Source organism: Rhipicephalus microplus, chromosome 7 (genome assembly GCF_043290135.1).
Source record: "Rhipicephalus microplus isolate Deutch F79 chromosome 7, USDA_Rmic, whole genome shotgun sequence".
NCBI classification, from domain to species: Eukaryota; Metazoa; Arthropoda; class Arachnida; order Ixodida; family Ixodidae; genus Rhipicephalus; species Rhipicephalus microplus.
The window spans coordinates 54,927,967-55,030,573 of NC_134706.1; the positions used below are offsets into that span (position 1 = coordinate 54,927,967).

At 43.5% G+C, this 102,607-nt stretch overlaps 1 protein-coding gene across 2 annotated transcripts; it reads left to right on the forward strand.

Moving 5' to 3' along the window:
• Positions 1-20,395: 20,395 nt before the first annotated feature.
• LOC119179209 (uncharacterized) lies at positions 20,396-74,335 on the forward strand. 2 transcript variants are annotated; one of them, XM_075868135.1, is made up of 10 exons: positions 20,396-20,497; positions 29,889-29,971; positions 38,575-38,760; positions 40,789-40,940; positions 44,601-44,752; positions 47,788-47,814; positions 48,848-48,874; positions 55,795-55,868; positions 66,432-66,539; positions 74,130-74,335. In XM_075868135.1, the coding sequence occupies exons 2-10, from the start codon at positions 29,914-29,916 to the stop codon at positions 74,279-74,281; spliced, it is 936 nt and encodes a 311-aa protein (XP_075724250.1). In that variant the 5' UTR covers positions 20,396-20,497; positions 29,889-29,913; the 3' UTR covers positions 74,282-74,335. The 2 variants fall into 2 exon arrangements, with proteins under 2 accessions (XP_075724250.1, XP_075724249.1); XM_075868134.1 differs by lacking the exon at positions 20,396-20,497 and adding an exon at positions 20,980-21,049.
• The last annotated feature ends 28,272 nt before the right edge of the window (positions 74,336-102,607 follow it).

The following is a 102,607-nucleotide window of genomic DNA, read 5'->3' on the forward strand; positions in this document are numbered from 1 at the left end:
GCTAAATGTGTCAGTTGCGCAGTTTCAGCGCGCAATCTGACCCCGCCGAGGTAGATTCGATGCAGCGTGTCGGAGCTCTTTTTTTAAAGACGATAGCTTTTCTTGGGGCCTTTCGACGCGAAAATTTTGGTCTGTCTGTCTGTATATACATTTGTATGTTTGTCCACTTTTAAAAGCACCGGGTACTTGAAACGGCCAACCCCCTCCGCAACGCCCACCAATGTTACTCAAGGTTCAGCGTTCATACTTGTGCAATCATCAATTTAAAAGCAAATATTGCGCATGTCTAGGGCACCATAACGACAAGTATAAATTGTGCATGTGCGTCTTTTACTAGAAAAGGAAAACATAAGTAATTGTAAAGACCCTAGCGCTTATCACGCTGCGGTGGCCATGTAACGCTCGAATGAAGAGGCGAGTGTTTCCAACGCTTTGCTAAGACGATACGGTGGTGGTACCTACCCGTCACCTTGCGTTCTACACCTTATCACCTCTGCGACGGGCGCGCACACCCATCTCTGAGCCACGCGCTTTGTTTTCCAAGAAAACTGCCAGATGGCACTCATGTCTCACGTGTGACGTGCTTGACGCGCTCGTTCGCCTTTGCTGCACGTTCAAGGCACTCAAACGCATCGCCTCCGGAATACCGATCACCGATTTTCTTGCGCAGAATATCAAATAAATTTTTTGTTCACTCTCTCCACACGCAAGACAATCGTCTTTCGATGACATTTGCAGATTAACATGTAGATACAGGGCCAAAGTTTTTAATCAGCTGGTGAATTATATCCACGGCATCCTACTAGGTGTCACCACCGAAAGGAAACAAATGTCTCTTTTCAGGTCTTGGTTTCTTGCTGCAAGTTATCGCAGTACGTTTTTTTCTGAATTTTTATTCCTATTAGAGTATAATTGAACGCTTTATGCGTGTCCGTGTCTTAATATACACCTTTGTATATCTTGTTTTCGTGTTTTAAATGTCTTAAGAAAAGAATGCTCCATGAAGTTAGGTGGACCATGACCTATCGCTTCTTCGAGCACGTATTCTGGTGAAAAGTTCTCCGTTTTTATGATGCCGTTATGATCTTCTCAAGTACCTGCAATTCAATGATTCAAATAATACAAACTGAGCTAAGAGAAGCGAGGCATCGTAATGTGATGAACAACTTATACCATTTTCGCGGTTGCTTTTTAAATGCGAAGCAATCATTTGCGTACTATCTATCTATCCATCCATCTATCTATCTATCTATCTATCTATCTATCTATCTATCTATCTATCTATCTATCTATCTATCTATCTATGTGTATATTTTGCCGTATATCGCGTACTATTTTCGGTATATTGCCAGGTAAGAAGCTGGTACACGTACTATAAATCGCCGTATATCATATACGGCAAGATATACAACATATATTGCCTTGAACTAGAGGAAGACCAAAATTAGTACAAAGGAATCAGGAAGCTTCACGAGCAAGTTTGTCAGGCCATGACATAATTAACTTGAAAATACAGTCGCATAAGTGGTCAAATTTTCTCCTGCAGACATCCGTGGCACATACCCATAGATATACCCAGTATGGCGGTACGCGGGTAAACGACAAAGGAAATTGACAGTTAGTCTACCTAGGAACAGCGGGAAAAGACATTTGCCATTTAAGTGCGTGAGCGTCAAGACAAACTAAACTCAGCAGCTTGTACCCGACGAATGCGAATGTTCAAAAGCCTCAACCACATTATAACAGAATGTAAACGTCATTACGCATTATCCCACATCAGACAGTGTTAAAACCGAACATACAATAATACACAAAATCTAATAACAGAAAATAACAAGGCAACAAGAATTCCTCGGTGTCCATTTTACTGTACGATTTCAGGCATCACAGTAACGAAGCTGCAGACATTTTTGTATTTTCGGTACATTGTACTGTACATTTTTGTATACTCCGTGTCAATAATAAAATTGGTATGTATGTACCTACCCCTGCTCAAATCTGAAGAGGGCCTGTCGTTTTCCGAAATAAATGAATACATCAAGAAAACTGAGCAAATAAAATCTGTTCGCAGTATCGAATTCGCGTAAAATCTTTACTGAAACATATTTCTAATATTTTTAAAACAATGCGCACTTCGTCCGTAGACCACCTCATTATGGCACCCAGGAGTTCTAAAGATTTCTATCGAGGGGGAACACACGCTACTTTGCCAAAGTACCGTGGAATCCCAAACCTATTTTCTCAGGCGGCGACAACTCCTCTCAACGCGATATAAATATGAAATAAACAACAATATTCCAATGCTTACAAATTTGGCAGAATTAGCTGAATATTCTTCTTCATATCCCTTAAGGCTCATGACAAAGTACGAAACAAAACATCGCGCACAAAGTACGGGGTTCAGATGCTAAGAACAGTTTTGCCCTCTGTGTTAAACCTATTATCATAAAATGATTGTGACATTGATTGCTGCAAGTCTGCACTTCAAGCTTTTTTGGTGAGGTGAACTCTAAAACGTCAGCTTTGAACTTATTTTTGATGTTTTTCATTGCGTGTAGAAGAATGTATGCTTCCTGTGTGTTTATACTTATGTACACCACTTTCTGTATACCATCACTGCATGCTGAACTGTAATCGGCTAGGAAGCCTAGTCAAGCTCACAACAGCTTTTTCTTCCCATGCCCTTTAATTCCTGAAGTGGAAAATAAATGATCGATTGATTGAATGATAATGCTGCCCTCATATATTCGTTCATTTTTTATATCAAAGGCAAGCCAATGACATGTTGCGAGATTATTTAGGAGGTTTTCGTGTCACTGTCTAATTTAATAAAGTGCTATGATAGCTGAGCAGCTTCTAATCTATCACTAAAAACTTATCGAAACATTTTTTTATTCTCTGCCCTTCGAAGGACGGCTAGTTCTGCTTGTTTTATTGTGTTTATAATTAAGAACCACCAAAACGAACAAGCACTTTCGAAGGGCATAGAGGCAGCCACTACTACCAATTTAGTTTTATGTAAAAGTAACGGTCTCTTATATATAAACTTTATGTCCTCATCAAAATACTATTAGGAAGATTAATACAAAAAAGACAAAAGCGAAATAATTATTCTAAAGGCTCATTTACTTTGCTAGACACAATATCAATGATAATTAGGAGACAATAAAGCCAAGGAAAGTATAGCGGCTGTGACTAGAAACAACTGCAATGTAAATTTGAATAGGTTAAAGTACACAAAAGGACGACTTAGCACCATTAGGAATGAATTCTGTCACTTTCGAATAATGTAATTCATCCAATCCCTACCACTCAGCAATGGCAACAACTTGCTGCATCCCCCTCCGCCATCAAATTTATAGGGTATATGTATACGCATCTACACCAGGAAGCGTCAGCTATAGCGCAGACAGAGCGAACTACATTGAGTGCAGAACACTGTTCTTTTGACTGTTAGCGTCAGGTAGCATGTGGTCCTAATACAAGCTAGTAGCTGACCAATAATAACTCTCGTACTACCTGAAGGCATGAAATCTGCCAGGACGAAACCCTCGCTATGAATTAAAAAAAGAAGTGCACTTCTAGGAACCTATTTTCTTTGTTAAACAAAATGGTAATGAAAACTAACAGATAATGATTCTAAAAAAACTGTGGAAGATGTCATTAAAAGTAATTGTCTTGTAAATGTCAAGAAAGAGATGCCTGTTAGTTAATAAATGAGATATATGGTATACACTTTCAACTTCACTCAATAATTAGGCGACTGCAACTAGATCTTGTGAATTCCCATAAGCAGAATGACATGCACTACGTGAATTCTTAGAACTTACATTCACCTAATGTCACAAAAGTTACGTTATATGATGCGCATTTCAAATATATTGACGTTTCTCAATGCACCACTTCATTTGTATAGCCATGAGTATAATAAGATGTAGATCTTTTTCACAAGTCTCACTGAGCATCTTCAGAAGCTTGAGTTTATTCGAAATGCCTTGGCACTCTTTAAATAAGTCATGACGTGCTCATTCTACTTATCTGACTAATTATTATCATTTACAGTTGAAGACATAACATCAAAGCCACTGCAGAAAACTTGGGCTCGTTACCCATACCCCTACCACTCCTACCACATGAGTGTGAAAATGATGAAACGGAGGTCAATTATTTCACCCAGCTTGCTGAAGACGCCCGACAAATAACGCGTATACGTATTCGTCGTCAGCAGGACTACGATTCAAGGCGTGACAACCAGTCTCATACGAGCCGGGAGAAAAAGTCTGGGTCTGGACTCCAACTAGGCCTCGCGAAAACTTTTAAGACAGTACTTCGGGCCGTATAAAATTCTGCGACGCCTCAGTGACGTTAACTATGAGATCGTTCTCGATAGTGCGCACTGCTTAAAGTGTGAAAGGCATGCACCAGAAGTTGTGCACCTTGTTCGAATAAAACCATATTTGTCCGAAAGAACTGATGCACTGCCAGGGAATACCAACACATTTGATTACGTAGCATCGGAACGAGGCTCTCTTGGAAGGGAGGCTGATGTCACGACAAAAATCTGTCAGGATAGTCGAGGACAACAAAGTAACGAGCACGAGGAACAACCCCTACTGAGGTCTGAGGAAGACGACGTTGGGGCTTCCGTTCTTGCTTCATTGGGTACGACACCGCCTCTGCGCAAAGCCATGGATTAGAGGATACACACAAACAAACAAACAAACAAACAAACAAACAAACGTTCTGGCTTGTGATCTGCAAATACAGACCTTCGTTATTACTTGTCGCACTGGACTCCTGTCTTCGGTTATTTTCCTCGTTTTGACAATATATACAAATGAATCATGCACTCAAGAAGCGTCAGCCTGTGCGGTATTTATACCCGAAATTCAGAAAAATAGGATGTACAAATTATCTCACAAATCTTCATAGACGACAACAAAATTGGTAGCTATTTTTGAAGCAGTTAAGCTTATCTGCGAGTATTCTGAACCACGAACGTGGGTGATATGCACGGATAGCAAGCCTGCCATTCAGCTAATCAAAAATGCGACATCACCTTACAAAAATGCTGAAATGAAAAAACTTACTCACTCTCCGTGCACTCATACTGACTCATGCCTTTTGAATTAGTGTAACTGAACATACTTACCAGTTAGTATACCTAGCTACGCTCCAAAAAATGAGTTGTAAATTAGAAAACAGCTCCAGCGGTCTAAGTGCCTATATGTTGGATTGTCATTTTTTTGTTATAAGAGCCATTTTCAATATTCATTGCAATTGAAAGAGGTCAATTAATTCATGCTTTGAAGCTTGTTTCGACTTACTACAATTTTTAACTAAATAAAAAGGGGATAGCTTTCGTTGTTGTTTACCACATTAAAGTCAACATACCCAGCTGACCATAGCTTAGCCAAATTTGTTGTGCTTTCATGCTCTAAATCAATAGAAAAACTGCTGATTGAATTTGTGCAAGCTACATGTCACTCATATTTTGTTTACCGTGAACTATCTGGAAATATTGCCATGGCAGAATATTTATGTATTTTGTGAGCATTCATTACCATGACCAACAATGTATCTGAGTGTATCTTGTGTTTGTTACCATTTGTTTGCTATATGTTTCTTTTCAAATGGTCAGGTAACGTTCAGACCATTTATTATGCTCCGCAAGCAATGTGTTTGGATTCATAAGGCTGAGATTATAAGCACTGTTGCACTACGCGCAGTACATATGCTATTTATGTTGGAATCCTCTCTCTGCAATACCCTCGGGTGAAATGCAGGCAACGAATCACGGAATAACTTAGTAAATACTAGTGCATGAGTAGTGTGGCTTTATAACATGGACTGTATTGCACTTACACTAATTCAGTGAAGCACTCGCAGATAGTTGTGCTAGTTTGGCAAACTTAGCAGGATTGAGCACACCAAAGGTGGGGGGGGGGGTATGCAAGTGAGGTATATCCAGTGGGAACCGATCTGCGAAATTGACTGAGTTAAACACCCCAGGGGCCCTTTGCCTTAATGTGACTATGTTGCAATTCAATGCCTTAGGTATGTGAAAATAGAACCACACACAAGCCACCTGATCTAGCTAGGATCAAGAATTCATGTGGATCTCATCCCATGTCACATGAACACGTTCGTTTACTCAAAATAGCAACAAGTCTGAACAGTTGCCCTGTGCAGAAGCCCGTATGATGCAAACACCTTTTTAACTTATATGGTTAGTGAGACAATAACTCCAGCTACCAGTGCATGCAGCGTCCGGCAAGAATCGTCTTGCGATCACATAACAAGAGACCCAACATATGGCCACGGGAGATGTGGCTTTGCAATCTGTAATTGGAAACCAATTGGCAACCGTTAAGCTGCAATAACCTAAAGGGCCCTGCAAAGAGGGCTCGATCCATGACTAAACCCAGTAATTTTTTTTGGCAGTATCTATGTGGTGAACGGCTAACTTTAGCTACAGGTGGTTGATGTGAAGGCGTGTAAATACTTTAGTGCATTCTAAAAAGTTCAAGCATGAAGAAGCTGTGGAGAGTGTCAGAACCCGCTGAACTCTTCCCTTGCCCTGGCTCCTTTCATAGTAACTGACAGGTCTTTAATTCAATAATGTTGTGTTTCTGTCTCTTACGTGAAGTCTCGAACTGCAGAGGTTAAGTTATTTTAACTCAAAATTCATAAATGTTATGTGAAGCGAAACTGTGTTTACAATATTTACATAGCCAAACCCCATATCATTTCAAAATTTCATGATCAGCTTGGCAAAATATGGAGTGCCAAATTTGTTTACTGCTCCTAGTAAGTCCATTGTTGTTTACTTTTCACTGCACAGGTTCGAAACCGTCATCTGAAAAGTCTTCACTGCTGAGATAGTAAGCATGAGTATCTTCACTGTTGCTGTCACTCACTTGTCCCATCCGCTTCCTGGAGGCGGCCGCCGCTGACGCCGCTGGTGCCGGCAGGCGTGCGGGGTGGTCTACATTCATCCCCTCCAAGGGAGCCGCAAAGCGAAGAGGAGGAACATGAGGACATCCTCATCCTCAACTATCCAAACTGTAAGTGAAGCGCCAAAATCGAACACTTACACCATCCTGTCTCTGTCTGCACTTCCTACCGTCATCCTGAAACGCCTTAACAGACAGTCTGTGTCGAGATCTCTGGAAACGCTCGTGACAAATCAGATCACGGACATAAGAGTGAACGCCAGAAAGAATATACTGGCTGTTGACGTTTTGCACGCAAGTGCGTTGGGCGTTCGGTGCAGTGTAACTGACTTGGACGGCAACCAGGTGCGCTCTCATGTTCCCTTGGGATGTGATGTAGTAACCAGCGTGATCTACTACATAGATGTGGCTATTTCCAATAATCACTTACAATTTCTTGTCAAGTCAACAACTGATAATCCAATTGTTGATGCCACCCGGCTAGGCAAGTCTCGCTGTGTGAAGATTGCGTTTAAGAGCACATCACTCCCCTCTCATGTGAAGGTGGGGTACTTCTGATATGCTGTGCGGCCTTTCATTCCAAAGCCTCTCCAGCGCCGTAAATGCATAAAACTTGGACATCTGAGCAGCGTCTGCGAGAGTTCGGTGGTATGCCACCGCTGCGCGGAGCCCCATGAAGCGGATAAGTGCGTCGCAGCTGTCAAGAAATGCTCTAATTGCAATGGATCCCATGAAGCCACATCGAAGGACTGCCCGCGGATTCAGAAGGAAATTGCCATCTTGAAGGAGATGGTGCGCGATCACTCATCTCATCGAGAAGCGCAGCTAAAGTCAGAAGGCGTCGTTCACGTCGACGTCGGTCTTCAAGGACGCCCGTTACCTCCTCGACACGTATGCCAGATCCCTCATCAGTACCACCTCCTTTGCCTCCCAGACCACATGCCGTGGAAAAGGCTGTAAAGGACAAAGCGAGTAAGCATAACCTAACTGCGACAGAGTGGCCTGCACTTCAAAGGGAAGCAGCATCAAGCGAACCGAAGGAGTTTCATGACGGCCAGTCCGCGATCTCAGTTCACGATCTTTCCAACCAAGGCAGGCAAGTCACTGCAAACGTGCAATCAATAATTTCCACGATTCGCACGCTACTGAGCAGCATACAATCTCCGTCTCCTAAGAGCGCACTGCAAATACTGGATGCACTGAATCCAGTTTTTGCTAACGTCGTATAAGCACAATGGCTCAACAAAATCTCATCTTCCGCACTGAAGTTAATAGTGCATCGGTTTTTCAGTGGAATGCCAGAGGCATGAAGTCCCGTATTTCGGACTTTCGCCAATTTGTTCGGGCCAATCGATTCCTTATACTTGTCATATGTGAACCAAACGTACCGACGCCTTATAGATTGTACGGTTATGAAGCTTTTTGTTCAGGCGCTTGCGAAGGACGAAGCAAAGTAATTGTTTACATTCGCAAAGACTTGACTTATCTTTCGCACCCAATAAGTTCAAATGACGACAATCAGTACATGTGTCTTCATGTAAAGAAGAATGCAGTTTCGTTCACGCTTATTGGTGGATATATGTCTCCGTTATCGCGATTTGACTGCGACAGATTAAAAGACATCCTAATGAGGACCGATGGTCCTTGGATCATCACCGGTGACTTCAACGCCCATCACATGCTTTGGCGGAGCACTAGGTTGAATGCCAGAGGCCGGAACATTGTTACATTCGCTTCCGATTACGACCTTTCCATCATGAACAATGGTACCCCAACCTATCTGCGGGGTCTCACGTATGGCAGTTGCCTTGACCTGGCATTGGTGTCATGGTGCTTCTCTCACAAAGTTAAATGGTTTTGCGATATTGAGACTCATGAGAGTGATCACATACCCAGCTACGTGACGATCGATGGTATCATAAAAAATTTCTCTTCCGGTGTTGCAATTGGCACTGACTGGTCAATGTTTACATCGCGTGTTGAGGACGCTTGCCAAGAAGGCCTCGCCTGCAGCCTGGAAATACCATAGCGGAGGCTATGCAAGCGTCCAAATGTAAATTACCATTTTCGTCTTAAATAACAAAGTTTGACATCAAAATGGAAAGATTACGAGCTATACAAAGGCGTGCTGAACGACGATACAGACGCACATGATCAATTTACGACCTGAGGGAAGCAAGACGGCTGCAGAAAAAGATTCAACGACGCATTCACAAGCTGGAGAGCGAGCGCTGGAAAGCATGCTGCAAATCTCTAGACCCTCATAAACCGCTGTCATATATCTGGAGAACAGTTCGTGGTCTTCGCTCCTCTCCGCAACAACGGCACCCTTTTAAAGCTTTGGCACTCCATCAAGGAAAAACAGAACTCGAGGTAGCTGAAGAATTTTGCACGAGAGTTGCAGGGAATATTATGAACGAGAGCATCGACCCCTTGATCGTTCCTGAAACGCGATTACCAGAAATGGACATTCCATTCACCATGGAAAAACTAGAAGGTGCGTTAGTCGCTTCTAAGCGCATGTCATCACTAGGTCCTGATGGTATTACTTATAGTGCGTTGAGACTCCTTAGACAAAAAGCCAGAAAAGAACTTTTAACATGCTTCAACAACTCCTGGCTCAGCGGAAGTGTTCCCCGAGAATGCAAAATAAGTCGATTAATACCACTTTTGAAATCGGGAAAATCACCATTGGACTTGACAGCGTATCGCCTGGTTGCCCTCGCAACATTCCTCTGAAAGGTGACGGAAAGAATGGTTCTATTTCGTTTCCAGTGGTACTTGGAACGATACACCAAAAACCCTTCTTGCATGGCAGGCTTTCGTTGGGGCCGTTCCTCCATCGACTGTGTCCTTGACTTATCGATATTTGTTCAGCAAGAAAAAAGTGCGAGTGGGTGCATTTACGTTCAATCCTTGCGCTCCGCAAGCGCTGCGAAGCTTTAGGAAGGCTTAGCCGAGCGAGGCCAACTATTATTTTCATGCATTTTCGGAGTGCTATTTAGATATTGTTTTATAAAAGCTACTAGACTGCTTTCACAGTACTGGTGCTCTGCAATACCAAATGAGGATTATTTCGTGACATACATATCGCCATCCGCTGCCGCCCGCGAAAAAAAACAACAAAAAAACAGGCAGATCCCAAGTAACTTCAGAATGAACGCTATGCAAGTAGACTCTGTTGTAATTTTTAATAAGTGAAACATTATAAAGTGACGCTTAATATATGCGAGAAATTGGATAGTTAACATTGGAAGCAGCATTCGCGTTGCACGAACGTTTGGCTCTTCTTGCAAATATTTCGAAGACCTGGCGTGGCTCTGTAGTAGAATACTTGGCTTCCACGCAGATTGCTTGGCTTCGATTTCTCTGCTAGGACACAAACGTTTAGTATTTGCATTCGTAGGGTCAACGTTGCCAATGCCAGCCTAATGCTCACGCATTGAAAAAATGTGGCGAGAAGGGTTTGATGGCGTACGTGACGGGATTGTGAAATTACTCATGTCAAGACCTGTGAGTCATATTCATCAAACCATCTCTTACGCGCCCACGCTAATAGTGGATTATCGTAAGTTAAGACGTGATCATGAGGGCACACAGACGTAGGCGATTTGATAGATAGACAGACAGACAGACGGACAGACAGACAGACGGACGGTTGGTCGGACGGACAGACAGACGGACAGATAGACAGATAGACAGACAGACAGACGGACGGACAGTTAGACAGACAGACAGATGGACAGACGGATGGACAGAGGGATGGTGAGATAGACAGAAAGACGGACAGACAAACGGATGGACAGATGGACGGACAGATAGACATACAGACAGATGGACAGATAGATAGATCGACAGACAGACAGACAGACAGACAGACAGACAGACAGACAGACAGACAGACAGACGGACGGATAGACAGATAGATCCACAGACTGACAGACGGACCGATGGACAGACGGATGGACGGACAGATAGATGGACGGACGGACGGATGGATGGACAGATAGACAGATAGATGAACGGACAGATAGACAGAAAGACGGACAGGCGGACGGACTGACGGAAGGACGGATAGAGAGACGGACGGATAGACAGACGGACAAATAGATAGGTCGATAGACGGACAGACGGACAGATAGACAGATAGGTAGATAGATAGATAAATAGATAGATAGATAGATAGATAGATAGATAGACAGACAGACAGACAGACAGACAGACAGACAGACAGACAGACAGACAGATAGATAGATAGATAGATAGATAGATAGATAGATAGATAGATAGATAGATAGATAGATAGATAGATAGATAGATAGATAGATAGATAGACAGATAGATAGATAGATAGATAGATAGATAGATTGATTGATAGACGCTTAATGTTGTTGCAGTACGCAAAGAAATTAATTTTAAAAACCATTGACAGTATAACCACCAGAGTTATTTTTCCCAATGTACTTTGTTGTTGAGAGCAAGAATTATCACAGAAGACCCAATAACCTTTACTTTTTAGCCTGCATTCCATTTGGATTCGTGTGAAAACAAAGCATGATAACATGCCAATGAACAATCTGACACTCGTCGCATATGTATCCTAAAACGTTGTTGGAAAGGGACTCCGACGATGAAATGGGAGAGAAACTGTGTATATAAACTTTTAAAGGATATTTACAATTTTTTCAGATAAATAATAATATTTGAAATTATGCCTAAACGGTGATTTCGTTCCCGACATCGTTGACCCTAATCCGAAAAGATAGTTCGATGGAGTCATTCTCAGAATGCCTTTCTCAGCCTTCAGCCTTCTGACTGCCCTCTTGATCTTACTTTTTCATTCAGAAAACCGCTCTAGATTCGTTAGTGCGGGGAACGAGACACCTCTTCCTTGTTCAACCTATAATTTCTTTGACAAAGCGACACAGTACACGTCCTTTCTTTGCATTGACGCTTATACTTACCACCTCAGGGCGTTGCAGTGCACATACGACACCGTTAAACTTCACAGGAAAGCAGACGGTAGCTGTAACAGACTGATTTTAAACGCGGCGACGTTCTGGCAGCAACAGGACGAGATGAATTTCACGCGTTCGTGCACCTTCTCGGCACGCAGCGCCGCTTGTGGCATCTGAGTGCACTCATCACATGCGGGGCCACCTTCTCTCCTACGGAATGCGCGCGCTCGACACACTAGGCAGTATATTTCTAAACACTGTAGTATTAGCACATTCTTAATGCCCAGCCATCTTGAACTAGGGACTGCGTTCATATTTGTGAATATTGTCGATCAAAAAATAAATTTATGCACATCTCAGGCGCAAAATTATTACTTGAGTATTAGGTGGTGTATTTCTTCAGTAAAAAATTCTTTGATGTGTTATTTGAAAGAAAACGGTGTCTCTTACGCTGCACTAAAAATGTCACTCTCTGCACGAGGAATTGCTTGTGCCGACCATACGGTGCGGAAAACTTTGGCAGGCGGCATCTACTTTGGTGCCCCAGTAGTAAAAACTTCATTATTAAGCTAAAACTTCAACGCAGCATGGCCGGGCCACAGCTGGTTTCAAGGTTGCAAGTGTTGTACTCCAAAAAAACTTCTGGTCACCTCAATTACCAGCGCTTCACTTCGAAACTGAAAGTACGTTTTCAAGTTGTTTTCAAGGGTAAGGAAAGTCTATTTTTTTGATTTCACAAAGTATAAACGTGCGTAAAGTACAAGAAAATATTTTATAACTTTAACGCAGCTCAAAAGAACAATATTGTGAATATATTTTGCGCAATAAGGGATCGGAAATGTAGAAAATCGACGGGCTAAGTTCTTGTTGACCACCGATGCACTTACACACGTGCCTGCCGCTCTTCTAGCCTGGCCATGAATACAGAAACTTCAACGCAATAAAATACATTCAAGTCTCGCAAATGGTTCTTCTTCGCAAGCTATCATGCTACACAGTAGTACACGCTACCAAAACATTGTTGACATGTTGTGAAGGTACATACGCATAGCATGCCAGCGGCAATAATGCAGTAAAATTAAATCTGTTGAAACAAATCTTCACTGCAATTATTATGGAAGGACGGAAATTGTTCGAAAACAGAATTCTGAGTTTACGAAATTCTGAGTTTACAAACACATTTACAAATTGCTAGGGACATGAGACAGCGGTTCACGTCGCTAATAACCAGGGCAGTAGGAAAGGCAGCTGGGGCCTGACTCATTATTGCCGGAGCCGTCAACACCCGACTTCAAAATAGGGATATCGCAAAACTAACGCTAAGGGTAGAGATCTCTGGCAGGCTGCTTCAGACCACAACCTAATGATGGATCCTTCATTCCCTACCAGAATAGAAAGTTCATGCAATTCATGCTCCACAACACTACCCCGAAACTAACCTTCGTGGCAAACGTGGGGTCAGTAACCTTCCACAATCTCAACGAAAGTCTCAGCAGTGATCTTTACAATCCTCCAAAAAAATTTCAGTTCACGGATTGGGATTGTTTCCGTGAAATCAGGGTGCACAAAAGTGAAAACCGGCAGTCACCAGATTCTTTCGATCACTGAGTGGCACAGCTCAAGGAGGATGTAGCTGCAGCTATCAAGTTCATAGCTACTGATCGTAGGGTTGGCAGAATGGACAGCCGTCTAGCGCATTTGATAGAAGCTAAAAACACCTACCTCCGTTGATAGGAGGGACAGAAACTAAACCATAGGCTGCGGAAAAAAATCACTGGGCTGAATCAACATGTTGAGGAACACAGTCAGACGCTCTATAGAGAACAACGGCAAGAAGTTTGCAACTTGGTCGATGGCCAGATGCGCAAAGTAGGCAGGAGGAACTTGCCGAAGCACCTGCTAAAGGAATCGGACTCCAAATCCAATCCGGGGGTGCTATAGACGAAATCCTTCATATGGCCAAACAAGAAGACTCAGAACGAGAAGTTCTCAAACGCCTCGCGAAAAGTTATGTGCCAGTTGATCTCTTGTGCGATGCCGACAACCCCCCCCCCCGCCCTTGCGAGTGTCCGCACGTGGAGTCCCTAAGTGAACCTTCCGCACGGTATGTGAGGGAGGGCCTCATGAAACTGAATAGTCGATCAGCCCGAAGACCGGACGTTATCTCAAATTGAATTCTGCGTGATCTGGATGATGCTTATATACAAATACTTACCGACGAGTTTACCAAGTTATGGGAAGAGGTCACTGTCCTGGAATCGTGGAAGCTGGCGTCAGTCATATTTATCGCGAAACTGGTCTGTCCACTGAACATGTGTAATCTGCTAACCATATCAATTATAACCTGCATAAGAAAGGTGGCCGAACACGTCATTATTAGCCGCACTATTCAACACATTGAGGATCATGGCTTATTTCCGTACAACATAATAGGCTTCCGACCTGCATTATCGACCCAAGATGCCATGAGGTTGATTAAACACCAGATTATTGACGTTGAATTAAGAGATGTCAGGGCAACCTTGGAACTAAATTTACAGAAAGCTTTTGACTATCTCTTCTATACTCTTATTCTCAACTCCATCTCACGTTTTGGCTTGCGGCAGAGATTCCACGCATTCAGCAGCTCTTTTCTCAAAAGTAGAAAGGACATGATTAGGATAAGAGATCTGAAATCAGAACCCTTCGTTCTTTGCTCCACAAGGTTCCGTGCTCTCACCGATTATGTTGATTATTGCTGTGTGTGAGCTTTCCAAGATGCTCTCGCAAATACAAAACATATCTCATATTCTTTATGCCGATGACATCACTGTCTGGTGCACGGGTAGCAGTGAGGGCAGAGTAGAAGAGGCACTCCAACAGGCTGTAGAATACACCGAAGCTTTTCTCAGTGGCACTGGGCTACGTCTCTCTCCAACCATTTCGGTACTTTTGCATTACAGACCTAATAGGAGGGGTGTAAAGCCTCAAGGCTGGGTCCCCTTCCGGATATCAATATAGTGCTTCGCACCAGCTCTGTTCATATCATTTCTAGGGTAGAGGCAATCAGAGTACTTGGAATTCTCATATAGGCGAAAGGCACAAATGAACTGACCATAAACAAGCTCCCGGCTAAAACGGCAAGCATGATTTGGCTTATTCTTAGGGTCTCCAACTCTAGATGTGAATTGAGAGAGGACAATTTACTAAGTCTATTCCACGCTTTCTTAATAAGCCACATACTGACGTTGCTGCCACGCAATGTTGGTGAAGTCATGAAAAGGTTAAGATTAATATTCTCATCTGCAAGCGTATCAAAAGAGTGCTAGGGGTCCCTTCAGGTACCAGTACGGAACGCCTCATGCAGTTAGCTAAACACAACACGTTAGAAGAGATTACGAGGCACAGCACATGACTTAGATTGTCAGGCTCTTCTCTTCGTCTACAGGAAAGAGCATCCTGACAATCCTAGAGTGCGGTAGAAGAGAAACGTAGTCAGTCTCTCACTAAAAAGCAAAGGGCTAAAATTATGGTTGCTCCGTTCCCCGGCAACGTACCTCAGCAGAACAACGCGAACAGGCGGAAGGCCAGAGGAGGACTGCTCAAGAGTGTTCGTGCAAACCCGGAGTCTGCTTGCTGCATGGACGCAGGTTGTGTTTTTTCCTCCGCGTATATCAGGAACACTACTCCCGCTAAAGCTGAACAAGCAGCCGTAGCTCTCGCTCTCCTTGACGACTCCCGGAAATACATCTATACAGACTCACGAGTGGCAGTGCGAGCCTTTTCATCCGGATCGGTATCGCGTGAAGTAGCCCGGCTCTCAGGTAATAGGCATATTTCTGAACACGCCATAATTTGGGTTTCCGGCTCACCTCGGATCAAATTGGGCCTCAATGGCAAACCTAAAGGTGATGGCCTGCACCCAAGCACACGAACTTACTCACCGTGGTGGGTGGCCTGCGGGACCTTCAGACGTCAACCTAATGGTTGAATCACTAAATAAAAACTGAGTCCACGATACCAAATCATCTCTGTGGCTGGTTATGAAATAAAACGACGACCAAAATAACGATGCAGCACATAAGACATATTTGAGCTATGGGCCAACAACCAACTTGCTCGGTGCACATATAATGCACCATTCAGGACCGACAGGCAGTACAGTAAATCTGGCGCATTCCATATTAATATATCGAAAGCCTTTTTCTATTATTTAGTGTTTTTCAATGTAGTTTCGCGTGTCAATTGAGGGAAGAACGTATGCACCATGGCAAGCCGTGCGAAATTTAGTTGTGTTGCAACTGCGCAAGACTGCAAGAGTCTACAGGGAACGCGTTCGTCAGCTCGTCTGTCTACCTCTCCAAATTACCTTCTTCAGTGAGCTAGGTGAAACTGAAGGAACGCGAACATCTGCCAGCAAAAGAAGAGGGAAACTTGAGCGTCTTTCCTGGCATCTCCCGCGACGAATGCGGCGACGGCTTCGGAAGCTGATGAAACGCAGGTTGTGAATGCAAGCTCTATAAGGAGCAGTACTTTCATGAGCAAAAAAATGATAATGACACCAAACAAACCTAAAGCCGTTTTTTAAATGCTAATCATTTCTTAGTGAACTTCGGCGACATTGATGGTATCTATCTATCTATCTAGCTATCTATCTATCTATCTATCTATCTATCTATCTATCTATCTATCTATCTATCTATCTATCTATCTATCTATCTATCTATCTATCTGTCTGTCTGTCTGTCTGTCTGTCTGTTTGTCTGTCTGTCTGTCTGTCTGTCTATCTGTATGTCTGTGTTTCCATCTAAGATTGTGTATATCGCTGTGTATCTCGTACTAATTTAAACTCTTCCCAGTTAAGGAGCCAATATAGGTACTCTAAATGCCGTATATCATATAAGGCGATATATACAACATATATTGCCTCTAACTAAATGTACACGAAATTTAGTGTGAAAAGGTCAGGAAGCTTTTTGAATAAGTTTGGCGGGTCAGGAAATGATTAACTTGAAAATACCACCACATACATCATCATTCCTTCTCCTTAGGCGTGTGGCACATACTCATGGATATACCCCATGTTGTGGTACGTGGGTATACGACAATGGTTTTTGACATTTTGTGCACCCAGGATCAGCAGGAACAGACATTTGCCCCTGAAGGGCGAGAGCTTAAAAAAAAACGGAAACCAGTGGCGCTGATGCGACGAATGCTAAGTAAAAAAAAACTCAACCACATTATTACAGAGTGTAAATGTCGTTGGAAATTACCACACACCTTACGATATTGAAACTGCATAATACAATATTACCCACAATTAAGAAACAGTAGTTGGGGTCCCTAAAACAATAGTAACAAAAGATAGCAACAAGGTCACAGGAATTGCTTGGTGTGTGTGCTATAGTATTTGTCAGAATTCACAACATTGCAGCTGCAGATTTTTTCGTAGTTTGTGTATATTTGTTTCCGTAAAGTTTTCGTATAATCCGTGTTTATGTTAACACTGACATTTATGTACCTACGCCTGTTCTAATGCGAAGAGGGCCTAGCGTGTTTGTAAATCATCGAGTACAATCAGTAGAAAGAATAAGGTCTGTTTGTAATAACCGATTTGCCTAAAATATTCAGCAAAATAAACTTCAATAACAACATAATACTACACAATTTGACTGGGAACCCACCTTATGATGTAACCCAGAAGTTCCAAATATTTCGTGCCTAGAAGAACACAAGCGTCTTTGCCAGAGTACCGTGGAACCCTAAGCTTATTTCTTCAAGAGGTGACAACTCCTCTCGACATGCGCAAACAGTCTAATATTGCTGCTCTCAAAGGTCTGTTCAATTTCATATATCAAAGGCAAGCCAAGGGCATTTTGCGATATTCACAGCCGCGCCGTGAAGCGTTGCCACCATCGATACGACAGCAGCGCACCGCCGGCGTGGGTAAACAAATCTCGACAAAGCCTCTTTTAGGCGATCTTTTTGTAAAACAAATACACTTGAGACAGCAAAATAAACATCCTTTTGTCAATTTTCATGCAAATACATTACAAACAGCTAAAATTTAAAGAAATATTTGCAAAACAGGGGTCGTTAACCGCGGGAGCAGACGACAGTAGCACACGACTTGTGTGCGAGAGCATCAACAGCATCAGCGGGTGCAGCTGCAGCAGTCTACATTCGTTCGTGATGCATTAAATTACCGTGCATACTGCTGCGCAAAATAGTGGAGCAGCCCCGGAAAAAAAAAGAGTACTAGCTACTTCTTAAGAGTTCCTACAGACAACAGGTACGTTCAACCAGGTTAGTTCGTACGAGTGGTGCTGACCAGTCGGGGGCGATCAACAGGGTGCACCCCCAACAGAGCCGTTACTCAAATCGGTTAAAGATAAGTTGTATCGTTATCAATAACATGAATATTGAAGTTTTCTTTGACCTCTGTCCGTACAGTTGATGAGAAATAAAATTACAGTAAACATTTGATTGATGGCGAGAAGAATCTGCTGCGCAATACTTTGGTCGGTCATCATATTCACTAACGCACTCTTCACAGTGAGTCTCGTGATAGAATAAGTGAAGTTAACGCCAGAAGTGGGACGCATAGGTAACCAGAGCATAGTTACATTAATAACAAGAGCTTGAGTGTATCTCAAGGCATGTCTATCATTAGGTCGCGGTTCTCGCCATCTCTTTACAGAACGAAGTACCAAGTTTGCAACAGTTCGCGGATTTATGCGACGCGAGAAAAGGGTTGTACGAATTAGGAACTGTTGATTTTAGAAATGGTGAGGTCGTAGTATCGCGAATCAGCAGAAACACAGAAAACCTGATCGCTGAGGCGGGGGACGGTCTACTTCGACATGCGCTCCAAATTTTCGTGTCGTCTTCAACTTCCCGATGCTTGAGGAGTGCTTGCCAATCAGACAACCGTCCTCGATTCCCTCTAAACGCTTTCCGGTCATTTTCTTTTATATCAAACTTTGCCTCTCTCTGCTCTATCACGTTTGATTACTCCTTATTCCTTGTATTCCTTCCCTCTGAGCTGAGTTGCAGTAATCACTTTGCATTTTTTTCTATTTAAAGATCACTAACTCCCCTTCCTCGCCCACATTGTTGGCCCGAAATCAAATCCTTCGTGTGCACCTCCCGGACAAAAGCATTCAAACTTCTCCATGTTTTTTACCTTTCCATGTGCCATAGACTGTAGTGTCTCTCTCTCACAAACAGCAGCAGCGTAGTCAAAAATACATTTTACAGGGGGAAGGAGTGGTTCAACCATGTTTGAAGTATGTTTGTGAATACTTTTGTATGAGTAAGTGTATGTATACGTGTGCAAGCAAAATTATAACTTTTCGGCAGGGTTGGAAGCTTCAATCCCTATCTGAATACGCCCATGACACACACAAGCAATCACAAGAGCACACACATTTATAGATATATATGTAGATATATATGAGAGGTTCAACTTGTGTACCTACTCAAACGAGCATATTTGAAGCATTGCTGCGTTACGTAAACCAGCCGCATCTACAAGAAAAGCCGAGAAGACATATACATACCACGTGCACGCTGTCCTCGAAGCACATCGCAAGGGGCTACTCCACTAGTAATGCTTGCAAAGGCTCACCCTTGGAGCAGTCTCGTCTGTGAAATTGCAAGAGGCAAAGCTGAGGCCCTTAGTGCCCAGGTGAATAGAGTTAGCATTGATCAAGCATTACTGTTGCTCTTCACTACTATCCACATAAATGTCTCCAAATCTTTTGGGACTGTAGTTGCACCTAACCAATAATGTTTTATATTACAATTTTTTCAAGAGCTCGGCCTGCATGGTAAGCCACACAAAAAGCGATTTTGTTTCTACTCAGAAGGTATTGCTCGTTAAGTACATATGATTGGGAGAAAAATCTGCAATGCACATTGTATACAATATAAATGCACTCGCTTATAGACTTCTCAAGCGATCCGCAATTATTGATAGTAATTTGACATCGCAGGCTACTGCCGTTCATCAACAGAGGCAGAAGCAGAAGACGGCAGTGTAGGAGGTAAGAAAGCTGCTTTTTTAAAATGCATGGTAAGAAGCTGTGGCTTCTTGCCATAAAATTGCGGGCTCAAAAGCACAGCCACCTACGCAGAAAGATTACTTCGACATGGGCAAAGGCTATCGGAGAGACATTAATTATTGCGACAAGAAACTATACAGAGGTGATTATTTCGACATGAAAAACAATGTCAGCCATGTCAAGTATTCACAAGTGTTCTGACAAAATAAGAATAAAATAATTTGTGTAAGACCTTAGCAGACAGAACGAAAAACACAAGTAATGAATGTCAGTTTTGCTATTACGAAGAACCAGATTTCATTCTCTAGTGCTGAACAGTAATTATAGGTACAAGTAATTACCTGCACGTAGCGCCTAAATGAAGCAAGGTTTGCGCAATTCAAGGTGATCCTATTATAAATTCATCGCGCCAGCTTTACTGTAAAATGCTGCATCATTCTCGTAAATCGCCAAACTCGCTCAAGAATTGATTCACTCAAACTATTTAAGTCTGAAATCAAGCCTTAAGTCTGAGTGAGTCCTGGAGAGGTTAATTTTGGTGAGTCTGAGTCAGAGTGAGTCCAGTAAAGAAACTTTTTGTGTAGGCCTGTGTAGTTGAGGAAAATTTTATTGAGTACGAGTTAGAGCAAGCCATAAGCACCAAATATATTTTATAGGTTAGTCTCAGTGAGCTCCATCTTTTTTGTCGACCTATAATTCAGACTAGGCTACCACTGCATGAAAGACAAACTCATCAGTAGTGCAGCTCCGCGTGGTCTTTCGCCACAGTCTCATTAAACCATGCCACATGTAAATAATCTGTGCATTTTGGGGGAAATAAACGTTTTTTTTTCGAAACCGGGTAGTGGTGCAGGTTCGGCGTCAACCTTAGGTGGGAGTTCTCAATCCAGGAACCCTCTGGCCTTCGCTGCCTCCTTTGCCCTCGCGACGAGACGTCGTTGTTGGTTCAGGTCCTCCGACTGAGCGTGGCCTCCGAGGTTTTCAAAAAGGTCTTTGTTTTCTTTACCAGCGTCGCAGGTGTTCGGCGTAGGCGATAGACCGGTATTTGTATTGCATGGACACTTGAGGATCAGGTGGACCAGCGTGTCAGGTACGGTGCAAATCGGGGAAACATATTCTAGTAATGTTGCGTACAATCAGTGAATTAGTATGCCGTGTGTGTATGTGTTGCTCTGCAGTCTTCTCAGTATGGTGCTGTCCTCTTTGTGGAGCTTTAAGTGTGGTGGTGGATACTCTCTGCGCGCCAGCCTATGGTGTTGCAGTATTGCAAAATAAGATTTAGGTACAGACTCAGCCTCCGCGGACACAGTCCTGGCGTCTAGAAAGTGGGAAGGGGTATCCCGGTAAGCGTGATCGCGGGCTGCGCCACGAGCCTCCAGCCCTTCGTGCTCAAGAAACCGTGTCACACAGGTGAATGGCGTCGTAGGGCTTCGGCGCTTCAATATCTGAATTGCTTGGGTAGACACATGATCTTTGTAGTTTCGCATGGCTGCTTGAGAGTCTGTGAATACCACAGCTGCATCCAAGCACGTGTTGGTAGCCAGGGCGATTGCCGTTTCGTCTGCACTTTCTGGGCTTCGGGTGCGTACTGTGGCAGATGCGAGCTCTACACCCTAAGTATAAACGACGATTAAAGCGTAGGCGTCTCTACCAGAATACTTGGCTGCGTCTCTTTATGTGGCGTTCTTTCTGCATGGCATCTCCGTGTCCTGGCTGCTAATTCGTCGTAGAGCGTTCACTCGTGCCTGCTTTCTATTCTTGTGATGTGTGGGCTATATATTGCGGCGAATTTGTGCAATACAGAAATATTCGTGGATGTTTGGCGGAATACGTCCGTTTCGGTTTGTACATGTGTCGCCTATAAAGGTTTCGCTATAGTTCAACCGTTGTAGCATTGTTCTTCCAGTGGGCTAGAGCTTTAGTCGCTGTAGCTGGCTAGCCCTGTGTGCTTCGGCTAGTTCCTGCTAGATATTGGCCGAACCACACAGGGCTAGCCAGCTAGAATGACTAAAGCTCTCACCCATTGGAAGATCAGTGCTAGAACGGCTGAAGAATGATTTTTTTTCTCGTAGTGAAGCCATATTTTAACCTTGGGATTATCTAAAGCAAAACTAATTTTAACCCGATAGGTTACTAGCAGCCCTCAAGCTGTGGAGAATCACAACTTGTGCTCATCTGGCAAGATCGTATTTGCTCTTTTATATGGCTACACGCTCGTTCTTTATGCATGACATCCTAGTTGCATTGATTGACTTCATATTCTTGTTTCGCTGGTGGCTTGATTACCGTGCTCGAGCGTACAACAGTATGACGACATGTTGTCATTTACTGGTGAACACCAGCAGAAAGAAAGAGTGAGAGAAAATTAAGGGAAGGCAAATGGATCAGCCTGAGCTAGTGTGCACAAAGGAGAGTGTAAAATGAGTCAATGCAAAAGAGATACGCGTATATGCAATAGCTGTTTACCATAGCTGTTTTACTAGAAAAGCAATGGTCCACCACAACCAAATATAAAGCTAATTTAAAAATTTATTTCATATGTACACATTGTTGTGACGTATACCTCTCACCTTTGTTTGTCTCTTTGAATAATGGTTTGTAGTTCTCAGCTCATCACACCCACCCAGATGCTACAACACCCGGCACAGAAGCTGCTGCAGCTTCCTCACCAGTCACACCAACAACGGCCACACAATTTGGCCAACCACCCCTAAAATTCAAACAACACGTAATCCGGATGAGTGTAGGTCTATTCACTGAATTACATGTTGTTTCACAACACTATTGCACCCTTAACAACTGTAATTCCTCGGTATAAGTTCGCAGGCATAGCATGTCAGATATAAGGGTATGAAGAGTCAAGTTTTACGCCTATTGATAGAATGGTTTGGCACTTGAATGTAACTTACTCATGAGGCAATATGTCAGCCACACGATAGATTTCGAAGCGCTAATAGTTCAGCGATAAATGCAGGTGATGCAGTAAACATGAACAGTCACGCAGAGTGTACTGCAACAGTTAGAGAAAAGTGATGCGGATCGAACTCCTAAAGAAGTTCAGTGACGGCCCCTTGTTTTCAAAAGGTGCAAAGCAGCACAGGCAAGAGTGGTAAGAGTTGCAAAAAACTTTTTTCTCAAATATCTAAAAGATACCCGTGTATATAAAATAGACGTGAAAAATTTACGCACACAGAGTGTTACAGGAGCCGATGTTCCAACAAGCAGCCTCCAAAAAATATCCCATTGTGGAAACATTGTCTACAGCGACACCCAATGTTCATGATTTTTTTCAACCTCTTCTGGCTTGTATCTTAGAACTTCTGCCTGTCTTGTACATAATAGAGTCTTTTTAAAAAGCATACCAGATTTGATTGTTGACCTATAGGTAATACATTGTGTAATTTATTCTATTTACCACAGCAAGATGCAATAAATAAAAAGAATAACCTGATTAACGTTCCTTTCTTGGTTCTGGTAATTTCAGTAGCCTGCCTGGGCTTGCGCTTACCCCACCCACTGCAGCAATGCACACAGGTCTTCAAACCACACCCAAACCAGCTCGTAGAACTCATAGTTCTGTGCACACCATAGAACCAAGAAACGTATGGATAACCTTGTGAATTGAAGCAACAAGTACCGCCAGGCATTTAGAAGAATTTGATGGAAACAGCAAGTTAAAAAGAGAACACGACTTGAGGCACTGAGCAGGAATGAACCACTTGTACGCAGAGTCCTTTTAGAATGAATATAATCTCAAATTTGGTTCTATTGTTATTCATATTCTTAAAAAAATTATAGATGAAAAGAAATGAAACAATTCGGACTAAATTTATCCTTACAATCACCAAAAGCAAATCGCTGTTTGGGGGTGATGTTTTACTTGCCCCCGTGAGAACATCAAGGCGGTGGTTGGCAGATATCCCTATGACCTAGCATCATACCCAGTGCCATGGACACAATTTGATCTTTAACGAAGGATTGGCCATTTCAAGACAAAGACTGCTGTATGCTATTTGATGAAATGCCTTTGAGACAAAATTCAGTGTATGATGAACCAAACAATATTGTAGTTCGCTTTCAGCTAACGTACATATGAGAAATTTTTGTGGGGCCAACACAGCACTTGTTCTGGCTGTGTCTGACGTATCGACAGGTTTGATGCAGCCAGTCGTTTTTGTGGTCTCTCTCAACGCAACTCCAGCTCTTGTGATGCGACGGCGTTCGCTAGACGTAATTCAACAGCTTGAAACGAAAGGTCTCTTGGTAAATGACTTATTATGATATTAGGGCTCCAACAATGTGAGTTTGTCAGAAATGCTTGTTCATTGTTTAAATGAGCGTTTTTGTAGGTTAAGAACAGAAAATTGCATTTGACAGTTCACACTCCACACTCAATCAAAAGCACAAGAAAAAGTTTTAGGATACTAAAACTCACAATTAGCTCACAGGATGTGGATTAAAAACACAGTGAAACCCAGTACAAAAATCGCAGACACCATGTGCAGTGGAAATTGATGAAATGCAATTCACGAATGAGGAAGGTAGATATGTCATTTTAAAATTGCTTAAAATTATGAGACGAACATAAATTATGCCGTACATGACTTCCACATTAGAATTAATTTGCTTGAACGTGTCATTTGCCTTCGTCGTCTATTTACGTCACGTGGTAACAAATTTGACATATGAGGAGCTAGCGATACAGCCGCGAGCGCGCTGTGAGCCTAGCATCTAGTCATAATTTACATGACACGCGTGTCTCAATTATCATAGTTCGACGTGGCAATCACCTTCGTCGTCCATTCACATCACGTAACAGCAAATTTGGCATATGTGAAGCTAGCGAGAGGGCCACCAGCGCACCGTGAGTGTGACATATAGCAATGTTCTTACTAGACATACATGTCATGTTTATCATGTTCGGACGTGTCATTTACCCTCATCGTCAAGTCACGTCACGTAATTCCGAATTTGGTATACATGAAACTAGCAAAATGACCGTGAGCGCAGCTTGAGCGTGGCGTGTTGTCACGACCTACGTGATATGCATATCATGAATTCCGTGTTAGAATCTATCACATGTGTTTGTCATGCAGTCATATCATACCATACGGGTTTTGTAACATGTCATGTGAATGAATCCACCACAAGAGCACCAAGACCATGAAATGTAAATTATGACAGTCATGATATACATGTCATAATTTTGAAATTATGACAAGTCAATATTGCTCGCCAAAGGATCATGTTGTGCCCTACCAATTTTGGTATCGATACCATTATTCAATACCAGATTCGGCATCCAACAAACCTACCAAACATTTGAATATTAAATTGGCAAAAAAAAAACTCAGGGATCAACACATCTACAGAATGCCTTTCGCTAAATTGAGAGTGCAGTTTCCTACTCAGGTTTTAGGCGAATCTGTTTCTGTTGCATTACCCCCTGTCACGGCCATTATAGAGCTTCCCATAGATGCAAAAGCTGCAGGAGAACCCATAGAGAGAATGGAAAAGCTACTCAACAGCCTCAAAAGTTCGGCAGTGAGAAAACAGGACGACAAATTGAGGTATGTAATGCCACGTGAATCTGAACACCACACATTCCTAGAGAAGGGCATAAATTGGATTGCTGATTGGCACCTTGGTCGTCCTTAAGAAAAGCTGCCACACATCATCAAAAGATGACTAATAACAATAAAAGCCCTGTTCTCCCTTTGGCAAAGCTTCAAGACAGAATTTGGCTTCTGGAATATTCTAAGTCGCCGTTTACAAAGAAGTCCTATTGGGGACCTTCTTTGCCACTACTGCCAAAAGCATGGTTGAGTCCTAAAGCCCTCAAATATTTCAATTGCAAGGCTCTCCCGGCTACCTGCACAAAAAAACTGTGAAGTGACAAGAAATGCATTGCTCAGCAACATCAAGGATGCTTTTGAATTTGTGTCACTAAGATGCACACCTCCAGCTAGCCAGAGCACACGACGTGACTCTGATTGTGATTATGCGACGATGCCTTTACTAGTGTACAGTGATGTTATATATGAAAATGTCATATATCATGTCACTGGAACTCTTGTAAAGGATTTCATTGGCCTGAGGCTCATCGATTGCATATGCAACAGCACGTTTTTGAAGGAAGGGGTTGGGGTTTTTTCAGGAAAGAACCAGTTTTTTGCATTGCTACAGAAAGATGGTGTTCTAGAGCACCTGTTGATTACTATATCAGTGGTCACGGAATAGTACATAAATTGCATCAAACAAGTGGACAGTCACTTCACGCGCGAAATAATCAACAATGTACATTTATAAATGCATGCAAGCAGCTAATCCAGGACATGCCAAAAGAGCCAGATCATCTTTGTTCCCCTGTCTGCAACAGCAAATTTCTACGCATGCTTTGTAAAAACACACTCTATAGGTACCACATTCGTTAACAAAACAGAAAAAGTAAGTCCATTAAAAGTGCTGCTGCAAGGATAACGCGCAAACTTACAAATTAGGTTCTATTCCAAATTACAAGTATTTCAATACGCGACTTTGCATTGAGGAGTTTCAGGTTATTTCGATCATCCGGTGTTGTTGATACGGCCACTCACCAGGCTTGGCAATTGTGAGCTGAGGATCACATCTGCCGAAATTCGCAACGCTATGCGCCATGGAAATGGGTCACATTACAAGATAGACGCTGCTCTCTCTTTCTTTTGTGGCCGCGTGCCCATAGTATGAGAGTATGGCGTACACGTAGGTATTTCTCTACGTACACGACACTGTTGTGTCGTTGGTCGTCTACATAGACGACTGTGTTTTGACGTTGCCAACAGTAGCACGTGACATGGCGGAAATTATTTAACACATCTGTAGTTTATGTTTTTGTCTCTTAATAGTTGAATAAATCTTGACATAAGTAATAAGACGTAATAAGGGAATGTATGCATATTTTTCATTTTCCCTCAGTGAATTGAAACGCGATGTGGGGCTAATGTGCCTGCGTTTCACATGCGTTCGCTTCACATTTCACATGCGGCAACAGATGCCGCATGCGAATGGAATGTCGCGATAGCGTTATCCTGTTTGCAGCGCGTACTTCAAAGACTTAGTGCATGAAACCTTTTCAAATTTGCTATGCACCCACTACATGGCTTTAAGCAAATAGAGGAAATAGGTTGTGTGCCTTTTGTGGTGGGCTACCAGCTTTCAAGTACGGAGCCACAATATTAATAACATATTCTGACACCCGTTGGAAACGGACGCTTGACCACGCCGCATAACTGCAATATTTCATGTTGCATTTTGAAGCATGTATACACGAAGCTTGTCTGTGTGAAACATGAAAGCTACATTCACTGCATTTTCAAGCAGATGAAGTGTTTTTCACAGCTTTATAAACAGAGTTTGTGGCACTGCGGTGTTACATCTGTTTGCCCTGCAAACGACCAGGGTTCAATTGCCAGTCTGCTGCAAGGTTTTTATAATAATAACTATGTTCTTTGCATCGTTTTCAACTTTTCGCTCACCTATAAGGTGATGATTTTGGTTCACAATGACGCCGAAGCTGACACCAACGCTTACACCAACGCGGACACCGAAATTTCTGCGAAACAAGCTCTTTAACGCTATCGAGTTAGACGAAAGATTCATAACTCTATGTACTCTCCAAAACTAGAAGGACAATCTGCACCCACATAAAACGCTAAGAAAAGGAAGTGATCACTACCAACCTCCTGGACATTGGGTATACGATTAGCTTTATTCACGAAGTATGCCGCTGTCATGATGGCTGGTAAAACTTCGCCCAGTTGCCCTTTTTGGCAAACGGTAGCACTCACAATGGAGCCTCCCCTAGATATTCCTGCCGCGTCACGGCTTCATACGCTCTGGGAATCATGGACCAACTTACCAGATTGTTGAGAAAGGAGCATATTCAGGTGGCCCACAAAGCCGCATCGGCAGTTGGATGGCTCTAGCAGTGACCAACACACAGGCTGCCAAATGAGAGGATATTTCGGCTAGTCAACTAGGTTTATGCACTGAACGCTACACCATTTACATCAGTGAGCAAAAACACGTCCCCGGAAACAATACGGCAGCACCAAAATTACGTGTGTAGCCTTAAGACTGCACGAAATGCTGTCGCAAAGCACAGCAACAAAATGAAACATCGAAATATTATGGGTGCCATCTGCGTCATCGACACGAAAGGTAACAGTTAGAAAAGGCAGTTTTTAGAGTATTGACATAATCAAAGAACACCTTAAATAATTAACACTAACACTGGGACCTTGCTGAGTGTGCATGTGCACGGTGTGCGGAACAAGGGAAGACAACATCGCAGAAACAAGAAAGTTGGAAAGAAGGACGACAGAGAGAGTGGCACCGCTAAAAAAAGTGACCAGCTCTGGAGCTGGCAGAGCAGTCACCCCTGAAGAAGAGGCCAAATCAGTCGAGAAACGTGGGGCCAATTTGTAGTTTATTATTATTATTTTATTACTAGACACTTTTGACTGAAAATTTAGAGTAAAATTCATTTTTGTTGTATCAATTTCGGCCCATCCAGACAGTATTATGCCGAATATATTCACCTTCAAGTCATCTACATACATTTATGTCCGTCTTTCGCAAGCCCAGAGATAATTATTCGTATAACTTGTGGGCTTGTGCCTCATCAATGAGCTGCCCCTTTCATCTGCAAAGTAATCTATGTAACTTAACTTGATCATACTGTAAGGAAAAGCGGATGCCACTCGTTAAGAGAAGAGGCCTCCTGTGATTCCTACTTGATGTTTCCTATCGACTGCAGTGGCTATCTCCAATCGCGTATGCAAGTTGTAGTTTAAAAGGGGTCATGTCATAGCACTGCTTCTTCAGCCTTGAAAACCTACTCATTTAATGTGCGCTTCTCCAAAACTTTGCGGGATGACAGGTGTGCTTACTTTTCTAAATATGTGCATGTGAAAGTGTGGTTCAGAATTTTACTATTTGATTTTTACCTCTCTGCAGATAATCAGTTAGGCCAGTAGCCTCTCTTGATCAACTCCGCAATACCAGAATGTCTGTGTGTCATTACGGCAACATTTTAAGTTCGATTACGTGGAAATGCTTCGTTGAACTTTTACGACGTACTAGTGAAATGACTGCCACAACTTAACCCATCGCCGCTCACCCTCAATGACTATTACGATTAGAGGCAATGTGAGCAGATCTAGGCTGTTCCGTAGTGGCCTGCCATGTCTTACCCACCCGCGGCTAAGGCCTGGTCATTTGACATTTCACTTTTTTATTGCTATGCTAAGCGAATGCCTCAAAAGCCTAAAAGGGATCGTAAACTTCTCACGCGAATTCTTTACGTCATTATGTCCCCTCGAAAGTATACGAGGCTTAAGCGTTAAACTGGCGAACACTTCTTGATTCGTACCATTGAAAGTAATAGTTGGTTCAAAAGTATGTCCAGCTGCCTCAGCTTCTTTTCTTTAATAACTCTAAAAAGAGTAACCATAATTCTTATGAGCTAGATCACAATAATAAATGAGCTGTAACGGCTCAATCAACAGCGTGATTTCAAGTATCATTTGTTTTCTCAACATCAAAATTACTGAAAACCCAGCAAAGCTTCACCTAAGCAGTCTGAGAGCTTTATAAAAATTGCCAAGTATTTTCCGCTATTCTAATCAATGTTGTGCCACCCAAGTCGTGTGGGTGTTTACTGCGAAGCATTTGTGTACTGAAAAGGCGATGATGAAGTCAACCACAAGCACATATTTAGCGTAGTGGAGACGACATACGAGTGTTCATTAATTAATGCGGGAAGTAAGTGTTAATATTGGTGCTTATGGGAGAAAATTTTCTCTAATATTAAGGGTTGTTTTGTGCTGCATTTTTTTAAATACGATTTTAACGCAAGCTTCCGCGTCATTCATATTTTCTTTTCCTAGAACTGCGGTAAAGCAGAAAGAAACAATGCCACTCCTTTTGGTCATCGTGATTCTTGCTTGCATGGTATCTCACGTTGCTGATGGTGAGTTGCTTGAATTTTTTTGAAATAAATAGCTGGTAGTATCCAATAATTGAATACTTATGTAGGTATCTCAGAACCCGGTGGCATTTATAATCAGCATAGTGCTTTTATACAGTAGTGATATGTAGAGCGATGCCAGCTTCCTACATCACACATTATTTTTTTACAAACAAAAAAATTGTCATTTATTTTAAAACGAAAGGGCCAGTTAACGGCTTATTTGATTTTACGAAATTGTTCATCATAGTTCAGAAGGCAACGTTGCTGTTATTCCCTTGTTGAGCTGCCGTCTTCGTGCGATGATTTTCTGCAGTTTAATATCCAAGCCACAAGTCCCTTGCTTTCGATGACCTCGACTCCAATCTCTGGGAGGCCATACGAACTAGAAAAATAGGGGCTGGAAATATTATGTTCTTACTCGAATGTTCCTGCAAGGTTTCGGGGGACCTGTGGCGCTCCATTCATGCTGATTTGTTTGGGCATGCGGTAACCAGCAGAAGTACAACACTTTTGGCTACTGCTCTATCAGTGTATTCTTGAAGCTCCTAAAGTTCAGAAAATTTGACTACAAGTTCACACAACGAAATAAGGATTTCCAGCATGTTCAATGAAGTCTGCTCTCACTTTCTCCTATGGACTATTAGGTGTATCTCTCAAAATCAACTGCTTCTTGCCACAGCTCTTGCAGTAGGTTCTTTGACGGTTCTGAAAGTCCGGAAAATTTGAGTGCCAGTGACACACAACAATGCAGTGCCTGCCGAAACATTCAATAAAGTCTGCTCCCACAATTTTCTAAGGGCTATTAGGTGTATTCCGCAAAATCCATTACTTCTAGCCACAGATCTTGTAGTGGGTTCCCTGAAGGTTGTGAAAGTCCGCAAAATTTGAGCGCCAGAGACACACAACGATTCAGTGCCTTCCGACATATTCAATGAAGTCTGCTTCCACTCTTTACTACGGGTTGTTAGGTGTATCCCGCAAAAGCTACTATTTCTAGCCACAGCTCTTGCAGTAATTTCTTGAAGCTTCTCGAATTCCGGAGACATTGCGTACCAGTGACAGACAACAATGCAGTGCCTTCTGACATATTCGAAAACGTCTCCTCCCACTCGTCCTTATTGTATGACCAGGTATATCCCCAAAATTCAAGTTTGTCGGCTTGTCTGTAGGCATGCAACTTACAAGAAGGGCCATGCTCTATCATAGCAGTTATGTCGCTGTTCATTCTAGGCTGATACAAAACCTGTCGCACGCGGGCTTCGCACTTTCAAAAGACAACGCGGCAGTGGTGCTGGCGATTTAACGTTTGTTGACGCATCGAAGTCGGAATCACAACTTGTGTTCCCGTCGCAGTAAGCTCCCGACAGGCGATAGCTCATTGAGCCTATTTTAGACTGAATTTTGAGAGGCTGTGAAGCTTTATGTCGTTTTATCACAATGATCAGTTTAAACTCTGCTGCGAGTAATCAGCTTGTTCAGGCATTGTTTTAGACTTACTCGACGAGACAAAACGCTTAAAGCATGACGTTCCACATCTTCCGAATAATCACCTGGCAATTCTTGCCCTTGATTGTGAGACAGCATGACTGCTATTGTCAGCTTCTTCCCAGGAACGTGCTGGAAATCATAGTGTTAATATTATTTGCCAAAATTGTCTTATCGTTTTGGTGGTATATCATCGAGCCCCATTTAACAAATATCTTACAAAGGGATGTAGTCAGTTTTTGCTACTACTTGCCTACCCATGACAAATTCGCTAAAATTTTCGCACCCCAAATTGATGCTCATGGCCCCAATTCCTATCTCTGCATAGAAGTTCTCCACACCTATTAACGATTTGGGGCGCCACCGTAGTGGTCAAGTGCCTGATGTACTCGGCTGCAGAAGCAGAGATCGCGGGATCGAATCTCGGCTGCAGCAGCTGCCTTTTTTTATGGATGTATAAATGCTGTCGGTTCGTGTGCTCAGATCTGGGTGCACGTTAAAGACCACCAAGTGGTTCAAACTTCTGGAGCCCTCCACTATGGCGGCTCTTATTATCACCTGGTGGTTTCGGGGCGTCAAACCCGACAAATAGATCAATCAAATCATTATACACCATCTGTTCTTGAGCCTGCTAAGCCAAATTATGGGCTACCTCATAATGCCGAATTACTTGTCAAGTTCGTCCACGGTAAAACTCCTAACATTAAAGAGTCGTTCAATGATGTCGTGTGGGAGCGAGATCCAAAAAAACGTGTTTTTCAGACATATAACATTAAAAATGTGCCGGCTTGACGCAGTACTCACCTTTAATGATGGCAATATAGCTCGTGTAAATGTGCTGAACTACTTTGAAATTTAGATAAGTGACTACACAGTGCAGGGCCTACGCGCACTTGACCTGCGTTGACAGTACTTCACTGACAGGACTGCGAAACATGCGCCAAGCGAGTCCCGCCAGGCCCGATGCCTCAACTAAAAAAGGACAGGTGATATTGGTGATGAGTGTATGGCTAATGCATATTACAAGTGTCTTTCGATTGGCAGTTATTTTGTGGTACTTTTTAAATATGGCATAGTTTCTAATTAAACGCGATAATCTTAAACATGCTTTTCTGTACTTATGTACTTTTTTTCTAAGCAACCCTTCTGTATACACTCTAAGGCAAAAGGGTGTTCAAAGAGTGTGTGGTTCGTCTTTTTGGGGACTAAGGGGGCTGCCACAATCATTAATCTCTTTAGGGACTAACGGCACCGGGTCTAACAGGTAATCCCCACATGCGAGCCCAAGCAACTAACATTTAGTCCTCACAGTTACACCTTGGTGAGTAACCGTTAGTCCCACAATCCACCTCAAAGGACTAACATTTATTTCTCACATTTGCAACTTATAGCACCACTGTTAGTCCCCACGTTTACACCTACCGGGCAATCATTAGTCCTTACAGTTGTGCCTCACCGGACGAACGGTTGATCCACTCAACTACTGTAATCGGATGAACTTTTTAGCCCCACTTTAAAAATTGTTTTTTATTTATTTTCCGTCAGGCCTAATGCTTTTTTCGCCTGTTTTTCTGCGCAGTGAGCAACAAATAGCGCAAAAAAAACACACGAATAAGTAGTTAGCCTTCTATGTGTAACTGGTTTCGCAGTCACGGCAACTACGAAAGACAAAAGTGAGACATCGAAATCTTTTGTTTTTCTACATACACACGAAGTTCCTTCATTCTTTGTAGTGAATTCATGGCGAAGTGTGCAAGTCCAGTCTTTTTGTCACATTTTGTTCACTCCATCTGGAGCTCCTCCAACGGAAGCGATAGATGACAGGCATTGCAGACGCCAGCGCACGCAGCCTTCTGCATGTTGTGTTCCCATGGCTGTACGTACAATAGGATTGTAAAAATAGTTAGACACACGTGACAGAAGATGAAGACGCACGCTTAGGACAAGTACGTGCAAGTTAATACTAAAACATGCGTGTTAAATATGACACACAAATAACTTTACCTTCACATCTCGTGCGGTTCTTCTGAAGATGCTCTGATGAAAGAGATGGATGACAAGCATCGCAGACGCCAGCCCACACTGCCTTCAGCACGGTGTGTTCCCACGGCTGTACAATAAGTGTGTAAAATAGTGAGCCACACGTGACAGGATGAAAACAAATGCATATGAGAAATACGTGCAAGGTGAAATAAAAACATACGAGAGGTATGACATGCTAATAATTTCCCCGTGATGCCACACATCGTCAAAGGCTCATTTCGTTCTCCGTAGCGCAACAGCTTAGGAACGGCGGCCGCAAGCACAACTCCGCGAACCACCGTGCCGCTAACAATTCGGCGAGTCCTAAGCGAGCGACGTCGCTTATCTCGAGCAAGCGAACGCGAGACCAAACACAGCGTTGTGCGCGGAGCGTCTACCACCAGCGAACTTCGAACAGGAGAGCGAGCGTACGCTTGGCCATCGCCACGAACAGCGCCGAGCTGGTTTGGAGTTAGCGCCGGAGAAATTGATGTTAATGCGGCCCTTTTCCACAAACTCGAGCGAATTCAGCGGGCAAACGCGATTCCGCCGCCGCGGCCAACGGACGGCGCCGAGATGCTTGCGACCGACCGACAGGGAAGGCAACTCTAATGGCGACCAATTTTCACCGAGTTTTGGTGCTAGCAAAAACCCCACCAGCCCGTGCTGGTGCATTTACAGCGCACGACATACTCCAATCAAGCTCGTAACGAAAACCTGCAACGTGTTTTCGAGGACTTTTAACACAGCGACGAGGTCTCAGCCCAATATCGTGAGCCCTAAGCTGATTTCGGTGGCGAAGACAGGGGAGCACTCGGTGAGCAAGCGTACGGGAGGCCGACGGCAATGGCGGCCGATTTCCAGGCGGTTGCATAGCACAGGCGAACTGGGCGAACTGCAGACGCCCAAGCTGACCCTCACGGTGCATTTCGTGCGTGCAATATACAACACGACCGAGCCCGTTGCCGGCAAGCGCGATCCGTATCGCACACGCGACAAGTAGAGTAGAATAAAGAATGATCACCTTACTTGCGATAGAATCCAGCGCTGATTTCTGCATGAGTCGGACTGAAGTAATTTATCCGATAGGCCTGCTGTCTTCTCGGCCGCCATGTTGGCCTTCCCAACTGTTGCTGTCATGTGTTGTTCGTGACTATCTTGATGTCAAAGATATACAGTGCAGCGTGGTGACGTGTCGAGACCTATTCCAGACTTCATGGGTGCGGCGAAACATAAAAGCTGCAGCGCAGGCTCACCCAAGCGTACACATAGGCACCACGTCGTAATTCCTAGATCGTCGAATTCAGGCAGCCGTGGCCCAGCCCTCCGATCCCGACGCAACGCAAACCGTCGCCAGCAAAATACGGGAAAAGATTGAGCCAGGAGAGAAGGAGGACGGATAGTGACCTTGGCAACGCTTTTCGCGCTGCCTGCATTTCCCGGGCGAATAATCCCTTTGGAGCGTGTTTGGAGACTTACCCCCGTATTCACAGACACTCCTTCACTCAAGGGCTCTCCTCGACCTGAAAAAGTTGGTGGGAGCACCGCCTCTTGGCAGACCAAGTCACTGCATATCGGCAATATTCTGCAGCGATTCTTGAGAAACGCAGCGTCAATTTCAGTCGAGCAGCGGCGCAGTGCTCAACTCAGTCATGTGAAAGATGGAATTCGAGTCGAGGACCGTTTCTGAATACGGGGGAAAGTGGTTGGCACGCGGCACGCTTCCCTCTGTGGTTGCTCCTTAACGGTCTATCCGTTCATCGCGCGCGCCTATTGGGCTCCTTTTTCGGGTAATTTTGCCTTAGAGTGTAGAAAGATAGATTTCAGCCGTTATTTGAACAGCGTGCTGTGTAATATACTGAAGCAGAATTATTCTTTTGTGAGAAAGGACATTTATTACCAATTAACGGGTGGTAATTAGGTGCGTAAGGTAAACAAATTACCAAAAATAAACATTGCCAGTTTCAGGAATAATTTTTCTTCAATAATAAGAAGAACCATTTACGATCATAACCACTGTAAAATGTTTACTGTAACTTTTATGGTTATGGAGAAGATGGTACCTAATGTTTGTCTAAAGTACATGGCGCGTATAGAGCTTACCCTCTTCGCCTAAATGGAACCCAACTGATCTTACTAGTGGCGTAGAGCGCTTACGTGAGAATCCTCATTCTAAGTGGAATGATAATGCTTCTTCATTTCAAGCATTCAAAAGTAAATTACAAGCTAGAATGCAAAACGCTATGAACTGCTACTTTAGCAATGCCATCGCTATATTTGTGAAAAAATTCAACCAAATTCTAGGGGCTGAATTGTGGATATGGCGAGTTGGTAGATAATCAACGTGGATCATTTTACAGCACAACGAGTTAGATACAGACAATGATGGGACACAGTGCTGAACTCTCAACTGAAATTTCTTTGAAAAAAGAAAGGGCATATATATATTCTTTCTTTAAAGTAAGTTTTAGTTGAAAGGTCCGCGCTGTGTCCCTTCTCTGCCCGTATTTAACCCGTTGCGCAGTAAAATATTTCACGACAAATTATAGGGGTCGATTAGTCCCGCATCATTTTTGCTCTTAGCCTTTATTTTTGATGGGCGATCATCCTCAAATCCCGAATGTATACAAATGTCTTTAAAATTACTTGCAATCATTTTTTCTGCGAACAACGGCATCACTCATTCATTTCACCCACGCAGCAAACTTTCTGCCGTTTATAATCTTGAATGAAGCTTCTCTTGAATACGTCACCTTAAACTAAATCTAGAGGTGTCGAAATGATCTGGCAATGCGGTATACCAATTAGGTTTCTAAATAGCTATTCAGAATAAATCGCGGATTATCTCACTGTAACAATTTGAAAATTGATATTTCTAGCAAGCCTTAGCAGCAAAAGTTCGCAAACGTCGTGCCAGTATTCAAGTCTGGAAAAAAGTAAATAATGGTAAATACAGGTCTATAATTTAGCTTTTTACAAGCTATAAGCTTCTGGAGCATACGATTACCAAAATAATGGTATCATACCCAAATGCACACAATATACTTTTACGTACGCAGCACATCTAACGTGCTGATCATTCTACTGTTACACAGTTGCTTCAACTTGCGCACGGCATTGTTTCCCGTAACGATTGAAAACTGGTTGATGTCATATTTACTTATCATTTGAAGGTCTTTGGCATGGTTTGCCATCCGAAACATTTAGCTTCTTCAGAATGTTTTTTTCGGACTGCAAGCCGGCTGTTTAAATAGCATATAACTTAACCTCGCACTCAAAATTTGCCCCGTCTACACATACTAAGTTATCTGACTCATATACCACGTCAGAAACGGACCGCAAGGCTCGGTGTTTAGTCCTCTTTTGTTCATTATTTGTAAACTAGGTGGAGAAAAATTATTGGCGCTACTCAAATTGAACTTGGAATAGATGCAGACGACATGCGTTATGTGCAAAACCATCTCTGATACACAAGATTGGGATTCACTGAACAGTGTTTTTTGTTAATTGTTTTTTACCAGAAGAGAAACATGACAAACAAACAAAAAGACACCAGTCACGACTTTTTCAAATAAGAAAGAGCTTCTTCAATTTATATTTGATACTGACACTGTAAGTCTAATAGGTGATATATAGCTCTCAAAACAATTTAAAGATGACACAAGCACGTCGAAACAATCTGCAACAAGCTGTTCAAAAACATCAGTGTCAAAAACATCAATGCACGTTAAACTGCTCGAGAAAAGACTGCTGACTGACAGCGCATAAGACTTCAGTCAAACTCCAATATGCGTATGTTGTTTGTTGGACTCACCACAACATGAAATAAGTATTATACAATCTATTTGAAAAAGCAATACTGCTTAAATTACTTCGCGGTGAGCAGCGTTTCCTGCCTACTTCGCATGAGCATGTTTTATCGCTGCAGCCCCCTCGAACAAGGGCGCACTTGCAATCGAGTCATCTTCCTGCATAAATAAGATAGTTCACACTGGTTTGAATCTTCTAGCGCCAATATCATTTGTTGTCTCTTCTGCACACTATATCCGGTTTTTCGACCCCCAAATACCTTGTCCATTAGAGCAATTATTATTTGTTCTCGTTTTGCTTTGTTCGTTTTTTGTTTTTGTTTTTTTTTGCGTTTCCACAGAACGTTCATTTTGGAGTGAGCTTGATGTGCAACTGCGATAGAATTTCTTGTTGAGGAATTGAGAAAAAGACTAGCATAAACATGTATTTTGACAAATTGCATTTTTTAAAAGTGCTGAACAGTTGCATTTACACCTGTTATGTCTCGAAAACTAATATGCAAGTGTCTGTAAATAAATGACATTTAAACACGCTACTATCGCGCTATCTGCTTCGCCCTTTCGGGAAAACAGATGTTTTTTTTCTTGCTTTCAAAATTCAAGAGATACGTTGCTTTCCCTTTCCATTCTCTAAACCTAATCCTACAAAAAAATCTTGCCGAGCAAGGTCCTCAAATGTGACTTTTGAAATGCTTTTATAAATATTTTACAGCATGTGTAAAAGATTATATGTTTCAATTAAATATCATATTTTTCCAGAAAAAAATATCGCTCTCTAGAAATAACAAAAAATTGTCGAGAAGCAAAGTCTACTAACACTCGTTTCCGCATGCCTAATCTTTTAGGGGAATCTCCCAGTTTCATACTCAACCAGAAAATCTTCTGTATAATGGTTACATTCAAGTCCATGAGCTTTCACAGAAAATTTCTGACTGTTGCATTGAAACATCCTTTAGAGAAATATTGTCGCAATGAGAGGAACTTTTTTAAATGTTCATCTTGTTTACGCAGTTATCGTATTTTTTTCTGGTTTATGTTACTCTACGTATTACGAGAAAGTGCTGCTGGTACTTGAAAAAAAATAAACTTCTTAAGACTTGTTTTTATGCGAAGCAGTATTTACAAATGCATGTCAAGAAAAGAAAGATGTGTCAAATGGAAAAATTTTCACTCTTATTCATTGCACAGTGGTATATCTATGAACTTGTGGAAGCAAAATTTACTTACTGTGACGAACTGCTCAGATGTGCAGTTTACCTACTAAAGCCTCGTTTTCTCTTCATATAGCATGTGCAGACTGGATAAATGAAGTACCTAGATTCTGCTGGCGTGGCCAGCGTTTATATCAACGATATTGCCCGGGCTTTGAAAACAATTCACAGTACATATGTTTTCGAGGAAGTACCCTTGGATGCGCGTGCAGCACACTTTTTCGAGCAATGGATGGAAAATGCGTGCGCTATGAAGACTGTGGTAAGCAGAGCGATGCTCATTATAATTTACATTATTGCCCTATTTGCCAAAATTCAGTTTAAGTCTCACGAGCTGTGTATATAGCGTTAGGTTACTAGATTTCCAGCTAAGATTGACGCGGGTCTGAAAAAGACTCGACGTCATGTAGGTAGTTCGGAAGCGTTAACATACTTGCCCTCAACAGAGACCACATACTGTATTCTTCAAAATAGAAAATTTTCTACGCTAGTTTTTTACAGCGTAGAGTACTTCCTATTTGAAGAATACAGCCTTTCTTAGGATGAGGGCAGAAATTGTGGTGTGTCTGTATGTCGAATTGTCCCAACACTCAGCCACGTAGCCAAAGTCTTGACACTTTCTCAATGCCCTGCCACACTAAACTGGTGGCTGTGGTCATACTTTGAACATTGTCGATCAAAAAAGCAAGTTTGCGCACATCTGAGCCGCAACACCAATACGTGAATATTGCGTGGCGTGTTGCTTCAGTAGAAAATTCAAGCATATGTAATTCTAAAGACCCTTGTGTTTCTTCCGCTGCGCTCAAAATGTGACGCTTCACACGAGGAAGCACTCTTCTGACCATATGGTGCTGCCAAGTTTGGCTGGGGGCATATACTTCGGTGCCTCAGTGGTATAAACTTCACACATGAACCTGAATTTCAACGCACAAACTTTAACACAATAAAATAACATGAACTGTCACAATTGGTTTTTCTTTGCAAGCTATCATCATACCAGAGTACCACACGCGACTAAAATATTGTTGACATGTTGTGGAGGTACATACGAATGATATGTCAACTGTAACAATGTAGTAAAATTAAACCTGTTCAAACAAACCATCGCAGTTATCATGAGAGGACAGAACTGGTTCAAGAACAGAATTTACAGTGGTCGCGGATCATACCAGGACCCATGTACTACGGCCGGCAGAGTATTATCGTCTTCGGACGACGTTTCCACGAAAACCGCAGATGCTCCGACAATAGTATATTTTTTGAAAGGATAATGCGCGCACTTATTGGCGTGCCTGCCTTAAAAGCTTTTGGCACAAAAGCTTTTACATTTTGAAAAAGTACATGTAGAACGTACGCTGAACGTCACTTGCATGGTGAACGATTCCGGATGTAAGACGGACATCGACATAGAGGTAATTTCTATGGTTCTATCCTAATTTACGCTGAATACGTGCGATCATCGAAGCCAATCGAAAGGAATCACTTCATTGCAGGTAGACAGTAAGCTTGGGCCAATGCACTTATTGCAAAATATTTGTATGGTTCAATAAGTCTTCAACAAATACTTGTAAATATTATCCAAGAATTTTCATGATCAGTGAAGTTCAGGTTGCGCTTTAAGGTGAAACAGCTTGTCGTGTTACAATTTCAATAGAGCAAATATTACACTTTTATATGTGATATGCATTTTCAATATCTGCGTAAACCACAGGCCGCAATGAAACGGAATGTTGCTTGCCGAGCGACGTGGCACATTTTATCACTTCGACTACATACTGAATAAAATGCTCTCTAGTGACAATAACGTGCTCCAAGGTGAATTATTAATGAAGATGTTTGGTTGCTTACCCATAACTCACTGGTTCAAACTCGGCCGCGGTGGTTCAATTTCAGTGACGGTGAAGTGGCAGAATCCGGTACCGTGTGATGTCAAAGCACGGCGAACAAAAACACGAAAGAGTGAGAAGCGGTGGAGCTCTCCACAACACAGTATCCGATAATCATATCGTTGTTTTGTGTTCTAAAAATTGGTGAAAGCTGAGAAGACGAGGTTGTGAAGGTTGGGTAAAAAACATAGTGATTGTAGCCTTAACTAACTTCAATATTACTTGACAATACTTTTGACAATACGGCCAAAGTAAAAAAGAAATATACCAATTTGTCATGTTGTCCGTCCAAGAATGCCGCATACATATAAACTTAGATTGGAATACACTGCTAACTCCAAAACTATATATAAATTTTTGTCATGTTGTTTCTACAACTTCTCTCTATTTTGTGGGTATGGTAGCGGCACACGAGCACATAGGTGCAGATATAAGAAGTGGAACACTCATGAAGAGAGTCGGAAATGCACCCTCTAAAGCATCTGCGAAGGCAACTGTTGCAGCAACCAGCAATGGGGCTGCACCTACGGGTAATATTTACCAACGCACAACAAAGGTAGGTGAATTTCTGTCGTCTAACTTGTAAAACTTTGACCTCGTGACCCTCTTCTGTATATCCTTCACGCTGTAACCCCGCTATTCAAGAATAAAATTTGGTTTGATTTGACCGGTTCATACCCGAAAAGATTTCCTGTGATACGCAGTGGTGTTTGATAGGCCAGCTTTACATAAGGGAGACTAGCAGCACAGTGCACTAGTGAAAACCGCAAGTGCGTCGTGAGCACCGTGAAAGAAAGCTAAGTTTCGACCACTGCGCTGTCAATCGTGGTCTTTTCTTCTACTACACAGAGATAGCTAATACGCGTCAAAATTTGGCCTAGGAAATGGACACTGCACAATCTAACGGAAATCAGTGGGTGTGACTCAGTTTGGTCGGTTGGTCGGTCGGTCGGTCGGTCGGTCGGCTTGTCGGTTGTTCGGTCGGTCGGTCGGTCGGTCGGTCGGTCTGCCTGCCTGCCTGCCTGCCTGCCTGCCTGCCTGCCTGCCTGCCTGCCTGCCTGTCTGTCTGTCTGTCTGTCTGTCTGTCTTAAACAAAATCACAGCCACCGTATTAAGCTGGTAGAAAATAAATTATCACTGGAAGACATCATCGTATGACCGACCCGAATGACAAATCATGAAATGAACCATTCGGCAGATCCCACGTACCATGCGAAGGTTATGCGAAGGCTTTTTAACAAAGATGACCAGCGTTAGTTTTAATGAACGAAATGCTATGAAATGACGCTAATCATAATAACAGATGTTGGCACAACGACTTCTAAAGACGTCGCATGTCATTAAGTAATTTGGAAATGTGGAATTGGCTCCAGCAGGGCGAAAGTCTGGGCGCCACCGCCTCTCTGAGCGAACGGATACCCGTCCCCTACTTGCACCACCTCTGAAACAGCCCTGCACCGACATTGCGCTGCATCACCATGCAACTACTCCGCATGGTGGAAACAATCATACGTAACTTCCTGCAGAGGACGCCTGTCATAGCTGCTGAAAAACTAGAAGACAATACAGGGCAGCGCCATAGAGTGCACATGGCGTTTACCGTCTTCAAAATATGTCTAAAAAGAGTACTTGTGCTGTGGAAATTACGCATGTTCAACCTGAAATGTGTAGCCCCGCCGCGGTGGTCTAGTGGCTAAGGTACTCGGCTGCTGACCCGCAGGTCGCGGGTTCATATCCCGGCTGCGGCGGCTGCATTTCCGATGGAGGCGGAAATGTCAAGGCCCGTGTGCTCAGATTTGGGTGCACGTTAAAGAACCCCAGGTGGTCAAAATTTCCGGAGCCCTCCACTACGGCGTCTCTCATAATCATAAGGTGGTTTTGGGACGTTAAACCCCACAAATCAATCAACCTGAAATGTGTACGTGATTGACGCATTTGTATACGAAGCAGTGGCAACTCTAAGAACAGTAATTGCTAGGTGGCCGCGCAGTATACTTCCTCATGCTTCACTGCAAATCAGCTGCCAATTGTTTTTTTTCCTCTAATGGTTTCATCCTAGTTTTTGTGTGTAGCTCTGTGTTTGAAATACTTTGCATTCGCTATACTTGATTATTAGCGGTCATCATCAGAAATATCAGCAAGTCTAAAATTTGTTGAAAGATTGACAGTAAAAAGGAAGGCGCGGTGTGAAAAACAAAAACGGCGCGAAAGACAAACATGGATATGTATGCGTGTAAACGGGCTCTACGAATTGGACAAACAAGTCAAGAGGATGTAGATTTTTGATTCGTCTGTGAATGTACGTTTAGTGACGTCGATCAACTTCATTATGGGGTTTCTTGACCTGGCCATTTTTAAATCCTACCTTGCACTAACGACATTGTGGCCTTGAGCATATCACACTCAAGAAAACAATCAATATGTAATTACGGAGCAGAAACCTGGAGATATACAAAAAGGGTTCAGCTTGAATTGAGGACGATGCAAATGGTAGATGTAACCTTAAAATACAAGAAGAGAGCAGAGTTGATTAGGAAACAAGCGGGGGTGAAAGATATGATAGTGGAAATCAAGAAGAGGAAATGGACATGGGCCAGGCATGTAGCGCGTAGACAGGATAACCGCTTGTCATTAAGGGTAACTAACTGGATTCCCAGAGAAGTCAAGTGGGTTAGGAGGAGACAGAAGGTTAGGTGGGAAGATGGGATTAAAAAGTTTGCGGGTATAAATTGGCAGCAGCAAGCACAGGACCGAGTTGACTAGCGGAACATGGGAGAGGTATTTGTCCTGAAGTGGACGTAGTCAGACTGATGATTATGATGATGATGATGATGATGATGATGTACTTACAGGGCACTTGTGCATTGATAAAAATCTTTCAGGGCTAAGCAACAATGAACCTTCGTTTGCAGTGTCCACAGTGTGCATTTTTTTTTATTTAGAGTTTCAAATTGAACATTTTTATAATAGCTAATATTACATTTTGATGCCCAAATTACGCTGATGCCTGTGTATTACGGGAGGGACATTCTTGCATCGAGACAGCGTATAGCGACCAGGTATACGGTGACGTTACGCAGTCATTTTGACTAAATACGCAGTCATTTTGAGTAAGTGCTCGCGCGTTTACATCTGCGAATATTGTGAATGAACGCAGCACGCAACCACACACGCTGCCACGTTTACACAAACAGTCAAGTTTTCAGACTGGGGTGATAACTGCTGCTGCGTACTTGTTATTTCTTCACTCCACAAACAGTTGTTTTCAATGACACGTTCTGCGTTAGTGATTACGTTCCTTTGCGTTTATGTTACCCTACTACATAAAGTACAACGATCAGAAGAAAATTTAGATTTAGCGAAGCTGAAGGCCCTCACAACGAACATTTGCAAAACAATAAGAGACTAGAGCACATCGCGTAACAATAGAATAACAATTTAGATTCTCCCGTGGCATTACTGTATCTTTAACAAGTTTGATTCTAGGTAATTAACCTTGATATTTTGATACCTTCAATTTTTTTGTGGCTGTAGCAACTCGCAGTGTCCACAATGCTGCCACAGAATTTAGACCGTTGCCATGTTTTTTCTGTCCGCGTTCTTGATAGGTGAATGTGATATTTTATCGGTGTATTTGGCTTCTCAATGTATCGCTGCCCGGAAGTGAACGCATGGCCGTCGTTGATGGCAGTGTCAGCTAAGCTATTCCGTTATAAGCACGTGGATGAAGGTCCTATTCACAGTATTAAGAAAGGGAAATGTTTGGAGAAAGCATTTCCCAATTAGACAGCAAAAAATAGGACAAGTACCAAGTCAGGCCTGCATGTGCTAATCGTTCCTTCCACTCAGTGTTGAGCAGCCAGCTACGGGAAATGAGGTCCCAGTCCCGGCATGTGCAAAGGAAAACTTTCGGAAGCAGCAGTGTGCAGTACTATAATAAGGTGCAAACGGAAAACAACGCAAGAAAAGTAGGTGAATTCAACTAGATGAGAAGGCAAGGGAATGCCACACTTCACTTGCCTCTATTTGACCGTAGGTGAGACGGGTTTTTAATTTATTCTGTACTCTCCTACACATGTTTTTTTTTCGTTCTTTCACTTTTTTCGACCAAAGAGGTTGCGCTGGTAACGTAGTCTCGTTCTATAGGGGAAAATTCTGAATTATTCACTGACCATTTAGTTAATCTAAAGCTAACGTTGCCTGTCTGTTATTACAGCTCATGAAAAGTCAAGGTGTCCTCGAATTGCTGATGATGTCAGTAGACTCATGGGTCCATAATGAATGTCTTTGCCTGAAGTCAACACGTCTTAAAGATGCTGCGGAAGGAGCTAAGCGAACCGTTGAGTGTTATGCTTACAGGAAATGGATGTCAGTATTTTTTTATCTTTTACACTATTGTGACATATTGTTGTCAGTATGTACTGTGTTCATTTTTTCATATATGACAGTTTGTTTTTTTATCAAAAATTCTGTGGTGAGTGTGTAGAGATCTGCGCTAGCCACCTTGTGCCTGGGTTTTTGGAAACGAACCATACCGTCTACTAACATTGTGTACAAGATGGTCGTTTACCAAGTCAATCTTTGTTCGTCCATCTCTGAAAACGATATATCGTCCCCTAATTGGCATGTGCCACTGTGTGAATCAAGTGGCTAGCTGCGAATCACTACAGACATAAAAAAGTAATGGAAAAACATACACAGAAAAAAATTGGCAGATCCCATGTACAGTGGGAAGCGATGGTATGCGAAGCATGAATGAATAATGTTTATATGTTACTTCAAAATCAGGACAACATTAAGAGATCGAGGTACAGATGCCGTATATGACTTCCGCGTCATGAGTATGAAGTTTAGATGTGTCGTTCACCTTTGTCATCTACTCACGTCACGTGATACCAAATTAAGTATATGTGGAGCTAGCGAAACGGCCGCGAGCACGCTATGAGCGTGGTATGTTGTCATGTTTTTACACGACACCCATGTCCGGATTATCATGTTTGCACCGGTGATATATTTCGTCAACCAAGGTAAACTGGTTAAGTCCGCCTCCATACGTACCTCATCCTCCGCGTCAGCCGAGGCAACTGCCATCACTCTCGCGATTCGTAAGGCAGACATAGCTGTGCGATTGCATAATAAATATGAATGCTAAACCTTGAGCAATATTGGTGTGTGCTGCGGATGGGGATCACCATTTCGTTCAGTTTGAGGTATCGTTAGGGCGGACAAACAGACAAATGTACAGACAGAAAGACAGACGAAAATTTTTCTGTTGAAGGTCCGCAAGAAAGACTATCATCATTAAAAGCGATTATTGCGCATATCTCAGGCGCCACAACAACGCTTCGATGTTTTGTGTGTCTGCCTTTATACTAGCAGAGGCACACACAAGTATCTCTAAGGTATGTAGCGTTTATCGCGCTGCGCTGACAGTGCAACGGGAAGCTGAAAAAGGTGTTTTCTACGCTTTGCTAAGACGTCACGGTGATGGCAACTGCCCATTGCTTTCCGTTCTACACCTTGTCACCTCTGAGACTGGCGCGCATTTTTCTCCGTGGGTTGCACGCCTTCGTTTCCGAAAGATAACTGCCAGATTGTACTTCTGTCTAACGTGCCTCGATGCGCTCGTTCACCCCCGCTGCACGCTCGAGGCACTCTAACGCAGCGCTTCCAGCATACCATTTACCGCTTTTCTTGCGCAGAACATTAAATAAACGTTTTGTTCACTCTCTTCAGACGCAAGATTATCTTCTTTCGACGGCATTTGTGGTGTAACGTGGAGATTAGGAACCAATTTTTTTCATGTTAGGGTCTATCGCTTGTGTTCACCATGCAATCATGCCATACCATACCAGTTTTGCATCATGCCATGTGAACTAAACCACCAAAAGAGCTGCAGGCTATGAAATTAAAATCATGACATTCATGACATATATGTCATGAATTTTATGCTATGACTTGTCAAATATGTTCCTCATACAGTCATGGTATTTTTGGTAGTTTGCTATCGAAACCATTATCGAAATGGTCAGGAGAATTAGAAGAAAGTCGTAGTCGGCTAGATAGATAGATAGATAGATAGATAGATAGATAGATAGATAGATAGATAGATAGATAGATAGATAGATAGATAGATAGATAGATAGATAGATAGATAGATAGATAGATAGATAGATAGATAGATAGATAGATAGATAGATAGATAGATAGATAGATAGATAGATAGATAGGTAGATAGATAGATAGATAGATACGCTCAAAGTCGCCGAAGTTCACTGAAAATGCTTTACATATAATTTATACAGAAACATAACCTTATGTGCCGAAGAAAGTTCCTCGCTGAGTGTGATTCAAATTCCCGTAACTTTGACCCAAAACAGAGCATCTTGATCACTCGGGAATGCAGGCAAGCTAGCACAGCATAGCATAAACTTGTGTGGTATTGTGCCGTGACGGTGTGGAAATGGAAAGTGAGGTTTGGGAGTACAGACATGATGGTCACGAAGTGGGGATAGAGCAAAGAGTACCACTGAAAAAATGAAAAAGATAAAAAGAGAAAAGCTATCGAAACAGAAGAACGAGAGGTACAAAATCAACTGAAAGGCGAAAGATATATGTAAAGAAAGAAGAAACGATAGAAAGAGAATACAAGTCCCGTGTCGTTCAGCGAGGAGACAGTGTCCCATTGAATAGAGCTGTGCGTGTGAAGTAGTACAGCCACATCCATCACGCGCAGTACATGGTGGCGTTTCACCAGCTTGTCATGATTTGCTCCGTAAAGAAGCGTGGATTCTCCTCCTGCTGCGGCAACTGTTGTGTCCTCGACCTACATTAAGACTTTTTGTTGCTTAATTCAGCGCTACGACGACCGATTTGATTGAAAAGCATTTATATACGTTTGTAAATTGTCGTCCGAGACTCACGTCAGTCCCAAGACCGGCAAATGACTTAGACGTCGCATGTTTCCTGTAATAGTCACATTTGCATTGTTTGCAGCCTGCTACTGTGCAAGGTCATAATATGCGGAAACAGATTGTGATTACCCATTTAACTTACCGTTGTAGCATGAGTGTCAAAGATTCATGTTTATACTGACCCGCAGGTCGCGGGAACGAATCGCGGCTGCGGCGACTGCATGTTCGATGAAGGCGGTAATGCTATTGGTTCATGAGCTCATATTGGGGAGCTTGTTAAAGAACCCCAGATGGTCAAAATTTTCGCAGCCCTCCACTACGGTGTTTATCGTAATTGTATTGTGGCTTTGAGATGTTAAACCCTATATATCTATGAATGATGTATGTTTCTGTACTTTGTGTTTTTTATATACGTATCAGTGATGTCTGACAACAAAATACACTTCCAGTATGCTGAGGTAGGAGCTAACATTTTATTTCTATTTACAGTTCTCCTCCTGTCAGAATAGCTCGTATGTAAGTATATTTCATTGCGTTTTATTTTAACATACTTGGTCTGATTTGAAAAACAAAACTATTGTGTTGCCTCCCCTATAAAAGTTCCACTATGGCATGCAGTAAAATTATTATTTTTGGCTATAAACGAGTGTAAGAATCACTCAGAAAATGGTGTCCTAAAATTTTAAATCTCTTCTGCGTAAGGAAACACAAAATTTACACTAAAACTGCCAGCCTGTACTTTCCTGTACGTATGATATGAAGATATAAAATTGTCATATTAACTAGCGTACAGCGGTTATTCCCTTGAAGTATTTTGTGCTCTTAGAGGGTCGGTTGCTCAGCTCCAGAAGCTAGACAAGGGGGGCATCATTTGCAATCGAATGAGGCGTGGTTGTCGAAGGCCAACGTTTACCTTACAGTTAACTCATAATCTTTCTTTTCTTTACGTTCTTGCGACCTCATCAGCATTTGCCGCCTTCAGGTGTCAGAATAAATGGTCATTGTCTGCGAAGAAGACATTTTAAAAAAACGTTCCTTTGTTTTAGAAAATGTATTTATCAATTGTTGGGCGCCTTTGTCAGTTCTGTGGCACACAAACGTGCTATTCCTTTCAAAGATAACATTTCTACACACTGTGTTTTAGCTGAGATGCATCGAATACACCTTATTACCTGCTTCTGTGGAGTGGACGCCTTCATGACTCATCTCCGGCGCATATGGCTACCTACATGTGCGACACCCGTGTAGCTTAGAAGGACAAAGTAACTTTGCCGTGGCATTGTTTGCGTCGGGAGGCATGTCACTCATTGATTGCCGGCGAACGATGTAGCGGGTGCTATAAGAACCGTCTGATTGCTGGAAGAGCGGGTCAGACAGCGCGAAAGTGGCATGCCGACTCGATATGGTAAAAAGATATTTTAGGGTCACGACACCATAATTTGGGAAGAGATTTTCTCTTTCTGTGCACAGAACGATTCCATATGCAGGAAGTTATAAAATGATTTGGTATTTTATTAGCAGTAATGTTTCCATTCACAATTCTTTACAGACGTCGTCTTCAAAAATTGACGAAAATGTGAGTATAGATACACATAATATTCATGTTTTTTTCTGTGTTATTGTCCTAAAATGGAACTGCAAACGATGCGTCTTTGTCATTCTAGGTTACCTGTTCTTTATCACTCACGCGCATCGAATAGCATGCCAAATAAGTGTTTAGTATATAAATGTCACAGCTTTGCCGCAAAGGCGAAGCAATGAATGCGATAGCAACAATTTTAGGGTCACGCTCAGAATGAAAAAAAAAAGATCGAAATGCGCCCCGCGTTTTTCGCGAACAAATTAAGCCCGAAACATACTCACAGGTACGGATGCACGTGAAGAAGCGACTGGTTTGTTACTTTGCTGAGTCTGAAAAGCGTGCACTTTTCGCGAACTGTGACTTCAATGATTGCAGTGACCTTTGTGTGCCCGGTGACTACAGCAGAATTGTTCGAGGTAAAGTCAGAGGCCAGCCAAGGCGTACGGTCCTTCCTTTCTCGCTACCGCGAGATAAGGGCGCGCGAGAGCAGCGTCGCTCACCTTCTCTAAGCCAGGCAAATTACGCGTAGGAGATTAGAGCAGGCGCCGCTGCGTGATGGGGCGATCTCTGCTCATTGCGCCATCTTTCTGATATTGCCAAAACACAGCAGAGGTAAGTGCTAGATATAAATAGCTTCCCGTTTGAATGGTGAAGAACGTTCTCCAGGGTGGCTCAGTGGCTAACGCCTCGCTTCCACGACGTAGAGGTCCCGCGTACAATTCCACGCGCCAGAGTGCTTTTTACCGAATTTTTTCTTTTTTGCGTTTTCATACGTATAGAGACGTATACGGTGCATGACATCGACACCGACGCCAACGTCAGCTGCAAAATCCAACTGAGAGTGTCTATATAATAGATATCGCAGTAAATCATATTCTATATTGAATTGGTTCGCGCGAAAAAAATTGGCTCGCGTGTATTTGCCTTGTGTTGTACCTGTGTATTCTTAAAAAAAATCCATATGATTATTGCCTGAATGCAGCTCTTAACCAAACCACTGTAAAGACTTTACCACTGCGTTCCATAGCTACGCCAGCACTTATGCGCAGTTAAAAATCCTATCGCCATTGGCCTTAAAATTCTCGAATAAATATTGTAGTGTTCTTAATTAAAAGAACGGAACAGCATTATAGCCTCAGTATGGAATTGGTGTACACCTTAATCTGCTATATTCTTAACTTCATTCTTCTCTTCTTTCAAGATTCGGCTCCCATGCTTCTTTTTTTGTCCCAAGGCTCATACCGCTTCAGCCTTCCCGGTTTCTTTTATTTACCCCTCTTGGGGTATTACTTTAAGACCTTTCCAATCGAAACACATTCAACTGATTCACGTTCACCAGTGTACTAGACAGTCTTCGAAATTCCATTGTGGGTGGCTGTCTTGGTCACAGAGTAAGGACCGTAAAATTTGCCACTGTCATCTCTTATTCCTTGCCTCACTGGTACGAGGTCATTGACTGGAATGTCTCGCATGTCTGCTCCATGCCTCTTGTCAAAATTCTTTTTTTATATTTTCGGTATCTCTCCTACTGTATTTTTTTGCCTCTCCTCGACAATCTTCATGTTTTTCAAGAGCTCTCAAACTCACGGTCTGCCTGCATATTTGGGGTTTCTCCTGAAGAAGAATACTGTGGACTGCACCCCGAACCACTTGCATACGATCAATAATGATGTTTCACGGCGGCTTCTAAAAAATATTTCCATCCACCAGAAAAAGTACAGTTCATCTGGATGTACTGTTTCACGTTACGTATGACACATACTGCTAGCCCATTCGCTGCGGGATGATATAGAGCACAAAAATTTATCGATATATTGTGATCCCGAGCCCATCTTGCTAGCCTTTCGCTCTTCAACGTAGGGACGTTATCGCATGCGATTAACCGCGTATTCTTAAATATGTCTCTTTCTAGGGGAGTTATGACGCTATTTGCATCTCCTTTCCTGCTCGTGCCACGACCATCCTCGTGCATTCATCTATGGCCAGACCAATTCATCCATGGCCAGATAAAAAGCTTGCATTTTCTTGACTCCGTCCCAGTTCTTATTTATATTGGCAAAATCTAGGTAAACTACTTCGAAAGGCACGTTAGAGGGGCAAGGTATTATCATAGCATCCATAGGCTGTTTAAACTTGACTTTGTGCACTTGACACACCTGGCAGGAACGAACGTACTGACTGACGTCTTTGTTTATGTGAGGCCATGTAAATCTCTTGATCAATTTGTTGTAGTTGCGCTGAAATCTCTCGTTTCCTCTAGATTCTGGGCTATCGTTGTACAAATAAAGGACTCTGGAAACAAGTGTTGGAGGGATTTGATACCTCCCTTCAGTGAAAACCAGTTGTTCGGAGCCTTCCCAAAGCTTAACTTGATAGAGAATCTGCATCTGTTGAAAGTGGTTCTGGTCGGTGCGATATGGTAAAGTTGAATCGCTGCTGGTAATTCACCCATCTAGCTATACGTCCTTTAGTTTGGGCCAAAGTAAAGAGATGAGTGAGGGCCTGGTAATCGGTGAACAAAGTAAACTTCGTACCTTCCAGGTACGTAAGGAAGTACTCAATGGCCTTCAGAACCGCCAGGGCTTCCTTTTCCGTAGCAGCGTAATTATTTTCAGATAGCTCCAACGTGTAACTGTAGTAATCTACTACCTGTCGCTTTTCTCGGCTGGATGCTTCAATACATTTTTGATACAAGAGTGCACCAGTCCTATAATGTGAGGCGTCAGTGTTCAATTGAAAAGGTAAAGTGAAGTCCGGTAGGCGTAGGTCAGGGTTAGAAGAAATTTTTTGCACCAAGTCACGGTAGACTCTCTCACATTCAACACTTCTTGCAAATGGAACGTCTTTCTGTGTTAAACCTGTGAGACATCTAGTTTTGACAGCAAAGTCCTTTATGAAAGATCGGAAGTATCATGCCTATCCCCAAAACACACGCAGTGAATGGACGTCATATGGTTTCTTCAAGTGGGAGATCTTCTCGACGGACTCCTTTTTCCTGTTTTTGGTGTTCCCATCAAAGAATCGTCCAATAAACACAACCTGTTGTTGAAAGCATGCACTCTTAAAGTTAACCTTGAGATTTGCCAAGCTCAAGGTGTTTAACACCTGAGACAGATGGTCCTGATGCTCAGCCTCTGTTTGAAAGAATACTATTATGTCGTCTATCTACAGATTGCAGAAAACGTCAAGACATGGCTTTAGCTCGTCGTTCATGATCTTCTGGAACTACGCTGGCGAGCTTTTCCAACCGAAAAGAAGCCGCTTATACTCGTAGAGATGGAACGGCGTTATAAAAGCTGTGCACATTTTTGTTTTTTCGGTTAGCGGGATCTGCCACAAGCCTTTGCATAAATAGATGAGAGAAAAATGTCGGCAACCACCAATCTCATTTACAATTGTGTCAATCTTCGGCATGAGAAATGGTATGAGTTCTGTATGACGATTCAGAACCTTGAAGTCGGTGCACACTATGAAGGTTTCGTCTTCTTTCGGTGCGATCGTTATGGGAGAAGTGAAAAGGGATGACAATGGTCGTATGATATCAGCATCTAGAATCACCTGCAACTCTTTCTTAAGCCAAATCTCGCACTTTCTTGACATATTGCAAGGTGATTTCCGGATAACAGTCTTGTCAGCGAGTTCAAAAGAAACCTTGTATGTCTTCATCGACTGAGGATAGCTTTCTCTGCATACAGGCTCAGGGTAGGTCGTTGAGATATCTTCTGCACACTTGACAACTCATAGGCTATCTTGTCTATCTTATTATGTCTCGTTCCTTGCTATGGCTTTGACTAGAACCATATCGTCCCAGTATACATTGATCTTTAATTTATTTATATCTGGTCTTGATAGCAAAACATCGTGCGTCACCCTCTCTACCACCAACACTTCGTTCTCTATTTTCTGACTCTGAACTCATTGTTTACAGAGACCCATTGATCATGCAACGTTATTTATTCATCATAGCCTTGTACCCGTAGGACTCTTCCTCTATGCACGCTTGCATCCACCATCTTGGCATATATAATCGACACAAATGCACCGCTGCCCACGAAAGCCACCATCGGCTTCTTTCCTACTTTGACGGGAATGTAAAGTAGGCTTGTGCAACCTAAAGAAACAGTCCCACTTGGAGTCATCGGGCCGGACTGATCACCCTAATTTATTAGTTTTTTTCTGTCTAATCGTCCTGAGCTTCAGTGTCGATATTATTCCCTCGACCTCTTGCAGCGCGCCAGGTCCAGTTATCCATGCTACTTGGGAGGTGGCTCAGTTTTCGGTGATCGCGGCTTGACCAGTTCGCTTTACTCCGGCTGAAACAGCTGCTTGAACGAGCGGTTATGCTTGTTTCCGAAGTTTATCGTATGTTCTGAAGACACTCCAGGAGATCGTGTAGAGTTCTTGGTGACCGTATTTGCATCTGCTTTAAGACTTCAGTGCGTATATCATGCATTATTGAGGCTACTACGGCCGTAGATGGAAGCAAAGGCTCAGCTAGCTTTAAAATACGGCATTACACGAAGAAATACTCGACAAGGGAGCTTTGCTTGGACTTGAAATAAGTGCTATACTCCATCTATGTACTGGATTGCTTCCGAATGCAGTCAAAAGTTTCTTCTTCCGCTCACTTCAAGGGTTGTCACTGTCTTCCTCAGTGCATATTTCATAACACTTGAGCCCAACACCTCTCAAGTAAACACGCATGTTAGTGATTTTATCCTCATCAGAGAGCCACCTGTTTTTTTCAGTGGCATATTCGTAGATCTCAAGCAAACTTTCTGAACTTTAATACATACCGTTGAAGGCATCAGGCTGTACTAACTCAGGCAGCGGTTTCTCAGCATTCAGAAAGTTTTTAAGGAATGTCACTATTTGGTTCTGTCATTATTTGTAATTATTTGTCGCTATCTCTAAGGGATGTGATTATTTGTTGCACAATCTGCTCCTGTTGCAGCTGAAGAGCTTTCATAACGAGGCTCACCTCTTCCGTCGAACACCGTGATACTGCGTCTCTTTGACGCGCTGGTATAAGAACTAGGTTGCAGAAAGTCGCCACATGCAAGTTCAGTTCTACAGCACGTTTCCGTCGTAGTTCAGTAGTGTCCACGGCTGCCTTTCTAGCAACAAGGTTCACTAGTTATTCCGAGCAGAGCTCACGAAGAACGTCCACCGCTTCTGCATCTTGAACTTGGTATTTCGAGAATATGGTCTTGTGCACGGAGGTCTCATCAACGAAGAAAGTCACCCACATATTGGCTTTGATGGCCGGCTGTGCCAAAAATAATGTAGTGTTCCTACTTAAAAGAACGTAACAGCACTATAACCTCAGTATGAAACTGGCATTCATCTTAATCTGCTTTATTCCTAACATTAGCCTTCTCTTCTTTCCGGCCATGCCTTCGTGCTTCTTTTTCTCCCGTCCTAAAGCTCATACCGCTTCAAATAATATGCACTACAATAGTGAGATTGTGATAAAAGACAAGCAATGTAATTAGGTGAAACCTTAGCAAAAATATGCGATTGGGTCAAAAAAATGGAACCACCGATATCGTAAGATATATATACTTCATAATGGCTCGTTCAGCATGGTGTTTTTTCTGGCGAGGAGAGTTGTGTGAATGCTTTTTGTGACATGCAAGCTAGTATAGCCTGAGTCAGCACATCCGCATCCCGCCACAATGGTTGTCATAGTGACCGGCTCCCCGGCAGGCAACCCTTACATGCAGAGTGTTTGGCCATGCTGGGAGCACTCAGCACTATTCTGGTTATATAAGGAACACTGACTGCAAGCGAGAATGTTTGAAATGATTATAGTACATATACCGATTTTGTATTAGGTACGAAATAATACGTAATACAAAAGTGGCCTGCTTCGGATGGCCTAGAAGAGATCGACTACCTCGGGTGTTAGCGACTCTCAGAACGTCTTCTGAAACGGATTAATGCCAACTGGTGTTATCTTGATATGCTCACACTATGCACCTAATAATTCTTTCCTCCCATATTCCCAAACAGCCACCCAGAGCCGTGCTTTATTTTAATAATGTTTACATAGATTTATTCATTTGTATGGAGTGGCTATAACTTTTTTTTATGAATTTTGTTTTTGGGGATTTTAATGCGAAGCCTTTTTTCGAAAACTTCGGCAACTTTCAGCGTATCTATCTATCTATCTATCTATCTATCTATCTATCTATCTATTTATCTATCTATCTATCTATCTATCTATCTATCTATCTATCTATCTTATCTAGCCGCCTTGCTCCGCCGCGGTGGTGTAGTGTCTAAGGTACTCGGCCACTGCCCCGCAGGTCGCGGTTTCGAATCCCGGCAGCGGCGGCTGCATTTCCGATGGAGGCGGAAATGTGCTAGGCCCGTGTGCTCAGATTTTGGTGCACGTTAAAGAACCCCAGGTGGTTGAAATTTCCGGAGCCCTCCACTACAGCGTCTCTCATAATCATATGGTGGTTTTGGGACGTTAAACCCCACATATCGATCAATATATTATCTAGTGCCTATGACTTCTGCTCTTGTGGTCGTTTTAAATGTAGTATCGACACCAAAATATTTATGGCATAATATGACTGTCTGACGCGCATAAATAACTAGTCAAACATAAAAGCATGAAATGCATGTCATGAATGGCATGATTTACTTTTCATTGTCTTGCCGCTCTTGTGGTGTTTTGTTCACATGAAACATTGCAAAACTGGTATTGCATGACGTGACTGCATGTCGAACATAAATGACAGATCCTAACGTGGAAATCAAGACGTGCATGTCATGTAAGAACATGACTACAAGCCACGCTCATGATGTGCTCGTCAAACCTTCCTCAAACGTGCGTCGGATATCATCGATTTGCTCTGTACGTGGGATCTGCCATATATTCTTTCTGCATTTCGATATTTCAGATCAAGGAACATTGAAGTTACAGTGAAGAACAAGGCAGGTAACACAACCGTTTACTTCAGGCATGCTAACGGAGGTACGTATTCACACTTGCAAACAGGTCGTGTAGTGAAATCACCAGTTTGAAGATTTCTTCAACAAAGCGCTTTCTGCGGTGTTCTATTGTGCAGGTAGTATGGGCCAGAACAAACAGAACAACAAACAGAAACGAATGACAGAACAAACCTTTCGGTTTGTTCTGTCATTTGTTTATTTGATACCATATATAGCACCCGTTTCACTTATTATTTATCAAGCAAGGCGCGTGTTTTCAACTCTTTTCTTAGGCATAAAGAGGTATTTGATTTTTAAACGAGAACTATCAGCCATTTTGGCACTATAGCGGTGTTAACCACGTTGTGAAAAAGCTATGAATCGGTGAATAAACCAGACCAAACGTCGTTCATGATTTCAACTACATTTCTGGCAGCGCTCGCCTGCACGCGTTTATTACTACATACTTGTCTACATCTCCATTCTCCCCCCCCCCCCCCCAGTAGATCTGCACAAGTCGAGCTTGAAGCATTTCTGCCCTGCTATTCTTAAAAAGTTTTACTTTTTGAAGTTTCAGTCTACAAGCTCGGATGATTTCACCTTAATCGAGTCAGTGTTTGTGATTTGAGTTGGGGGCCATTAACTTTCACGAAAGCCGGATTCCTCGCTGATCGCCACTGCATACGTTTTGGGAACCGCTGCTAGGATGTGCTGAGCAACGATGAAGCGTGTGTAGTCCCTGTAGACATTCCTAAAGTTAACGGGGTGAAATATATACGCATTGTTATGGTGCCCCAGACATGCGGAATAATTGCTTTTTAATAGGCAATTGCAAAGATATGAACGCTAAATATTGTGCAACATTTATTTATTTATTTATTAGAATACCCTCAGGGCCCGTAGGGCATTACAGAGGGGGTGGGTACAACATATATAACACACAAGAAAAAAAGACAAAATAAAGAAACAAGTGTCAGATGCGCAAATCAGGAAGGCAATAGAAGTCAACTAAAAATGTATGAGAATTCAAGCACATACAAGACAAAGATAGATAATGGAAACTGCGTATAGTTACAAGCATTGCTGAGAAAGTGCAGTCTTGAATAACAAAGGGTCTGTTATTGATACAAAGGAAGAGGGAAGATACATTGGTGGGCGCTGCAAATAGGGTCGTCTGTTTCAAGTGCCCGGTGCCGTTAAGAGTGAACAGACAGACAGACAGACAGACAGACAGGCAGACAGACAGACAGACAGACAGACAGACAGACAGACAGACAGACAGACAGACAGACAGACAGACAGACAGACAGACAGACAGACAGACAGACAGACAGACAGACAGACAGACAGACGGACAGACCAGACCGACCGACCGACCGACCAACGAAATTTTTGCGTCGAAGGTTCCCGAGAAAGACTGTCGTCTTAAATAAACTTCGACTCTCTTCGATGAGATGCAGACTTCAAACAAAGTGCTCTGCGCTAGCTTTGGGTTCACTGCTTAATCAAAGCAGTCGAAGAGGGCTGGTATGCCTTGAGTGGGTGATAAAATGTGAAACACGACTCTGAAGTCAAAAAGTTTTCTCTTACAACTTCTCGATGTGGCGCATAATAGTTGGTCCAATACACCGTCGCATTCTCAGGTAACACATCATAGTGACTTTGTTCCATGAATTGTCGGACATATCGCTTCAACAACTATTCTGATCATTGACCCATTACTAGCTTTTTTGGGAGAGAAGGAGAGATAAATAGAGAGAATAGACAAGGAGGCTAACAAAGATTGGCTCGGTTGGCTACTCTACACTTGGGGTAGGGGAAATGGGAATATTAGAAAGGATAGAAATAGAAGAGGATTAAGAAATAGAAGAATAAATTGTGAGCTCGAGACTACACAGCACGGTCTCACACAGTTCTTTCGCAAGTGCTTGTGAAGTCTGGTGGCCCTTAAAAAGTACAAGAGGGCTTTCGTGACTTTGCACGTATGCGAAATCGTTGGCCAAGGTCCCAGGATCTTCTTTCCTCTAAGCGGCCGTGAGTCCATCTGACAGAGCTTGGCATCCATAGTACCTCGTTCAGCCTGGTATGCCGGGCAGTGGCATGGAATAGCTCAAGCGTCTCCTCGCAGGCGCCGATGTTGCATGTCAGACTGCTCGCCATTCCAAAGAGACAAGAACACGCATACGTAAATGCCATGCCCAAACTCATGCGACAGGGCAAAGTTTCAGCGCATTGTGGGAGCTCGGATGGCAAATGAAGTTGAAAGTTGGGGTCGATCGAATACAGGCGTGCGTTGTAAAAACCCGGCGTGTTCCATTGTAGAAGAGTTATACGGCGAGAAAGAGATTGTAGTCGCCTTGCAGCGTTGTTCTCAGGAGTGGTGTGGGCGTACGCAGATGTTGGTCACGGGCCAATTGAGCAGCTTCATCCGCCTGGTCATTGCCGAATATTCCGCGATGACTCGACAACCAGTGAAATACAGTATTGTGACCTTTAACGAGCGCTTCGTTGTAGTGGTGCCTTATCTGATATACTGATTGTTCGTGTAACCCGTGCTGCATACTGAACAATAGTGTCTGTAAGGCTGACCTCGAGCCGCAAAAGATGGCCCATTGATTAGGTTGCTGCCGAAGAATGTACTTGGCTGCACCTTGAAGTGCTGCGAGTTCTGCTGCTGTCGACGTTGTGTTGTGAGAGAGTTCGTATTGAAGCAACGCATTACCAGATGCAGCAACCACTGCTCCTGTAAAGATGTTGGAGTTAGTGGAGCCATTGGTGTAAACAGGCATGTGGTCAAAGTACTTTTCGTTCAACAGACACAAAGTCGATTTCTTCAGGGATAGCGGTGGCATGTGTGCCTTTTTAACAATTCAAGGAACCAATAAACGCTTGTTATGTTGACGGAGACTCAATAACGCAGCTGTTGGATGCATCGCAAGTTTGAAGCCAGGTGGTTATATGCCCTGATGCTTCGTCACGATACCGCAGAATGAAGAATGGGGCCTCTGCGCTGTCAAACACGCTAAATGATCTGACCACCGGAAGCCGTGATAAATGCCGAGTGTGCGCTCTCAGCGTCGCAACAATGATATGCGTTGTGACCGGCTGTTCTTTTGCGATAAAAATGGGTGCCACTGTCGATGAGCATCTTGGAAAGCCACGACATGTCCAAAGTGCTCGGGCTTGTACGCTCTGTAGCGCACGCATGTTAGTCTCATACGTGTTAAACAGGGCAAAAAACTGTACCTGAGAAGTCCGAAAAATAGTTTTTGTGAGCATGTCATCTCGGTATTACGGTTGCTTCCGACTAGCTTTTTCGGATATTCCTTCCAAATGAAATGGTGTTCCCCCTTTCTCCTGTCAGTCATTTCTCGGAAGCTCCCAATCGACTCAAGTAAGTGTGGTTCACCGGGATTTGTGGCGGCTGCTCCTTCAAACTGTCGGAATGGTTGGTAATATGCGAGGCTGTGTTGTTGACGCCGCTCACCTCTACTCGCAGAACAGGAAGTGTGATGTTCGTGTCGTCGTCACTTGAGTAACTTTGATGACTGGGTCCTGCAGTGTCCATACAAACACTGCCTTGATTGCGACCACTTCTGGAATTTTCGTACTCGTTATGACTCTTCCTGTAAGAACCTTCCACAGATGGTCAGCTCCAATGAACAAGCTGAGGCGATTTCCCGTCTCTGCATCACCCTTTTTTTAATCTGCAATGACTTTCCCTTCGCTACGCAACGTTTGTATTAGACAGTCATCACCTGCCGGTGAAACAATGTCGTCACAGATAACAGGTATGACAGTGACTCGGATGGTGTGTGAACTGAAGAACGGTCTTGGCTCCGCAGAAGAACTTCAACAACTTTTAGGTTTTCTGCACAACTTGGGGGAACAATACCAAACGTGTTAAATGAAATTTGAGACTCTCCCAGCAGCTTAAGTTGCATTTTTTCTGCTAGATTTTTTATATTATGTGATCGCTGGTTTCCTTCAATAAGAATCTATTTTATGTGCTGATCTGTTACCGTTCACGACAAATACGCGAATTGTCTTCAGGTCCACTCCTGTGTCCGTCTTTGCGCAACCACGTGAGGAGTTCTTGACACATAATTGCTGAGTGCGACGTCCTTGCTATGATAGCAGAAGCCTCAGCTGGTGAGGACGTTTCAGCTGTAGTCAATTTTCTTACGTAGCTAGCGTCACGCATACTCGATGCGTGCTTTCCGTGAAAAGCTGAGCACTTAAGCTTCACGTTGCAAGAGCTTGCCAGCTGACCTCGTGACGTACTTCAGTAGCAGCGCCTGTCTTCAGCTAGTTCTTCTTTATTTAAAATGAGCAAAAGTTTGGCGTCACAGGTGCGTGTGCAAGGTTCCTCAAGTTTACTGAAAACACACTCACGTCAGTTCTTATATGCGCTGTGTAAGTACAGAAGTGGTGCTGGTGCTGTCGTCTTGGTCTCTTTGATGGCTGAGAGTGAGGCTAATAACAGGTCGTTCTGAGAATAGCCGACACTACTCTCGACTTTCCAATTTAATACGGATGCACATGAGCAGCTCTAATAACTCAGAATCCGAGGTTGCAATGGCGAGTTCTGGGTCTGAGGCATTCGCAGAAGGCTTGTGTTTTCCTAAAGGCTCACTGCTCTTTGCTCTGATGTATGCTAGAACGATCTCGTATGGCAAAGTCTCTGGTATAGTGTCAATCAACATAGCCGAGAACGTTATCGTTGGCACGTTTAGTGCAGCGAAACATTGTACGTTGAGCTGCAAAGAGTCGTTAAACGGCCTAAGGCTTCATACGTTGCTTTCTGACTTGGCATGTGGATGATTGCGAAGCGCTAACCGGTGGTTTTCCACGATTCTATTCCAATCACCGAACCAATCTTTCTGTAGCTCTATGGCGTCAGTGCAACACGATTCGTAAGTGGAGAACCTAGAAACCGCAGCTGCCGCTTCAGTCTCAAGTTAATGCCACAGGCAGAAAAACTTCGCCGTCATCGATATTGTATTGTTAAGATCAATAGTCTGCTGGAACTGCTCCCAGAAAGCTGTCCACTCGTGACTATCGCCTCTAAATGTTGGCAAGTCAAGGTGCGCCAGTCTTGGGCCCATAATGGTTGGAGCGTCAGAAGGCGGTGTGGTTGCGTTCTCAGGAGCAGTCGCTGCTGTGCTGTCCGCGCGTCCTAAACAACCTATTTTGCAGCGAATCTCGGTGAACATGCTGATGGCTTGGTCATTATACTCGGCTGCCACGACATATTCCGCTTCAAGTTTCTCGTCAGCTCGGTGCGCCTCGAGTGCATCATTGATTTTCGAGAGCTCGATGGTGCTAGCTGACAAACGGTCACAAATACCTGCGAGCTTAGTCTTGTCCTAGGTAGGGTCTGTCAGCAGTGACCTTGAATCCTGCAGGCGCTTTGTGTACTGGCCCCGTCGAGTGCAGCGCTTCGTCTTGAAGCGATTCGTCGGATCCTTTGTTGAAGTTGTTGTTGTTGTTGTTGTTGTTGTTGTTCACCTGTTGATAGTGGCGCATACCCACTATGGTGGACTGGCCAAGAATCGAGTGGTTTTAAAAATTACTGCTTAGCTTTGGAATAATGGAGTTATAACAGAAGGATTACCAATAGCGTAGGAAAGTGTGGTGCTTAATGTAATGCGTACAAATATTTAATGAGGTCTAGGTTCATGCTGATCAAGAATAGTCCATTGCAGTGCCTCGCCGCCCTGAGCACAATGCAGTCGAAGAAAAGGCCCCCTTGAGTTCTGTGAAAAAGGAGACGTGTTCTAACGAGTGGTTTTGGCACCACAGTGTGAAAAAAGGCTATGATTTGGCGAAGAAACCACACTGAACGCCATTCATAATGTCAACTACTTGGTTTTTTCTGGCAGTGCTCACCTGCACGCGTTTATTACTACATGTTTTTCTACAGGCGAAATTTTGCGGATCTGGAAAGAAATGCGACGAAACATGAATACCCGCAGGAGAAACGCCACGGCACTTTGAAGACGATAAACTGTCTTCGGGTACTTCCACGCGAAAATGTCTGTCTGTCTGTCTGTCTGTCTGTCTGTCTGTCTGTCTGTCTGTCTGTCTGTCTGTCTGTCTGTCGGTCGGTCGGTCGGTCGGTCGGTCTGTCGGTCGGTCGGTCTGTCTGTCTGTCTGTTCACCAGTACAATATCCAAAATGGCCAAAATTCAACGCCAACCACAGCGCCCAACAATATTGCTCAAACTTCAGCATTCATACGTCTGTGATTTCAGTTAAAATCACTTATTGTGCATATCTGAGGCACCATAAGAACACCACGATGTTTTGTAAGTATGCCTTCATAATTTAGAGCGCATACACAAGTAGTTCTAAAGATCTTAGCGTTTTTCACCCTGCGCTGACAAGAAGCGCTATGCACAAAAAGAAAAGTGTTTCCAACGCTTTGCACGGTGGAGGCACCTGCCCGTCTTTTTGCGTTCTACACCTTATCACCTCCGAGACAAAGGCGCATGCCATCCTCCGTTTTCCAGGATAACTGCTTAATAGTGCACATATCTCAAGCGGCCCGATGAGCTCGTTGGCCTCCGCTGCACGCATCGAGGCATTTTAACGTAGCGCCTCCAGAATACAACTCACCACTTTTCTCGCGTGGAACATACAATAAAGGTTTTCTTCACTGTGTCCAGACGGAGGACTGTCGTCTTCTAACGACATTTGCATTGAAAATACATATACGGGGCCAATTTTTTTCTGCTGCAGATGCTTGCTTATGCACATCATTCCGTCGTCTACTTGGCGTTTTATACTACTACTACTACTACAACTAATAAAGATAATAATATTATTAATAATTTTAGTAATATTATTGTTAACAATAATAACATTATTTTTTCTATACTACTATTACAGTAAAATAAATTCCGGCCATCCGGTGTTCTTTACCGTCCACTGACATCGCACAGTACGCGTATATAAACACGGGCTTCAACGATTTCGTGTCCATCGAAATGCGACCGCCATGACCGGGATCGAACCAGCGACCTGCGAGCCAGCATCGGAGCGTCCTAGTTACGATTCGACCACGGCGGCCGCTCAGTGTACGCCGATAGCGTTGTAAAGGGATCACAGAAATTCTGGTGACCGTGTTTGTGTCGGCGTCGTTAGTTGTTGGCGAAAATCATCATTTCCTTTAAGACTAAACATGGACAAAGATGCGAAAAATAACAATAATAAAAATTCACCGTCCGAGCGAGCGTCGAACTCAGACCCTAGATTGTCGCAAGCAGATGTTCGATCACAGAGCTACGCTATCACCGGACACTGCTTGGAGGAAAAAAAACAGTATTTGCAATGCCCACGAATTATAAGTGATGCTCTCTACGCCTAAAGAATGCGCCTATAGGGGGGTCAACCCGTTTGCTAGCATAAAAACAGATAGCACGGCGGACATACGGAACATGCATTTTCCCCTGACAAAGTCAAGGGCTGCACAGAAATGTATATGCCCCCAAAATACTTTTTTAAGCCATATAAGTTCGAGACCCGTTTGTTTGCTGTTGTTTGGAAGGTTATATTTCCGCTCTGTTACAGTTCATGAACGACGCTTTGAGAAATATTGTGAGCCTACAGAGAACTGAACAATACAATGTATGAAAAGATCGAGTAATAAGGTCGTCTTTTTATCCCACAACAATATTCTTCATCTATCTTGCGTTATTTTACTCGCACTATTGCCGCGCGCCGCCTGACATTCTCAGGGCAAGAACGACAGGCGCGTTTTCAGAGAGAGAGAGAGACAGAGATAAATGGAGAGGAAAGGCAGGGAGGTTAACCAAGCTTGGCTCGGTTGGTTACCCTACACTTGGGGTGTGGGAAAAGGAAAACAATAGAACAGAAAAAGACAGAAAAGAAGAGGAGTAAGAAAGCGAAGCATAAATAGTCAGCTCGAGACTACACAGCACGGCCTCAGACAGTTCTTTCACAAGCGGTCAGAGTGGCATAACTAGTCATGGGAAAGCAGCTAGCGCTAAAATCTCAAGAAAGGAAGCGAGTGCAAGCACATGACAAATATTGTTGTGGAACAAAAAGACGCCCTTTTCGGTTGATCTTCATTAGAGTGTATAGTGTAGACGTAGGTGCTGAGTGGAAAATACGTATGAACTGAACTGGAATTGACGTATGATGTGCCCTTCATATTGTGTGATGTGAAGTGTGTTGGATGTGTAAGCTGTTCAGCTGGAGCGATGCATAATGGTGGGTAATTTTGTTGCGTATGTAAAGAAAATGGGTGGGCCGCCTTCAAAGTTACGCATTCTTCCCGTCTTTTTCTTTACTCTAGGATTGAGTGACTCTCACATTAAACATAGCGACATTTCCCCCCCACCATCTGGTTGCCCCATTGTACGGACAATCAGTCAGATAACTAGCACCACATGATTTTCTATGCTGTCTGTTTATCTGAATCTGCGCCAAGTTGTTCACTTTCTGCTAAGCACTTTCATAGTTCTCTTCCTTCAGGCATTCCTCGCAACAACAATCTTTATTGAGTGAATAATGGGTGAATGAGTTAGTGAATCAATCTTATTTGTTTTATCAAAACGAGACAAAACGCGCACCCAGCTAATCCCACGGCGGAACCGACAGGTCAAGCCAGCCGGTACAATCACGAATACGCTGGACGGCCAGGATTTTGTCTCAGAAAACGGGAGTTCACCGAGGGGTGTGATGTCCCACTCTTCCTTGCTCAACGCCAGGCTCAACGACCACCATTCCCAGAGCATGTGAGGCAAAGTAACAACCTCGCCACATCCTGCGCAAGAACTATTCGCGTTAATGCACGAAAAGGTCATAATGAGGTATGCATAACTTTGCTATTAGAGTGACAACCTATGGCGTGCTTAGCTTGGAATATGGCGGTTGAAAGACTCTTCTGTTTGAGTAAAAGGATGTATTTGTCTCTATATGAGTGCTTGGAACGTCACTGCTTCCCGGAGCGTGGTCGGTGACACGTGATTCCGAACATTTTAGCGCTTATGTTTTGTGTGGTCGATTGCTGATTCTCAGGAGGAGCAATCGTATGAGTGAGTGTCGCTAATGTGTATAATCGGAATTCGAAAGAATTCTGGTCTCAAAATAACTAGCCGTTTGCCACGGGAAAAGCATACGTTTGTGTATTGATGGAATCTTGCTTCAGTTTGTTTTTGCTGAATGGTATACGTTTGGCAGGCATCCGTGACACGATCCTACGGAGAGCCGTCAATATGACCTTGGAGTTCCGAGGTTTGCGTTCACCTATATAAACTCACTCTGTCACAATTCTAAAATTTTCAGTGATTGTCTACGTTTAGCTATTCTACAAAGTTTTACCAACTGCTCATCCTTATTTTTCCCGGTCATTAATATATCTTGTTCAGTTATGGTGAACTTCGAAACCTGTGAAAGCCATGCTTTGCAGAAGATTAGGAGTGTGTAAAAGAAGCTGTCTTTGGTGTGATTTTAAATGCGGAGCATTTATGAGGGAACATCGGAGACGTTGAGCATATCAATCAATCAATCAATCAATCAATCTATCTATCTATCAATCTATCAATCTATCTATCTATCTATCTACCTATCTATCTATCTATCTATCTATCAATCAATCTATCTATCTATCTATCTATCTATCTATCTGCCTGCCTGCCTGCCTACCTGCCTGCCTGTCTGTGTGCCTGCCAGCCTGCTTGCCGGCCGGCCTGCCTGCGTGCCTGCCTGCCTGCCTGCCTGCCTGCCTGCCTGCCTGTCGGCCGGCCTGCCTGTCTGCCTGTCTGCCTGTCTGTCTGTCTGTCTGTCTGTCTGTCGGCCTGTCTGTCTGTCCATCGTCTGTCTGTCTGTCTGTCTGTCTGTCTGTGATTTTTTTTCTCGACTCGTTGTTTCCACTGCACGAACGTTTTTTTACATCAATACAGTGTCTTGCATGTTGTGTCGTATGACCGATAGTACTTGCGATGATCACCAAGTTTTGTTATACATGGCGCATGCTTCCGAGTTTGCTAAAACAAAGTCACTGTTCAGTTTCTAAAAGTCGCAGCATTTTATGGTGAAATCATGGTTGTTAAGCCATTTTTCTTTCTACCCTTTTTTCTTTCTTCCATTCACTTTGGTATCTTTTCGCCTGATATTTTGTCTGGTTGTCTACATTTGAGCAATCCTCTGGTCACCTGCTATGCCTAGAGTAGCCACATGCTTGGAAGGTGGAAGCATAAATCACCATGAATTTATTTTTTTTGTCTTTCTTTCAGTGTGAATTGGTGTATGCTAGTTTGGGAATTCTAGCACTTGAAAGCCGATAGAATTTTTTCTAGTGCACTCGTTATATTTATGCTCCTAATATGCAACCTTCTCATGAAACTCGGTTCACAGGGGAATCTTTTTGCACATTATAAGGGCGTAGGGCGAACTCGCCACGTAATGCGTGCTGTATGTGAAAAGATAGTCCATATTGCCTGCTTATGATTATTCATGTGCAATTGTGTGGTCCCGTGAATAGAATCAAGACACCCCTATACGTATTTTTTTTTATTCAAGTAAGATGTGCTTTCTACGACCTCCTTCAAGTTTTCACCCATGTTTTTTTTTTCAGCATACGATACATCACATACTGATAGTTCGCTTTTCGGCCTAAACAATGAATACGGCGTTCTCGTGGCAAAAGAAACTTGCGTCACTCTTACGTATGTATCAGTTGAAGGTGAGTGCTGCCACAAATACGAAACAAAGCTTGCAGAGCGCTGCATTTACTAGTATAAACTAAACAGGTCTCAAGAATGAATGCATTACAGGACATATTGGTTATGTTGATACTGTACACCATTAGTTTGCCATAACATAAAGAAAACTAGAAAAGATGACAGTACTAACAGACTTTTCACGTTACAAAATCTTTTTAATGTCATCAGGTTTCCAGAAGAGGGACACTTGTACATGATTCCTCAACATGAGTTAGTTTAACGGGTAGTTAGATGAATGCATACGAATGTTTCATCATTTTATCTGAATTGAGAGAGAGAGCATTATATTGAGAAAATAGCGGGGAGGTTAACCAGAATTGTAGCATCTAGATTGTTATCTGGTATAGAGAAGACGGAATGAGGAAAACGTATCAAAGAAAATGAAGAAAAAAATAGACGCGCTAAAAATAACAAAAGCGAAGATGCCATAGCCTATTCATTACGCCACCGGCACGCAACAAGTTCAATAACGCCTCGGCAGATTTGCTGCGTGAAGACGGATTGTGTTGGCCCTCGAGCATTGACTGTTATGGCAAGGGTTTGCAATTGAGGAGGATTGTGATGGTAGCACTGAATGATAACACCACAGCACTAGCTACGGTTGCATAGTACGATTCGCGTATTTGCAAAACCAATAACTGAGCGCCGCTGGCACTTCACAAATGTATTTGCAGCACATATTTTAGGAAAACTTCAAGAGGTGAAATTTGCTCGTAAACATATTTCGTTTCTTTCTGTGTGCAACGAAAGCAAAGCGAGGCTACCGATCAAAACAAGATGCGAAGGGTGCATAATTACGCTGTCAAGAAGATAACAGCATCCAGGTTATTTCTTTCTTTGTTATTAGCCTATCTCTCTATCTAGCTCTCTTTGTGGTAAGATAAAGCGCCTTGTAGCTTCAGTTCCTATACGAATATTTACTGCTTCAATTACCTTGACTGTTGTTAGGTACCAGAATACGCCCATAACTGAGAATACAACAAACATCCCTGGGAAACATAGAGGCAAATCGGTACTTGCAAAACTATTTCGATCCTCCTCTTTGTGAAATCTTTCTGAGATAATTGACTTATATTGAAACTTAAAGCGCATGGTGTTCTTTTTAGTGAACTCGACTCCGACCGGTGATTTCCCCGACAGATCGTGCAGGGATAAAGTATACAGGGGGTCCCAGGTAACTCTAGACAGATTTTAAGATATGCCGGAACACGCAATTACAGCGCCACCACATGCTTGTTGCTCACCGTTGCCTGTAGTTATTGAGAATTATTTTGTGTTCTGAAATATTGTTTATTTACACCTGTTAATTAACAAACTTTTCAAGGAACGAAGATGCATCAAAAATTTCAATGAGAAAGTAGTAGATCGGTTTGCAAAACGTCAAGATAGATAGTTTTGAACTCTATAATTGTTAATTATTAGCATTTTTCTGCTAATTAGAAACTCTCGCGAAATACATAAAACATTTCACATGACAAACCCGCTCGCGCGTCAGTGCGCACGATGATTCTAGTGCTCGCTTAAGTTCCCTAAAGATCCCTGCCACAAGCAGGCTTTTTACCAGAAGTGAAATTGCTGCTAGATGTTCAGCATCTTATTTTGTAGTAATCATTAATACCAGACTATCTAACTCGTACAAAAGAAGTGCAATATTCCAGGGAAACTGCAATGATTTGCAGAATGAGTGGAGTTTTTCTGAAATTTGTCGCTCAGTACGAGTTTCCGATTCTCTGTATTTCTGAAACAAGAGCATCCACTGAATTTCGCTTCTCCACTTATGTGGTGTACCAAGCAGAACGTCCTGCTGCAAAAATCAGAGTGATGTTGTGTGTGAGACGCTATATTCCGTCGACACTTTTGGCTACTTCAAATACATATGCGCCGGAATTTGTTAGATGCAAAGTGAAGTTTGGTGACGTTACTGTAACTGCATTTAGTGTATACGTGCACCCTCAAGCAAACGTTTCATACGCAGAGTTGGCTGCAGTGTGTAGATATGATCATGATCCCATAATTGTATGTGGGGATTTTAACGCACACAGTGAATTGTGGGGTAGTGAGCATTGTTCTGTAAGGGGATCTGCTATAGTAAATATATGCGAAGACCATGGTTACGCTATACTAAATGATGGTTCTCCGACGTTTCTACGGGGGCATAAACACTGCAGCGTACTAGACATCACTTTGTGCTCCTCTGAATTAGCGGCTAGAGCAGACTGGACTACAGACACTGATACGAGAGGAAGTTACTGCTTGCTAATAATAATACATTACCCAAAACTAGAGAAAACGAGATAACCGCACAACAAGAATTACAAACTGGGCAATCTTTCTAGAACTACAGAGACAAAATCTTGAACCTTGTTAGGACGCAGGAACGTATGCATCGATCATAAAACATTTTCTAACAACTGCTACTCATGCAGTACCCATTCTAGATGGGTATTCTGGTGTTGACGCTGAGCATGAGAAGCTTCAGGCAATACGACGCCGATCTGAAAGAAGATATCCCGGGTTGGGTAATTTATAAGATTTCAAGGTAGCACAGATAGTACATTCTGCAATGCATTACTAACTGCAGAATCTTTCAACCAAAAGGTGGCAAGATTTATGTGCCTCACTTTCTCCTATTACCTCAGCGCCTCAACAGCGGAACCTGGTACGCGCCCTCCGACAGCCAGTAGTCCACTCGAGGCCACTACAGGCTCTAGTGCTGTCTCGAGGAGTTAGCGAACGTGTGATTGCCGAAGAGTTTTGTGATCTTAAACTGAGAAATGGAGAGACTGTCCAAACTAGCAAATATAAATCATCAGCAGAATCAGCTTCGGCGGTTGTAAATAAGATTTCTGCGGTCAGTTCATCAGATCTGGATGAGAGCTTCACACTAGAGGAGCTCCCATATGTGCTGTCTTAAGTAAAACGAACAAGTTCACTAGGAACAGATGGAGTTACATACGCTGCACTTGCTAATTTGTGCGAGAAAAGAAAATTACACCTGTTGGACATCAACAATATAGTTGGCAATAAGAAAAAGTTTCGGAAAGTTGGAAGATATCAAAAGTAGTACCGTTGCTTACCTTTGCAGCTGGAATCGTTCAGGCTGGTTAGTTTGACAAGTTGTTTTTCGAAAGTGATGAAAAAAAGATTATTGAATGAATTTTATGGTGGCAAGACATAAAAAACTACTACCAGAAAGCATAGCTGGCTTCAGAAAAGGTAGATGCACACTCGACTACATTCTGGATTTGGTCACAGATGTGGAAAACCAACGAACGCAAGGAAACATCACTGTCGTTGTATTCCTTGATATCCACCGAGCATACGACACAGTGAGTCACGTTCAAGTCTGGAAGGCCTAGCTTTACAGGGATTCAAGGGCAAGATATTGTGTTGGATCGCTGACTTCCTGAAACACCGGCAAATTTTTGTACTTACGCAGGAGGGTCCAACGTCAGAACATGCCGTCAACCAAGAAGTGCCACAGGGCAGCGTGCTGAGCCCTATTCTCTTTAATTCAGTCATGGCTCAGCTCCCGTACAATCTTCTAACTAACATCAGATGTTCAGTATATACTGATGATATAAGTGAATGGGCGTCAGATCCATCGGTTTGGATGTACAACAAACTTTACAAGACGCATTAGATTCTGTAGACTATTTTCCAAGAAAGAGAGGTATGGCGCTGAGTCTGGCTAAAACAGCCATACTACCGTTTACATTAAGAAACCCTGGAGATTTACAGATTATTCTGCAAAACCAGCCTATTCAAATGGTTAAAACTCATAAATTCTTGGGAGTAATTTTAGACTGGAGACTAACATGGTCGTCTCATGTCAGTCCTTTGAACAAAAACTGAATCAGGTGATTCGAATCCTCAGCATCACTACGGCGCCAAATAAAGTGGTACTACAGAGTCGTTACTAGCCCTTCATGTTGCCCGGATACGCCCCATCGTAAGTTTCTTACTGCGTCTGCTGCATGGACTCCCAGCCTCCACCGAAAGGAGACTTCACTTGTTATTGACAAGGATCTTGAGGGTATGTCTGGGTTTACCACGGTCAACTTCCAGTGCTTTAGTGTATGCGGAGGCTCGAGAGCCACCTTTGGCAGTACTCCGAACTAAAGAAACATCTCGAAATTTATTTAGAATTTACACGCAACATGAAAGTCATTTTTCATCTGGTGCACTAACACAAAGGACGGCAACGAGACTACAGGATACTATATCATCATTTTAAGCAGTAGTACCAGAATTTAAACAATAGAAACCTTCAAAACCACCTTGGACGCTGCCACTTCTCAACGTTATTCGTGAAATAGACGGCATAGAGAAGAAAGCAGACATGGCACCTCTAGTAGCGGCACAGTTGGTACTTCATCAGCTTCATGCAATGCATAATGAAAAAACAAAGATATATACAGACGGATCATGCACAGAAGAAGCGTCAGTCTGTGCGGTTTTTATACCCGACATTCAAAAAAAGAGAGTGTACAAATTATTGCACAAATCTTCATCGACGACAGCAGAATTGGTGGCTATCTTTAAAGCAGTTAAGCTTATCGGCGAGAATCCTGAGCCACGAAAGCGGGTGATATGCAAGGATAGCAAACCTGCTCTTCAGCTCATCAGAAATGCGAGATCACTTTACGAAAATGGTGAAATAGCACAATGTATTGCAGAAACTGTAAAATATGCCTCATCGCAGGGTCGCAACATCGTATTACAATGGATACCCAGCCATATGGGAATAAAGGAAAATAAAGAGGCTGAGAGCCTCGCGAAGAAAGCATTGAAGGAAGGACGGGATTCCGCAATCTCTATGCCTGGGGCGGATATTCGACATTTTATAACGCAAGGAGCTAACCATATTGTTCGATAGAGCAGTGGTTTGCTAGTCCTAAATCAAAGGAAACAGTACTTTATGAAGTTGATCCACACAAAAAATTTTCAATGGCGACAGACCTCCCACGACACCTAGAGACATTAATCCACCGATTTCAATTGGAAGTAGCATACACGAACAGCTTCCTGCGCAAGATTCATTAATCCAACTCACCGAAATGCTATTGCGATCATGCAGAAAAAATTTTCGCCATATTTTTTTGAAGTGCATTGAATACGCTATTGAAAGAGAAAAATTAAAGAACAAATTAGCAAGTTTGGACAGATGGCTCCTCGCACTAAAGAATTTACTTGGACAATGGCCTGAGACGCATCTCCAGAAAAAGGCAATAATCTTCCCGACAGACTTTTTAGTGGAGATCGGACTGGACAAGCGCCTATGATAGACAGTCAGAGACGGATTTTCATAAAATGTGTTTATGCATATACTGACAGTAGTGAAGAAAGGTGTGCGTGTAAACAGTTTATGACTGTGTGAACTTCTCTAAGAAAACTGTATTTGCCATGATATTCGAACTGGTTTCAGTGCTCTATTATGTTTTTTTCTTTTTTGCATTGTTATTTTTTGGGTACCGTTCTGTATTATTCTTTTTTTTTCACTGTAGAACTTCGTGATATGCAGTAGCCGAGGCAGTATGCACCTCAACCTCGCCACAGCAAAAAAGTTAAAACAGAACAGAAGAGAACAGACACGCTTACCTCGCACCAGTTCATAACAGCGATAAGCAGTCACAACAGTTATCGTTTTTGTCGCCGATGGCAAAACGTGACCACCGTTGCGGCCCTGCCGAGGCAGCACATTGAGGCAAATGCTATGGTCGTTCGTACACGGAACGTAAGGAAGCACCAGAAAAATTGTGCGCATTGGCGAACGAGCGGGTTTGTCTCATGGTATTTTTTGTAATTTGCGGGCATTTGTAATTAGCAGAAAAGCAATAATACCTAAATGATATTTTTCAATTTCAATTTTCAAAATTTGTTTTATTGTTTTTTGTACAAGACACAAGACACAAAAGGACGTTGGGGCTAAAGGCATATAGCCTGACCGAGGACCCAACACCCTTATACACAGTTCCTACATCAAAAAATAAAAATAAAAAACAGCTTTCGCGGCATCCAGACTTTCATGAACAAAAGAAGCAACATAGCAAAGAATAGCTGACGAAAAATATCATGTTACATTGAATCTGACTGATTATACAAATCTTGTAACGTACTTACTACATAACATACTTAAATAACAATCACTCAGGAAGGAATAAGATTAGAACATTACAGACGTGTGATACATACCATTATATTTTATAAAATACATGCAGTACAAGATTTTCATCGCCCGACTACTACCATTACTAACATCGGTATTTTTAGGATATAAACGGTATATAAAGGTATAGAAATACACCTTTATATATATATATATATATATATATATATATATACATATATATATATATATATACATATATATATACTTATATATATATATATATATATATATATACGTATATATATTTATACATATATATATATATATATATATATATATATATATATATATATATATATAAATAGGTTTATAAGGTATAATAGGTATATAAAGCTCAGAACTGTCTAATAGGGTGTTTTACAAACCAATACCCACTGTTTTATTGAAATTTTTTCATCTATCTTCTTTACTTGAAAAGTAAGTTAATTAAACATATCTATAGAAACAGTATTTGACAACACAAAAAAGTCTAACTATTTCCAGGCAACGATGAGCAACATGCTGTTGGTAGCGTAGTAATCGCAAGTACCGCCATATTTTTAGACCTGGCAAAAGTTACCTGGGACACCCTGTATAGTATAAAGGCGCGTATTCCACAATATAGAGCCACTTGAAAATCCTACACAGACTTTTCACATTACCCACCCGATTAAGTTCAAATTGTTAGAGATCATTGAATGTAACTGGGCTGTGCTTGGCACTTTGCGGGAAACGCCGAATGCATGGGTGCCAGCCAAGTGTCGCTAAAATATTGAGAGGTTTGATGCCATTCACTATTAGCTGGCCAGGACGATAGAGAACGTCTGATTTGTGGAAATTTAGGAGCATTTGACTCTAAACATATATTTAAGGGAAGAAGCGTATACTTAAGCGCTCGTTTTTCCCTGTTTGACACAGTACTAACGAGACCTAAAAGACAAAAATGCCAAGGAAAGTACAACGAAAGGTATTACACCGTATATATATATATATATATATATATATATATATATATATATATATATATATATATATATACATATATATATATATATATATATATATATATATATATATATATATATATATATATATATATATATACGTGTGTGTGTGTGTGTGTGTGTGTGAAGAAAAAAAGTGTATACTGATGGCCTCATTTTGTTATTTTTAGACACAATAATACTCGGATCTAACCGCCAATAATGGAAAGCAAGTGTAGGAAATGTATTAGACCTAATATATATCACTGCAGAGCACTTGCCGATTGCTCCAGGTTGTTTGTAACTAGAACATTTTTGTTTACCGTTAACCGCTAGTATTGCACCATGTTGTTGTCGAGGCAATCGATATATTCTGTGGTACTGTCAGTGTTGTTTATTCACGTTTTATTTCGCAGGAAAACCGCAGTGCATGATATGGGGAACACGTAAAGGTGACGAAATTGAAAATAATGACTGCGAAAACGACTCAGTCTCTTTCTGCGGAGAAATGGCTATTGCAATCGAAAACCCACACACAGATCCTTGCAAGTTGTACGACGTAATGTGAAGAAAAATTGCACAAAAATTGCTTTATTTTGAATAAATACCAGATACACCGACATTCCTGTTATGATTAAGTTTAGTGGGGCGTCCGACACAGCTCTGTTAACGCGAAGATTTCTTGGACATCACTCTCAGCCTGCGTTGGCAGAATTGCTAGAGATGCCAGACTAAAACTATGTATTGAGCTACTACTACATTGTGCTCAGTCGATTAGAGATTGAGGGGCATGACCTTAAAAATAATAAAGTTTTACTTATAGAGCCTTGTCGAATTTTATTGTTTTTACTCAAAACGCAACGGGTCAAATAAAAACATTACTGATGCGCTTCAAATTACTGTCCGACTAGCTACAACTATAGCTGGGTATTTTACTTCATTTTGTAGCTACATACAAATTATTAACAGTGGACGCTTCTAGTCTAATGTAATTATATGACAAAAGTTTGGTTGTGCAACCAAAGTCACAAATTTCTGCACTCTAGAGATTGACAAGGCTGCGATAAATAACAGAAATTATTTACCTAAGAAAAAGCGGAACTTAAGCACTCAACAAAACACTCAAAACACATCGTCTCATTCACAAGCAGAGAAATAAATACACCAATGAAACAAGCGTAAGTCAATATATTTATAATTTTATATTTTTCGGTCGCTTTCCTTGTAGTAATAGTAGAATCACGTGTTGCTAACGGAGAAATTTCTGGTCACCTCATTTTTTACTCTCTAACACCGAAGCAGAAATCTTGTGTTTTAAGTTGTGTTGAAGTAGGGAAAGACTCTTTTTTCACGCTCAGGTAAACTGGAGGAAATAAAAATCGAGGACTAACCCTTATAATGTGTCTTCTAGCTGAAAAGAAAGGTTCCATGAAATATTTGATCAGACACGAGGAGAAACATTTCAAAATGAAGTGGCTACTCGTTAAGCCTTTTCTTATCATCAATACTGCTAGGCTGCGGTGGCACACATAACCGAAAGCCATCCAGCACCTATGTTTGTAAACTGCGATGGAATTGGTAACCACCTCCCCTTCAAAGAGATTACGGAACGAAGAGAGAGGGGTTGCAATCTCGCCTCCAGTTTCATATCACTGATGACCGGTTCTTTTGCTCACTACTAGATGACGGAATAGACGTTGTGATTGCCATCGCACCCGCTTGAACGCTCTACAAGCAGCCGCTGGATAAAGCCCTTTGTTCGTGGGAAAGTACCGCCATCCACTGTGCTCGACGCCGCGTGCTCAACCTCCTCTCCCCTCCTCACCTCCCTTCGCGTCCCCCCAGCCTCGGACACTTTTTCCACTTTTTCTGTACAAAGATCGGTCTCCTGCGCGGTTCTCTTGGAGACGCGTGGGTCTTGTGCTTTGCTTGTGTTTTTCATTTTCGCTCGCGCCATCTTTTACCGACGTTCTGCGTAACAATCTGAGCGCGCTTTATGAAAATGAATAGAAGTTTTTCATGTTCCATCGCTATCTACAGAGGCCACCATTGCAGTCTTCAGGACCGTCTTTTAACAACATGGGCTACCAGACATCATTGTGCCAGACAATAGGCCAGCATTCACCAGCAGCCAGTACGCTGCCTTCCTGAACAGGAATAGCATTCATCGCATGCTGGTGCCTTCATATCACCCTGCTCTCAGCGGTAACCACTTCTGTCACTGGTCCCATGAGCTGTGCGTTATCTGAGGTTGAATTACAAGATAAAACTGTGTGGCAGAGACATGCAGACCACACTCGGCCCAAGCTCGCATAGACACCAACACCTGCAGACGCTGTGCCTCGGGACCGGCCAACTGAACAGTAAGCAACAGAACCTGTGGAGCCTGCAGAAGCTGCTGCTGAGCCGGAACTGCCATAACCAGTCCTTCCATTGGAACAAAGTCCTGTTCTATTACGAAGAAGTGTCCGAACAAGACGCCCTGGTAATTGGTATTCGCCGTGACAAGAACTAAGCGGGGAGGAGTCCGACAATTGGTAGTGTCATACCACCGGCTGCTAGTGTCACCTACTGCCACGGGCAAAATCACAAGATCAAGTCTGGGCAGCTTGTGGAGGGAAATAAACAGTTGTGTTCGCCATGAACAAGGGTGACAACGGTCTCAGCTCCACATCTTTCGGCATCATGTAACAATTTCCTTCACTGTTTGTTCTCTGTTTTTGCTGATAATCTTAGTTTCCGTAAAGCGTGGAACTCACCAGCATCATTTGGCATGCGCGGGAGTTTGCGTATCATCACTTTTACCAATACTGCTGGTTTGCGTCCGGAGGTGGTCCTTATTACACCGGCCTCTGACGGAGGTCTAGAATATACGCACTCACGTAGCATTCGCAATGGTGTTCTCAAACTCCGGCCATAAAGAAGCTCTGCAGGGCTAAAACAAGAGCTTTCATGAGGAGCTGATCTGAAAGCGAACATAGCGGGAGGAATACACGCTTCCCAGTCCCATTCATGCTCGTAGCAAAGAGCTCTCAGTATCCGTTTCAGAACGGAATGCATTCGTTCTATCGGATTAGATTGCGGGTGATGAATCGATCTGTCCACTACTTTTATTTCACATTTATCCAAAAAGGTAGAGGTAAGGCAGCTGGCGAAGATACTACCATTGTCGCAATGGATTTCAGAAGGAAATAGGAGGCGTGCAAATACAGATAGCATTGCATCCACGACATGAGGGGAATTGAGCTCCTTAAGTGGTATCACTTCCGGAAATTTTGTGGCTACACAGAGTGCCGTGAGGATGTACCGACAACCTTGCCTTGACTCTGACAATGGCCCGACAATATTAATTACTAGGCGCCGAAAAGGTTCTGTGATAATTGGCTCAAGCTTCATGGGTGCCTTCCCTTTGTCCGTAAATTTCCCCGCTCTCTGAGAAGTGTCGCATGAGCGTTAAGTCTTCAATATCCTTCCAGCATTTCGAACAATAAAATTCAAGGGAAACACTAGCCTTGGTCTTTTTTATGCCTAGGTGCCCTGCCCACGCCATTTCATGCGCCAGTTTTAACAGATGGCGACGATACTTTTGTGGCACCAAGAACTGCTCACACTTGCGACCTTGCGCATTTGTGTAGCTCCGATACAAGAGCCCTGCTTTCTCAAAAAAGGCAAAATTCTTTTTCTTTTTTTTTGAAGTTTATGCTTTCCATTAGCGCTTCAATCGAGAGGTCCTCACACTGCTCTCGAATGAGCGTTTCTCGATCAACCCTCAACAGCTCACTCCAACTTTTCGTCATAGGCGAGAGCGTTGCACCCCCCTCGCTCTGACTCAATGGCGCCATGCCGTCTCCTCCGCCGACACAGCCCGCGCCAGTCGCTTCGGTGACGGGCCACTCGAGTGACTGCTCAATTGACTCACACGGAGAACTTTCTGTCCAAAGTTCCGTCGACTCACCACCAAGGTCACGCAGATCAGCAGTCTTTGCAGGTGGTGTTTGACCACACTGAACAAGATCAAGTTCCTGCGAAAGCTTTCGTGCTTGCGATTGCGTGAGGGCCATGTACGCGAAGTTGGAGAAGCACGATTTACTCTGCTCTTTGAGAAGCTGCTCTGAGTTATTAGAGTAAAGATAAGAAAAACGATCGGGAAGTGCGGCAGACACATCCGCTTCGGTGCGAAGCTTACCGAACGGGCCTTTAATGACAACCGTAGCGATTAGTAAGCGAGCACTCTGCTCCTCAGCGACTTGTCTGATCCACGCGCTTTCTCCTGTAGAGTCATCTGGAGACACCAACGAAGGAAAGACAACGTCCATGGTTACCGCTGAGTCTCGAAGTGCTCGACACGTTTTCCCATTCACACTAATTTCTTGGAGGTACAGCTCTAACAACCGCATGTTCTTTTCTAAATTTCGGATTGTTGCGAAAGCAAACTTTCGCTTACAGTTTATGACCACGTGCCCTTCATTTTGGCTGTTGTAGCAGGTTAGCGGCTTCTGTGATTCAAACGCCCTTGTGGTATCAGTTCATTGTTTAGGAACCTCACTCGATTTCTCCGCTTCTGTTGCCCTTCCCTTAAAGTGTCCTTCGTAACAGACGGGTCCTTCTTGAAAGTACGGTGCGGAGCGGGTTTACGTTGATCAGATTTTTTTAAAAGCCCTCTTTCCTTTCATCCTTTTCAACGCACAGTGCCCTGCTATGGCCTTTCGGAGAGTATAATACTCCTCAGCTAACTCTGCTGCCTTGTCTAGCTGTACTTCACCAAGTTTGTGCTGCAGCCAAAGCTTGACATCCTCCACGATGCAGCGGTAGAAATGCTCCAATGCAATGCATTCTACCACTTTATCGCGATCGTCATAAACACCTTCGCCTTTGAGCCATTTAATTAAATCGGCTTTAAGACGAAACGCGAAGACAACGTGTGACTCATTCTCCTTTTAAGCATACCGGAACCTTTGCCTGAAAGCCACAGGTGACAACTTATAACTTCTCGAGAGCACTTCCTTAACCTCGTCATAGCTCTCAAACGCTTACCTCGACAAGCACGTTATCACGTCGGACGCTTCGCCGGGGAAGAGAGCTAACAGGTTCAACGCCCAAAGAGACCACTCTAAAGCGTTTCGCTCACAGACGTGTTCAAGCTTGACCAGATACTTCGCCATGTCCTCGCCTACAACGAACGGTTACAGTTGGTTCCGAATTCTATAACCGCTGACCTGAACTGTCGCAGAAGCTACGCTAGGCGCCTGCGAATACTGTATGATTGCGAATTCTATTTGTTTGACCTTAAGGCACTCCTGCCTCGCGGCTTCCTCACGCTCGCGATGTTCACGCCTTTCATCTTCCTCGCAGCGTGCTTTGACATCCGCCCAGGCTCATCGGCTTCCTCAGCCGACACTCCTTCATCCTTCATGATCTCAAGGGTCGCTTGCTTTTGTTTCGCACGGCCCCAAGTAATGCCAAGTTCCTCACAAATTTTGATGGGTTAATTGCTTCACTTTAAGGTTCTCTACGTTCACACAAGCCTCTTGCTGCTTACCCCTGCTAAGAATTTACTTGCCGCACCCCCTGCAAGTCTAATAGCAAGAAACGGAAGCAATTTTTAACACACTGCTGTGTTTACACCCTCCGCATTATCTTTGTTTTCAAAGAATCTCTCCGTCTTGGCTTGAAACGATCAAAGCTTACTCATTATTGTTTCACACAGGCCTTCTCTAAACTACTATAAGCTGTGCTAGAGTAGTCTGGTAAACTGAGGGGCAACATAAGGCCCTCACCGCATCGAAGCCGCTGATGCCGGTTGATCTCACAACTTCCTATCGCTGTTACGAAGCGAGCCGCCGACAAGGTTACGAAAGGCGCCACGAAACTTGCCGCTTACAAGGACACGGGCCGCGCCGCAGCGCGGGGACTCGAAGCAATGAGAGGCTTCTCTGGCACATAGGTTTACTGCTTGCGACGCGCCGCAGGGCTTTTTTTAAGGCACCGGGTAGATCTTTTTAGTCACCAACGTCCAACTAGAAGTGCCACTGGCCGTGATGTCAGAATCCTTCAATGGGGCCCACCGCTTGGTCGCGTCATGCTCATCAAGTCTGAAGCCGCTGCGCATGGTTGCACCCAAGGACGAGTGACGTTGCCACGCATTGCGTAAGACTCGCCAGACTGGAAGGCGCCAATTGCTTCAATAGGCTCGTGGGCTGAAGGAGCTCACAGTGCATTGCGGGACAGACTGGCGCCGCCGCTTGATGACGGCGTTGAGTTGATCGCGTCAGGCGGGCTGGGTCGCTGGCCTTGACCCAGATTGCCTTTGCAGAGGCATTCACGTTCGGTGGGGACTCCCAGGCGTAACACAATCTAGCCGCCTACGTTTGGGCGCTCTCATGGTCAACTCCTTAGCTTGGCGTGAACCAAAATTAGCATGGGAAGATGTGATGGTCTGACGAATATGACGCGCTGGTCAAAGCATGAGTATTGTCACTATCCGATTACGTTCATCGTCAAACACGTCCCGCTATGCAGTGGTGCTTACGCCAGGGAGGTTATGTGCCGCTGGTGTGCACATATGTGCCACAAGTGATCAACACTCATTATCTACCAAGGAACGACGAGAACACACATGGACAATTTTAACGTGCGAGAGTTAAGAAATACCCGACATCGTTCGCAACGACCAGACAAATGCATCGAATAAATTAGGGTCACAGCTGGAATCGAACTCAAGTAATAGACGCTAATCTTCGTGAAATGTCAATAGTGGTAGCACTTTTGCGTACCCACCAATTTTTTAAACATTACATATGTAATACTTTGATACAGCCGTCACGTCGCCTTAACGTAAATTGTAGTTAGTTGTCATGCACTGACGTTGATTTATGTCGCTGTGTCCAGGGCCACCATCTTGGCGAGTATCAACGCTTCATATTAGCTTCTGGTGTTGCTCATACATATGTTTCAGTTGACATCCTAGTGCAAGTGCAAACAACTGGTTATATAAGCATCTGAGACTCGTCAACATATGTCTGTGCGTACAAAAATTGTACATATATCTAGTGTCGCCCAACACAAAAATTGCAACACGGTCACCTGCTCTCTACACGCTTCGCAGAACGTTGATTCCCAGTAATTGGGATCTGCCAATTTTTTTCGCTTTCACATTCCTTGTTTTCCTTAAGTAGCCAAGCTGTGACTTTTTTTTACGTACATTACATGTGTAGAGCTATGATAGAACTGTCATGTCGAGTTAACGTGAGTTTTTGTTAGGTACCATTCGTGTAGGATGGTTTATGTAGCAGTGTCCAGGGCTATCAACCTCCTGAGCACCAGCGCTTAACACCAGCTCATGGCTTTTGGTGTTGCTAATACTCATTTTTATGTCGGCATTGTGCGCAAGTGCTAAGAACTGTTCAATAGACATCAAGAACGTTTTACCATATGTCTCTGTGTGCAAAATTTGTATATATATTTAGCGACACTTGATAACGGTTCGCTCAAATAAAAAATTACAGCGTGGTCGCATTTCTTCTACATGGTTCGCATAACGTTGATTTCCGAGGTACAGGGGGTCTGTCGAATTTTCACACTGGTCAAACAAGACGACGTATTAAAGGCCACCTCAGGGAGCTTGCTAATACAATTGGGAAGAGTGATAGTTCGCATATTTCCGCACCTGGCAAGTCATGCTCGTATGTGCCACGTTTCGCGCAAGCTGGAACCGTCAGCAAAAGCAGAGGTCTCCGAACAAGGGGAAAACTACAGGCGTATAATACTAGAAGTATTGGTTTCGCTTGCGCCAGTGACCCATCTATTGTACTATATCAACCTGAGGTGTTTTTCTCCATTTAACTGCTCATGTAATGACATGTGGGAGGTAACACTTCTCTGCCAATGCGCATCTGGGGAAGTTTACGTGTTTCTTTTTTTCAATCCCACGACGGAAACGAACACTCGGTAGTTTGGCGCTCATCTGTTACTTTCCTCCCCTATTTTTTAACGCTTCCATCTTTGCGCCAATTACAAAACGTCGAAACGTTCAGCAAAGGCTGTACACTGATAGCAGCGAACATAGCGTCGGTTGTTGATAAACTGGCCTGTGGTGAGGAGCATCGGAGTATTTAGTTGCTACATGGAACATTCTAGCCGCGTCACATGTGCTGGCGTAAGCTCTCGAACAAAAATACTGTTCGCGTCCTGCATGTAAACTTGCAAATAAAGGAAACAATCCATTGTACGCTACGCAGAGCATGATAGTAGGTTTTGTGAGCAAACTATAAATACATCAATATGAGAAAGTAAAGGTGCATTGAAATATCCAATAAATTCGCCCTTATCGCACGAGATCAAATGCAACCGTGCGCTTAGCACATACCAAAATTTTCGAAAACAGCACAATCGAATATTGATAGTTGTGGAAAATGCTTAAATATCAGTGTTTCTTGTAAGCGTTATCTGGCTCTCACCAACCGCATAGTCGATTCAAACATACAATATTTTTAAATGCGAAGTATTTCTCAGCGATCTTCGGCGACTTTGAGCGTACCTATATATCTATCTAGCCACCTACGACATTTAGCTTTCCTGGCCGTTTCGTTAATGATATCGACACCAAACTTGGTATGGCATAATAAGGCCGTATGAAGAACATATTTTACATGTCATAACATGAAAATGATGACATGCTTGTGATGAATGTCATGATTTACATTTCACGGACTTGCAGCTCTTGCGGTGGTTTCGTTCAGATGGCATGTTACAAAACTGGTATGGTCTGGCATAATTGCATGACGAACACAAGCGACAGACCCTAACAAGAAAATGAAGACATGCGTGTCATATAACACCATGACTACATGCCACGCTCATGATGCGCTCGCGGCTGTTTTGCTAGCGTCACCTATACCAAATTTGGTATTGTAGTACGTGAATAGATGACAAAGGTATGTGACTGGTGCAAACATGGTAATCATGAGATGCGTGTTATGTTACAACTTGGCAACATGCCACGCTCATGATGCGCTGGCGGCCGTTTCGCTAGCTTCGTTGATACGAAATTTGGTATTACGGGACGTGAATGGACGACATAGGTAAATGACCCATTCAAACGTGATAAACAAGAGATGCGTGTAATGTAACAAGATGACTACATGCCACACTGATGATGCGCCCACGGCCGTTTCGCTAGGTTCACTTATGCCGAATTTTGCATTACGTGACATCAACGGATGACGAAGGCATGTAGTTGGTGCAAACATGATAGTCATGAGATTGGGAGTTGATTTAGACTCCAACCAAAAGTTTTGAAGAAACCCGACGTTTCGGAACCAACTTGGTTCCTTCCTCAGGGGTAACTGCGGAGGCTACTAGCAGCGTCGTCTTCAAAGCACTCGCGGAGTGGCTAATGACTCCCCCCTGTCTCTCTCTCGTTTTGCGGTGGAGCGCAGTCCGTGTAAATACACTGGGGAAAGGGTTCCGAGAGAGCGGATGATATTATGGGCTGCCCTCTGTATGTGCCACGACTCGAGTAACAACCTTCTCCTCCAGATCGGCTCGCTTTCAAGGATGGCCGTCACTTCGAAATTTACTTTGGCGACTGCGCTGCGCTCTTTGGAGTATATTGGGTCCTTTATGATGCCCTTAAGGCTGTTTGGCTAGCTCCACATATGTCAAATTTGGTTTTACATGACGTCAATCAATGACGAAGTATATGAAGGGAGCAAACATGATAATCCTGACACGCGTGGCGTGTAAGAACATGACAACATACCACGCTCGTAGCGGAAATGTTGTAGGCCCGTGTGCTCAGATTTGGGTGCACGTTAAAGAACCCCAGGTGGTCTAAATTTCCGGAGCCCTCCCCTACGGCGTCTCTCATATTCATGTAGTGGTTTTGGGACGTTAAACCCCACATATCAATCAATTACAACGCTCGTAGCATTCTCACGGCCGTTTCGCCAGCTTCACTTACACTAAATTTGGTATCGCATTACGTGAATAGGTAAAGAAAGTAAACGACACATCCAAACATGATAATCATAACACGGAAGTCATGTACCGCATGATTTACCTCCACCTCGTAACGTTGTGCTTTTTTAAAGTCACCAATGAATATTTCTCCTTCGTGCTTCGCATATCATCGATTTACACTGTACGGTGGATCTGCCTTTTATTAATTTGAACATTTTCGGCTGGTCAGACAACTAGGACTACCTGATGGTAAAATGTTATCAGTCTGGATTACACTCTATAGAGGTCCATTACTTTGGAACAATGCTGATGAACTTTTACATTGCTCAATAACTAGGAAGCAGTTATCAGGGATATCACATTTAATAACGGGGAGCAATGCGAAATGTCCACAGCAGTTTGTCCAATTATATTCGTCACTCTATATTTAGTGGTATGTGTTCTACAATAAATCGTGTACATCATTTTCTTCTCTGTTAGTTCTTATACTTATTTTTTTTATATAAGGAATTTAAAATATTGTTTCCTGTTTGGTAAAGTACCCATAAGAATTTTCTTCGTGCTCTTATAAATTTTCTTTCTGAGATTAACGCAATCAACTTATCCTTACCACTATTTCCTAAATATAAAATGTATACCGCGGCTTGCTATGTTTCTTTATGGTGCATTTGGGCTTGACTTACATTTGCAATGGTTGGAAAAAAATTCTGAAATTCCACTTATTGCTCTGACCATCCTTGTCAGGTCCTAAAATACTTTTTTGTGAACCTATTTGGTCAATACGCACCTCAAATGGAGTATGAATAAAAACTGCTTGCCTCATAATTAGTCTTCTTATCACCTCGTACCCTTCAGCACTGAATAATATTCTGAGTACTTCGGATTACATTAAACAAAGAATATGACACCACCGCAGGACGTTGACAAGCGTACCTGCCTCCCATGTTTACTCACTCTTGACTTTTTCCTGTACAGTGTAAATTTGTATGAATGGAAACAAGCCAACGCAAGACCCGCGCGCTTCGGCAGTGAAGGCCCTTTATCGTGGGAAAGTAAGGACACTCTCCTCCAAGCGCGCGTTTCCTTCTCAATTCTCCTCGCCCTAGCGTACGCGCGGTGCTGTTTTCGCAGACCTCTCTCTGGCGAGCCGCCGAATTCATTGGAGGCAGTTTATTTTCGGCAGCTTGCGCGCCGCAGTAGTGCTGAAAAAAAATTAAACGTTAATAATAACTGTTGCATCGCTGTTCCTACTCCAATTAGGAACACCGATGCAACAGTTATTTTTTTGTGCGTTTGCATCTGATGTAGTTCCGCTTGTGGCATATGCCCGTCTATGTTCGGATTTTTTTTCATGTTTGTGCGCCAGTATGTGACACAGGTACTTACAGCGTCATTTGTTGCAATGACTTCGTTGGTGGTGGATCGATTAGCCATGTTCTCACCTTCTCGACACGTAAGTGACTTTTTGCAGTGTTGTCCAAACTGAAGAAGGCCTTTGAACGATGTCAATCCGATTTAGTGTCGCCAACAGTGAATCATGTACCACAATAACAGAAACATAGGAAGATGATTAATTAAACTGTGTTTTCCCGATTTTTGTAAAAAAAAACTAGCGATAGGGTTACTTGTGAGAGGAGAAACTCTGCACCAGAAATGTCATCACAATCTGCGCGTCAATAGTGACCAAAAAAAAACTGGCAGCATATCCACGGAGTGAATGATGGAGAGTGGGGCGAAGCATTCGTCCGTCCATTCGTTTTTGCTTCCATCTGTTCATGCGTCCGTCTGTGTGACCGTCCATGCATCCATCAACCCGTCCGTTCGTGCGTCTGGTCATGCGTCCCTGCGTTCGTCCATGCAACCGTCCTGCGTCCGTTCATGCGTCCATCCATGCATGTGTTGATTGATTGATATGTGGGGTTTAACGTCCCAGAACCACCATATGATTATAAGAGACGCCGTAGTGGAGAGCTCCGGAAATTTAGACCACCTGGGGTTCTTTAACGTGCACTCAAATCTGAGCACACGGGCCTACAATATTTCCGCCTCCAATTCTTGCATCCGTCTGTGTGTCCGTTCGTCCATCTATTGAACAATCCAAGTACCACCATCTCGCATATTTTCATCATATATACCCCATAAAGAAGCACTGCCATCCAGCAGACATTCCAAGGACTAAACGAGAGTTGGCACACGCACACTTTCTTTCGGCTTGCGCTTCGAGTCTACTTCCCACCTTTAACCATCTCGAGTTCATGGTATATACTAGTTTACTGTATTCATGGCACTGCGACACAACGCTCGATAAAACCTTTCTAAAACCAAGGAGGTTACGCCCAGCGAGTATAACGTAGCGACCTTTTCCTGTCAGATAGTGCTCAATGTATATACCAATGGCTGCTTATGGGGATCGCAGCATGCGCGTTAACTAAAAGCCGAATGCTCTTGTCTCTCATTTCCTTTTACAGCCATTGGCATGTACATTGGATTACTATCTTTTATTGCTCACCAACGCACAAAAGAAATCTGTCACCGGCACCACCTTGGAGGTCAAAATGTTATACTCGTTTCACACTACAACGGCTACGAGGGACGAACGGGTGCCGCTATAAGGAGTTTCGCCCCTAAATATCTTATCCGGACTAACTGATCCTGGTCAGACATGTGACACTGGTACAGAATATAATATAGTTTCTTATTGGGGAATGAAAGAAATGCTAATGCAGGCCTAACCAAAACGATTGCGGCCATGGTTTTCTAGAAAATGGCTCGCTCGATATACCTATTCTAAAGCTTTTTTTCTTTGCGCTTCTGTACTTCTTGATTTCTACCATGAGCCGCATCTCTTTTATGATTTTTGTGTGTTATTCTTCCTCTAAAACAAATATCAAAATAACAGCCCTTATAGAAATGAGCGCCAATTAGTATCATTTCTTTTTGTTTATTCGTTTTTTTTCTCCAAAAACGTTCTCGTGAACGAATCCTAACAGTCACAAAAAGCAAAATCAAGAAGCTGTGTCATTCCACGTAATTGTTCGCAGCGAAAGCAGACTACAGCTGTGCATTTTCGATGGTTGCCGGTGTGCGTGCGAGGTGAAGAGGTATGAGCTGAATATTTAATTTATTCATTTATTTAGACATAGTGTAAGCGAGACTTTTGCTCGAGGTAGAAGTGGCATAAGAAACATCAAGTTATTCGTAACAAAAAGAAACAGAAATCGCAGTTTACAAACATAGGTGCTGGATGGCTTCCGGTTCTGTGTGCCACCGTAGCCTAGCAGTATTGATGATAACAGAAGGCTTAATGAGAAGCCAGTTCATTTTCGAGATTTTTCTCCCCGTGTCTGATCAAATACTTCATGAAAACTTTCTTTTAGGTGAGATGACACAATATAAGGGTTAGTCTTTGATTTTAGTGACTGCCCTTTACTTGAGCGTGAAAAAAAGAGTATTTTCTTACTTTAACACCATTTAAAACACAAGATTTCTGCTTCGGTGTTAGGGAGTAACCAGTGAGGTGACCAGAAGTTTCTCCGTTTGCAACATGTGCCTCTACTGTTACTATGTGGAAAGTGACTGAAAAGAATAATATGATAAATATATTGACTGGCGCTTGTTGCATTAGCGTATTTATTTCTGTGCGTGTGAATGAGACGATGTGTTTTGAGTGTTTTCTTGAGTGCTTAAGTTCCGCTTCTTCTTAGGTAAATTATTTCTGCTATTTATCGCGCCTTATCTATCTCTAGAGTGCAGATATTCGTGACTTCGGTTTCACAACCAAACTTTTCCGATATAAGTACATCAAACTGGACGCGTTCACTGTTAATAATTTGAATGTAGCAACAAAAAAAATACCCAACTATAGTTGTAGCAGGACAGTATTTTGAAGCGTATCAGTAATGTTTTTATTTGACCCGCTGCGTACGGAGTAAAAACAATAAAATTCGACAAGGCTCTATAAGTAAAACTTTATTATTTTTAAGGTCATGCCCCTCAATCTCTAATCGACTGAGCACAATGTAGTAGTAGCTCATTACATAGTTTCAGTCTGGCATCTCTAGCGATTCTGCCAACGCAGTCAGAGAGTGATGGCCAAGAAATTTTCGCGTACGCAGGGCTGTGTCGGAAGCCCCAGTAAACTTATTTTATTTTTATTTTATTTATGAATACTGCAACCCTAACATAGGGTTTTGGCAGGGTGGGTTCAATCATACAGAAATATTGGTGTATCTGGTAATTATTCAATAAAAAGCTATTTTTGTGCAATTTTTCTTTACAGTACGTCGTATAACTTCGCCGTTTAAGGGGTGAAGCTTCTTAAAGCGGCACCTGTTCGTCCCTCGTCGTAGTACGTAAGATGTCTAATGCTTTGACCTGCAAGGTGTTGCCTGTGGGAGATTTCGCCTGTGCGTTCTTGAACAATAAAAATTTGAAGCGTGCGCAAAAACTAAAAGCCGAATTCTCCCGTCTCCCATTCCCCAGTAGCAGCCATTAGCATGTACATTGAGCACTATCAGACAAGGAAGGGTTGCTACGTTATACTCGCTGGGCGTAACCTCCTTGGTTTTAGAAAGGTTTAGCGAGTGTTGGGCCGCAATGCTCTGAATACAGTGAACTAGTATATACCATGATCACGAGGTGGTTAAAGGTGGGAAGTAGACACGAAGCGCAAGCCCTAAGAAAGTGTGCGTGTACCACCCCTCGTTTAGTCCGTAGAATGTTCATTGGATGGCGGTGCTTCTATATGCGGAATATGATGTAAAGATGCGAGATGATGGTACTTGAAGAGTTGACAAGATGGATGAACGGACACACCGACAGATGCAAGGATGGACGCAAGGACGCATGGACTGACGCAGTGGCGGATGCATGGACAAACACAGGGACGGACGCATGAACAGACGCACGCATGAACGGGCGAATGGATGCCCGCATGGTCACACAGACGTACGCATGGACGGACGGATGCTTCGACCCACTCTCCATCATTCACCACGTGGATTAGCTGCCTTTTTTTCTCATTTACGTTGAAGAGCGTTCATTAAATTTCGCTTTCACCAGAACGCATGCTTCAAGTTCTTGAAAGCATTATAAGGCATTAACAGCCATGCTTTCCAGAATGTTCCAAAAAGAATGTTAAAAGAAATGTGACAATTAGGTTACCACTCAATTGGTTCAATGTTATTCATACATGGCCAGATTGCGCTGTTGTACTGGTTGTTATCTTAATCATTAGGACAAATTTTTGAAACCCAATTGGTTTAAAAAAGAAAATCTGCAGATCCCTCGTAAGGTGGGTATTGTTGATATGCGATGCACTAATGTGGAAGATTGATATGCCACTTTTCAATCAGCACAATGTTAAAAGGTGGAGGTAAATTATGCCTTACACGACGTCTGTGCCATGATTGTTATGTTTGTATGTGTCGTTTACCTTCATCGTTGATTCGCGTCACGTGATGTCAAATTTAGCATATGTGGAGATTGCGAAACGGCCGCGAGCACGCTATAAGCGTGGTATGTTGTCATGTTCTTACATTGCACGCGTCTCAAGATTATCAAGTTTGCACCAGTCATATACTTCGTCATCTATTTACGCCACATAACACTAAACTTGGTATATGTGGAGCTAGCGAAACGGTCTCCAGTGCATCATGGAGGGCCCAATATGCTCCAACGTAACGTTGACGTGCGCGAACGCGGGGCACAGCAACGCTACGTTAGCGTGCACTCTATGGTCTGACGCCAAGCGCGACCGGCGCGACCAGCGTCCGTCATCGTGACCCGACGGCAACCGGCGCCAAATGAGACATGCTGCATTTTTGCGCCAATGCGTTACCCAGACAGCACTGCGTCCGCCTCTTCTCGAGATGGAGGGACACCGATCGCGCTGAAATACGCATGCGTCAAAGCAACGCAGCGTGCGCCTGCGAGTATACAGCAGGACCGCCGCCTAGCATGGCAACGCTGGCGTGACGCTACGAAACGAACGGCGGCGCTCACGCGTGCCGGGTCTCGTCGAAATGTATTGGCGTCTTGACTGTGGCTTGTAGTCATGCTCTCACATGACACGCACCTCATATTTATTATGTTCACACCAGTTACATACCTTCTTCATTCTTTGATGTCACGTAATACCGAATTTTGCATGTGAAGCTAGCGAAATGGCCGCGAGCGTATCAGGAGTGTGGCATGCAGTCATATTGTTACATGACACGCATGTCGTGCTTATGATATTTGGATGTGTCAATTACCTATGTCGTCCGTGCGCGTAACGTAATACCGAATTTGGCATATGTGAAGCTAACGAAACGGCCGCGAGTGCATCATGAGCATAGCATGTAGTCCTGTTGTTGCATGACACGCAACTCATGTTTATCATGCGTCAGCTGAACCCTCTTTGTAAGTCTCATAGTTTCTGTGCTGCAGCTAAGTACCAGCAAGATACAGCTGTTATATACCTTCCTCTTGAGGGATAGTGGCAATCTATTTGTCATAATTTGAGAGTGCTTGCCCAATGTGCTCTACCCCATCTATTCTTCCAGGTACTTCAGTCTCGTGGTTCGGCTCTGCGGTTATTACCTGCCCTCAGTAGACATAATCTTTTACAACTTGAAGTCCACTGTTACCTATCTCGAAGCTCTGCTCTTTTTCGAGGTTGTTGTACATTACTTTCGTTGTCTGCAGATTAACTTTAAGACCCCCCTTTCTGCTCTCCTTGTCTAACTTCGTAATCATGAGTTGCAATTCGTCTCCTGAGTTACTCAGCAATGCAATGTCATCGGCGAAGCGCAGGTTACTAAAGTACTCTCCGTTAACTCTTATCTCTAACTGTTCCCATTCTAGGCTTAAGAAATCCTCCTGTGCGCACGCGGTAAATAGCATTGGGGAGATTGTGTCCCCCTGCCTTACACCCTTCTTGATTGGTATTCTGTTGCTTTCTTTATCAAGCACTATGGTAGCAGTTGATCCCCCGTAGATTTCTTCCAGAATGTTTGTATACACTTTATCTACGCCCTGATTCCGCAGTGTCTGCATGACAGCTGATATTCCTACTGAATCATACGCCTTCTCGTAATCTATGAAGGCTATGTATAGTGGTTGGTTATACTCTGAGCATTTCTCTATTACCTGATTGATAGTATTAATATGGTCAATTGTTGAGTAGCCTGTTCGAAATCCTGCTTGTTCCTTTGGTTGACTGAAGTCTAATGTTTTCTTTACTCTGTTAGCACTTACCTTTGTAAATAAATTGTATACTACAGAGAGCAAGCTGATCGGCCTGTAATTATTCAAGTCCTTGTCATCTCCTTTCTAATGTATTAAGATGATGTTAGTGTTCTTCCAAGACTCTGGTACTCTTCCCATCAGGAGACACCTCGTAAACAGGGTGGCTAGTTTTTCTAACACAATCTGTCCTCCATCTTTCAGCAGATCTGATGTTACCTGATTCTCACCAGCAGCTTTGCCTCTTTGCATGCTCTCCAAAGCTTTTCTGACTTCTTCTATCATTACTGGTGGGGTGCCATCTGGGTTACTGCTAGTTCTTATAGTATTAAGGTCATGGTTGTCTCGGCTACTGTACAGATCTCTGTAAAACTCCTCCGCTATTTTAACTATCCTTTCCATATCGGTAGTTATTTTGCCCTCTTTGTCCCTTGGTGCATACATCCGATTTTTGCCTATCCCAAGTTTCCTCTTCACTGCTGTGACGCTTTCTCCATTTTTCAGAGCGTGTTAAAATCTCTCCATGTTATACCTTCTTACATCGCATACCTTACACCTATTAATCAACTTCGAAAGCTCTTCCAGTTCTATTTTGTCTGTTGCACTTGACACTTTCATGATTTGACGCTTCTTAATTAGGTTCTTCGTTTCCTGGGAAAGCGTGCCAGTGTCCTGTCTAACTACCTTGCCTCCAACTTCCACTGCACACTCTTTGATGATACTTGTAAGAGTATCATTTATTGTATCTACGCTAAGGTTCGTTTCCTCACTAAGAGCTCAGTACCTGTTCTGCAGCGACACTCTGAATTTCTGTACTTTCCCTCTCAGTGCTAGTTCATTGATTGGCTTCTTGCGTATCAGTTTCGGTCGTTCCTTCTTCAAGTCTAGGCGGAATCGAGACCGTACCATTCTATGGTCACTGCATCGTACCTTGCCAACCACTTTCACATCCTGCACGATTCCTGCGTGTGCACTCGTTATAAAGTCTATTTCGTTCTCATTTTCGCCATTAGGGCTCCTCCATGTCCACTTGCGGTTTTCTCGTTTTCTGTAGAAGGTATTCGAAATCCGTAAATTATTGCGTTCTGCGAATTCTACTAGAAGCTCTCTTTTGGCGTTTCTAGTACCGATGCCGTAATCTCCTACTGCCTGTTCTGCAGCCTGCTTTTTTCCTATCTTTGCATTAAAGTCGCCCATCACTATAGTATACTGTGTTTACCTTACTCAATCCCGATTCCACGTCTTCATAGAAGCTTTCAACTGAAGCGTCATCATGGCTGGATATAGGCGCGTAAACCTGTACTACCTGCATTTTGTATCTTTTATTCAGTTTAACGACAATACCTACCACCCTTTCATTAATCCTATAGTATTCTATGTTGCCAGCTATGAATTCTGTGAGTCTATGAATTTCTGTGAATTAGGAACCCCACTCCTAGTTCTCTTCTGTCTGCCAAGCCCCGATAGCAAAGGACGTGCCCATTCTGTAGCACCCTATAGGCCTCATCTGTCCTCCTAACCTCACTGAACCCTAATATATCCCATTTAACACCCTCTAGCTCATCGAATAGTACAGCTAGACTTCCCTCACTAGATAAGGTTCTAGCGTTAAACGTTGCCAAGTTTAGGTTCCAATGGCGGCCTGTCCGGATCCAGAGATTCTTTGCACCCTCTGCTGCGTTGCAGATCTGACCGCCGCCATGGTCAGTTGCTTCGCAGCTGCTGGGGACTGAGGGCCGTGAGCTATTTGACGTATGCATGTGGTAGGTAGTGGCCAGATACTGCACCAGGATGGCCAATCCTTCTCTGGTGAGGGAGTGCGTTCCCGGCAGTGTTTGCCAGTGAGGCCGCACCCCAGGCCTCTTAATGCAGTTCCATCAACACGCGGATTTTTTTTTAATCCGGTTGGGAACTGCGCGGCACCGGGATTTTAACCATGGACCTTTTCCATGTGAGGCGGATGCTCTAACCACTACGCCATCGCCGCACCTTCTGGATGCCATGCGTTTATTCTAATGCACACGCACTTCCTCTTCGTCGGCTTCTCCTAGAATCACCTTGTTATTGCGTCACAGTTCCATTCCCCTCGAAAAAGTCTAAGTTCAGAAGGTACAAAATAACGCTGCAGTTTGCTAACATGCACAATGTCAGAGTTTCTACCTAAGGGAGGCAGGAAGCGGTTGATTTCATAGTTCACTGTTGAGACCTTGCGTAGAATCTTGTAGGGTCCTTACACGACGGAACTCAGTTAGCCGTTGTTGGGATGCCATGGTGTCTCGTTAAGGACAAAGTCACCGACTTGGAACTATTTCGGAAGAAATTTTCTATCATAAATGACTTTGTTCTTATTGTGGTAGGCGATAGAATTGGTAACTGCAGTTTTTCGCACTTCTTCGACAGTTTCTTCTCGCTTCAGTACAGCAGGATAAGTTGAAATTCTATACATCAGGAAGGAAGGTGCGTAGCTGGTCACTTCGTGGGGTGTTCTGTTGTATTCGTCTATTACCTCCGGAAGCAGCGTAGTCCAAGACTTCCGTGTTTCGTCATTGATCTTACACTTAAGTCTCGTTACGATAGTCTGGTTTGTCCGCTCGTTCATGCCGTTGTATTGTGGATGGTGAGATGAGGTGAATAGTTGGTGTATACAATTATGTTTTAAAAATTGCTTGAATTTTTCTGCAGTAAATCTTGTTCCACGATCTGAAAGGAGCTACCGTGGTTTTCCAGAAGAAAAGTTTGTTTTTAAGCATGAAATGCCGGCGTCGCTGTTCTCACTTTTATGAGCAAACGCCCATACGTAGCGAGTCGCATGATCAATAACCAAGTGTATAAACCTTTTTGAGTAGCCATATCCAGAAAATCCTCCAATGGTGTCTGTTGCAAAGAGGTCGAAGGGCTCTTCAGCTGTAGGCAGTGATTCAAGCGTTCAAAACTTTTTTGTTTTCGTCTTCTTGCATCTCTGGCATGTATCACAATGCCAGATGTAAGTGGAAACATCGGTTACCATATGCGGCCAATAATATTGCGGAGACAGGGGTGATAGCGTCTTCTTCACTCCGACATGCCAAAAATGTTGATGTGCATTCTTTATAATGGTATGGCGTAATTTATGGGGCACGTATATATTCCGTAGTTCTTTCCTTTTGACGATGATAATGTTATTTTCCAATGAATGCTTTCCTTTTGGACGCTCATTGTTGCATCGCTGAAGGTCGTCGTGTGGTAGAAGATTAACTATTGGTGCTCTGGAGAGCGCATCTGGTTCGACATTACTTGCGCCCTTTTGATGACAATGTTCACATCATACATTTTAAGTTTCAAGGACCCCCGGAAGAGACGACCTTGAGGATTTTTAACATTCTTTTGCCACTGGAGTGCAGAGTGATCTGTTACAACAGTGAATGACTTTCCATGAAGGTAGCAATGCCATTTATCAATGACATCTACAATGGCAATAAATTCTGTTTCTGTAATAGCATAGTTCATCTCGTGCTTAAGTAGTTTGCGGGAATAGTAGGCAACAGGATGTTCTATGCTTTTGTCATTAGGTTGTTTCAGCACTGCACCGATGCCTTCGCCAGATGCGTCACAGTACCCAGGGCATGGTCTCAAAGGGTCGTATATGTGAAGCACCAGTTCTTCAGTTTTTCGCTTCTTCAGTTCACGAAAGGCTTGCTCGCATTCTTCTGTCCACGCCCACTTGCTGCCTTTGTAGAGTAGTTTTGTGAGTTGAAGAGCGATATCGCTTAAGTGGGGGATGTACTGACAGTAGGTGTTTACAGTGCCCAGAAAACGCTAGAGATCGTTTTCTCGTTTTGGTGTCGAAAATTTGAGTATGGCAGCCACATTACTTTGCTTAGGTATTGCTGTTCCTTGTGAAATATTGTGGCCCAGGTATTCAATTCAGCAGCGTGCAAATTGGATTTTTTTCGTTTGAGTTTTACGTTCTCGGTTTTGAGAGCTTTCAATAGCGCCTCAAGGTGTCGTATATGGTCAATAAATGTATCCGAGTACACGAGCACATCGTCAAAGTAATTACCAACATTGGGGAGCTGATGTCTCACTATTATTGATTTCATGGCTCTTTCAAATGTAGCTGGAGCGTTCTTCAACCCAAACAGCATTACCAACCACTCAATATGACCATCAGGCGTCACAAAGGCAGTTTTCTGAACATCGTCAGGATGCATTTGAACATGCCAGTATCGCGACGTTACGTCCAACGTAGTGAAAAACTTCGCCTTTCCCAAGTGGTCGAGAATATCATCTATACGTGGAATTGGTTGAAAGTAGGGTACCGTAATGGCATTGAGTTTCCAGCAGTCAATACATAGAAGAGTGAGTCCTTCACCTTTATTTTCTGCTAAAATGACAGGTGCGGCGTAGGGCTATAATGAAGGCCTCACGACACCTTGCTTGAGGAGAGCATCAACTTGTTCGTTGATCTCCCCTTTGTCTGCCTGTGAACATCGGTATGGTGCTCGACGAATAGGGACAGCATTGGTAAGTGCGATGCTATGTTTCACAGTAGTGATGCACCCAATATCTGTCTGAGATTTCAAAAATATCTCGTCATACTTGCTTAAAAGAGAGTCAAGCGCCGCAGACTCATGCTCTGAAAAGTTTTATGAAGTCAGGGTTTGCATCAGCGGGGCTTGAATGGTTTTGTTTTCATTGTGATGCGGAAGGTTCATATTCTTACGTGCTTGTGTCGCTGACTTGCTTTGCTTATTTACAGAAAAATTGAAGTACGAAGCGCTGTCTAGGCCAAGAATTAATTGCGTTCTCATGACTCACAGCACATGTGCATAAACTTTCTTTATGACGTTCCCAATTTGTAACTGAATGTTTACGCGACCCAAAGTTCGAATGCTTGATTCAACTTGCTGGACCATGATGCTGGAGTCTCTCATCAACTGAAGTTTCAGCTGTTTGTACACATCCTCGCTGATACAAGTAATTGTTGCTCCAGTATCGATAATTGCATTTGCTGGCTTTCCGTTGATGAGAGCCCTGAAGTGTAATAATGAAACTCTGGGTCGCCCTCCTTCATTCCCCGTTCAGTATCAATAGCGGACACACTGAAGTGGCGCGGACATTCGTTGTGCCAGTGAAATGGTCGTGGGAAACCAGCAGCTGAGCAGTATATATATTAGTTTTGCGGGGCACGCGGTTGAGGAGTTATTGTTGGCTGCTGCGGTCTGCTGAAGAGGTGTGGAGCTCTTGATGCGATACTAGCGTTACGAGTAAAGGAAACTCCTCTAACCCGTTTTAAAGTTGTCTCAACCCGTTGAGCAGCAGTGAGCCACTCTAATGACGAGTTGAAAGACAGTCCGGCGAACGGCAGTTCCACATCAGGAGGAACATCATCAGTGAGTCCAGAAATGATGTGGCACTCTTTCAGGTCAGCCAAGGAACCCAGACGCTTTTTCTCGTCGTAGTTGTCCTTGATAGTCTGCCCTCCTTTCTGTCGGTAGTGAATGAAGAGACGGAAGGCATCTCCCTCAGTCATAGCAAAGCGGGCTTGCATGTCGCGCTTGATATCGTCCCAAGTTGTCTCGCCGTTGCCGAAAATCTCTGTCAGGTACCACTTGAACGCTTCCCCTTTAATGTATTCGCTGAAGTGACTGACCCGATCGCGGTGAGTTCATGACGCCTCGGCTGCCTTCATGTCGAAAAGAAGAAGCCACTTGTCGATGGGGACGTCTTCTGGTGTTCCCTTGAACTTCTGTATGTTGAGCAGAGGCTTTGGCTTAGCCGTGATACGTTGATGAGGTCGATCCTGCCGACTTGTGTGACGCTACAAAATGAAGACACGTCATGATTCAGATGCCATGCATGGGTTTATTCTAATGCCCGTGCACTTCCTCTTCGTCGGCTTCTCCTAGAATCCCCTTGTTATTGCGTCATACAAATATATATATATATATATATATATATATATATATATATATATATATATATATATATATATATATATATATATATATATATATATATATATATATATATGGCACAACGGGAGCGTTGGCAACAAGCATAAATATATTTATTTCCCAACAGTTTCGGGAGGGGTCCTCCCTTCATCAGGGGATGAGTTATACGCATACCTTAACGAAGACTAACTGACCCATTGAATTATTACTACCATATATATATATATATACATATATATATGCGTGCGTGATATGCTGCAGAAGGGTGTCATTCAAGAATCATCGAGTCCTTGGGCGGCTCCCGTGATTCTAGTCAAAAAGAAGGATGGTACCTGGAGATTCTGTGTGGACTATCGCCGTCTAAACTCCGTCACAAAGAGAGATGTCTACCCTCTCCCACGCATTGATGACGCTCTAGACTGCCTCCATTCAGCATCCTACTTTTCGTCCATAGACTTACGCTCAGGCTATTGGCAAATACCTGTGCATTCAATGGACAAAGAAAAGACGGCGGCTGTTAGAGCTTTTAAACCACCTGGCTCAGTGAAGGAGCTTCGGAGCTTCTTGGGCCTCTGCTCTTACTTTCGCCGATTTATTCCCGCCTTTGCAGAAGTTGCCTTTCCACTGACCTGTCTTCTACGCCAAGGTGCTAGTTTTGAATGGACTCCTGATTGTGAAACTTCTTTCAACCAACTGAAGTTCTTGCTCACGTCGCAGCCTATCCTGCGGCACTTCGATCCTTCTGCGGCGACTGAAGTTCACACCGACGCAAGCGGCATTGGCATAGGTGCAGTCCTCATACAGCGATGTAATCAAGTGGAACACGTAATCGCATATGCCAGTCGTACTTTAAGTAAGCCGGAACGCAATTACACTGTGACCGAACAAGAATGCCTTGCACTCGTCTTCGCTGTGCAGCGATTCCGCTCATACCTATACGGTCGTCCTTTCCAAGTAGTTACGGATCATCATTCTTTGTGCTGGCTTATCAACCTTCGGGATCCGTCAGGCCGTCTAGCACGCTGGGCCCTCCGGCTGCAAGAGTACAACTTCACGGTATCGTACAAGAGCGGCAGGAAACACGCGGACGCAGACTGCCTTTCAAGGATGCCAGTTGATGCTACAGTTTGCGACGCTGACGATTTCGATCATCTGATTGCGTCCGTAGCACCAGCGTTCCCGGATAAGGCCACCTTTGAAACTGAGCAGCGGAAGGACGTGAGTTTGAATCCGTTATTCGTGATCGCACAAGCATCCACTCCGGAAAGCCGCTTTTGCGTCCGTGATGGTCTACTGTACAAGAAATCCATCTCCGGCACCGGTTCCCGCTTCCTGCTGGTGGTTCCAGAGGCACTACGGTCATCTGTTTTGTACGCCATGCATGATGACGCCACTTCAGGTCACCTCGGAACGACGCGCACTCTTCATCGTACCCAGGAACGCTTCTACTGGCCACGTATGCGCCAGTCAGTTGAGTTGTACGTGGCCAGTTGTGCGCAATGCCAGGCGCACAAATCTCTCTCAGCAGCTCCGGCCGGACATCTACAACCTGTGACGCCTCCCAGTTCTCCGTTCGAACAAATTGGCATTGACCTGGTGGGCCCTTTTCCGCGTTCATCGAAAGGCAACAGATGGATTGTGGTATGTGCTGACCATCTTACTCGGTACTGCGAGACTGCTGCCCTGCCATCCGCGACTGCTGGTCAAGTGTCGTCCTTCCTTCTCCATTCTATCATACTGCGTCATGGGCCCCCTCGCGTCATCATAAGTGACCGTGGACGTCAATTCACGGCAGACGTTGTCGAACAACTTCTCCGTATGTGTGGCTCAGAGCTCAGACACTCGACGCCTTATCACCCGCAGACGAATGGTCTCGTCGAGCGAACAATTCGAACATTGGTGAATATGCTTTCTATGTACGTTGCTTCGAACCACAAGAACTGGGACGATGTCTTGCCGTTCGTCACATACGCGTTTAATACTTCCCAACATGAGACCACCGGCTACAGCCCGTTCTTCCTCCTCTATGTTCGACCCCCCCGTTATACTCTGGATACAATATTTTCCTTCTCTGATCGGGACCAATCAGAAATCTCCCTAGCAGAAACTCTTTGTCTCGCCGAAGAAGCTCGTCGTCTTGCTCGTTTACGTACAATAGCCTCGCAAGACAGATCGAAAGTTCGTTATGACAGCAAGCACCGGCAGGCCACATATATTCCGGGAGATCTCGTGTTGGTGTGGAAGCCTTTACGCAAACGTGGCTTGTGCCAAAAACTGCTCGCGCACTACATCGGACCTTTTGTTATCCTTGACCGCCTGAGCGCAGTCGACTACCGCATCGCACGTCTTACAGCTAGCGGGAGACGTTCCAGAAAGACAGAGGTCACGCATGTCGCTCGCCTGAAGCCTTTCAGTCAACGCGACACTGCATGAAACGCGCGGCGCGCTTTGTCTGCGAGGGGGGAAATGTTACGCCACGTATGTGCCGGACGAAGAAGGAAAAAGAAGCAAGGGGTGTGGAAGAAGAAGATCATCATCATCTGCCTGCGCCGATACGGCTCGTCCCTCGAACCGTGTATCAATAAACCCCCAGACGCCTACTGAGGTCGTAACAATATATATATATATATATATATATATATATATATATATATATATATATATATATATATATATATATATATATATATATATATATATATATATATATATATATATATTGTGAGCACTATTTATGCGTCCAATCTTTTTAACTATATATACTCATCATCACCAGTCAAGTTTATGTTGTGGGGCACATACTCGTGACAATAAAAAAGAGTCTTGAGGGTACTCGACGCCATTTTACAAGTGGTGGAGAGTGCTGTCCGGTTCCTGCGTCCTCTCGCGATCTCGGTGAGCCTCAGCCGCTTCTCGAACACATCCCTGGAGCTCCGTTCAGGCCACCGCTGAAACGACCTCGGTTCGGTAATGTCGCAAGCCGACCAGCCCAGCGCGCCAGCTTCGCCACCGCTCCCACCTCCAAGAAGCCCTTCTCACCTGGTCACCAGCCCTCAAAAGGATCCTCCACTGTTCGCAGGGCTTCCGGGTGAAGACGTTGAAGACTGGCTCGAAGAGTATGACCGCATGAGTGTTATCAACAACTGGGATGAGCCTGCAAAACTCACCCATGTTGCATTCCGCTTGAGTGGCGTCGCAAATACGTGGTTTTTCAACCACGCCACAGATTTTCCCACATTGCCCACCTTTACACGCCAGTTCCGCTAGATTTTTCCCAAGCCGTCAGTGCGCTCGTATATCGCCAAGAAGAGGCTTGGTGCACGTGTTCAACGCCCCGGCGAGTCTTACACTTCTTACGTGAAAGATGTTCTCCTCTTTGCCGCCGCATCGACAACTATATGGCGGAAAGTGACCGTGTGCGCCACCTGCTAAAAGACATTGTGACTGTTGCTTTTAATGCGTTTGTGGTGCAGAATCTCCAGACCGTAGCCGATGTTGTCGCTACCTGTTAGCGCCTTGAGGAGCTTCAGAGCACTCGGGTGCAACCTGATATGTCTGATCAAAGCTCAAGCCATGATGCAACAGACCTGCGTGCATTGATCCCCTCTATCATCCGCGAGCAACTTCATGCAGAGGCTTCACCTCGCCCCCTTGATATCCGAACGACACCACCTGCTACTAGTTTACGCGACGTCGTGAGGGAGGAACTGGCCTTGATCAAAGGTACACCAGTTACGAGTTCACATCCCGTGCCCATTCCAAGTTATGCTCACGTTGCTGCAACGACACCTGCGCCCCAGCAAAGCCTGGCCTCGATGACAGTCGCACCAGTTCCGAGCTCATATCTTGTGGCCATGCCAACTTATGCTCAAGTTGCTTCTAGGACACCTGCACCCCAACAAAGCCCAATGCAGCTACCAGCGGCCCAATTGCATGGTTCACTCAACTCACTCTCACCACGACCATTTTCCCAGCCTTACAATGACTGGCGCACTTTGCGGCCGAGTTGCTTCTCTTGCGACATCCGTTGTCACATTTCAAGGTTTTGCCGACGCCGTCAGCGAGACGAAAGACGAAGCTAGAATAACTTTGAATGGGACGACTTTTACCGCACTGGAACACCCTATCGCCGACTGTATCAGAACAGCACACGTCGGTCGCCGTCTCCGCAGAACTTTGGCTCAGTTGGCAGTTCCTGTTTCTCACGTCGTCGCTCACCTTCACCGATGTAGCGCTCCTCTTCTCCTCTCCGACCTTTTACTTCAATTCCCGACTGCCAACTGGAAAACTAAACAGTGCAGCTTCGGGAGGGAACGCTGCATCTTTCAAACTGCGTCACACTCCTCCGGACCGCTCATCGAATGTTTTATTAGTGCATGTCGAAGGCATACAAACAGAGGCACTGGTAGACACAGGCGCATCACTTTCCGTGATTTGTGGAGACTTTTGTGCCCGCTTGAAAAAAGTTACGACGCCATAGGTTGGATCTCCCCTTCATTGCGCAGATGGAGTCCTTATTCAGCTTTTAAATGTTTGCACTGTCCGCGTTTTCACAGACGGCACCCTTCACCACATTCAGTTTCTTGTACTTTCTTGGTGCACTCACAAAAGTAATTTTAGGATTGGACTTCCTTTCTTCGGCATAAGCTTTTACATCGTGTCGTCAGGGAGTAATTCAAATGTCAGCTACTGAGAGTTTATCCGGTGTCGATCCATACAGCTTCCGTTCCATTGCTGCCGCTGATTGTTTCAGTTTGCCAGGAGATGAACAAATTCTCATGGTCACTTCGGACACTATAGTTAACGGTGACGTGTTCATAGCTCCATCAGTTCGCTCCAAACCTGCGGGGCTTACCATAGCACCTGGCCTTGTGCGGTTTAACGACAGTAAAGCATTGGTCACCACCTTGAACCCAACTTCAACGCCAGTCATGCTGCCCCAGGGCACTGCTGTGAACTGCTTCGCTGACAGCGAGTCTTTTTCGCTGGTTCTCCTTCACGCAGAATCAATGCCTCTGTCTGCTACAACTGATATGAAGGCTACCACTATTGCTTTAAATGACACCATAACTCCTCACCTCACTGCCGAGCAAAAGAGAGACCTATTTGACCTTCTCCAAAAGCACAGCCTTTCGTTTCACGTAAATTCCAAAGTTATCGGCCGTACCTCTGTTGCAGAGCACAGCATCAAAACCGAACGCAGCTAATTGTACGCCACCGCCCATACCGTCTGTCTTCGGCGGAACAGCAAATCATTGAGTAAAACGTCACCGTCATGCTCAAACGGGATATTATTCGACCTTCGTACAGCTCTTGGTCGTCTCCTGTGGTGTTGGTCCAGAAAAAGGATGGCTCTGTCTGCTTTTGTGTTGATTACAGAGCGCTCAATAAGATCACGAAAAAAGACGTATATCCGTTGCCACGCATAGATGATGCCTTGGACTCCCTACAAGGCGCAGAATATTTCTCCAGCCTCGACCACCGATCCGGGTATTGGCAAATACCTATGCGCGAAGCAGACAAGGAGAAAGCAGCGTTCGGGACGCCTGATGGGCTTTACGAGTTTAACGTCATGCCTTTTGGCTTATGCAACGCTCCAGCAACATTCGAGCGCATGATAGATACTGTCTTACGCGGTTTGAAATGAAAAGCCTGTTATTTTAGTGAGACGACATAGTATTTTATTCTTCTACTTTTCCTCACCACCTTAAGCGTTTGGACGAAGTACTAACGTGCATTTCGAACGCTGGTCTACAGATCAATACAAAAAA

Excerpts from the sequence above, each read along its gene's own strand:
- LOC119179209 (XM_075868135.1), top strand. The coding sequence starts at position 29,914 with ATGCCACTCCTTTTGGTCATCGTGATTCTTGCTTGCATGGTATCTCAC. Across the intron at positions 38,761-40,788 it reads CGTGCGCTATGAAGACTGTG|CGGCACACGAGCACATAGGT; the intron begins GTAAGCAGAGCG and ends TGGGTATGGTAG. Across the intron at positions 55,869-66,431 it reads CTTCAGGCATGCTAACGGAG|CATACGATACATCACATACT; the intron begins GTACGTATTCAC and ends TTTTTTTTTCAG.